Here is a 142,613-nt window from a genome sequence, read left to right on the forward strand (position 1 = left end):
GAGAGTTACGTTTGACTTTGTTCATCGTGCCTGGGAAGAATTGTAGGAATGGAGGGATGTGGTCAGTCTTGTAATTCGGACAGTTTAGCTTCAAAGAGGGTTGTTGGCTACGATGACCAAGTGGATGCCGGCTCCAAGGTTCTGTGCATGGTGGGAAATGGAGAGTCATACCCAGGGGAGGGAAAAGGGGAGGCTCAGTTATCGTCATTACAGCAACAACCCAGAATACTTAGAATCCCTTCAAAGAGGCCAGTGATCACAGGCACCGGCTGGCTGAGCCCCAGTGGCCCGAGCCGCAGAACCGACCAGAAGAGTCAGGAGCGCAGGGCGAAAGTCAGGTTACCCCCGCTTGCTCACCAAGCACTTCATCCAGTTCTGCCTGGGAGGTTTTCAGGTCATATATCCATATACGGATTTTTTAAAGGCACACATGTGAGCGGAAGACAGTTCCTTCCGTCTGATTTTTAGGTTAACGCTCAGAAATCCAATTCTTAGTAAAGACAAACACAGAAATGCAGGAAGAGATGCTGAGCTGTACGTGGAGATTTTCTCCCCCCTCGTGCTGAGGAATATCATTATCTTCTGTTACAGATAAGAACTTCCATACCAAGCTGACAAATTTTAAAAAGGGTATTTTTGTGTATTTTAGAGGGCAAGAGGTATGGGTTCGGGTCAAGATGGATTTGAGCACACTGCTCTGATCCTTCCTGGCTAGTTTATTTATTTATTTATTTATTTTAAAGACTTTATTGATTTATTTGAGAGACAGAGATCACAAGCAGGCAGAGAGGCAGGCAGAGAGAGAGAGATGGGGGAGCAGGCTCCCTGCCGAGCAGAGAGCCCGATGTGGGGCTCGATCCCAGGACCCTGGGATCATGACCTGAGCCGAAGGCAGAGGCTTTCACCCACTGAGCCACCCAGGCGCCCCCTTACTGGCTAGTTTAAGCACCCAGCTCTGGTTCTTGTGAGCAATTAAGCAGCAGCAGATTTATGTTGCTGTTTACATTATTTACCAACTTTTGCCTCCATTTATGAATCTGTAAAAGGGAGAGTGAAATGATTACTCATAATCTCATAGGATCGTGTGAGGAGTAAAGGAGAGAATGGACCAAAGGTATTCAAAACAGTGCCTGGCTCATAATAGGCGCCATATGTTGGTTGTTGTTGGCATAACGTGAGTGTCTGGCTCTGGCGGCATAGATCAAACCAAGTAATTTTCAGGGAAAGTGATCAACTAAGCCGTATATATTAATCAAACTTCCAAGAAAATCCAACTGTATCATAAGTCCTATATTCTTGGCCTTAAGGACACTGACTTGAAAAAAATATGTGTTCTACACGAAGCTGAATTATTGGAACAGATGGTCATCAAATACTGGAATCCATGAAAACACAGACTCAGAAGGGCCCCGTGTCTTTCATGTTCCTCCTAATGGTTGCGTCGGACATAATTACAGTGTAATATAAAAAGAATTGCCATTGGTGCAATGTGGGTGGCTAGCTCTATGTCAGTTTAACGCATGTGTACATTGTGTAACCCACACCACAATCAGGGCACAGAGCTGCCTCTCACCACAAAGATCTCCTTCGTGTTGCCGACGTGCATAACCCCTCCCTCTACTATTGCCAACTCCCGGCAACCAGTGTTAATCACGGTTGTGAAGTGTGAAAGCTGCCCAATGCACTTTATGAATTTGATTATAATTTTTATTCCAAAGCTAGAAAAGGGGGAAAAGTGATATAAGAATTGAGGAAGAAATAAGGTTGCAATCCTAGTAAGAATGTTTAGCAAATGTGCCATATTCCGGAGGCTGTTACAGAAATCGAGAGCATTTTTCCATGCCAGCAAGAATCAATCAGAAAATATAATTGAAAATAAAACATCAAGGAAAACAGCCACCTGTATGCTATCTAAGAATTGTTCATACAATTTGTTTTAAGATTACCAAGGAAAAATATAAAATTTCACGTAAGGACACAAAAAAAGACTGGAGTAAATTGCATGACAGTCAGTGATGGCTTAATACAAAAATGATGTCAACTTATCCTCATATAATCCATAAATTTGAAGAAATTTCAATCAATATCCTTAGTTGGATGCTTCCAGGAACTCAATAAAGTTTTTCTGAAATTTTCTGAAAACAAATTTTCTGGAATTTATATGAATCCTTAATGGTCTACAATTAACTACCTCAACTTGGAAAAGAAGACTGAAGGCAGGGCCACCTGGGTGTTTCAGTCAGTTAAGCGTCTGCCTTTGGCTCGGGTCATGATCCCAGAGTCCCAGGATCTAGCCCGGCTTTGGGTTTTCCCTGCTCGTGCTCTCTCTCACTCTGTGTGCTCTCTCCCTTTCTGTCAAATGAATAAATAAAATCTTTAAAAAAAAAAAGAAGAAGAAGAAGAAGAAGACTAAAGGCAGACATGCAATATACTATAAATCCACAATAATAAAAACCATATGGTTCTGGTGTTAGAGCCAGGACCGGCTTCACAGGCCGTGTGGCCTTTGTGGTCACACAGGTCCCACACTTCAAAGGGTCCCACATTTGCTTTAAGTGTGATTTGCTGTCACCATCTTGACATTCTTAATAATTTTGAAACAAGAGGCCCTGCATTTTCATTTTGCATTAGCCCTGCCAATTATGCAGCCCGTCTTGAGCAGAACAAAAGTTGTTGAAAGCCTGGAACAGAAAAATGCAGGCTCAGAAGAATGAATTTCTGTCCAGCAAAGGACGCCATGGGTAAGGAACCCACAGATAACCGACTGAGTCTGTGTTTTGAGTCTAAGTGTTTTCAGTGACTCAGGTAGATAAGGACCCGTATTTAGACTGACAAGGAGCTCTTCTGCCTCAAGGAGCAAATCCAAAAACAAAACAAACAAAACACAAAACAACCCCCCCCCCCAAAGAGCAAATCCATCAAAAATGGGCAAAGGAGGGGCGCCTGGGTGGCTCACTGGGTTAAAGCCTCTGCCTTCAGCTCAGGTCATGATCTCAGGGTACTGGGATCGAGCCCCGCATTGGGCTCTCTGCTCAGCGGGGAGCCTGCTTCCCCCTCTCTCTCTGCCTGCCTCTCTGCCTAGTTGTGATTTCTCTCTGTCAAATAAATAATAAAAAATTTTAAAAATGGGTAAAAGATACACATGGTACTTCAGAGAAGAGGAAACGTCAATGGCTGGCTGACAATAATATCCTGAGTTCTTTGTAATTAAAGAAATGAAAGTTAGTTACGCTGAAAAAATAAATAAAATGGAAAAAAAAATGTGCAGAAGACATGAACAGACATTTCTCCAAAGAAGACATACAGATGGCCACTAGACACATGAAAAGATGCTCAACATCACTGATCATCAGGGAAATGCAAATCAAAACTACAATGAGATATCACTTCACACCTGTCAGAATGGCTAAAATCAACAACACAGGAAACAACAGGTGTTGGCAAGGCTGTGGAGAAAGGGGAACCTTCTAACACTGTTGGTGGGAATGCAAACTGGTGCAGCCACTCTGGAAAAATGTATGGAGGTTCCCACCTGGAACCTAGTTAGAAAGATAATATTGATATATTTTTAAAAAATGGATGATATACTCTTTAGTTATGGAAGCAGTTTACAAAGAAAAAAATCTGTGTATTTTTACACATATATTAGAAATGGTTAAAAAAAAAAGAAATGAAAGTTAAAACAACTGGATAGATTTCATATTTATTTTTTAAAGATTTTATTTATGTATTAGAGAGAGAAAAAGCACGCAGAAGCACAAGTGGGGATGGGGTGGAGGGGCGGGGAGCAGAGGAGAAGCAGACTCCCAGCAGAGCAGGCAGCCTTCCTTTCATGGGGCCCGATCCCAGGACCCTGAGATCATGACCTGAGCTGAAATCGACCCTTAACTGATGGGGCCACCCAAGTGCCCCTGGACAGCATTTTAACTCTTTAACTTTTTTTTTTCCCCTCCTCAATAAGCTCTACACTCAACCTGGGTCTTGAACTCACGTCCCTGAGGTCAGGAGTTGTATGCTCTGTTAACTGAGACAACTACGCTCCCCTGGAGAGCATTTCATACCCTTTCCTTGTCAAAAATGGCAAAGTTGGATCACGCCAGGAAGAACTAGGGCTGAGCATCTCTGGGGAGGGTACATCGAGGGAGTCACTCTGGAGCACAGTCTGGTGGGACTGACCAGTGTTTGTCTACTCTATGACGCCGCAGTCCCACTGACGGTCGTGTATATGGTGCGTATATCTGAGCTAAAGCCTCACGTAGGTCCGAATGGGGACACCCAGGGGGTTCCTGTGGGTTGGAGGCCATCTCTGTGTCTACCACCCAGGGAACAGCTAAGGCTATGATTCTGATGCATTATTACGGGTATTTAGAAGGTCTGAGCATAGTGACACCATCAATATAACATGAGTAACATCACAAACGTAGCTCTGAGTGACATGTGTAGAGACAGGAGATCTGAAGCACAAAATCGTTTATATAAATTATATATACACAAAACAAGAACACCTACGAATGAAAGGACAGATGTCAAACATAGGGGGTGGGGTAACGGGGAAGCGAGAGAGGAAGGGAGAGATGAAGAAAAATGAAAGGAGGGGCACCTGGGTGGCTCAGTCCGTTAAGCGTCTGCCACGTCATGATTCAAGGGTCCTGGGATCCAGTCCCACATCCGGCTCCCTGCTCAGTGGGGAGTCTGCTTCTCCCTCTCCCTCTGCCTGCCACTCCCCCTGCTTGTGTTCTCTCTCTGTCAAATAAATAAATAAAATCTTTTAAAAAATGACAGGAAGTGAATTTTTTTTTAAAAGATTTTGACAGACAGAGATCACAAGTAGGCAGAGAGGCAGGCAGAGAGAGAGGAGGAAGCAGGCTCCCTGCTGAGCAGAGGGCCTGATGCGATGCGGGGCTCGATCCCAGGACCCTGGGATCATGACCTGAGCCGAAAGCAGAGGCTTTAACCCACTGAGCCACCCAGGCGCCCCAGGAAGTGAATTATTTTAAGTGAAGGACACAAGGACACGTTGGAGCACAAACAAACAGAAAAAGAGCTTTGCGGGACCAGGGTGAAGAGCGCCATTAACCATGGAGCCTGGTGACTGCTCCGTCCTGCTCCTGAGGGAGGAAAAAAAAAAATTAACTGTCTATAATAAGGTCCCACAAAACTGGATAAAAAATTTTAAAGGCTGAGTATTTTCTCCTGGCTGTATGGGGGAGAAAGAAAAGTTCCCAGTTTTTCGCTACCTCTTCCTACTCCCTCAAAGCATGTATTATTTAAAAGCATTCAAATGCCTAATTTTTTTTTCCGGCGACAGACCATGTGGCCAACTTGAGAACATACAGCATCGCTTTCCCTCAGGGAGGGCAGGGGCCGTGGGTACAAGACATAGACTCACAGAGTGGCATCTGAATCATTTGTCTCTCTTCTTTTTCCGTCATCTCAGACCGATTGCTTTAGGAGGTGGAACTGAGTGCCTAGAAACTCATTGGAAAGTAATACAAGGGAGCTAACCTTGCCTACTTGCTTTGCTTTGAAATTCAGTGTACGACTCCGCCGGGAAGCTTGGGAGCAACGTCCTGAACGGGAACGTGGACAGGCTGGGATCTTACAGCGAGTGCCTCTCCACGCGTGCTCCGTCCGGGAGTTTCCAAGGCTACTATTGCAAGCTCCATATCCTGCAGGTGAGCGAGGCGGGGATCTGCACTCCTGCTCTCGGGGCACGGCTGAACTTGGTGATCGGGAACCCCGCACAACTCCATCGATTGCTTTTTTTAATAAAACCAAAAAACCAAAAAACCCCAAACTCTTAGGATGTTTGACAAAATGTTTAAATTGCAAATAGCTGCACTTGCATGTTCTAAGTGTTTTGGGATGTTACAGGGGGCCACTGACCACAAATGGCCTAAGCCTTCAGACATTCCCCCTGCCCCATTGTAGGGGGCAAGCCTTCTGGACAACCTTCGTGTGGAATCCAAGGTCAAGTCCCAGCCAGTGTTTCTGGCCATTAACTCCTGACTCACCATCTGATTTTGGAATACCAACAGGAGGGTGGACTTCCCATTGCTTATAGTCCCGTCCCAGAAACAGAGCTCAGAGAGAGGAATTTGGGGCTATCTTAGCCGGTGGGCTTGGATTTCAGTGAGCATCATCACTGCATCTGCCTGAGGTCACGGGGCTCATTACCGTCAAAGCACATTAGTTCTTTTACTGCTGGAAAATAAAACCAGGAACAGCACAGCCTTCTGTTCAATACAAAAATAGCCTTAATGACATCACATCACACTAACAGAAAAATAACAGGTTGGCTAGAAACCGGCATATAAAATAGCAAGAAGAAATCCAAGCTCTCTAAGATTCATGCTATAAAATGGACTTGCAATGGTTAACCATTGGAGATAGAGACATTATCACCCAGTTCCTCTTGCCCCACTGAGGGTTAGGATAATTGTTGTTTGAGGGTTTAATCCATTTGTACAAATGTTGTATCTTGTTTTTGACCGGGTAAATGGTTTTGATATCAGAGCAAAAGGTCAGGCCTGCACAATCATGTAAGTTACATGTTTAGAAATAACGTTCTGGAAATTTTTATGCTTTATCTTTTCTTTATTGGGACAGGCATTCTAATCACGGACTTGACTGATGAATAAAATCTTTACTTGAGATGTTGTGTCTTGTCACAAGGAAATCGCCACTTGGCAATTCTGTTGAAAATCAAAAGACCGTCACATCTTAGCATGACCCGTACTGTGGGGGACAGGAGAACTGGGATAGATCCCACATTGTCGCGGCTTTGATGTGAAGCTGAATGCATCTGATCTTAGGTAGATTTAACTCAAACCGCTCTGTAATGGGACAGCCATCTCCAAAGACTTCTTTCAATACCTTTCTCTCCCCTGTCCTAATCTAATTCTCAGGCAGCACACAGCGCAGCCTTAGAAATGAGGGCGCATGGATGCCGAGAACACGAAAGGAAAGAACGTTGTGGCATTGTGTTTTTCAGGACGGAGCCGAATACAGGGTAGGCGTGTGTGTCCCTGATTCTTGCGCGGAAGAGGATGTGACCGTGATGTCTCAGTTGGGTAAGTCTGGAATGTACCCAGGGAAACTACCCTCTCCTTGGAGTCAAGAAAGGTCATTCCTTCGGGAATGAACCAACCTTTCCTCCTGATAAGTCCAAGACACGGAGAGTATTTTGGGGACTTGGGAATGGAGGCGGTGGGACAGGAAGGGAGTAGGTAGGAAGGAGGAGGAAGAATAAAGAGAAGGTGAGGGCTGAGTCTCTACACAGTCGAAGTTGAAATGGAAACAATCTTCCGTCCCCCTCCGTGGCCCGGTTAGGCCTGAAGAGAGGAGGTGGGCCGCGTCCGGTTTCCGCACTGTGCGTGTGCTGGGCTGTGGCCCGTGTGGGAATCTGTCACAGATCCGGAGGGCCATTCCGAACTGGCACTGTGGGCGGCCGACGTGTTGTCCTGGATTGGTGCCAGGAGTCCCGTGTTCGGTCCTGGCTGTCCCCTCCCCGCTGCGTGATCCTGGGCAAGTCACTTTATCTCCCCGCATTTCCGTCCCCGTCCTCCGCGCGGAGAGGGGTGGGCCAGCGCGCTTCCAGCTCTCTGCGGCCTTTCAGGCTCTTCTGACCTGCGCCTCACAGAATGAACACACTCCAGTTCACACGGAAGCTGGTTTGGCTTCGTCTCTAACTCTTTCAGAATGTTCGAAGAAAGAGTTTTAAAGCCCAGAAGTTCTATTGCCAGCGTCTTTTGTATTTATTCTGGTCATCCGACTAAAAACAAGCACGACACTTTAAAAGACACTCTTTCTCGACTCACAGAACACTTCCGACACCGAATGTGTGGGCTTCCCCCTCGCATCACACAATTCTGACACTAACCACCTGAGGAGAGTGTTGACCCCACAGGTGAAGGGCTCATGCCCACAAGCCCATCCCCCACGAAAGACACTAATCCCATAGAGCGAGTACCAAGGTCACCCACGCTTCTGTCTGACGTGGCTACAAGTCAGGGGTTCCCATCGTATCTTCCTCAGCTTTGATAATTCGCTCTCATGGCTCACAGAACGCAGAGAAACACTTTGCTGTTACTGCCTTATTATGAAGGAAGAGCCAAATACAGGAGACACACATGGCAAGCTGTAGGGAAGGGACGCAGAGCTTCCCCCCGCCCCCAGGTCAGGGTGACCCTCCAGCCCAGCATCTCACTGTGTTCGCCAACCCAGAAGCTCTCAGAACCCGCGTGTGTAGGGTTTCCATGGAGGTTCCATTGTGTAGACACACAATGGATTAAGTCCCCGCCCCTTGGTGATTGCTTCGGTCTCCCATCTCTGTCGCTCCTGGAGGTGGGGGATGGGGCTGGAAGTTCCAAGCCTCTAATCACAGGATTGGTTCCTCCCTCCACCAGCCCCTTCCTCCTGGAGTCATCTTGTTAGCATCAACTCGAGTCTGGTTGAAAGGAGCCTATTATGAATGAGAGCACACCCTCCTCCTACCCCTGTCACTCAGGAAATTCCAAGGGCTCTACGAGCTCCATGCCAGGAACCTGGGCTGAAGACCAAGTATAGATTTCTTATTATATCACAATATCACACACATATTAAACATCTTCTTTTAAGTGTTGATAGTACAGTTCGTTTTCAATAACCTGACACCGTCCTCTCAATTTATGATGATCCCTACAGATTCAGGTCCAGTATCTGCCTCTCCAGGCAAATATTGTACGTGCCGTTGAAAAGAAAACTGAATGTTATGAATTAAATTTCAATTTCAGTTCTGGTTGGCGAGGCCATCCATATCCTAGCAACGAAGATAAATGGGCCGGGTTGTTACTAGATTAGCATTTCAAGTGCATAAATGGCTCGCTAAGCCGGAGTTAATGTTCATTATTATTTAAGAGATTTATCAATTAGCCTAGTTTTCCTGGCTAATGCTAAGCTGATTAGCCAGAGTTGACATTAGAATAAAGTGGAAGGTGAGATGTTATTATCAATACGAAGATATCTTGAGGATTTTCTTTGAGGACCTGGGAAGAGGAAAGGCCCTGCCTGGGGTGAGCAGAGCCGACCGAGGTGGATGTAGGAGGGGAGCTTCTGTTCCCTCAAGTTTTTGGTGGACTCGCCTGTGCAGGCCTCGCTTCCCCAGAGCAGGAGAGCGGGGAGGTCACAGGTAGGGACCGTCGCAGACAGGCGGAGAAGAAATAAGTCCAAGATTGCAAAGAGAGGGACAACGATTCTGGGCAGGGCGGAAGGCAAAACACAGGCAAAAAAACCCTTCCTTATGTGGTTGCCATAAGGATCTTATAACATTTCAGTCGCCTGACCTCACGTGAGTTCTTCAGAATGAAAGTGTGTCTCATGGGGGTGTTGGGAATGTGGACCAAAGTGAAGCCAACCTCAAAGCAGGTTAGTAAACACTTCATTCGTCGTCGTCTTCTCAAGGACCGTGGCCCAGGGGACAGTATTTCGGGTGCCCCGAGGACCCGTGGGCTAGAGGGGATTCTATATGGGAAGCAAAAGGGGGACACGTGCTTGCAAGCAGTTCTCCAGATACGTGTGAGTCACAAGGCATCATTTGTTTGGCTGTAAAAATCAAGGTTTTCTGATTTCCACATAGACACATGAAAGACCCTAAGTCATCTTAATACATTATATTTCTGGGGCGGCTGGGTGGCTTGATTGGTTAAGCCTCTGCCTTCTGCTCAAGTCATGATCCCAGGGTCCTGGGATCGAGCCCCATGCCGAGCCCTATGCTGAGCCCCGTGTCATGCTCCTTGCTCAGTGTGTTTCTCCTCTCTCTGCTCTGCCCCGCTGCTCGCTCGCTCTCTTGCTCTCCCTCTCTAAAATTAAAAAAAAACAAACAAAAAAAAACCCTTAAAAAATACATTATATTTCTATCATATCTGATTGTTCCAAAATATTGCCTTCGTGCCTCTGCTGAACCCGTTTTCTGGTTCTTGTTTCTGAGATCTCTTTGCGGTCAGTCGAGGGGGTCAAGGGGGCTGACGGTCACCTCCTGAAGCTTTAGTGCACAAGAGTCTAGATCAAATTTGGGTGTGAAGATCACGAAGGCAGTTATCGGCTCGTTCCCTGACAGCTCACGTCGCCGTGGGTCAGCCTCGCTCGCAGTGTGCTGTTTGGCTCCTGGGGACAAGAGCCACAGACAAGGGGGCCCGCCCTCCCATCTTTCCCTCTGTGGTCCCACGGCCTTACCCCTTTGTGTGTCTCTCTGTTAGCGAATTTTCCCTGTGTGAATAAAGACACAGGATTTATGGCCCACCTACATCCTAACCTAGTAGGACCTTCTCTTGAGTTGATTACCTCTGCAAAGACCCTATTTCCCATAAGGTCGCAGTCACAGCCCCGGGGAGGGCGGGGATGGTTAGGGCTTGGACCTTTTGGGGGTGGGGGAGGGAGAGACACAATGTTCAAGCTGGGCTGTGTTCAACCCAGAACACGACCTAGTGCCTGGTTCCTAGTTTGCCTAGTTATCGGACGTCCCTTAAAGGCCACAGGGAATCGGGAACACAGTGACTCACAGCCACCAACAGTGGGGCCCTGCCCTTACAATGCGCTTGAGAAACGTCAGGCAAATCTGCGTGGAGTTAGCTGGAGAGCAGTTGGGTCTGGTCACAGGGACAGCACAGAAGCTGGACAAGAAGGGACTGGGGTAAGGGTCTGTGAACGCCGAGTTAGCAAATTTTATCCAGACTCAGCTCTGAAGGGCTACGTGTTTCCATTCTTAGGGACTCGCACTCCGTCCATCTCCTGTCCTCATGGAAATTTGATGACATGTTATGGCGGCCACCGTGTCTGTTGGCAGTGAGAACCAGGCTGCCATCGATGTGTCGCCAACCAAATATGTGTCCCTGTTCCTGTGCCGTTAGGCTGACTTCATCTCGCCCGGCCTCCTGTAATCAGGGTTATGAGGCCACACAGAACAACGGAGCTAGCACCTCGAAGGGTGACCTCTCCCCCCACCCCGTCTCGCAGGGATTCTCAGGGCACTAAGTGATAAACTGGAGCTATTTTATTTTATTTGTTTTAAGACTGTATTTACTTATTTGGGAGAGAGAGAGCGTGAGCAGGGGGAGGGGCAGGGGCAGAAGCAGGCTCCCTGCTGCGCAAGGAGCCCAATGCAGGACTCGATCCCAGGACCCTGGGATCATGACCTGAGCCAAAGGCAGCCGCTTGGCCGACGGAACCAGCCAGGTCCCCCTAAAATGGAGCTATTTGAATGATGCCTCCCTGAATGGCCCACAGAAGGGCCTCAGAAGGACTCAAATGGAATCCAAATCATTTCACAGAATACCGTTTTCTGTTCTCGGGTTAATTCAGGAACGATGTCTTGAGCGCCTTTGCCTCTGGCCTCTGTGCGAAGGTCCCGTGTGGTGCCGAGGGGGGCAGAATCGGAGGCATCAGGAGTCCCTCACGTGCGGGGCCCTCCAATTTAGTGAGCAGGAAAAGTACGTGTGCCCGGAATGAGAGGGGTCAGGAAGCACCCGCTGGTGTGCACGTGGAGAGCTGGGACAGACGGCCTCAGGGGAGCTGTGGGGACCTGTGGGGTCGGAGGGGAGGGCCTTGCTGGAGGGGGTGAAAGGGGCCGCGTGGGCTTGAGCTGACCTGGGTTAGCCAAGGTGCCGCTGATGGCGCATGGCCCGATATTGGTGGGAAACCGATCATACAGAGCTCTCCTATTCCCCTGTGTAGACCTAGAGTCTGGCCGTGTAGACACTTTGCTCAGGTTGAATGTGCGCAGGCTGCCAGTTGGATTTATTTACTAGGATAGGATTTAGCACGGGGTGTCGGGGCTTCTCCTCGGAGCTGCTGGGATGGAGGACATTGAATCCGGTCTCTCCTGGGCTTGCTCCCTGGGCGTGTGCTCACGTTTGTGTGTCCAAACTTCCTTTCACACAAGGACACTGGCTGGATGGGGTACTGTGATGGCCTCGTTTTCCCTTAATTCCCTCTCTAAAGGCCCTACCTTCAAATACACTTGCACTTTGAGATCCTGGTGGTTAGGGCTGCAACATAGGAATTTGGGGGCTTGGGGGGGCACAATTCAGTCTGTAAGAGTCTCTTCTCAGAAACCCTTTGATTTTAGGAACTCCAAGGCCAAATTCTATTCGACTCGCTCTCTTCCTTTCCTGATACTTGGCCCCTGGAGTCCTGTGATTGCCCTCAGAGGGGGGTGGGCACCTTGGGAGCTGGGGGAGTGGCGTCTTCCATGCAGCCCTCGGACCTAGGCCCCTCACTTTAGGGACCACTCTTCCGGCCTCCCTCTGGCCATGTCCTCCCCGATGAGATGTCTGTGGGGTCAAGGGGACGTGACCACCTTCCCCTTCTCTTCCAGTCACACTCTGAGTATCTAGAACCCCAGAATTCCCCGCCCAGCTGGCTGCCAGGCCCCATCTAAGGGGGTCTGTGGGGGAGGGTCAGGAAGGTGGGACTTCTGCTGTCCACAATCCCACAATCGGCAGGTAAGGCACTTGGTATAGGAGCAGGGAGAAGAGAGAAGAGAAAAGTGGTGGGCCGGGGGCCGGAGGGGCCGTCTGTCAGAAGCCCCCACCATGTGCTCTTAGACCTGAGGGAGTGGAAGGGATGAGCCTGAGTGTCTGCAGGCCAAAGCTGGTGCGTGCGCGCACACACACGCACACACACATTGTGCTGGCTTCTTGGCTAGGCCTGAGCTCTCCCGCGGTCGACAAGAGCAAGCATCCAGTAGCCTGGAGTGTCTTTAGGGTCACGAGGCAGTGTTAACCCTCCGCCTTCCTTCAGAGTCTGGACACTGTTGTTAAATGCTTCAGACTTCATCCGGGGGGCAACCGCTGACCTCCGGAAGGGATTCCCCTGGGGCTACGGAGGTAAAGTCAGTTGGAACTTGCTTTAATCAGCTTTGGGGCCTGTGAGGCAGCTCCCCTAGGACTCAGATGCAGGAAGACGATCATTTGAGACCACTGGGAACCTTTTCCGGCTGCCGTTAAGCCTGTGCTTCTTGAGACAGGAGGAGTCAGACTAAGGAAAAGCTACTTTTAAAAACAATGGAAGATGAAAGGTTTCATGGGGAAGCCCAGATGGGGAAGTGGGAAGCCCACTTTGTCATTCTGTTCCTAATTCTGTTGTCTTGTACTGCTGGCTACAATCAGGGCCCTAAGTCACATTAAAAAAAAAAAAAGATTTTTATTTATTTATCTGACACAGAGAGAGAGAGAGAGAGAGAGACAGCGAGAGAGGGAACACAAGCAGGGGGAGTGGGAGAGGGAGAGGCAGGCTTCCTGCTGAGCAGGGAGCCCGACAGGGGACTCGATCCCAGGACCCTGGAATCATGACTTGAGCCAAAGGCAGACACTTAAAGACTGAGCTACCCAGTGCCCCCCTAAGTTCCATTTTTTTAAAAGAGGTTTTTAAGAGTGTAGATAAACTTTATGAAACTTTTTGACATCTTAATGTGGATTTCCCTGTGGCCTCCAATCTGTACTGTGCAGTTAAGGCGACAAAGGTAGGTTCTGGCTGCTGTGGTCCCCGCAGGGACGGAGCTGGGCTTTGCCTTGTAGGTCTGGGAGGTTGACTTTCTCAGGGCGTCCGGGCTCATCAGGCTGGAGGGCCTGGTTCACACGGACCAGAGGCTCCGTAGTGGTTCATGGATCAAACAGAAGCCACCCGATTCCTTTTAAAATTCCAGCGAGGACAGACATGGCGCTGGTCAGTATGCTTCTGTTTCAGTGAAAGGCTTATTTGGTAAATTCATATAGAACCAGGCAGTAGCCTGGGGAGGGGGGCATTGATTCAGAGTAAATGGAATTGGATCATGAGGAAAGTGCTGCTGAGTCCCCTTTGGGGACCTACTTAATGGGGCACGCTAAGCCTTGCGCAGTGCTGAGGACACGTGGACACCTCCTCCTTCCTAACTCCGCCCTTAACAGGTTATGATTAAGAGTCACAATTAGCATATATTATTAATCTTACGGTGATCTATTGGGACATTTCAGAAACCCTCTGGTCACACTCATGGGAACAATGGGTATTGGAGATAGAAGGGACATTAGAAGATGTTGTGTCCAACCCACACTTCCTCATTAGCCAGAGGAGGAAATGAGACCCAGAGAGGGGAAGTAACGTTCCCAGGGTCACACAGCAAGCAGGCTCCAACCCAAGCCTCCTGCATGCAAGTCTACGCCATGCGTTGTGGTGAACTAAGGTAGCGTGAGGGAATAAAAAGTCCACACTCTTCAGGTTCACACAGATCTGAGCGGGTCCTGTCCCTGCTCCTGGCGGCAATGATAGAGACAGCTGATGTTTACTGAGCTCTGACTGTCCCAGGCACTTGCTAAGTCCTTTATAGCCATTGCTACATTTGGTTCTCACCACAACCCTATAAAGAACTGTTAGCTCCTTTTTACTGAGGGGAAACTGAGTCACGGGGCAAGGAAGTAACTTGTCCATGGTTGTAGTATAAAGGATAGATCCAGGCCCTCAAACTGCAGAATCTGTGTTCTTAGCCGCTACGCTTAAGTGCATGAGCTTATCTGAGGAGAATTTTCCTTGTCTGTAAAACAAGGTAAATAGTAGTTCACAGTAGGTTTTTGATGAACTGAAGATAATGACCGAAACGTGTCTCATACCTAAATGGGCACTGAAGACTGTATTTTTTTGATATTCCTCATTGCCATTGCTATTTAATGAAAACATACTGAGTTCCCAACCTTTGCTGGAGTTTTGGAAGCTCCCTCGTCCTGTGGTGCTCACTGTGTGTGCCCTCATCAGTGGTACGAGCACCTGGTTTCTTTTTAGAAATGGAAACTCTCAGGTCCCACGCCTAAACTACTGCGTCAGACTGCAGGGACGGGGGCAGGGAGCCGTCCATGGAACAACCTTCCAGGTAATTTCTGGGGCATGTGTAAGTTCAGACCACGGCCCTCGTCTTACCACTAATATCCCTGCTAGCTACTGGCAGTGACCATGAGCTGTGCCCTGAGTTGGTGTTTCTGAGTTTCCATTGTAGACCGCAACTTTCCCTGGCCTGTGGGCTTCCGTCGTATTTTTTCATCTCATATCGCATTTATCTCTCTCATGGGAATCTGTTTGCCAACAGATTTGAGCTGGCAACGGCGCCTTTTACGATTGTCCTTCCCAGTGCTGTGCTGGGAAAGGATGCAGGAGTCTGGGCGGACCATGGGTTCTGGAGAGCGTGGTCCACATCGCGCTGGGCTGAGTTCCCCCTTCTGTGACTCTCAGCAGCTCCGTGCCTTATTTTCCCCATCCCTACACCCGATATATGAGAAGCCAGCTGCCCTTTTAAATGTCAAAAAGTTTTGCTTTGAAATAATAGATATGAAAACTCTTGAAAAAAATAGATGTATTGCGAAATAAAGTATTACTAATACAATCTCTTTTTTTCCCCCCTTTGTAGATATTTTAAGATACAGAAATACTTCATTTCTGGCCCCTTCTCTCTCTCTCTTTACAACAAATTCTTCCTCCTCGTCTGGTGTGGCTGTGGCTAGATGCGCTTCTGGAAAGTTCCCCTTCGACACCTTTGTCGCCGTGTGTCTGTGAGTACGGGCGTCCTAGGTACCTGGTGGGGATGTGTATGTTGGGGCTATGTTATCACCTTCCACGCTCCAATGTTGTGTCATCATTTAGTTTTCATTCCTGAGGGATGTCTGACCAGGGCTCCATGGGAGATCACCATGTACCTTTAGCAAGAAACTTCGGACATGTTCAAGAGGAAGGCTGGCCACACCCACATGTGATTGAGTCCCAGAGTCACCGAGAAATGGGTCCTGTCCCCAAATAGTCCTGTTCTTAGGGTGTGAGCTCTGAAAACTGGTTTCTTTTATCTGAGGCATGGCTTCTCCCATGAACACCCCAACAATCCTTCTAACTCTGTTTGCATCATGCATTGTCCTTGGGACAAACTAACAGAATTGCTGGCCCATGGCTGGAATGGTTGGTAAGAGGCTTTCCCGAAAACCTCACTTAAATAACCACCCCGCTGGGAGACATCCATGTCTACACCACCACCCTGTCACCCGCATCAAAGGCTACCTTTGTAAAAACCAGTGCCGGGGCGCCTGGGTGGCTCAGTGGGTTAAAGCCTCTGCCTTCGGCTCAGGTCATGATCCCAGGGTCCTGGGATCGAGCCCCGCATCGGACTCTCTGCTCAGCGGGGAGCCTGCTTCCTCCTCTCTCTCTGCCTGCCTCTCTGCCTACTTGTGATCAAATAAATAAATAAAATCTCTAAAAAAAAACCCAAAAAAACCAGTGCCCATTCGATAGATTAAATAAACTGGTTTAATGAACATTTAAAAAAATTGATAACAAGGAGTTTCCCCCAAGTTTATCTGCTATTCCTACGTTTCACTCCTGTTTCTATGCGTGTGTGTCAGTTGGGCTCTTACTGATCTCGAAACTACATAACGTAAGTGAAAATACCAACCCTTAGCCCTACCAGCTGCAAGTATCGTCCTCAGTGTTTCGGTTGCTTTTGTTTATGATTTTTTTTTACGATTATAATAAGGAATTTATGAAATCCGTTCATCTTTGACTTTATCATTTCTTTCATTTTTTATTCGAGAACGCCACCCCCACCCCTCAAAGCCGTTAGGTGTTTATCTGTATTTGGGTCGGGGCTTGAGTGGTTTGTTTTTCCCTGGGCTGTTTTCTCTCAGGTTCCCGTGGTCCTGTGTGAAGTGAGGCTTCGTCACACTTGTCTTCTCCCTGCAGGTGCGTCACCTTGCTGGGTGTCTCCTTGCCCCTGGCCGGGACCGTCTACGTGGCAGCCAGGGAGAGGGGGTCCGATGGCAGATCGTCGTCACCTGTCCCTCCGGCCACCGACGGGAGTTTGCCTCTGAGAGAGACGCAGGCGGGTGAACCAAGAAGCGGAACGGCTTGCCCGGCCCATCTCTCACTATCAGGAACCCCGAGCAGAGGAAAAAGTAGGCATTTTAAGAAACCAAGACCACTCATGAGAAGTGACTTAGATGAGTCACAGTTGGAAAGTAAAGCCTTCGGTGCTGGAATCTGGTGAATGCCCCAGGGCTTCCAAATGCCAGTGTGGAGGCTGGCTCTCTGCTCGTTACAATTCGGTCTTTGTTTGCTATCGGAGTGTTCAGGCGAGGTCGCTGAAAATGCTGCTTTCTTCCTCGGGTACAATTATCCAGTGTGTCTTCGTGCTACCCAGCGACTAGGTCAGAACGGAGCTTGGGTCGCACTGGGTAATCCTTTAGAGAACAATTCCATGATCCCAGTGTCTATTTTCACGGCCGCAGCTACGCATATGACTCACAGAACCTTCTGGCATCACTAAGGTAAAGGATACAGACCGAAGCCAGGGGAGTAAGTGCACAGATGGTTAAAGGCTGGTGGAGGGCAGCCCAGCCCGGAGCTAGATAACCTGCTTCGGGAAGGGAGCGCTGGACGGCAGTTAGCGGTTGCTCACCTCGTGTTGTGTTCCAGTGAAAACCAAGAACATTTCCTTCATTTCCACCTGCCCATGTGGCAAGGCAAAGACCACACACACACACACATGCACACACAGTCACACGCACGCACGTGCACACACGCACACACACACCCCCGTGAAACAAGAAGAGCATCCTCGTGCAGACCCCTTTAGAACACAGGGACTCGTGCCTGACAGAGCCCCTGCAGGTGCACATAATTGACCTTCCCTTCCTCCAGCTGAGGGGATAAAAAATAAGACAGCGTTTCAGCGAATGGCCCAAAAGATTAGGAGAATGTGATTGAGTAGCTTTGGGGAGTCCATTCACTATGGAGGGTGCAGTGATGATTTTATCCAATCCTGTTTGGATCTTCAGGCAAAACCAAAAGCAAATGTAACCCCAGTGCAGATACCCAACACCAGGAAAGCAACACAGAGCATGTTTGTGTCCGAACGCTCGCCCTCCTTCCTGAGTCAGAAGGTGCCCGCTGGCCTGGTGGTCCCAGCGCACCCGGCGTGCTCGTTGAGGGAAGCATTCATCCTTGGGCTCCTACATGGGGTCAGTCCCTGCTGCTCTGTAATTTCTACTCTCAGGCCCTGGTTTGGCCGTTTGACCTAGTCTCTTGTTTCTATTCCCCCATATCAGATACTGGGGACAGTTATAATGGGCTCCCCCTGTTAGGGTACGGAGTCGACCACCCTTCAATGAGACAGAGAACACTCTCGATAATGCAAGTCACACAGCGAGGTTTATTTCCCGCTAGCTGGGGTCCAAGTATCTGCCCGGCGCAGCGGGTTTCACAAGGACCCCAGCTAGCTGGAAATAAACCTCGCTGTGTGACTTGCATTATCGAGAGTATTCTCTGCCTCATTGAGGGGTGGTCGACTCCGTACCCTAACACCCCAAATCTCAGAGCCCCTCGGTGTCTCCTCATGGGACGTGGTTCGAGAATTCGACTCCCCAGCCGCCACACAGAAGGTTCCTTGGGCGTGGCGGAAAGACCCCTGCTTAGCAATCCCAGGTCAAACCTGCCTCGGTTTTGAACTCTGCCCTTGGTCAGGTTGTTTGACCTCTAGGAAACTCAGTCTCCACATGCGTAAAATGGGGGCATACAATGGGATTTGTCAAGGGAATTAAATGAGATAATGTAAACTGTCCTCCTGATTCATTGCTCTTTTCCTCATTCTCTTCCTTTAAGCTGGAAGGGGGCAAGGAGGGGGGCAACTTTAACTGGCTGGGACCTCTCGCTAACACTGACCTTGCCGAGGCCAGCCTGGTTCCAGGCACCTGCCACATGCTTCTAGTTATCACACTGAGGGTGAGTCTACAGTCCCCCACATTCACCATCGCCTATCATCAGTTGGAAGGCCGAGCCTTGGAGCTTGGCATTTTAAGGCCAGATGGCAGGATTTTAGGCAGACACAGCTGGCATGGAGTCAGCAATCAGCCACTGAAACGTTAGGGTTTTAGCCCCAAATAGGACTCTCTGGGATCAGGATACAAAGGTTACGTTAGCTTTTTCAGCAGCTACACTCAAGTGCGGCTTCAGAAACGAGTGTGGGGGTGGGGGTCCCATGTTCTGTTGTTGTAGCAATATATCTTGTGTTTATACCGTCAGAGTCAAATGTCATATCCTGAACGGTTGGAAATGAACAGCGAGATGGAGAGAGCCCTAGGTTCAGCATCTTTTTCCCTCTCCACGTTTCCACTCACTAGCGAGTCAAATCAACATAAGACTACCGTGTCTTCTAGAAGTTTAGAGCCAAATTGGGCATTTCAGAGTCCTGGCTCTTTATCCTCCAAATAATCACGGCATTCGCTTAGAGCGGTTTCCTGTTACATGAGCCTGTCGTTTCCTACTTAGATGAGAAAAATATGAGTGCATGTTCGAGGAAGTTTCCATGAACTAAATAGCCGTGAATTTCAGCCCCTGGAAGTCAGGGCTCTTAATCTGTGGTCAGGCGCTTGTTGTGAGCTCACAGTAATAATCACTGAGAAAATCCAAAGGGGCCTCGAGGTTTTCCAAAACACCATCATACCCTGTGGTTCTCCAACCTTGGTGCGCCTCGGAAGCACCGGGAGGGCTTGTCACAGCCCAGGTTGCGGGGCCAGAAAGGTTCTGAGTCAGTAGGTCTGGGGTGGGACCTAGGACTGCGCCTTTCTAACAGGTTCCCGGGTAATGCTGAAGCTGCTGGACGGGGACGCCCCCCCCAACAATGAGAACCACTGATGCGTCATTTCAACCGATCCTGCCCAGGCCCCTTCGGCTTCTCCTTTCCATTTACAAATGCGTACAAGGGGCTCAGAGAGGCTGTCCTCCTCCCCACCGACCAGTTATTTTCAGACACTGGTATAAGCCGCTACTAGTTAAGCTTACCCGCGAGCAGAATTTATTTATTTATTTAAAGATTTCATTTATTTATTTGGCAGAGAGAGAGACCGCAAGTAGGCAGAGCAGCAGGCAGAGAGAGGGGGAAGCAGGCTCCCTGCTGAGCAGACAGCGGATGAGGGGCTCGATCCCAGGACCCCGAGATCATGACCTGAGCCAAAGGCAGAGGCTTAACCCACTGAGTCACCCAGGCATGCCCCACAAGCAGAATTTAGATGGAAATAAAATCAAATGGTAGCAAAATGTATCCAGTCCTCGCTTGCCAATGTAGACATCAGGATGGATGTTTGACAACCGTGCTCAAGCGCTCCCAGGAGCCCGGCCAAAATGCCTGCTCAGTTTAAAAGTGAGGGAAGAGGTCCCGGGAGGCAGAAGAGTGGGTGAGACTGGGTCGAGCCTGTGGCCGCCTCTCTCCACGTGGCACGTGGCTTCTCAGGAGCCGAGGGGAGCCAGGACTGGGGGCATGGGACACGGCTGACTGTGCCATGCCAAGCGCTGGTGAGTGAAAACCCCTCCTTCGGGGTGAGCTCTGTGCCTTCAGGCAGGCACACTGGAGATTGACTCCAAGGGAAAAACTCATATTTACAGCTGGAACCTCAAACAGTTGGGCAATTACATTCTCCCATCGAAGAAGCTGAGTCAGGTTTCCAGCGCCTGTCACACCAGCTCGCATCTGGAAGTCTCAGCTCTGCAGCCTTGTGCCTGCAGTGTTTACGCCACATCCGAGAGAAAGCACGAGTCTCTCCGAGTGGCTTGAGCTTTCCTTCGGAGGGTCCCGGTTCCCAGTTCCAGCTGTTTGGCGTTAATCTACGTGAGTCCAATTAAAATTTTTTAGAAATTAGAAGGAGTAAGTGAAGGGAAGGGATGAAAGTGATCGGGCTTATCGTAGTGAGCAGAGAGGCTGAGATATCACCTGTTTGTCCTTCATGGTAACCCTAAGGTTGTGGGATCTACTTTGATTCCCATTCCGTACGTGCAGAAACACAGGCGCAGAGAGGTTAACTGACTCACCAGAGGTTACAGAGCGTCTAGGAAAGCACAGGTGGGTTCAGAGCCAGGAGCATCCAACTGTAAGGCCGGGCTCCTTAGCTACTGTCCTGCCTGCCCCTCTGTTTGCACCCCTGCACTTGACAGGCAGAGGTGTTGTTTGCAAGCAGTTCGTTCTTGGGAAGACAGGAGGAATGCCACTCCGAGTGGAACGCTGGCTTTATGGAGCAGGTGGTTCCTGAATGATCTCTAAGTCCCCCCCCTTTGTAAGACAGGACAGGGGTCAGGCGCTGGCATTCCTGGGGCCTGAGCTCGGTTGGCGTAGTCTGTGCGTAGCAGGGTGAGCACCGGCCTCGGGGCAGGCATGCTGGGGCAAGTCCAGGTTTACAGACCACATCCGAAGCTGCGCAGACAGAGCAGGAAGGGACCACGGAGAACTGGGCTGAGCAGCCCGGGGTCCCAGCGAAGGCGTGTCTGTGTGACAGCCAAGATCATCGGTGTGTGTGTGTTTCGACTTGTTTGTGGGGAAGTGTGTGGACCGATCTGGCTCTCCGGGTGGACAGTGACATCTGTACTCTCGTCCAGGACTTTCAGGAGCCGTGGAGCACGCTCTGAAATGCTTCTCTTGGCAGAAGACCGTGCCGGCCATCTGGACGTTGGAGACACCAGGACGCACGTGCTCTGTGCTCAACGGCATCCGGGTTCTGAGTCTCCTCTGGATCATGTCGGGGCACACTGGTCAGATGACCGCGTGGCTGTCTTTGGGTGAGGAGAACCGACGAGCTCTCATGAGCAGTCGAGGGAGAGAGAAGCTTCCACGCGAGGGGAGCCCTTTGGGCGAGGGGCACGAGGCTGCACCTTCCCCCAGAGCAGCCTTCCGTTTTAGACACATGGCCACGATCTCCTGCAAGCGGGTGTCCCAGGCCAGTGCCCGGCTGTCGCTTGACCTCCTCCTGGGTATGAATCAGGCCCCCGAGGGACAGGAGCACGGGGATTGCGTAGTCACGGTCCAAAGAGCTGGATTCCTTCTAGTAATGATTAAGGAATCCAGAAACTGATGTTTCTTTCTCCTGGAAACATAGTCATGCGTCAATAAATATTGGGCACTGGTGTGAAATTAGTGTTTCTTGGCCTTCTGCCTGTGGCCTCCCTCCCAGTGCATGCCAGAAGGATCAGCCCTAGATAAGTGGGGCCAACACGTGGGGCAGAGTTGAGGGGAGGGGCCAGCCTGGGGTGGTTTGAAGAAGCTGCCCGGCCATCTGCACCGGCCGTGGTGGGGTGACGCTGCCGTGGCCCCCCGAGGAGCTACGGGCCCTGGGAGAGCAGGCAGCTGCTCAAAGCCTTGGTTACCGTTCCATGGTGGACAATTTGAGGTGCCTAATTCTTAATCCAAGACACCTTCTCCTCTCAAGCTGTGGGGCTGCGTGAAATCCTCTTGAGGCTAAGAAAGTTGAAGGCATTCTTCTTGCTTGTTCTGAAAACACGGATCCCGTGACTTTCTTCTGCGAAACAAAAAGACACTGTTTTCGTGTTTGTTGCAGATAACGTGCTCGAGTGGAGAAACAGAGTGCTTAAAAACCCCCTGTACCTTTATTCTCGGAGCGGCCCCTTCTACCTGGGGGTCGACACATTCTTCCTGGTCAGGTAACGGGGTGTTTTCTCCGCTGTTGTATGCATGTGGCTGTTCGGGGATGTGTGCACGGGTGTGATGCCCTCATCGCTTTAGTGAGAAAAACGGAATGCCTCACATTTATTTCACTCCTGGCCTCGCTTCGGCCGGGCTGTACACAGCACTGTTGTCCTTAGCTCCCCTCTTTTGTCGACTCGGTGTGTAAAATGAGTTGGGATGGCTGTCTGCAAAGTTTTCAAAGATTTTATTAATGTAGTCGAGAGAGAGAATGGGAGCTAGAGAGTGAGAAAGAGCCGGGGGGGGGGAGGGGCAGAGGGAGAAGCAGACCCCCCACTGAGCAGGGAGCCCGATGAGGGACTGTGCTGGGACCCTGGGATCACGACCTGAGCCAAAGGCAGACACTTAGCCAACTGAGCCACCCAGGTGTCCCTCTAAATTTTTTTTTTTTTTAAATGAAAGGAGATTTTACCTGAATCAAAATAGTTTATTTCAGAGGTTCTCAAATTCTGGTCCATGGACGGATGCAAATCCATGATGAACTTGGCGGTTCTCACTAGAGTGAAACGTGAACAAATCTGAAAACGGTGTGACATTTCCTAACGCTTTCTTTATCTAACCAGACGACTGAGAGTCCCGTTGTCTTGATCGTGTGATGAATGTCAGGCACTGTGTTAAGTGCTACAGCTTCACCTCACTTAATCCTAACGACGCCCCCAGAACAGGGGACCACAAAGTCCCCATTTTTCATTTTTTGCTGTTGCTCAGGTGAAATCCACATTAACATGAAATCGAGCCCCTCGAGTGGACCATTCAGCGGCACTTAGTACATTTCCAGGAAGGGGCCACCACGGCTTCTAACTGGTTCCGAAACACGTTCAGCAACCCCACTGGAGCCCTCATACCCACGGAGCAGTTCTTCCCCACTCCTCCCGCCCCCAAGTCCTGGAAATCTACTCTCTGAATCTGCGGATTTACCTCTTCTGGTTATTTTGCCTAAATGGGCCTCACAGCTTCTGGCCTTTGGGTGCCCATTTCTTTTAGTTAGTGTGGTGTTTCTGAGGCTCGTGCCCGTTGCGGCAGAACAACTTCATTCCTCTTTATGGCTGAGGACTATTCCGTTGTATGGATAGAGGACAGAATCTCTACTTTATTTATTTATTTTTAAAAGATTTTATTTCTTTATTTGACAGAAATCACAAGTAGGCAGAGAGGCAGGCAGAGAGAGAGGGGGAAGCAGGCTCCCCGCTGAGCAGACAGCCCGATGCGGGGCTCGATCCCAGAACCCTGGGATCTGACCCCGGCTTGCAGGGCCTCCTTCTAGGCCCTGAGGCTACAACCATGGATAAAACCATCGAGGACTTCTTGTGGTCCCATGAGTGCGTGTGTGCGCGTCCGGCCATAAGCAAACAAAGAAATAATTTTTTAAAATGTGGTCATAGCAAATACCGGGAAAGAATACAACAGTGGCTCGTGCGAATGCGTGGTTTGGAGTCATCAGAGAAGGCTTGTCTTTTGAGGGGCTGTTGGATCTGAGCGGCAAGAAGGAGCCAGCCGTGGGGAAATCCAGGACGGGAAAGCTTCAGGCAAAGGGAGCCGCTAGTGCAGACAAGCTAAGGAGGGAGAGGGAGAGAGAGAGGGAAGGGGAGAGAGACAAAGAGAGAGCATGTGTTCAAATACTGCTTTGCCCACCTTGCCCTGCTGGTCCCCCTGGTTTAAAATGGACCCACCAGCGCGCTTAACTTCCTTTTTCCTGGTTTATTTTTTTCTCTTTATCTCACATACTTAGAGATGCCATTTATTTATTATTTCTGTATTTATTGTCTGTGTCATTTATTGTCTCCATGGGAATATAAGGCAGGACTTTCTTCAACTTTGGGTCCTGCTGTCACTGACCTAAGGCAGGTGCTAAGGATATAGTATTGCTCAATAATGATTTCTTTCTTTCTCTTCCTTTCTCTCTCTCTCTCTCTTTCTTTTTTCCTTTCTTCCTTTTTTGGAAATGGTTTCTTAATTGTTTTAGCTCAAGCCTCTGGTGTGATCATTTCTTGGGGGAATGCAGAGAAAGTAGGGAACAGAATGAGCTGAGACCTGGCCACCAGGGCGAGGAGGTGGCCAGGGTGACCACTGAGTGGCCCAGACAGGCAAAGATCAGAGGCCACCATCTGCAGGGCTAGGGGAACCATCAGGCACCAGACTTTCCAGGAGGGCACAGCTGGGTCTAACCAGGCAGGCAAAGCCCGACTACGGGAGACCTGGGCCGGCCCCTTGGGGGTGGGGAGGTCGGCCCAAGGGACAGCATTCGAAGTCCAGAACTCTGTCCCTGGCAAGAGGACTAGTAAGAACAAGGCAAAAAAGAAAGAAAGAAAGAAAGAAAAAGACACCGAACGCTGGATGAGGCTGATTGGCAGAGCTCCAAACCATGGGAGGGAAGCTGGCAAGGACGGATCAGGACGGCTGGAACCCGAGCCAGATCTCAAGCTGGAGGGCTGCCACCGGGAGGGAAGAATGAAGGCCTGAAAAGCCACTGGTCATGCCTGGACTATCGGTGCGAATCTCTGAGACAACAGAGACGCCATTGGGTCAGCCCTGAGATACCCACAGCACAGGCCAAGGCTATGAAATTTCAGATGTCGAAGAAAACGATGCAGGGGCGCCCCTTTATTGTAAGGACTGCATATCCGACCCCCGGCTTGGTCCGGGGAGTGCTGGGCCTCTGCTCAGTGGTTCTGAGCTGTACTAGTCTCATTTGGAAGGTTGTTACAAAAGCAGATTCCCGGACCCATCCCAGGCCCACTGAATCACACTGCCCAGGCTGGAAGGAATCCCTTGGGGTGCTGCTGCCCCCTGCCTGAGTCCAAGAACCCCAGCGTGAGCCCTGGCCGGAGGAGCTGAGGACGGTGGGTGCAAGCGGGCAGCCCCTGACTCAGCCCAGGAGACGACGACATCCGTCTCTTCTCTTTATCCCTCCTTGCTTCTGTTTCTCATTGCCTGTCTTGGGAATGGTTTCCTTCCCCTCCTGTATTCATTCTCTTTACTCTAGAAAGGGCACATTGGGATGCCAGAGTGGCTCGGTTGGAAGAGCAGTCAGCTCTAGATCTCGGGGGTCGTGGGTTCGAGCCCCACATGAGGGGTAGAGAGGACTTAAATAAATAAACTTAAAAAAAAAAAAGAAAGGAAGGAAGAAAAAAAGAAAATGTACAAATTCCCTTAAATATAATTTTCATTTGGACAATGGGACTATTACTAAGTGATTCCTAGTATTGCCCATGCTAAGAGCCTACAAGTCTTTTATTCCATACACAGTGAACCCAGGGAGTCGGAACCAATGTCATGCCCATTTTTACAGCTGGGAAAGTTGATGTGCAGAGATGGAATAACTTGTTCCAGTCCCCTCCGGCTAGGAAAGTTAGAATTAGAACTGAAACATGTTGGTTTCGGGCCAAAGTGCGGCTTACCCACCATGTGCTCCAGAACCTCTGCGCGTCTCTGCCACAGGACTGTCTTCTTCCCCGCTGGGGTCAGGTCTCTGGGTCTTCCCAGCATCCCGTAGAGACGTCTCCCGCTCACAGCCCGTTTTCCCTGCCAGCCTTTCTCTTTGGCCCCCGGAAGAAGGGAACGGCAGGATGGTGCTTGCCCGCACACAGAGATAGACCCTGATTCATTCTTTCCTGAAATGGAGAGGAGGCCGGAATTGGAATCGGCCGTCCCACTTCCACAACTCAGCGCTCCTTTCCACATGTCTCTATCAATTGTGTTCCTATTCCAGTGACTCGGACTTGCTGCGTTTCAAAGCAAAGTCATGCTGGCAGAGAACAAAGACGTTCTCTAACCCTCCCTGAGCCCTTCTAACACACACACAGCCCTCTTTTGCAATCGAAAATGCATTTGTTCCTTAGGGAGACACCCACAAGGATCATTGGCATCCATGTCAAAAGGTCAGGAAACTCCCTCCCAAACTTGCTTATCGTCGAGTTAGAGCTCAGAGATGTAGCCTGTTTCTTTAGCTGAGCGTTCTGGGTAACAAATCTGGCATCGGGATGTGTTGGTGGAGAATCTTGGGCAACCCCCTGAGTCTTCGAGCTTCAGTTTCCCTATTAGGAAAGCCGGGATGGTAATATCTTCTCTTTTGACCAATCACTCGCTCCATAAACACTTATGGCAAAGGACTCTGGTCTTGCTCTTGAAGCCAAAACAACACCGTTAGCAAAAGTACTTTGAAAACAACGTGGCTTTGGATGCTATCATTTCTAAAGGCTAATGTCATAGCTCGTAGAGCTGTTCAAATACCTCTGGCTCTCTTCCCGCCAGGCCCTTGGTCTGCTTCCTGGCCACTGGCAGGTAGGTCTGCCTGTGAAGGGCACCTAGCGTTGCCAGTAGGCTAAGAACTTTAAACAGGTCCCTTCTGGGCTCGAGCATTTAACTGCTGGTTTGAAGCCCTCCAGCACGCTTTGTTCTCTGCCGTGGTCCCTGGTGACCTTTCAGAGAGTGGCTGCAACCTCAGCCTGGGTCTCCTGGTGGGGAAGATGCTGAGCTCAAGGCGATGCCCATGGCATGAGCAGGGAAAAGAACTATTATTGTTTTAGTGATGGAGATAATCCTGTCCCTACAGCATCTCTTCTTGGACCCCGATACAGACAACCAAGTTCATCATCAGATGAACTGTATCACTGGTAAGCAATTCCCGTGACTAGTCTTCTCTCTCTCGCAGTGGCTGGTTAAGTGTGAGGTCGTTTTTAAAGCTACGTGAGAATTCAGACAAAGGAACGACCCTCAGCCTCGTACTCAGATTCGTCCTCAGCCGCCTTTTAAGGTAGGTCTCTTTGGCTCATCCCTTAATGCATTATTGCTGCCTAATCATTCATTACTTTTGAGTCTTCAGCCCTCTTTTGAAATGATTTTCAAAGAAAAATAAACAGAGAGAAATGGTTTTCTTCATAAAGTTGATTTTTGCTGGCTTAATGGCCGTTGGCAGTGGGAGATACCAATTGTCGTGGCGTTCGTCCAAATAGAAACTGAGCTATATTAAACCAGCGAAAACAACCTTATTCTTCAGCTCATGGGCATCAGATTTCAATAAACGTACGGTCGGCTTTCCCTGGAATGTGTACCCAACGGGAGCACGTGTGTGGCTCTTATAAACTGGTAGGAATTGGCTGCCGTGACTCAGAGTACTAAGGGTAATGATAAAAATAAAATAAGATCCAACAAGATGGGCCGGTGATGCTTGCGATGATGGTGCTTCTGCTCATGGGGAGGCAGGGAGGCTGTGGTCCTCTTTACGAGTGTGTGGATGGTTGGGGCAGGAGGGGACATGGTATTGGGACGGAGTATGGAATCTGTGGGACAGGAGACAGGCTGTGATGCAATGAGACACACCCTGCAGTGGGGAGAAGAGGAAACTTCCACTCACGTCGCCCAACCCTCCTTTTGTACCTTCTCTAAATCATGGTTTGTTGCTGGCTGGGCTGGAGCTGCTCTCTTTGCTTAGGGTCCCCTCGTTACACTTCATTGTTGTGGAGCAGGCAGGAGGGTCTTGAAACAGTCTTCTGGGCTAGGAAAAATGAAGTGGGGGAGATCTGCCTGGAGTGGGTCCACCTGGGCTTGCGTTCTGGCTCAAGCCTCTGCCAGCTGTGTGACCTCGAGACGTTGTCTCAACCTTTCTGTGCTTGAGTTTTCTCATCTCAAGAAGGGGAAGCACAGTGATAGTCACTGTACTCTTGTGCAGATGAAAAGAGAGGATGGGTGCTAAGAACCTAGAAACGCATGTGACGCCTAGTCAGCCTTCCGTAAGTACAAGCTGCCATTATTCCTGTTGTTGCTTCTTATCCCTTGTAAACTTTCCAGTAAATCGGTTAAGAATGAGTTTGAGCCAGGGAATAGACCTCTCTTGATTTCTTTTCACCGTGACCTTTGTCGTTTCTTCCAAACACTATTAAATCTAGCTCTGTCCGCCATGCTGGACAGATTGCTTATTCTTTCAATATCTTCTGGGTACGTGGCATCAGCTTTGGCCTGTTCTCTCCTGTGGTCTTCTGTAGCAGGACTGGCATTCAGACCAGGGTTTCTTAGTGAGAGATGCTGATGGGTTGTTAGGGGGTGGGTTCTGGGATCCAGTGGCATGGTGGATTCTGCCTGGGAAACCTGCTTCAGAAGAAAAGTCCTAGAGCTGGGGATTGAGGAGTGGGACGTGTTTTAGCAGGCAGATAAAGCAGTAGTGGGGGCAGGAAGAGTCTGCGTGTGTGGGAGTGGGTGGGTGGGTGGGTGTGGGTGTGAGGTCTTCTGGGGCAAGATGGCGGTGAGGATCCCATATAATGATCATTACAATATCTGGTCAGAATAGCAGATCTGGACTGGTGATGGGCATTGGGAATGGAGAGAGGGCAAAATCAAGGACACCCAAATCTTCAGCCTGAACGACATGGCAGGATGGTGGGGATGTTCTTGAGATAGGGAGCTCTGGGAAAGTGGCACATCGGAGCCAGGAGGAGAGAGTTCAAAGTGGGACAAAACTTTGTTGAAAAATCAGAGAAAGCATCACCAATGGAGTTTGAACTCACTCTCTAAGGTAAACCCAGAGAGAAAGCAGCCACGTCCCTAGACACTTTTCTCATTCTTGTGGGCAAAACCCACTGTTATTACACAATTATGATTGATTGCTTGCCTGCTTGGTGCCAAGAGCACTGGAAGTAAGATCATTTGTTCACTCACTCTTTCTGTCTTTGTTGAGGGCCCCCTGCGTGCCAGGCACTGTTGTAAGCTCTGGGGACTCCGTACTCCGTAGCCAGGCAGGTGTCTTCTGGCCTGGGGGTTATGTTCTAGTGAACAGAGATAGGCGATCAACAAATAAATATGTAACATTGAGTTGCAACATGCAAATACATGTCTAAGGGGTCAGGATGATAAGTGTCAGAAAGTGCTAACTGGGAGGCAGAGGCCTGATGCGGTCTTCCTCTGGAAGGGGAGTCAGGGGAGATGGCATTTGTCAAAGGAAGTAAAAGAAGTTTCTAAGCAGAGAGCATGCTGTGAGGGAGGAAGGGCCCATGTGGGGAGTGGGTGCAGAGAAGGGAACACTGTTGGTGTGTTTGGAAAACCACAGAGAACCCGCAGGAGTGGAGGGAGCCGTCGATTTGGAGAACAGAAGGGAGTGGGTTCAGGGAGATGGGGCGGGAGCTCCATGGCTTGGGCTTCCAGGAGCCTTTAGCTGTCTATCCGGAGAGAAGAAGCCTCCGGAGGGAAGTGGTATGGTCAGATTTAACCTGTCCAAGAATCACTCTGAGAACTGACAGTAAGAGGACAGGGCAGGCGCTGGGAGACAGCTGGCAGCTACCCCGTCTTTAAGAAAATGCAAAAACCCAGCTTCCCAGGGTCAGTCAGAACAAAGACTACATAATAGGAAACAAGGAGAGTAGAAGTTCCAAACCCTTAAAACTGTGTGATGATTCCAACCAGGAGCCACATTTTAAAAATCAGGGGGTTTTATAGATATATGTAAAAAAAAAAATTACTGATAAAAATATCTAAGTGTAACAGAAGGTTATACGCTGAAAGTAGGGGAACCCATCCCAGCCTCACTCCCCGCAGGACACCTTTGTTAAGAGTTTCTTGTGAATTCTTGCAAGTACTTTCCATGTATTTATAGGCATTGGGTGTTTTTTTTTTCCTCATGAGTAGGATTATATTATATGCTGCGCTATTTTGCACGTAGCTCTTTCGCGCTTAATGATTAATGTTGACATGTCATGTCTCTCTGCGTGAAAGGACCTTACCTCACTGACTTCAAACATTGCCTGGACGGTGATGTGTTCGTGGAGTATCAGGAGTTTAACCTGTCCCCATTAATGGGCATGGTGGTCATTCTAAGTTTTTGCTATCTTAGACGATCGTTCAATGTCTATATATTTTTGTGCACTCTTGTGAACATGTTTGTGGGTAAATTCCTACCAGGAGAATTGGTAGTTTGGTGCATCTAACATTTTGATGGACGTTTTCCAATTTACCTTCCCACCTCCCCACGTATGAGAATGCCTGCTTCTCACATCTCTCACAACAGCCAAAGTTGTACTTTTTAATTTTCGAAAACCTTGACTTTAAATCTTCCAGAACCTTGGACAGAAAGGGAGAGCACTTACATTTATCTGATGCTTTCAGTGTTTCCCACTGTTTTCTTACCGATCTCATTTGAGTCTCCAAAAATCTCAGGAGGCAGGAATCATGATCCCCCTTGGAATAAGGAATTATCATTCCCCCTCTTCCATAGAAGAGGGAAGAGAGAAGTTCTATGATGATCTCAGTGTGAAAATTTCGATAAAACTGGAACACCCATTTCTGTAGTTTTGCTCTTCAAAGTGAGACCCACCCCCATAGCCACGCTGGGGGGGGGCGGCAGTGTCTGGACCTTGCTCCCTCCCAAGGGCATCTGACCTGAACTCTGGTTCTGAGGGGAGCAGGGGGATTGACTTACTCTCCCCAGGGAGGTGACAGATGGTGGGAAGGGGGGCTTGGGAGGCTGTGGGAGCAGCTGCAGGGCAGCCTGGTCAGATGGCTGATGTGACAAGGCCTGGGCCCGGGGAAGGCTCCGTGGCTGTTGTCTGAGCTGATCTGGGAGACACGTCTTGGCACCGCCCGCGGTCCTTTCTGACTGACTGTGATCTGCAATTCCCGCCTGCTCCCTGCATGCCCACAGCCCTCAGCCTACCAGACACATGCCAGGAAGGACGCTATCATCGTGGGGAGGACAGGAGGCCAACAGGTCTGGGGCCCGGTGCCGACCAGAGGCTGGGTGCTGCCCACCCCCCAGCAGCCCTGCCCTTCCATCTGTCACAGCCCACCCCGGGCCCTGGCGCCCCCACGGAGATGTTCAGAGATGCGGTTGGGCCACGTGCCCTGCTCTCAATATGTTCTTTTAAAAGACGGCTGGAGTCATAGCTCACCCAGAATATACGCCAGGATCGTGTCCCTCTCCCAGCTACAACCTCACCTCTAAACTCAAGGCCAGGGAGGGAGGTCCGACAGGTAACCACCAGACAGGTAGCCCACAGACGTGTGGGTGATTAAATGTACACACTGGCTTTGAAAGAGGGAGTCAGGGCGCCTGAGTGGCTCAGTGGGTTAAGTGTCTGCCTTCAGTTCAGGTCATGGTCCCAGGGTCCTGGGATCAAGCCCTGCATCGGGCTCCCTGCTAGGTAGGAAGCCTGCTTCCCCCTCTCCCACTCCCCGGGCTTGTATTCCTACTCTCACTGTCTCTCTCTCTGTTAAATAAATAAATGAATAAAAAAAATCTTAAAAAAAAAAAAAAGAATTAAGTAAACTTAAAAAAATTGTAGCCAAAGAAGAAAGGATGTAAATTAGCTAATTTTTTAGACTGATTACCTATTGAAATGATATTCTGAACACACTGGGCTCTCTAATGTATAGTATTAAAATTCACTGTAGCTCTTTCTTTCCTTCCTTCTTAAAAGATTTGATTTATTTATTTGACAAAGAGAGAGAGCACCAGCAGAGGGAGCAGAGGCAGAGGGAGAAGCAGGCTCCCTGCTGAGCAGAACCGCGGGATCCTGACCTGAGCAGCAGGAAAGCAGTCGCTCAACTGACTGAGTCTCCCAGGTGCCCGTGGTAGCTGTTTCTTTTGACTGACAAATGTGGCTTCTAGAACGCAAACACTAGTGGTAGATGTGGCTCGAATTCTGTTTCCAGAGGACACCTGTGCCTTTTTCCCCATCATCTTTGTGCCTGCTTCCAGTCCTGCTTGGGAGGAGCTAGGGTAGGAAGGAAGGGAGGGAGAAATAACCCTAGGAAAGGAGGAAGGAAAAGAAGGAGGGAGGAAAGTTCCCGTCCTCCAAGGGGGCGGCGGGGGGTGGGGGGTAGAACAGGAACGGGTGTCTGATCTCAGCACTCCCCGAGGCTGGACCACCTTGGACAAGTCGCCCACATCTCAGAGCTGTAATTTCCCCGTCAATAAAATAGAGCTGGTGTTTCCCCAAAGGAGAGTTCTGAGGTTTGGAAGTGTCTGAGAAGCTCCTAACGCAGTGGCCAGCACGCACCTCTTGCTCCATGACTAATGGTATTTTGCGTCCACAACATGGGAACCGGCTCACGGTGGGCGCTCACGATTTTTCACCCAGGAATGTCGGAGTGTTTGAGGTGTGGCCGGGGAGCTGGTCACTCACCCAGACAACCCGCTTTGGAGCGTCTCTCTGGGCCACCCAGGGGACCGCATGGAACCACTGCAGAGTCACATTCTCTCCCCCTGCCCCAACCCCTGCCAGGTTGCAGCCTCTTCACCTGTACTCGGTGTGCTTGCTGGTTGGCTTGTTCTCCCTTGTTCCTTGGGGACCCGTCTGGGACCTGCCGAAGTTCCACCTGGATAACTGCCGGCAGGCGTGGTGGGCGAATGTGCTGTTGCTCAACGATTTCCTGGCGGTCCCAAATGCGGTGAGTCAACAGGCAGTGGGGCATGAGCAAACCCCGGGTCTCACTTCATGTTCTGGCATATTCTCTGGAGTAACAGTGAGGCCCTAGGAAGGTGGGCTGCGGGCAGGGAGGCTAGCCCCTAAGGATGGGTGAGCGTTAGCACACCAGTCCTGGCAGGGGGAGCTGCTGGGAGCAGCAGAGGGAGGAGGGAGCAAGGGAGTGGGCATCGCCCACCAGCCATCTGGGTGCGTGTCTCGGATGCAGCCAGCCTTGCCCTCTCAGGGTTCCTGTTCCAGCCCATGTCACCCCCGTAGAGAAAGGGCGGTTTCTTCACCTCCCCACAGACAGCCTGTGACTGGGATGGAACGTTGCACTGCCTCTCGGCCATCATGAGTTCTTTTCCACTGCAAGCCGGACCTGACGGTCACAGCATCTGTATGTATGGCTGGGTTTCCTCAAAGCTCTCATAGCCTCGTAATGACCTTGGAGTAAACGAAAGTGAAATCGCTGTAAGGACATCTTGTCGCTGATATTTGCACAGGATATGGACAGCCTTGGAAGCAATGCTGGAAAGAGAATGGCCAGCACATGGCAACTCACCGCACAGGACTGCTTACCAGCTAGACGGCTGCCTTCCACCAGCCAGCGCCAGCGGCTCGGACGGGGCATTCATGGCAGCCTAACTGCCTTCAGCCTAACTGCCAAGGCCCGAGGAGGACAGGCGGGGCTGTTGGCCCCATGCAGACGGGCTTGGGCCCTATATGGGCATCGGGGGCAAGGACACGAGCCAGCCTCCTTTTGAGACAAAGCCCACCTTAGGTCCTTGGAAGCACAAGTGTGAGAGCTGGGCAGCCTCGGGTCCTCGAAGGTTTCCCACGATGGGAAATTCTTCTTTCTTTTTCTTTTTTTAAAATATATTTATTTATTTGACAGAGAGAGGGGTCACAAGTAGGCAGAGAAGCAGGCAGAGAGAGGGGGAAAGCAGGCTCCTTGCTTGGCAGGGAGCTCGATGTGGGACTCGATCCCAGGACCCTGAGATCATGACCTGAGCCGAAGGCAGCGGCTTAACCCACTGAGCCACCCAGGGGCCCTGGGAAATTCTTTCTAACGGGGACAAGGAAAGCTGTCATTTCCCCTGGATAAGTCTGGTGTCCCTTGGACTGTGGGGAGTTGGAGGGAACAAGGAGAAGCCCTTTCTCTCTGAAGCCCAGGCAGTTCCTTGCATTGAAGGAGAAATGCAGGTGACCGGCTCACTTCGCACACACATGGGCAGCCCGTGCCACCATGCCGCTTCGGCTGGACGATCGCCTGCCAGTCATTCGTGGGAGCTCTGGGGCTTCCCCCAAAAGCTGGTCAGGGGCCAGGCCTCCATTCTAAGTGAACACACTCCGCCCCCCGAGGTGGGGAGGGCCGGCCAGGCAGGGAAGAGAGCACAAGGCGGGATGTCAGGGTGTTCCTTACACTGGGTTGTGGGATGGAATTGAACTCCCACAGGGGTTCTGGGAGCTTAACTATGATTGCTTTTTTCAACAAGCGAGAACGCTTGTCTGCGTTTCCATTTCGTGAGCTGGCATCATTGTTCCCACTGCCCGGGCTTGTTACTGGATTAAACAAGATGCCGTCCTTGAAACACCTGAAACTCAGAATTCCTTTCTCTTCCCATGGAAGTTTCTGCCCCCTTCCCCCTGCCCCTGCCCCGCCCAGGGAAGTCTTTCCCCAGCTCTGGGAAGCTGAGACCCTGAGGGGTGCCTGGGGAGCAAGGGAAAGGAGTCGCTCTGCTCCTCTCGTTTCAGTGTAATGGCTGGACGTGGTACCTCGCCAACGATTTTCAGTTCCATCTCACCACACCGGCGATCGTCCTCGTCCACAGAAAGTGAGTTTCCCTGGGACAGGTGTGCCGCCCCGTGGGCCATCTCCCACGGACCGGTCAGCGAGCGCTGCCATTCTGGGCAGAGCAGCCTCCACAAGTTAGGAAATGAGCTTCTCAGAAGTGTCCGAACACCGAGTCCCCTCCCCTGTTTGCCTTGCTCCGCTCCCCCGTCCGATCTCTGTCCTGCCCGCATCCCTCGGTGCTTTCGCAGAGTTGTAATCCGTGCGTGTTGATATCCACTCTCAGCTTTTCCCACTAATGGTCTTTGTAATATTTCCACATCGGGACATGATCTGCATACTTGTCCGTTTTCAAAGTTCTGCGCCAGTTTTGTGGTTGGCCATCCAGGTTAGTTCCAGGTTGTCCTGACTCCAAATGATACCTCGACGACAGTCTTTGAACATACCGCCTTTCCCTCTTCATTTCCTTGGGGCCCTATTTCCAGGTGGAAGTACTAGGTCAAGGGGTAGGTGCTTGTTACATATTGTGTGATTCTTCTCCGGAAAGAGTGAGGTAATTTACAGGGCCCCAGGCAAGGCATCAGTGTACCTGTACCTCACTTCGGATATTTATTACCTTAATTTTTGTTAGTTCTAGAAAAGCTTAAGGTAATTCATGAGGACACTTATAGCTTGTGGATTACACATGCCATAACTTTTTATAATTATTTTTAAAGATTTTGTTTGTTTATTTGAGAAAGAGAGAGTGAGAGAGAGAGAGCACAAGCAGCAGGCCGAGGGAGAGGGAGAAGCAGGTTCCCACTGAGCAGGGAGCCCAATGTGGGGCTCGATCCCAGAACTCTGGGATCGTGTCCTGAGCCAAAGTCAGACACTTAACTGACTGAGCCCCTCAGGCACCCTTCCACGCCATATAGTTTTTTAAATTTTATTTATTTATTTTGACTGAGAGAGATCACAGGTAGGCAGAGAGGCAGGCAGAGAGAGAGGGAGAAGCAGGCTCCCTGCTGAGCAGAGAGCCTGCTGTGTCTCCTCCATGCCATATTATAAGAGATATTTCTTAAAAAAAAAAAAAAAAACATTTTCGGGGCACCTGGGTGGCTCAGTGGATTAAGCCTCTGCCTTCGGCTCAGGTCATGATCTCAGGGTCCTGGGATTGAGCCCCGCATGGGGTTCTCTGCTCAGTGGGGAGCCTGTTCTCCACTCCCTTTCTGCCTACTTATGATCTCTGTCTGTCAAATGAATAAATAAAATCTTTATTAAAAAAATACATTTTCAAGAAACATTGCAAGATAATAGGATGAAGAGGGGAAAGCCCTCACCCTTGACCCATCCCTCACTCAAGGAGAAGGGAATTCCCTGTCAATATCGTGTTTACTTTTAGGATCTTTTTTCTTTTCTTTTCTTTTTTTTTTTTTTAGGATCTTTTTTCTACACAGCTTTTTATACATGAAAGTATTCTATCTACACGTTAGTATCTTTCTTTTAGAAATTTTATGACATAACCAATTTCCTATATTATTTTACTTCCAAGTAAACATAATTTCAATGTGTGCATCACATTCCATTCCATAATTTTAATGTGTGCTTATCTTCAACTATTGTTAAATACTTGGATTATTTCTGATTTTATGCTTTTATAAGTAACAGTCCGATAGATACTTTCATGATAGTCATTTGTCTCCAACTCTGATACTTCTTTAGAATGCATATCTTTAAGGGGAATTACTGGGTCAAAGGGCATGAATGTCATCTAGGCTCTTGAAGCATAATGACAAATTGCTTTCCTTAAAGGTCTAACAATATTCAGTCCGCTGGCCATCTAATTACACTGTTGCCAATATGGAACATTAATAATAATACAAAACAAACTACAAACTTTCTTACTTTGGAATGTAAGAGAATATTCATTTTTCACATCTGACTTGCAAGCCTTCAATTACTAGGGGTTGCCCTGAGTAATTGAAGTAAGTGTTGATCAGCCCCACCTCATGCTTACCTGTTAACACTCTCTGCAGGACAGACCTTTAAATCACAGGCTGACCCAGGATGTTGCCCATTCCTGCCACATGCAAACACTCAAGCCTCCTGAGTAAGGGAAATGCGTCCTCATTTTTCAAAAAGATTTATTTATTCATTTTAGAGAGAAAGAGAGCACATCTCATTTTAATTTAATCTAAGAATGAAGCACCTTAAAGAAAAAAAAAAGGAAATCTGCTTTTTCACACATCTTAAATACACACTGCTTTCTAACTTGTTTGTTTACTAACCATTAAAAACATTAAACATTAAAAAAATGTTCCATGGCTTCCACTAAGCACAAAGGCAGTTTGCTGGGATAGTGAGTTGGAGTAAGAAGACATGGGTTCAAATCCTGACTGGTAAGTCACTAGCTAGGGGACCCAGGATACGTTGCAAGGCTCTCATCTTCCATTTTTACCTCCATAAAATGGAGACGGTTGTGCTTCAATCAGGGCTGGAGAACAAAGGAAGATCAGACACATGGGGACCAGCCCAGGGTCCGCCTGTAAGTAACATGTGACCCCATGTCACTCAGCTACCTGTTATTTGAGACGCCATGTCATCGCCATTGTCCCCAGCTGCTGTCACCAAGGGGTCCCCTCCCAGTCTCGCAGGGACTGGGGGAGGGTGGCTGGCTCTCCCCCAAACCCATTCAGGGGGGCCATCTCCCTAACCTCTGCGCCGTCCCTATTCCACAGAGGGTCCCTTATCTGGGCAATGAGTCTCCTTCCTTGGCTTCCTCTCTAAACACCCTTTCCATGTTAACAAAGGCCTTCCCAGATTGAAGGGTCCGAGTTCCTCTTGCTCAGCCTCGCCCCTTCCCACCACTTCCTGCTTCACCCCTTCCTAGTTCCGCTCCTCCGAGGTGGGTGAGGGGGTGTGCAGACAGGAGCAAACGCCCAACGCTGGGGGGGGGGGTGTCTCTCCCTGTATGATTGCTGTGGGGAGAGCCAAGAGGTCCAAGTGTCCCCCCCCCCCCGACCCAGTCTCCCCAAACAGAAGCATCTGAATCGAATGGCTTCTTTTCTCAGATGGGTGTTGAGGGGTGGGGAGTACAATTTTTGATAGCATAACAGAACTGATAAAAGCATATGCGATTGAAATAAAATCGGGCAATAAGATGGAAATGAGATCTAATAATCATATTGCTATTTATTTTGGCAATGGAGATTAAAAAAATAAGCTCTCCTACCTTTACCCCACCATGGGGTAAGGTGGGGTAAAGGGGCAAGGAAGGTGGAGAGGAGGTAACGGTGGCTTTGGGCTCCTGACCACGCTCCCCACCCCCCCGTCCCCGACCCCTTAGAAAGGGTGGGCTGATCCCCCCCCCCCAGCACTCCTGGGTCACTGATCTCTCCTGCTGCTAGGGGAGGGGCTCCCTGAGCAGGAGCTGAGACCTGCTCAGGCCCACAGGGCCTCCCCTGGTGTGCACTCTCCCTCCCACAAGGCAGTCAAACCCTGAGAGCTCCCTCAGGGGAGAGGCAGCACAGCTGGGCTGACCCATTCTCTGGCACCATCACAGACCTCGGCTCTGTGCTGGACGGTGGCTGCGTGAAGGGCTCTGGAGAACTTGCCAAGTGCCTGCAGGAAGAGGTGGGTCAGGTGTGAGGCCTCAGCCGACCCGGCAGCCCTGGCAGAGGGGGAAGGGCAAGCCTCCTCGGGCTTCCTCAGAGGTGGCCTTTGCAGCGCGAGGTGCTGGTTGCTGGTCTAGGTGTTTAGTGAGGAAAAAGCAAGAGAAATCCTGTAGGGAATCCTGGCCAGGATGCTGGGGGCCGACAGGCTTGCAAGGAGGACATTCTGCTATTCCTTCCTCCTCTTGGGCTCTGGCCCCTGACTGGACCTTTTTGAGGGACCATCCCTCTTGCTTGAAGCTCTGGGACTTTCTCAATCCCATTGTCCCAGGAGTTGTCCCCTCAGAAAGCCAGAAAATATAACCACTAACCCGAGTTGGCAGAGGGAAGCCTTTGGCACCGGACCATTTGTGCCATGGTCAAAGTCCCCGATTAGTGGCTCAGAGCTCTGGAGGACAAAGGACTAACAGGAGGTAAGGTGAGACATGGGTCACTCTCTCCCTGTCTGTTTGGGTCCCTCTGTGTTTTCGCTTGCTTGGGCTGCTGTGACAAAGTACCATGTAAGTGGCTTGAGCAACAGAAATTTATTTCCTCGTGGTTCTGGAAATCAGAAGTCAAAGATCAAGGTGTCAGCAGGGTCGGTTTCTTCTAGAGGCCTCTCCCTGTGTCTTCACATGGTCTAGAAAGGCACTGGTCAGATTGAATGAAGGCCCATCCCAATGACCTCATTTTACTGTAATTATCAATTTAAAGACCCTGCCTCCAAACAGAGCCACATTCCGAGGTGCTGGAAGTTGGCTTTTGGGGGGGACACAATCCAGCCCATAATAGTCTATGTCAGGAGGCTTTATTAGTTTTACTTATCTGGGTGGTTAGCCAGGGGAGACTCTCTGACTCCTGAGAGGGGGTGCCACAGATTGGGCTCAAGTCCCCTAGGGAGTTAAACAAATACTTCCTTGGGTGGATGTGGGTTTTTATTGGATGGCCTACTACCCACCTAAGGCAACGAAGTCTTACTACCTCCCAACTCCAGACCTACTGGGGACCTGCTTGAGTGTCCTTGTGACTTAGGACCCCCGGTTCCAATGTCAGCATCTTTCCTAGAGGCTGTTGTGGAAGGCAGATTTCAATCCCTCAGCTAGAAACCAGCCCTATCCAAGCATGTGTCCATGCAACTACATTTAGCTTCTAAATGGTGGGAGGTATAAAAGGTAGGGCTCTTTTCTTTAGAGAACACACTCATCTATAATGCCAGTAATTGAAGGAGGGCAGAGCTAGATGGTCCGGCAAAAGACATTGTAAACAGACATCATTGTTGTCATAACTCCCCAACCCATGCTCACAGCAGACATTACTAATCAATCACAGTACTACTGAGCTAACTAACACTCCTCCATTGCAAACATCAACACTAAACTAGAATTGGCACCCTGGATGAAAATCATTTGCTCCCTGTGTCACTCATGATATAGGAATGGTACCTGATCCCTTCTGCACGAGGGACCATGGCAACTTCAAGCAGTGGAATGGGCTTGTCAGAGGCATCATCCCGGCAGGGTTGTGCCTAGACAGTCTTGCCAAACCTCTGTTTGGCATTTTTTTGTACCACTGCAGATCATCTTGGACCCAGCCTTGCCTTGCCCTGAGCCTGTGTCCCTAACTCACTCCTCTTGGCCTTAAACAAGTGTAGTCCCAAAGTGTGGCTGCACTGGCTTTTGTGGGCCCACTCTTGACCCATGGGGGATAGAAGACACTAGAAAAGGCTTCTTTCTTTCATCTCCCAAGACAGTTTTCAGGTGCATTTCAGAAGGCTCCACTGCACATTCTGGAAGAATGGAGCATTAGCTACCTTGATAGCACATCCTTGTATTAGCTTTCCCTGTTTCCCTGTTTCATACCCCATCCCTCATTCCCAACCCCGTATCAACTACCAACACCCAGATACTTGTCTCAGACCGCATCTGGGAGGGAGAAGACCCCCTGGATTCCCCTCTTCTGCTATTCCCTTCCTTGTGTCCCCCTGTGCCTGACTATCATTTCTCTCCTAAATCAACCACCTCTTAGGTCCATAGAGTGCCTCGTGGGTGGCGAGGGACATTTCCAGGCATGGTCTCATGTTGAGCTGCATCATAAATTTCAGAGCGAAGATGGGGGAAATTCAAAAGGCAGCCCCAGCAGGAAGTGCCTCTGATTGCCAAGCTTTCAAATCTTTCCTAGCCACAGACTTTGCAGTGACGGAAACTGAAGGGAGCCTCTGTCCATGTCCTCTCTTTGCAGAAGTAAACATGTCCTTGTCCTCCTCGGGGCCATGCTGTTCTTGGCATCTTTCACTGCCACAGCTCTGCTCACACTGGCTTATGCCCTTCCGGTCGCAGCTCCGTCAGAAGCAAGGTAACCCCCAGTTCCCAGCCTGCTGCTCTCACGAGCCTGGCCTCGGGAGAGCCAGGACCTCCCAGGAAGGGCTGCTCAGCCTGTACCAGGCAGTCTGTGCCGCGTGCATTGGCCTGCGGGAAAACTGGGTGGGAAATGTTCAGCCTGGATGGGAAAGCTGATGGCGGTTTTTGTTTCCAAACTTCCGAACCTTTCAACCCGCGCTGGGTGGGGGCGTCCGCTCCGAAAGTACCGGAAACACACTGCTGCCCCTTGAAATGCTTCTCGGAGGAAGGGAGCGCCCCCACGTGGCCGTATTAGGTTTCTTCTTCGGTGGCGAACTTGGGCTTGGAGGTTCTTAACTATGGGCTGGAGAGACTGAAATTTAAGGAAGCTGGGGTTATCCCTCGAAAGTCACACCGCCTGTAAGCGGCATACTTACAGGTGTGAGTGGAGCCTAGGATCTTACCCACGATGCTATTTTGCCTCCCCACTGAGGAATATATAAGGATTCCTCCTTTTAACCACCCTGTGTATCAAATGAGGGAAACGTGGTCTGATTCCCCACTCATCTCTTCTCAGTGCAGCAGGCAGAGTGATACACATGGAAATCAGATCCTGTCGGTCACCTGCTCAAATTCCTCCAATGGCTGCCCAGTGCTCTCGAAGTAAAATCCCTGTCTGACCTCTGTCACTGCCCGATGTGCGGACTCTGGACCAGTCACGCTGGTCTTCCTACGTCGGCACACCCAGCCTGCTCCCTCTTCAGGCCTTTGCACTTGCGGTTCCCTCATACTAGAACGCTTTTCCTTTAGAATCCAGGTCGCGGCAGGGCTTTCCTACAGGTGTCAGTGCAAACTCATTTCTGGACGTAAAAGAGCCCTGAACCACATCTGGCACAGGCTCGTTATGTATTTGTTAGGGGAATGAATGAATGAAGACTCCCAGGTGTTTTTGGCCAGGGGGACACCATGCCCTTGCCACCATGTCATGTCTTTCGTGGGCAATGCCAGGTGACAGAGGAAGAGGCTCATTCCTGTCTAGCCCTGGGGTTCTCAATTCTGGAAGCACGCGAGACTCACCTGGGAGCTTTTAAATCCACCGATGCTTCCAGAAACCACCATCCGAGACCCCCTGAATCCCAGTCTCCAGGGATGTGGCCCAAGCAATCAAATTCTGGAAGAGCTTCCACGAAGAGGTTAACTCCTGAGAACCAGATTCTTAGAGCTATCCTGATATACCCATCTACCAGAAACAACTTCTTCTTTTTTTTTTTTAAGATTTTATTTATTTATTTGACAGACAGAGATCACAAGTAGGCAGAGAGGCAGGCAGAGAGAGGGGGGGAAGCAGGCTCCCTGCTGAGCAGAGAGCCTGATGCGGGGCTCCATCCCAGGACCCCGGGATCATGACCTGAGCTGAAGGCAGAGGCTTTAACCCACTGAGCCACCCAGGTGCCCCAACTTCTTTTTTTTTTTTTTAATTTTTTTTCTTTATTTGCCAGAAAGAGAGATCACAAGTAGACAGAGAGGCAGGCAGAGAGAGAGAGAGGGAAACAGGCTCACCGCTGAGCAGAGAGCCCGATGTGGGGCTCGATCCCAGGACCCTGAGATCATGACCTGGGCCGAAGGCAGCGGCTTAACCCACTGAGCCACCCAGGCGCCCCCCAACTTCTTTTTAGTTTTATTTTTATTATTTTTTTTAAAAATTTTATTTATTTGACAGACAGAGATCACAAGGAGGCAGAGAGGCAGGCAGAGAGAGAGGAGGAAGCAAGCTCCCCACTGAGCAGTGAGCCCAATATGGGGCTCAATCCCAGGACCCTGGGATCATGACCTGAGCCGAAGGCTGAGGCCTTAACCCACTGAGCCACCCAGGCACCCCCAGAAACAACTTCTTAAAAGGAACACGGTCGGGCGCCTGGGTGGCTCAGTGTGTTGGGGCCTCTGCCTTCGGCTCGGGTCATGATCCCAGGGTCCTGGGATCGAGCCCCGCATCGGGCTCTCTGCTCCGCAGGGAGCCTGCTTCCTCCTCTCTCTCTGCCGGCCTCACTGCCTAGTTGTGATTTCTCTCTGTCAAATAAATAAAATATTAAAAAAAAAAAAAGGAACACGGTCATCATAGTTCCTTGGGATCCGGCACCAGGAGGAGAGGGTGGGGGTTGCTGAAGGCAATTTAGAATTTTAGCAAGCCAGCTGTGATCTAAGACAAGGTTACTGTTTGTGGACCATTACTGAGGAAAGGAACAAATGTTCCCCACATTTTCCATTGGATTTGCCAGTTGCACCAGTGGACATATGAGAGATTCCTTTTTTCAGCTCCAGATCAAACAGACCCTTTTGCCTTCCATTCTTGTGTTTTTCAGTGAAAATGTGACTGTGTTATATTTCTCTGAATATTACACTAAGCCCTACTGCAGATATGGGCCATTCCTCGTGGGCCTCTTTCTGAGCATTTTCATGCACGAAAACCACCAGGCAAACATTCTTAAAACCAAGGTAAGCTTGCCCCATACCTCACTGTAAGGGCTGGGTCTTCTTGGGACTGAAGTGGCCCATTTGGCCAGGCTCATCAAAAGCCACGGCCAGGAGTCAGACTGCTCCGTACTTTATTGGGCTGTGGTATGTTAGCAATGTTTCCTGGTGCTAGAGAATAAGAGTGATCTTGTGTTTTTGCCGGAGCCTGACTCTCTACTTTCCTCACTGAGGTGGTGTTCTACCTATTGGAGGCTTGGTACAGACCCAGAGAACTCAATGATATGGGGAAACCCCACCATCGAGTTTGCACTGGCAAGGTCCTCTTCTGGAAGGGCATGGTTACATTTAATAGCACAAGCTCCTTGGTTTCTATAGACAGGATTCTTGGTCAAATTCAATGGCTCCATCTGGGCATCGGGATACAAGGTGTCTAAGGGGAATGAAGCTGTCACTTTGTCTTCCAGGTAAAATTGCTTCCCTGGCTCCTTTGTGGTTAATTGTTCTGGCTCGCCATCCAACCTCATTACTCAAGCCAGAAGCCTGTGTTCATCTTTGATGTGTCCTCCTCATTGAACCCTCCTCCCAGGCAGTCCTCCAACCAAGCCCCCGTACTGTTTCTCCTTTCCAGCTAACCTCGTTGAAGTTCTTCTCATCTCTTGCCTGGACTTCTTGTCTTGCCCATCTCAAATCCACCCTTGGGGCAATCTATTTAAAACACTACCTTGGTGTTGCCCTTGAACGGTGCAAAAAATGCCCTTGAACGGTGCAAAAGCTCTTCCTACGGCTTTTCATTGACCCACAAGACCTTGAGGGTAGATCATGTCTTACTTGCCTCTGAATCCCCAATGTCTGGTTCTGAAATCACTGAAGGCATTTAGTAAACACTTCATTAAAATAAATTAATTATTAATTAATTAGAATTAATTAATAAATCATTAAAATCACTTAATAAACAAATGAATGAAGAATAATGTGTTTTTTAGTGGATGAAGGGCCAAGAATTCCTTCGAACCATTAGGGTACAGTGATAGCCCAAAACTCCTCTGTTAAGCCCTACCTTTGTTTGCCTAGGTCTTGTGGGTACCTCACCTAGATGTTCTGGAGAAGAGGCCCTTGTCTTTGGAAAATCTTGTGTTGCTCACAGAAGGAACAGGAGATAGGGCTTCACTGGAGAGAATGGATGTAACAAGGGCTATGTGACTTTTCCTGCAGTTTGGAGTTTCCCCTGAAAATGCACAACTCTTGTAGATTACAACAGAGTGCCATTAAAGAGATGCTTCGGTGTCATCCAGGTTCCAGGGTGTCCAGGGAGCTGAGGGGAAACCCAAGATGACACAGAGCACTTGCAAACACTCCGGGCATTGAGTCCGGACCAAGGCGTATGGAGTGAGAACACAGGTCAAGCTGATCTGGAGAAACAAGGTAGAAGGGATGTGTAGACCAAGTTTACAACTCTAGAAAATAAGAACACAGAGTCCAAGCTGGAGGCAGCTGGAGCCGATATCCTGTGCTAGGAATGAGATTAGGCAGGGTGCATTACCAGTGACAGAGTGAAGGGCATCCTAGCCCAAAAGAGGGGGCTTGTGGAGAGCTCCCCGACCCTCCAGGAAACGCCTTTCCTCCCATGTAGCCAGAGCCTAGCACAGTAATCGAAGGCCAAGGAGGGGAGAGCTTCTCTTTAAAGACTAGACTGTGGACTGAGAAGATGCTACTTTGGTTCAATGGAGAGGTCAGCATAGCAACTTGGGAACTGGAACAGAGAAGCAAGTGAGATTCTTGGAAAACAGGTGTGAGTCTAAAAAGGTCAAGTGAGGTAACAGAAGACCGAAGATCTTGAACTGGGCCTGGCAATAGAATTTGACCCGTGGGGCTCTTCTCCGAGCTGCAAAGTTCTCCATTCTCCCCCTCCTGGTGCCATTTCTTGGCCCCGATGACGAGGTTGCAGCCCAGGCACAGACCGTGTGCCGGAAGCCTTGCCTTGTTGGTGGGCACAGAACCGATCCAGGAGCCTTTTTAGGTTAAGGAACAGAATGGGAGGTCAGGAGTGGGTTAGAACATTATCTTTTCTTTTTTTCCCCTCTTTCATTTCATGGTTATTTGAGATTCACAGCAAGATGCAAAAATAGTACAGAAAGTAAAAAAAAATAGTACAGAAAGTCTTGCGTACCCTTGCCCTAGGTTTTTTTCACTGGTAACAGGCAACAAGAAATGGACATTGGACACTGGACAATGCATAGGTCTTGGACCACTGGTTTTATGCTCACTCATTTGTGTGTATATAGTTTTGTGCAACTTTAGCGCATGGAGAGTTGTGTAACCACGACCACAAACAAGGTACACAACTGTGCTGTCACCACGACGATCTCCCTCGTGCTAACCCTTCATGGTCACGCGCCCCACCCTCCCCTACCCCGCGCCAACCCCAGCCCCTCAGAACCGCTAGTCCGAACCTTCTATTTTAGTCAAAGTTGAGCACTGATTGAGGTTTACAAATAGACACCTAAAGTGACACTAATGAGAGGAAAAGCTGAATTCGTGTAAGAGGAAGTAAATACGCAGTGTCCAGAACGGGCTTGACCCGCGTCTCTCCTTCCCCTGTAGGCTCAGGCCGTGCTGGGATGGATTTGCTCCCTGTCCACCCTGTTCATAGTGGTCGCTCTGGCGTACGTGGTGGATGACAGCCTGGCCACCTCTCCGCCCGCCGTTGCTCTGTACCAGGCCCTGCACCGGACCCTGTGGGCGGCGGCCGTGGGCTGGGTCATGCTGGCGTGTCAGGAAGGCTACGGAGGTATGATGCCGCTGGGGCTGTTCTTACAGGCTCACGCCGTGTCCCTTTAAAGGTGACACACGCGAAAACACGGCGTACACAGAAGGGCTTCTTTATTTGCTGGAGTGGTTGGTACGGACAATTTGTTTGTATCCTGGGAGAAATGCTTGCATATTCTGTTCTAGATTTTTACCCTGGTTTATGTACAAATGCAGGTTCCGAGAGGAAAATCTGCCGCCTTTCTCCAGATTAGAAATGTAGATTCAAGTCACCTGACATTCCCCCCCTTTCTTTTCTGCTTGGCACGAGGTAGGAACTGGATGCTTGAGTGTCAGAAAATGGCAGGAGAACACCTAGCAAGAATCATCCAGAAAAGGTTCTGGCTCCACACTGCTCAGAAGTCCTAGAGCGATGAAGGTAGAGCCAGGGGGAGCCATGACCTCTTTCCAACCTGGTGAAACACTCAGGAGGAGTTTCCAGGTGGGCCTGTGAACCCGACCCAGTTAGCCTCAGCACCAGGGTTTGGAAATCATAGTTTAAGGAGAAAAATGATCAGTTGATTCCAAGAATTGCAGATTGAGCACAGGCTTACGCCGGGCCCCACGGAGAACTTCACCCACACGATCCCGGGTGACCCTGGCCGTACTGCTGTGGGCAGAACTATCAGGAGCTGTTTCTCTGTGAGAAAGACGGCGCCTGGCGATGAAGGAACTCGTGAGGCTCACACAGCTCAGAAGTGGCTGAGCTAGAAAATGAAACCCAGACCAAGTGCAAAGCCAACGCCCAAAGCCCATGACCTTCGTTTCTGTGCAACATACCCCTCTTAGATGTTTGATTGGTAAATTTGTTTTTTAATTTGGTGAGCATATAACGATGAGGGATTTGTCCCTTAACACTTAATAGTAAAAGCTTTTCCTTATATGGAGAAATGACATTAACAAAGAAATAGGCTACAGTGTCTCTGACTGAAGTATTTGCATTTCTGGGCAGCTGTTTGAATCACATGACCACACCTAACACTGTTCCCATCCAGTGGCAATGACCCTAAGCTGTCGCCAGAGCCTCAGAACACAAGCAGTTAGTCCCTCCTGGCCCATGATAGGGGAGCAAACATCACAGCGTTCCCGTCTAACGGGAAAAGTCATGCTAAACGAAGGCTTAACCTGCTAGAGGGAGTGACTCGGGTCAAGTTAGAAGATTAATCGAATTTGCGGCATTATCCTCACGGGGGAGCTGGTAAATACTACTGGTCATTAGGCTGCGTGTGGGTGATATCTCCCTTCATCCAGGTGACAGACAAGCCCTTTGGTCATTCTTGGGCTATACTATCTTTTCAAAGTGTGTCGTCACTAGCTGATCACAACGATCTAGGTGTGACTGGCCTTCTAGCTTTGTACCTCCGACACGATTTGAAGACCTCAGGATTGGTTCGTAGGTGAAGGTAGGAGGTGCCAGGCAAGATACCATTCCAGAAAATATGTATCCACCTGGTGACCTTTAGAAAAATATGTCTATAAAGGAACATTTGAAGAAGCGTTTCGCTGAGACTCTCGGGGTGTGAGGGGATCCCGATGGCTCAAATCATCTGTCGCCATCTCAGTCAGAGCCAGTGGAGACCACAGGGTCTGGTTCCGGGCAAAGCCATGTTCTGTTGAGTTGCCAGAGTCATCTTCTGACATTCACTCCTCCGGTTAAAACCTTTCAGGGCTGCCCTCTCTCCTCCAGTGATGGTCCTCTAACTTTAGTAATATATGGACCATCTCAAAGGAATAAATAGCCTTTAAAACCCTTGTATTGGCTTAAATTAAATTTTAATTCTAATTTTACCTAAACTTGAACAAACATAAAGCTAGACACGAATTTTTATGGCTTTTTTTTTTTTTTGACAGAGATCACAAGTAGGCAGAGAGGCAGGCAGAGAGAGGAGGAAGCAGGCTCCCTGCTGAGCAGAGAGCCCGATGCGGGGCTCGATCTTAGGACCCTGGGATCATGACCTGAGCTGAAAGTAGAGACTTTAACCCAATGAGCCACCCAGGCACCCAAATTTTTATGTGTCTAGCACACAAATTTATAAAGCCAAAAGAAATTTATAAAGTAACAGTAGAGCGTGTGACTCTTGATCTTGGGGTTGTGAGTTCAAGCCCCAGGTTGGGCGTGGAGATTACTTAAAAATAAAATCTGGGGCTCCTGGGTGGCTCAGTGGGTTAAAGCCTCTGCCTTCAGCTCAGGTCATGGTCTCAGGGTCCTGGGATCGAGCCCCGCATCGGGCTCTCCGCTGGGCAGGGAGCCTGCTTCTCCCTCTCCCTCTGCCTACTTGTGATCTCTGTCTGTCAAATAAATAAATAAAATCTTTAAAAAAATCTTAAAAAAATAATAGAGTAACCATAAAACTATAAAACCAATAAAATCTGAATTAAAAGCATTAATTTAATGTGATTAATAATTGACTAGAGCTTGTGACATGAACAGGATATCTTTTGCTTTAGGAATGTAGTTTTGTGTTGGGTTTACCTGTGCTCTTTGCTGACTTAATTTTTCTACAACTATATTGTTAATTCCCCAGTAATATCTTGGTTGATCTTATCCCCTGGCATTCACCTGGGGGCAAATGAATCTGGTCCGTGAGTCCGCTTCTATTTATTCAGTCAATCTCATAAAATACTTACCAAATGCTTGACTTATGTCAAGCACTGAGATGCAGAGGCTATAAGAAACAGACAAGAAAAAAAATATCTCTCTTGTAGGAGATCACAGAGGGTAGGGGAAGTAGAGAGAACAGGAGACTCTAGTAAGCTGAATAATGGTCCCCAAGATTCGAGGTCTTATTGGGACCTTGTAGATATGGCGGCAAACATGAGATTGGAAGATGGGGTGATCATCTGGCTAATCCAGGTGGGCCTTAAATGCAGGCACATGTATCCTTAAAAGAGGAGAGCAGAGGGAGATTTGACAGACACACAGAGGAGACGGGGATATGGAAATAGAGCAGAGCGTTGAAAATGCTGATGTTGACGGGAGTGGCCACAAGGCAAGGAGAGCCAGAAGCCACGGGAAGCTGGAGGCGACAAGGAGTGGATTCTCCCCTAGAGCCTCCAGAGGGAGAGTGACCGCGTCAACACCATGATTTCAGCCAGTGATACTGGTTTTTGGCTTCTAGTCTCCAGAATGACAAGAGAATCCATTCTGGTTGCTTCAAGCCACCATGTTTTTGCGATTTGTTACGGCAGCCATCAGAAACAAATCCAGAGCTGTAGTGAGTAAATACAATTATAATTCCAGTGCAGATGTCTATAGTGATTAAGAATAAAGAAGGACTCGGAGCATGACTGGAGTCGGGGTGCATTTGCAGGCATCATGGGCAGAGGGAATGGTGGGGCGGAGGTCTCAAGAAGGGAATGAGCTCAGTGGGCAGGAGAACAGCCAGAAGGCCAGGCAGATAGCAATCAGGATCAAGGTGGGAGAGAGATAGGAATGAGGACACAGAGGAAGGGGGAAGCCAGGTCTTGCAAGGAACTTCATGGCCATAGGGGAGAATTTGGATTTTACTTTAAACGTCATGTAACATCATCTGACCTGTGATTTAAAAGATTCCTCTAGATGTTGCCTGGGGACTGTAGGGCAGCAAGGAGAGCAGAGAGACCAACAGATGTGTTAGGAAGCTACTGTAGAGGTCCATGGAGGAGGGGTCCGTGGTGGATTCGATGAGGGGGTTTGCAGAGGAGATGCGGAGAAAGGGTCCGATTGAGATAGATAGTTTCGGAGATAGAATGGCTGTGCTCTGTGGACTATGGGAGAAAGAACAGAGTCTGGGATGGCACCAAAGATTTTGTCGTGAGCAACTGAAACCACTTGATTCATGACTGAGCACTCAAGATGAGGCTTATGGAAAAGAAAGACAGAAGTTTTTCTTTTCTTTTCTTCTCTTCTCTTTTATCTTCCCTCTCCTTTCTTTCCATTTCTTTCTTTTCCTTTCATTTCCTTCTTTCTTTCTTTCTTTCCTTCTTTCTTCTTGGCTTAAGACAACAGAAATGGATTCTCTCATAGTTCTGGACACTAGAAACCCCTAATCAAGGTGTTGGCAAAGTCCTTCCAGAAGTCCTGTGGGGATCTGTTCCTTGCTCTCTCCTGATCCCTCCTTCCCCTGTGGCTGCTGGCAAGCCCCAAGTTCCTTGGCCTGTGTGTGCGTCACTCCAGTCTCTGCCTCATCTTAACATGGCTTTCACCCAGTTTCTCTCCTCTGTGTGTTTGTGTCTCCTTTTCTGTCTCTTATAAGGACACTCATTTCTGGATTAGAGGCCCACTCTAATCCAGGATAATCTCATCTTGAGTTCCTTACCTTTGTTCCATCTGCAAAGACCCTCTTTGCAAATAGAGCAAGGTTCCAGATGGACATAGCTTTGGGAGAACACTCTTCAACCCCCTTCAGAGAACAGAAGTCCTGTGCAAGAGGGATGTATCCTTGCACTTAATTTTAATTAATTTAAATTAAATAACCCAAAGTGGGTCGCGGCTGTCATGTGGGACAGCACAGTTCGGGAGTTAGAGCAGGTTTTGGAATATTTGTCCCAAAAGGGACTAGAAGCTGACCAAATGCAAGCCTGTCTATGACAGGTGACAAGTCCTGGGCCTGGCGATACCACTGCCTTGTTCCAAGCCCAGCGACTCCTGTGTTGCACCTGGAGCTAGAACCAAAGCTGGGGGAAGGACTTTGCACCTCTTTTTCACGTGCATGTTTTGTGCTCCAGGCGATTGTAAACTCTATATTAGCATTTCTCATTTTTCTCATACTCCTGCAAAGGGAAGTGCTTTTTGTTTTTTGTTTTGTTTTCGTTTGGGGCACATTCCCTTAAAAAATGAGAAGAATAGGGGTGTCTTGGTGGCTCAGAAGGTTAAGCCTCTGCCTTTGGCTCAGGTCATGATCTCAGGGTCCTGGGATCCAGCCCTGCATCCGGCTCTCTGCTCAGCGGGGAGCCTGCTTCCCCCTCTCTCTCTGCCTGCCTCTCTGCCTACTTGTGATCTCTCTCTCTCTGTCAAGTAAATAAATAAAATATTTTTTAAAAAACGAGAAGAATAAAGACTTTCTTAGAGGACATTCACACCCCTAGGAGCGGGGTCCCAAGGGAAGGGGATGGCCCTGCTGAGTGGGAGAGATGCTCCCCGGGCCCCTGAACCGCACTGCTGGATCCCTCCAGGTCCGGTGAACCGGCTGCTCTCTTGCCAGCTCTGGACTCTGCTGGCCGGCATCAGTTACGCCTGCTACTTGGTGCACCCTATCCTCATCGTGCTCTACAACGGGCTTCAGGAAACGCTGATTCACTACACCGACACCAACATGGTGAGTGAATCCTTGCTCGTGGCTCGGGGTGTGACTCTCTGGTCCCTTCTCTGCTGGAGCCCCAGAGCCACCCACTGGCTTGGGGAGAAGCATGTTCCGTTGTTGCCAGGAGCTTGATGTCCTTTGTTTTACGGGAGGGAGGGCTTCAGAAGAGTATGTTTCTTTGATTGCATTTATTCTAGTTTTAATGCTCAGGGCAGTCTATTACAGATCCATTTCGTACAGCCAGGAGTCTGGTAAGATTGTATCCCCTCTGCCCCTTTTTCTCTCCAGTTCTATCTTTTCTCTGGACACTGTTTGCTGACCTTCATCGCTGGGCTGGCCCTGACGCTGTGCATAGAGAAACCGTGTCAGGAACTGAAGCGGCACCTGCTGGGACCAACACCTGCAGGGCCATGAATGAATGTTCTGGTAAAACCGGGAAGAATGGATGGGTTTGTTCTGTCGGTGATGAGCAAAAGCAGGCGTGACCTCGTTTGTGTAACAAATGTTTGTCCTCCTGGCAAGGAGTGTGAATCTGATTTTGTGAATGTTTAAGATCTACAACTTCTCTGTGCTTAATTCATGAAAGAGTTTGAGTGTTTGCTATATAAAAGAGTTCTGTGACAGCCTATTTACTAGCATAATAATCACCCTCTAATGTACCTTTTCAGAAAAAAAAAAACAACCCTGGATTTTTGGGGTCTCATCCTCCATGTATCTTCTCTACCAATGATCACAGGAAAATAGCAAACCTCGCGAATTTAATGTCATTTGGGTTATAATGTTCCCTTTTCTTGGTAAAATCACAGCGTGTAGTTTTTTCAGGTCATAATTGCCTTTGTGTTATCATGACACCTTTGTAGACTTGTAACTTTATCCTGGAGCCTCAGGACTGTATGACCCATTGGAGTGCCCAGTCCATGAGTGCATGGTAACAGGCCTTCCAAACATCTGTTTTACAGTGCGGTCCCTGTTAGGGGTTGGATGTGTCCACTGAAAAAAATATAAAGTCTGAATCTTCTAGCATCTTAGAACGTGACCTGTTTGGGGGTTAGGGTTTTACAGAGGTGATCAAGTTAAAGGGAGTTCACGGGGGGAGGCAGCCCTAATCCGAGGTGACTAGCGTCCTAATTAAAAAGGGGAAACCTGGACATAGAGACAGATCTGCACAAACGGAAGAAGGGGTGAAAACGTACAGAAATAAGGCGGCCCCCACAAGCCGAGAAACACCAAGGATTGCCAGCAGATGCAGAAGCTACAGGAGGTAAGGAAGACCTCTCCCCGGAGCCCTCGGAGAGAGCACAGCCCTGCTGAGACCTTGAGTTAGGACCCCAGCTTTCCAGAACCGTGAGGGGTTACACATGTGTCGTGGTAAATCAGCTAGTGTGAGGTGCTTTGTTATAGTAGCTCTAGGAAAAGAACACAGTCTCTCAACAAAACTCCTAACAGAGAAGGACGAGACCCTGGTGAATGGCTTCCATCCCAACTCCTCGGTTTCTAGCAGTGAGGCCTAGAAATGGAGAGCTTTATAAGGCTAGGGTGTCCAGATTGTCAGATTTGTGTTCCTCTCCGGGTGTGTGATTTCACGCTAACTGTCCCTACTCACATAGGCTTAACGTCATGTTTAACAACCCTCTCGTTGTGTACTTAAGTATCAAAGGATTTATTAACCATCACGGGCTACAAGGAGCTAATGAGCACGGAATGCTCCCCATCTCTGTGTGCACTATTTCTCTCCAAGAGGATCTGTTAGGAGGACCCCTGGGGGTGGGGAGGGCTGCTAACCTCAAATCCTGGGCAGTAGACAGCTAACCTTGTCATTTTCTGGCTCACTCTGGGGACCCACATCTCCCAGAGGCCTGGTCTAGTCTGCTGATAGCATCTGACGCGAGCGAGGAGGCAAGCCTGGCGTGTTCAGGGTCTGTATTAGAAAGCACCAAGTTGGCTCTCTGGATAACCCCTAAAGTTCATGGAGTTCCTTGGGAGCCCCCTGGTGGCGGATTTGGCACCTGAGCCCCCTCAAACTTAGACCTCAGAGATCTTGAGGGTGGGTGGTGTTTACAGGAGGAACACTACAATCTGGACAGATCCCAGTGGGGAGTGACTCGCCTGCCAGCATTGCTGGGCAGTCAAATTGCCGAGTGCTTCTAGTTATGAGGCTAGCAACCTGGGGCCCATGGGAAAAAAAAAAAATAACCTCTCCACTATTGCAATTTCATAAAATATAAAGTAGGGACAGAGAAACCCAATTTTGTTCTAGCCTTTGTTTCGATCTGGAATTCCCTAGGAGTTTAAGATTTATAGAATGTGGGGACCTTCTTTGGATTCTGAAACAAGCTGTAAAAGAGCATATGACATTTATGAGACAGTTGGAAATTTAACACCGCCTGGATATTTGATGATATTAAGGACTTACTAATTTTTTAATGTGATAGTGGTATTGCGGTAATTTTTAAACAGTCCTTATGTTTTAGACACATACTGAAATATTTATGGGCAAAATGATAAAATCTGGTATTTGCCTCAGAATAGTATCAGAAGGAAATGAGATAGCTAAAACAAAATGGGGCATGTAGTGATCATTTTTGAAGCTGGGTGATAGATATGTGGGACCTCATTATACTTTTTTTTTCTATTTTTGTATAAAAAACTCAAGCAAATAATAATAATCAACTCACACAAATCTATAGAGACAGCAACATTAGTATAGAGTAAGCAAGCATCACCTGAGGGGGGCCTCCTCTAATTCCCCCTAAATTCTGAAATCCATGTTTCATCCCCACATACCAGCCCATGGATAAAAATAGGTCATATTGACAGTATAGTCCCCCCGGCAGATCTAAAGGAACTCCAGCCCCCCTTAAGTTCCTCCTGACTGGTCTTGGGAGAGTCCAGGAATATCTTGCTTGTCTTGTAAACACTGGACTCTAAGTCCTTTTGAAATGGTGCAGGCTCTCCTTCGAGCTGTGCCCTCCCCCACTTGCCCTCGGACTGCTGAGAGCTGTTTGGGGGTGGGGGGGCAGTGCCTCCTCCACCTGCTGTCCCCATTCCACCTCCAAAGCATGCCGCCTTCTCTGCCTTCTCTGGGCAGGAGGTGGGCCGGGCTGGTTCGGTGCTCAGGCCACTGTGTCCATTCACAGCACAAATGATCTCCACAAGCGGCACAAACAGAGAAGTCCCCTCTGCCCGCCTTGTGCCATCCGTGTCGTCGCGTTCAGGCTTTGATGCAGTGCTGCTAACGGCTCGGGGTGTTTTTATAGAAACTGCTCTTGCGGATTTTCCTGGTAATAGAGGTCGTTCTCCCTCGGATACACTATGAGTCTGTGGGCGCTGGGACGGAGGGTGATCAGAGTGGCAATTTCCTCCTCTTTACATTTCCACCCCGTTCGCCACTGGCCCTGACCGCCACGGCCGGCACGCAGCAGGTGTTCAGTACATGGCCGCTGAAATAGTGATGGAGTCAATCCCTTGCCTTTTTAAGGGAAATTCTCTTCCAGGAGGCTCCTCACAGATACAGGTGGGAACCTCTCAACCAGGTCTTCGATATGTTCGGTTTTCTAAGAACCTTTCCCCCAATGGCCCAACCAGACCCACAGTTCCGAGGTGCCAAAGTACTTAAGAGGGTGAGAAGCCTTTACTATAATAGTCCATAGACCCCGACTGGAACGAAAACAATGCTGTGCTCACACACACTCGGTGGCAGCCATTTTTGGTGGCCCACCCACCTTCACGGCCCCTCCTCCCTTCCTAAACCACCTCTGACGTTCCAGCACTGCAGCACTGGACACAGGAGAAGGCTCATACTCAGCAAAAGCCCGTTTTGTGCCCCTTGGTGCTTCGGCCCGTGATTGGTCCAAGTGTAGTCATGTGACCCAGTTCTGACCAATGAGACCTAAGGAACCGTACGCCGGGGACTTCTGGGAAAGATCGAGATGGGAGGGGCTTGGGGGCGTGAAGGAGGAAGCTGTTCCCTTCTTCGGCCCTTCAGTGTGGGGAGGGTGTGGTGCCGCTGGGAGTTGTGGCCGCGTCCTGTGAGAAGGGAGGCGGTGAAGGGACACGCTGAGGCTGATGCACTGACTAGGGGCTGCCTGGCCCCGCTGAGGACGCAGACACTGTGCAGCCGTGCGGTGTCGGGGTCTGTGTGCTGAAGGCTCCCGAACCCAGCACGCAGGTCTCCACCGTCGAGGGAGGGGACTGGAAGTTGCTTCCTGCGGGATTCTGACTGGCCTAAGACGGAACCCCTAGACATATGGATATAAAGGCTCTCCCCCAAATGTCCTCGCCAGTGAGGCTCACAGGGGACGCGTTCAAACCATAGGCTCAAAGTAGGGTGACCACCTCGTCCCCATTTGCCTGGGATTTTGTCAGTGTTCGCACCGATCTCCCGTCCCTGCACACACCGCTCTGTCCTGGGCAAACAAGGGTGAGCGGCCCCTGAGCGCGTGTCCATCCGGTTTCTATTTTATTTGTTTTTAAGATTTTATCGATTCCAGAGAAGGAGGGGCGGAGGGAGAAGGAGAGGCAGAGAATTCCAAACAGACGCGGTCCTGAGCACAGAGCCCCAGGCCGGACGCCGTCTCAGCACCCCGAGATCATGACTTGAGCCGTGACCTGAGCCGTGGCCTGAGCCAAAGCAGGACTCGGACGCTGCACCGGCTGAGCCGCCAGGCGCCCCTCCAGCGGCTTTCTCTTCCTCACTGTTAACGGTGAGCCGAGAACCAAGGTTCCCGCAAACCTGGGAAAGGGCTTTCACACCTGGAAGACTGAATCTAAGAGGAACACGCAGAGGCAAGGAATTTGGAGGGAAAGGAAGAGGTTTCTCGGGGAAAAGCAAAGCTTCCAGAACTATTGCTGGCCTTGAGTGGAGAGCAGACTGCCTCCGGTAGGCAGGCCGAAACAAAGAAGTGATTGTTCGTTCTGTAACTCATAACCAAACATTTCCAATAACCCCCTGTTTTATTATAAGGACTTTAGGATTATTAACAGGAATGTCAGAAATCCTGTTTGGAGGAAGTTCTCATGTCTTCGGGCAGCCAGAGCTGGGAAGAACGGCCTGGGCTTCGTTTTGCTTTGGATTAAGGGACAAAGTGCTGGATATTTCAGCAGATCGTGGAGTATGGATAATAATGTTTTTATATACGTTTTTAAACATTATGTAATGGTTATGTTTTTATTACTTAAAATGTTAATCGAGGGGCGCCTGGGTGGCTCAGTGGATTAAGCCGCTGCCTTCGGCTCAGGTCATGATCTCAGGGTCCTGGGATCGAGCCCCACATCGGGATCTCTGCTCTGCAGGGAGCCTGCTTCCTCCTCTCTCTCTGTCTGCCTCTCTGCCTACTTGTGATCTCTCTCTCTGTCAAATAAATAAATGAAATCTTTAAAAAAAATGTTAATCGAATGTTTTAAATACATTGATTATGACTAGGAATGTGTTAATATACACTTTTAAGTAACTAGAGAAGTTTATGTAGTATTTCGTTTTTATTAGATGAGCTCACAAAATCATGTGTGATCCTGCACCTTTTGTCCCTATGCTTATTAGATGAATTTTTCTTTAATTTTAATTTTTTAAAAGATTTTATTTATTTGAGAAAGAGAGTGAGAGAGAATGAGTGGGGAGAGGGACAGAGGGAGAGGGAGAAACAGGCTCCCTGCTCAGCCCATTGTGGGGCTTGATCCCAGGATCCCGGATCATGACCCGAGTCAAAGGCAGACGCTTAACCAACTGAGCCACCCAAGCACTCTCTTTTTCTTTTTTTAAATTGAGGTAATAATTTATAAAAACTTATAAAATTGTACACTTTTGTGGGTTTTGACAAATGCAGTTTGTCATCACCACCATGAGCAAGGTATCCAATTCCATGACTCCTCCAGATTTCTGGGGCTCCTTTACTGTCAGCCTCTACACTTACCCCCAGCCCTTAGGAACCATCCATTTTCCATCCCTATAGCCCTGCCTTTTCCAGATGTATTTATTTTTTTAAGTATTTTTTTTAAAATATAAAATATTTCTTTTTTTTTTTTAAGATTTTATTTATTTATTTGGCAGAGAGAGATCACAAGTAAGCAGAGAGGCAGGCAGAGAGAGAGAGCAGGAAGCAGGCTCCCTGCTGAGCAGAGAGCCCGATGCGGGACTCGATCCCAGGACCTTGAGATCATGACCTGAGCGGAAGGCAGAGGCTTAACCCACTGAACCACCCAGGCGCCCAAAATATAAAATATTTCAAACATTCCAAGGAGTCTAAAGAAATGAAAGAATTGATAGCCCACATATCCATCATCCCTAATAAAAACAGGGTAACATTTTGCCATTTTTCTTTCTAATGTGTTTCTGTTTAAAGAAAAAAATAAAATAAAGAATAAAATAAACACAATGTAGACCTCCTGTATCCCATTTCCTTCCTCTCCTCTTACCCAAGTTTCATCCATGTTTTTATATTTTTATTGATAACATCCACATGTCTATAAATGTTATGTAGTATGTTGTTTTTAAGCACTGTGTGATTGGTTCCATGCTGTAACAGCCTTTCAAAATATGGTTTTCCCCATTAAACATGGTCCATATAGCTGGCAATTCGTTTCTAATGTTCATAGTGTTTTCCTGAGTGCTTGTGTGCCTTAAATATTAATCCATTAACCACTGGTAGGTAGAACTTGGTTTTTCATTTTTGCAGACGTAGTTGTAACAAACTCCTTGTGTGTGTGTCTTTGCGGAAATGTGTTAGTTTCCAGGGTATAGAGCCAGGAGAGTAATTGTAGGGTTATCAGGTGTATGTATATTCTGATAATGCTACACAGCTTTCCAAAGTGATTTTGCCAGTCTACGCCTCCACTAGTGGAAGAGCGGAGCAGACACCATTAATCAAGACCTTCCCCAACACTTGGTTCTATCAACTTGTCAATTTGCTGTTAAATCCCTGATGAGTATAAGACAGGGTCTGACTACTTCTCTTTTCTTTTCCTGTCTCCCAGTGGGGTTGAGTGTTCTCCATGTGTGTAATGGCCCTTGAACCTTCTCTTTCAGACACTACGGCCCTTGGACCTTCTGTGTCAGAGACTGCCTACCATACCCTTTGCCCGTTCTTCTATGAGTATTTTCCTTGTTATTATTGCTTCTAAGATGTCCTTTCTGTATTGTTGCCTACTTGTGTTGCAAATACTTTCTCCCTATCTGTGACAACATTGTAAGTGATAAATGCTTTACATTTTAATGTAGGCAAATTTACCACTCTTTTCCTTTTGGCTGGCGAATTTTGGGATTTTGTTTACGAAATCCATAGAAATGCTTTTAAAATATTTTCTCCATAGGGGAAAAGGCTCCAGTAAAAATTCCTGATCGAATGCTACAAGTCCTTGGATTCATTGTAAGATGGTTTCGTAAGGTTATAAACAATGTAATACATTTGTAAGGTTCAATGAAAAAAATAGTGCTCCATGGGACAGAGGGGATGATTTCATCTTTCCTGGGGAGCTTTGGCAATGTCTGCATTTTTGTTGTTCTTCAGCGGCCAGAAGCCATGGACGCCGCCGGGCAACATACTACGAGGCAGAAGCAGCTGGGTGGCTCCCTTGCTTAAGTGTTGGGTTCTTGATCTCAACTCAGGTCTCTATCTCAGCGTTGGGAGTTCGACTTCAAGCGCCATGTTCGGCTCCATGCTGGGTGTGGAGCCTACTTAAAAACAAAGCGAAACAAAGAACAAACCCCCCCCAAACCAAACATACTATAGTGTGCGGGATAGCTACACCCTCCCCCATCGAAGAATTATCTAGTAAAAGTCAATAGCAGTCCCCAGGTTGAGAAACTCTGAGTTTGGAATGATCGCTTTGATGGCTGTGTTCTCACAAGGCAGGAACAGTGAGGTACAGAGCGCCACATGGAGGGACTTGGCGTTGTGTCTGGGGCTGTCAGTACTTAGACAAGTAACCCTGGGTCATTCTGTGTTGAACTTGGCAAATACACGGCAGCCGAGTGTGGCAAGTCTACTGGTGGAAACTTGGCGGAGGCTGCCAGACAACCTCATATCTATGCTCAGATCGCAATGCGGGGCGTAGGAGGGGTCGGTGGGGCGCTGCCCAGGCTTCCTCCTCAGGGCCTTATCGCCATGCTGATGAACCCCAACACGCATTATCTGTATTATGCGCCGTTTCAAAAGGTGCACCACATTTTCTGTTCTCAACCAAATTCCGTTTATTTCGTTGTTCATTAAAAAAATCACGTTATCCATCTTGACGTGGTCAAGGTGCTTCTGCTTCTTTCTCTGTAAAATGATGGAATTTGGCAATAGGAGGGGTTCTCCAATGCTGGTCCGTTCGGGCTGCAGAATCACCTGAGGAGCTTTTAACAAACACAGGTCCCCAGGATAAAGGCCGGGGGATTTGCAGGTGGCGTGGGACTCAGCCATCTAAACTCTTCTCAAAAATTCCACAAAACAAACTGAGGGTTGCTGGGGGGAGGGGGGTGGGGAGAGGGTGGTTGGGTTATGGACATGGGGGAGGGTATGTGCTATGGTGAGTTCTGTGAAGTGTGTAAACCTGGTGATTCACAGACCTGTACCTCTGGGGCTAAAAATACATTATACGTTTATAAAAAAAATTTAAAAATTAAAAAAAAAATTCCTAAAGGATTCTAGTAAGTAGCCAACCATGTTTTTGAACCACCAGACCCAGGTCCACTGAATGATAGGACTTGATATCGATATCACAGAGTCTGAATTAATGACACTCACATGCAAACAGCAACTTCTCCAAGACACGCACAATCATTTGGGGGCACTGGCTCCTGAGGCAGCCTCCATTCATGCGCCCATTCCTTTAGGAATTACATGTTCAACGAATGCTTACTTGCTCCTGTCACTGCCAGGCACGCTGCTACGCACTGGGAATACAATATGGACAAAAACAGAGGCAATTTCCGCTCCCTTTGATCCTTCAGTGTCCCAGGTAAGGGTAATAAGAAGAAGCAACGTCACAAATACCTCATTACAACTGAGGTGAGAACCACGAGAACCTGACTCTGACTGGGAGCCTCAGAAGGAATTTCTGAGAAACTAGCCTTAAGCTGAGATTTGAAAGACAATGGCTGTATTTATCGAGGACTATTCCATGGCACATACTGTTCTAGGCTTAGTAGAAACCAAGGCATTTAATCCTAACACAGCACCCTGAGGGAAGTTCTGTTCTCATCCTCACTTACACACACAAAAAATGAGGCACAGGGTAAGTCATTTGCCCAAGGCCACGGCCAGGTGGGGATGCCAAGATATAAACCTGAACAGTGTGAGTCCAGAGCCCACACTCTTAGGTACCATGTTCTGGGGCTTTCAGGATGAGGAGGGCTAACCAGGCAGGGCCTTTAAGAAAAATTCCTTCCAGAAGTTTGACTGTGAGGGGAGGAGAGAGCCAATGGGGAGCTGGAGTGTCATGGGAGTTGTGAGGATAGAAAGACAGCACGTTTGCACTCCTTGCGGATTCTGAGAGGACCTTCTCCTCGACACTTGAAGGAAAATGAGGACCAAGAAGTTTAAGGAAGAGTCTCACACCCAGACCTGGCAAATCGGGGCTCCTTCTCTGCAGCCTCACTTGGTCTCCCTACCTCTCTGCAGAAGGCCCCTTAGCTCCCCCGGGTTCTGCAAACATGCTCAGGAGCTTCACAGAGACCACTGAGACCCTTCCAGAAGCTGGCAGCCTTCTGCATCCATGCAGGGAATGGGATGGACCTGCGTAGTGAGCGCAGGTAATTCTTCCAGCATCAAATGAAGCTCGTGGCCTCACAAATCCTTCTGAAGCATGGAGACGCCCCTTCTTCTTCTTCTTCTTCTTTTTAAAAAGATTTTATTTATTTATTTGACAGAGAGAGATCATAAATAGGCAGAGAGGCAGGCAGAGAGCAAGAGGGAGAAGCAGGCTCCCAGCTGAGCAGAGAGCCCCATGTGGGGCTCGATCGCAGGACCCCGAGATCATGACCCGAGCTGAAGGCAGAGGCTTAACCCACTGAGCCACCCAGGAGCCCCGGAGATGCCCCTTCTTGGGAAATGTCTTAATTTACAGAGAGGGACCTGAGACAAATGTGCTTCAAGCCTGTCACGTGTCTTCATCTTCTATCCTTCAGTGCCTTCTCTTGGGAATGTTGGAGAAATAGATCAGCCACTCATTACATTCAAAACATCCCAAATATTGTGCTCCGTCGTAGGCCTCATGTCTGGAGGCTTGGTTGGTGAAGTAACTAGCCCAGGTCCCGAGATCTGATTTGGAGCTGCTGCTTGCTACAAGGCAAGGAAGCGGGTGTAGTGATCGCCCTGACGAGGACAACGAGACTGAGCGTATCTGGGTCTAAGCAAGTACCAGCGGCGTTTCACCGGGGAGCAGCGGGAAAGGAGGTGACAGAGGGGCCGGATGGGAATGGCGGCAGCCGCCTCTGCCTGCGAGGCTGCGGGGAAGCCACGCAACTGCCGGACACTAGAGAGAACACGAGGGCGCTCTCTCCGCTCTGGAAATGGGTTCGCTGCAGAGAGCTGCTCCTCCCCTAGACTGTGCCCTCCCAGCTGGGAGTCCGGGAGTCGCGTCCTCTCAGCCTCCTTCGGGCGAGGAGGGGCTGCTGAGCCGTGGTCTCCCGCCTTCTGGTGTCCAGCTGCCGGCCTTCTGCCTCAGCATGGTAGTTTCTGGGATGACAAACGGGATGCTCTTAGGGCACAACCCACTCTGCTCTTGGATGTGACTGTTTCTCAGGGGAACCCGAGGCTGCACAAACCTGGCATATGGCGTCCTGCGGCTGGAGGCTCCACACCTTGCAGGAGGAGAGTAAGGGGTCAGACACCTCCACCCATGGTGTCTGCCACCTGAGCAACTGCAGGACCAGAAGCTCGAGCTTGCCTTGCTGGCCCCTCTTCCTCTGGCCCCACAGTGCCCCCTCATCCACAAGGCCATCGACCAGGAGGCATGCTGGCTGCCTGGGGAGAGTCTGGCTGACATCCGCGGAGGCGCCATCTTGCTCACCTGACGACGAAGAGCTTCCTATGCGGTGCCGCTCTGTGCGGACAGTCACATGGGACACAATTACTGTCACACTTGGGACTCATTCTGCGAGGATCTTATGTACAACTCTCTCCCAGGAGTTGTCAACTGTTCCCCTGGCCTCGCTCCTTCTAGCCGGGCAGCCAGATGTTCAGCTGCTGCGCAGGAATTAGTGAAGAGCCGGGCCTCTGACCCTATCTCCTTTCAGGAACCCAAAGCTCTGCTCGTTGCAAAGACTCCTCTGTCCTATAGGGCTACTCCGTCTTCTGTCTTGTTGGAGACTGTTGTGTGGAAACTTCTGAAAACGAGACTCAACTTCTTCTCAGTCAGCTGATGTATGATGGCGAGGTTAAGGCACACGGCTACCGACGTCTCAGGGCCAGGTAGTCTGTCTTCGACAGGTGCAGCAGCAAGTTAGGAGCTCTTTCGCAAGAGAAGACTATTAATAGCCAGAGAGAGCTTGGCTTTGAATCCTGACCTCTGGGGCTTATTAGGGCTTGTCACGAGCTCCACAGGGCATCTTGGGCTGTTCCAGGGGCTCGGAATACCAGCAGATCACTTGGGTCCCAGGGGCCAAGTGGCAAGCTAGATCCCTGGGGGACCCTCTCTTGCTCCGAACTTCCAGGAACAGCTCTCAAAGGCACACCTCAGAACCACGAGAGCTGCTTCCTCTTCTGTGACCAGAAAGTCGCCTGTCAGCATGGGTACTCAGCTTTGCAGCTGCTAACCCCCAAGCCACGCTTCTGCTGCCATGTTTTGGAAGCCAGTAGAGCTAGGAACTGGCCGTGATCAGGAAGCCAACACAGTCAGAAACAGCCATGACCAGAAAGCTTCCCAAGAGAACCGGACGTGTCCAAGAGGTTTTCCAGAAGATACTACAGAAGCAGCAGAGGTTTCGTGTTTACCTCACTTCTGCCTTCCAGATCTCACCCAAAATACCTGTTTGACAGAATCTAAGTTATAGTCACTACCTGTGTTAACATACTAGGGCTGCTGTAACAAAACACCAAAGCCTGTGGGGCTTAAACAACAGACATTTATTTTTTATTTACTGATTTTCTTCAATCGAGGGATAACTGACCTATAGTAATGTATCAGTTTCAGGTGCACCATATAGAGATTTGACGTCTGTATAGATTGTGAAATGATCACCACAAGAAGTCTAGTTAACAACCATCTCCTCACATAGCTACATTTTTTTCTTTGCGGTGAGAAATTTTTTAAAAAAGATAGATTTATTTATTAATTTATCCCTTTACGTGTGAGGTGAGGGGTAGAGACTCTCGAGCACACCCCGCTGACATCGAGACAGCGTGATGCAGGGCTCTGTCTCACAACCCTGAGGTCATGACCTGAGCCTACCAAGAGTCAGACACTTAACCAACTGCGCCACCCAGGCGCCTCTCTCGTGGTGAGAACTTTTTAAAGGTCTCTTCAATTTAGCAATTCTCAAATATTCAATCCAGTAACGGACGTTTCTTTCCTCCCAGTTCTGGAAGCTGGAAATTCAAGATGGAAGGGTGGCCAGACTGGTTTCTCCTGAGGCCTCCCCCTCAGCTGCGGCTTGTGGGTGGCCATCTTGCCAGGCTCTCACCTGGCCTCTGCGTGCACACCTCTGGCCTCTCTCCCTTTTCTTTTTTAAAAGATTTTATTTATTTATTTGACAGATAGAGATCACAAGTAGGGAGAGAGGCAGGCAGGCAGAGAGAGAGAGAGGAGGAGGAAGTAGGCTCCCTGCCAAGCAGAGAGCTCGATGCGGGGCTTGATCCCAGGACCCCGGGATCATGACCTGAGCGACAGGCAGAGGCTTTAACCCACTGAGCCACCCAGGTGCTCCCTCTCTCCCTTTTCTTGTAAGGACACGAATTCTGTTGGATGAGGGCCTCGCGCTGATGCCCCCATGCAACCTTAATTACATCTTTAAAGCCCTGTCTGTGAATGCAGTCCCACGAGGGGGTTAGGGCTTCAACCTGTGAATTCTTGGGAACGTAATTCAGCCCCTCCAAGGACGCTAGCTGCAAATGAAGCAAAGGAAGGTAACGTTTGGCTTTCTAGACGCCACAGAACAATTGCTGGAGATGGAGAGGGATCATTCCGGCCAGTCCCCTGCCTCTCACCCACAGCTGCTGGGAGGAGTCGCCGGTCAGGGGCCTCCAGCCGGTGAGCCTGGAGCCCCGCCTGGGTCACAGTGCATCAGCATCCCACCTGGAGCACCCTCCAGGCGCACCCCAGCTTTCTCCGGGCTCCGCACAGATGTGAGGTAAAGCAGCCTCATTTTTCCTGGGCTCAGGGAATGTTCAGTTGGGACCCAAGAACATTGGGACCCAAGAACATCCTTTCGGCTAGCAGTGTTGAACCTAACCTCCTCCACCACCCTTTGGAAGTAGGTAAGTGGACTGGGAACCACGCTAACCCTCTCCTCACGTTTCCTGTCATGCGCTGGGGCTTCGGGTGCACCTGCAGGAATCCACGGTCCCTTCAACTTCTCGTCTCTTTGAAGTAGACACTATTCCTAGCCCTGCTTTTGGTCTCAGGAGCCCTCTCCACCTTCAAAATTACTTGGGGCCCCACAGAGCCTTTGTTTATTGTGTGGGTTCTAGCCGTTAATAGTCACTGTTAGAAACTAAATGGAAATTAAAATGGAAGAAAATTTTAAACACTTCTTTACTCACGTATTCAAACATAACGTATTACATACCGGCACAACGTATTTTTATGGAGAATATCTTTAATTTCAAAACCAAAAGTAAGAGTAAGAGGAATGTCATTGTGTTTCAGTTTTGAAATCTCTTTAATGTCCAGCTTAATACATCTGTTTCTTTTCTATCTGCTAGTACTTTCCGTCTGCTGCAAGGTGGTACATCGTGGAGATTCTGGAATTCTCCAGTGTTTACTCACGAGGGACTGAGAGAGTAAAAAAAAGAAATAGTGTCTTGCTATTAAAAAATAGTTTCGACATTGTGGGTCCCCTGGAAGGCTCTCAGGGTCTCAGGGTGTTGTGGGGGGGGGGAGGTGGAACCCAAATTATACTGTGAGAATTACTGCTCGAAGTCAGCATGTAAATGAATGCCTGGTGTGTAGCCTGCCTAAAAGAGGAGCTCCATGGTGAAGCCCGACCCCAACAGCTTCCGAGCAGGAATTGCTCATTTACAACAATGAAGAACGTGGTAAGATACCCACCCAAGGTTTAGAGGAGTGTGAAAAGAAGTAGAGAAAAGGAGAGACAAGACAAGTGGAGTACCCTTGGGTGAGAATCAGAAATAAAAACGGCACTTTCCTACATAATATTGGAAATCTCTAAAAGAGGACAGCACAGAACCGAGCCAGAATGACAGCATCTGGAGCTCTCGGCTAGAGAATGCTCGAAGGAAGGCAGGCAAAGGGGAGGCAAAGTGTATCAGCTGGGCATCTGAGATGAGTGAAGAGAAGAGGTTTGTCTTCCATTTTTTTAAAAACGATTTTTATTTATTTATTTGACAGAGATCACAATAGGCAGAGAGGCAGGCAGAGGGGAAGCAGGCTCCCTGCTGAGCAGAGAGCCCCATGCGGGGCTCGATCCCAGGGCCCCGAGACCATGACCTGAGCCGAAGGCAGAGGCTCAACCCACTGAGCCACCCAGGCGCCCTCCATTTTGTTTTAAGTAGTTTCAGAATTCAGAACTGGAAGGGACTGTAGTGGTTCTCTCTTCCATGAAGGCATCTTACAGCCCGAAGCTGAAGCTCAGAGAGGTTGTTACCCCTCCGGGTTCACACACCTGTTGGTCCCAAAAGCTGTTCTTCCTGCTCGGCCGTATGAGCAGGACAGAAGAGCAAAATAAACCCCTCTGGCTCTCTCCCTCTCTTTCCTTACGTGTGCCCATACGCAGACAACATACACATGTTCATGGGTTTTGGTTTTTTTTTTTTTTCCCCATTACTTTCCAGATTTCCTATTAACGAAGTCTAGGGAAATCAGGATGGCCTGCCTCGGTTTCTCTTGGCTCCTTTGTGAGCATAACATGATGCAGTGACAGCCATAGCAACAGCCTCAGGCCTGTGGAAGCATCTGTGTTGTAGCCAACTTCCAACCACCCTTCGCCCTTTGGTGAGAAAGTGAGTTCTGGTCTCTGCTCCCTTTCAGTAGAAGGAAGAGATGGGCAGATGTAAAAGTTTTCATTTGCTATGCGTTCAGGCGGCCACAAGAGGGCAGCACCTGAAAGGGCAGTGCAGGGTCCTTTGGAAACTCGCCAGAAACTTTCTAGGAAAACTGTAGCCTTGCTCAACCGCCGATTAGAAGAATCTGAGTATTCATGGTTTCCTCTTAAATGGCTTCCTACTAGGAAAATTAGACCATTATCCTGAGGACCGGAATAAGGTTGCCACCGAATCCTTTTGGAAATGTATCTGTTATTTCTAATCTAATCTACTTGTAATTTTCAACTGAAAATAACTTATAATCTTAGCGATTTCCATTGCCTTGTTTCTGAGGAAGTTGAAATGAACCTAACATTTCATTTATTTTTCCAATTGTTAAGACGAGGACTGTCTGACCTCAGAGTTCTGGATCTTTAACACCCAGTGCTTCAGAAAAATGCCCAAATGTGCCCTCTCCACCTCCCCCCACCCAAGCTGAGGGATGGTGCTGGCTCCTTGGGGACAGAACTCCTTGGCAAGCACAGGCATTCCTGGATCAGAGGCCAGCTGGGCCGACTGCTCAGCCCCAGTCCGGTGTGGGGGTTTCAGGACCTGTGATCTGATGTGACTGTGGGGCGGGCCCAGAGATATCACGAACCTGAAGACAGACCTGGAACCCGATCCCCTTGGGAGTGAGGGAAGGTCTGAGTGCAGAGTGACTTGGTGGCCCTGGCTGAGGCAGAGCCCAGGGAAGTTTCTGTAAGTCTTTATCTCCAGCGTCAGCCCACAGACCCGCAGCACCTGGGAGCTTGTTAGAAACGCGCAGGCTCTGTTTCCACCCCAGACCAGCAGTGTTGGAGCCTTGGCGGCTCGGGCCCGGCAGTCAGTGCTGCAGCGGGGCCTCCAGATAATTCTGATAAACGCGCAAGCTTGAGAAGCAGCAAAACAGCATTTCAGTGGCAATGTTCCTGGTTGCCAAGCCAGGGGAAGCTTGAAGTAAATTCTAGAGGAAACATGGGAGAGAATATAGGAAAAAGAATAAAAACAGGAGAGAGACATTCTCAAGCAGGCGTAGAATGGAAGGGCTTCTCCTGCCCCGCCGGGGTGTGTGAGAGACACACCTGCTCCGTGGTATGGTCAGCAACTTCTTACCTGTCTAGAGCTTTCCACTCTCCTATGTCAGATTTATTTGGCTAAAAACAACTTTTGTGGCGGTGACCTTTTATTCAGCTAATATCACTCCCCTCACTGCCTCCAAAGCACACAGAGAAATTGGACGGCTGATGAAAATCTTTCAAGTCCACTAAATACTAAAGCCTTCCCAAACACTGTGTACTTTTCAGAGAGAGTTTCTTTTTATTGGGATTTCGGATTATTGAAAGGTTATCTGTGTCCTGTTCCTAGAGGCATCAGAATAAAACAAAAGAGAGAGGAACATATCGTGATGTGCGTTGTATGCTGTCCTCCCTCAGCTAGCTGCGCACGTCCGACCACCGTGTGGGCCGGAAGAATCTGAAGTCATTCCAGAAAGTACCACCATGAGCCCGGGAGCCTGAAGCTGATGCGGTGGGTTGCTCAGCAGCTCTCCTCAGAATGAGAAAGTTCTCCCGTGTGAAGCGATTCCTTCCAGATTTCTGAAGCCCCAGCTGTGGGAGGTGCATGTGATGGCCTCGTGCCTCAGTTTCCCTTTCCGGACAATGAGAACTTCAGGGCCTCAGGACCTCTGACAGCCATATGGCCCTTCTGCCCAACTCTTCATTCTCTCTTCTCCTGTTGCCCGCCTTGCTCTATTCTGTGTCACGGCTATCTCCGCTCCTTGAAATTTCTGCTCTAATCCACATATTTTGTGCTGTTCCACAATGTTAAATTAATATTCATTCAATCCAGCAAGCTGCTTGCCTGTCTTTTTTGAGCCTCATGAAATCTTTGCCTTGAGGTATATAGAGTTAGAAGTCCTGGTTTTCAATCTCTAAGCAAGCCTTAGTTTCCTCATCTGTAAGGTGCTTACCACATGCCAGACAGGAATGTCTCCTTAATCCTCATAACAACCCTTTGAACTAGGTAGTAAACAGGCCCTCGAAGTAGACACTATCAATATCCTTGTTTTGTAGTTGAGGGAAATGAGGTTCAGAGAAGTTGAGTGAGTTCCCCAAGATCACACAGCTCTGAAATTGACAGAGGCAGTGTTCCAGTCAGGCAACTGACCCCATAGGCAGTGCCCTCAGGGAGTCTCATTATTAACACTGGCTCTTCCTGCCTTGCAATTTTGTTATAAGAAGGAAATGAGGGATGCCTGGGTGCCTCAGTTAGTCAAGCGGTTGCCTTCGGCTCAGGTCATGATCTCAGGGTCCTGGGATTGAGTCCCTCATCCGGTTCCCTGCTTGTGGGGAATCTGCTTCTCCCTCTGCCTGCCATTCCCCCTGCTTGTGCTCTCTCTCTCTGACAAATAAATAAAATCTAAAAAAAGAAAAAGAAAGGAAATGAGACAGCATGTGTAAGAAAATTTGAAAAAGTAAAACCCCATAAAAAGGGCGGGAAGTGTGTTCTATTTTTTTCAAGCTGGTGGGAGACACCGCAACCAACCTCCCTGTCCAGTTTCTGTTCCGGTTCAAGTTGTCTCATCGTACAACTTCACCAAAGTGGTCAAATAAGAGGGAACGAGAAGAAAATGATTTTAGAAGTCTGAAGCTCCAGGTCACAGACAGCAGTCGCAGGATGAATGGAACTGCAGGCTGGTGAGGCGCGGAACAATAAGACAGACGTCCCACCCCCACTGAGCCACGGACCCCACCCACAGAGGAAAAACCAGAGCCTGTGATGCTGCAGGGACGCAGCAGAATCTGTCTCCATGGCTTTCCCTCAGCCAATGGGGCTGCTTCTCCCACTTAGCAGTCTTTCTTCTCCATTCCCATCTCTCCCACTGTGATTCCCTCTAGCTTCATGCTTTCGTCCCCTCGTTGTGAGAGAGACTGCTGTTTGTGCACCCACATCCACTCTCTCCTTTGTCCCTAACAGCGGACACTTAATAGCCAGGCATGTGTCTGCCCATGGGGATGCCATTTCCCAGCCTCCCTTGCAGGTGGGTCTGGATGTGTTGCTGTGGGTTGATCAACTAACCAATGTCCTGCTGTGGTGGGGGACGTTCATAAGGGGGGGGGGGTATACACGTGTAGGGAAGGGGGTGTATGAGCAGTCTCTGTCTCTTCACTCAGCGTTGCTGGGCATCTGGAACTGTTCTCATGAAGTCCTTTAAAAGAAGGAACATACATTCTCAATTCAGAAAACTCAGACTAACGACGGGAAAGGAAAAGAAACAAAACAAAGAAGGAAAATCACTCGCAATTCTACTCTCCCAAGCCGGGGAAAGATGACTCTTAACATTTTGGAGTATAAACCTCCAGGATTTTTTTTTTTTTTTCCTAAAAAAAAAAAAAAAAAAAAGTGTTCACTTTTCCCTCTGCACAAATTTAAATGTTTAAACTGGCTTCCAGAATAACTTCATCACTTTGTGTCTTAATATATCTGCGTTGTCATTGTTGATTTTTACATTACAAATGATAACTCTGAAAGCCCGTGATAAGAAAAGTTTTTCCTTTGGTATTTAAAACAAACAAACAAAAAAAGTGGGTTCACATAAAAAAGAAAAAAAAAATCCCTCAGTAATGGCATGCATATAAGAAAAGGTTGCTATCTAAAAAAAGCCTTTTAATATAGTTTACTGGAAATTCACATCTATTTATGTGCCAATGCACATATTACTTTAAAAAAAAGACTTTATTTATTTATTTGAGAGAGAGAGAAAGAGACTGAGAGAATGAGTTCAGGGAGAGAAAGAGAAGCAGACCCCCTGCAGAACAGGGAGCCCAACTTGGACTTGAACCCAGGACCCTGGGATCATGACCTGAGTTGAAGGCAGGTGCTTAACCCAGGTGCCTCCATATACGTGTTTTTGTATTCCTGACTCAACAATTGGAGACAGACATATTGTTTGCCTTATAAAATCCAGGCAGAGGCTGCCTGATGGCTGGCCCTGTGGGCAGAGATGAGCTAGGTGCTTATGAAGGCAGCAACACTGACCTCATCTCTTCTGTTACTGGACTCCTCCCAAGTTCAGACACAAACCAGCTCTGAAAGAATGCAGTTTCCCAGCGTTTCCCTGGCTGTCGAGCTTACATTACTTCTATGCCATGTCCTCTTAAAACGTACGTATGCTCTATGCATCACAGAAGGACAAGACACCTAACTCTTTAACGTGTAGACCAGCAGGGACCTGTGCCTGGACCTCAGATGTGGGCAGAAGGAAACAATTTCTTTCTATCCCCCTCCTTGAGTGTGATCAGTAGCTAATGATCAATTTCCGATGTGGCCTGTTCTGGTTCGCCGCTACAGAAAGAGAACTTTAACTTGCTACTGTGAACAGGGAGAGTGGGTTTAGTTAAGCTGACTGGGGGATGCTTTCCAGAGGGGCGGGGGGAAGGTGGCAATTTAATCAGGTGCAGAAGTGAGCCTGTTTAAGGAGTTGACATGGACTGAGGACATACTGTACACCTGAAGATGTGTTAATCCCTTTAGATGGATTTTTAAAAATATTTATTTATTTGAGAGAGAGAGAGAGAGAGCGTGTGCGCACAGGGGGAGGGTTACATGGAGAGGGAGACAAGCAGACTCCCTGCTGAATAAGGCTTGATTCCAGGACCCTGTGATCATGACTTGAGCTGAAATCGAGAGCCAGATGCTTAACTGACTGAGCCTCCCAGGTGCCCCTAGATGGATTATTTTACTTGACTGAACCTAAAGGCACTACTATTAATTCCATAATGTAGTTGAGCAAAGTGATACTCAGGTTAAGTGACTTGCCCAAGGCCATACAGCTGGTAACTGACAGGTAAGTGGTTGAACCAAGGTCAGCTGATTCCTGGGCCTTTGCCCCTAATCAGCACTCGAAGAACAGAATGCAGTTGTTGGGCAGGGACTCCAGGTCCTGACAAAGGAGATGCAATGACGGAACAGAGGCTGCAGCCCTTTGAGTAACCCCGGTCCACCTGATACTTGCCCCTTGGCTAGAGGGATATCGCCCTCCCTGACCCCCTCCAGCAGCAAGCTCACAGGGCTCTCTCAACCCTTCCATGGCCTAATGCGCTCCTTGGTGTTCCAAAGAGAGGGCTCAGTGCCAGTGACCAGTGGGGGACCGGGCCCCTGGGGCATGTCCGGCCAATGAACAAGATAAATCCATTTGAACTCTCCCTTCCCTGCAAATGTCTCCAAGGAGAGTGGGAGAGAGGGGAGCCTTCCACACAGGCCCGGGGACTCTTTGTGACCTCAGAAGGCTGCTGCTGGGACACCTGACCATTGGTTTTTGGGCCAGGGGACTTAATCCGCATGGGGGGAAAGAACTAGGAACCAAAACTTGAGACTTGACATCATGATGTTAATTTTTTTTTTTTTTTAAAGGACATGAACGCTGAAATCTGAGGTCCGAGTCCCAAGCCTTGACTCCTGGACGCATGTCTTACTCCTCCAGTGACAGAATACACTCCTAGAAGGTGAACTATCTCTTCTCCTTCAGTTATATACTCTTACCCCATCTCAACACCCAGAATCTCTCCAGTTCATTAAATGGCACTGGGCAGCTCCTTTCAAGTTGGTCTTTATCTTTTATACGCGCGTCAGTGGCTTCCGTATGAGCTTCATAGGGCTGCTGTAACAAATGCCACACCCGGGGGACTTCAGCACTGGAAGTTATTGTCTCAGTCCTGGAGGCCAGAAGTCCAAGATCAAGGTGTCCACAAGTCCTGAGGGTCATGAGGGAGGATCAGTTCCGTGCCAATCTCCTTGCTCCTGGAAGTGCACTGGCTGTCTTTGGGGCTCTTTGTCTTCTGCTGGATCACCCCAATTTCTGCCTTCATCTTCACAAGGCATTCTTCCTGCGTGCATGTCTGTGTCAAATTTCCCCAAATGTATAAGGACACCAGTCCTATTGGATTAGGGACCCATCCAACTCCAGTGTGATATCCTCTCCTCGTGATCCCATTTCCAAATAAGGCTGCATGCCGAGGTCCCCAGGGGGTCAGGACTTCAACATATGAATTCTAGGGGAGCAAGAGGATACCTTTCTTTCTTTTTTTAAAGATTTTTTAAAAAGATTTATTTATTTAATTTTAAAGTTTTTTAAATATTTTATTTATTTATTTGACAGAGAGAGAGGTCACAAGTAGGCAGAGAGGCAGGCAGAGAGAGAGGGAGAAACAGGCTCCCCACTGAGGAGAGAGCCTGATGTGGGGCTCGATCCCAGGACCCTGAGATCATGACCTGAGCCAAAGGCAGAGGCTTAAACCACTGAGCCACCCAGGCGCCCTTAAAGTTTTTTTAAAGGAAGGGATTCTTCTTTTTCCCTTTTTAAAGATTTTATTTATTATTTGTTTGACAGAGCACACAAGCAGAGGGAGGAGCAGAAGAGGGAGAAGCAGACTCCCTGCTGAGCAAGGATCCGGATGTGGGGTTCAATCCCAGGACCCTAAGATCATGACCTGAGCCAAAGGCAGAGGCTTCACCGACCGAGCCACCCAGGTGCCCCAAGATTTTATTTATATATCTATTCATTTGAGAGAGGGAGAGTACAAGCAGGGCAGGCAGAAGCAGAGAGAGAGGGAGAAGCAGGCTCCCCACAGAGCAGGACCCTGCGATCATGACCTGAGCCAAAGGCAGACGTTTAACCGACTGAGCCACCCAGGTGCCCCCAAAAGGCACCTCCAGAGGATTTCTGGGAGAGGATTATCCACTGTGGAAGAGGATGTCATAAAAGCTATCTTTAACAAAAATGAAGGGACTGCTATCCAAAAGACAGTTGCCATTCAAGACAGTGACATGTAAAATTATCCCCCAAGCACACCATTCTCCTCACATCGAGAGACGCCACAGCCAGCCCCGGCAGGGACCCGAGTGTGCGTTCATCCTCCAAGCCCACCATTAGTTCAGTACCTTTTGATAAGGTGGGAGAAACCGCTGCTGTGGTGAGAATTTGCTTCCCCCTTCACTCCGGCTCCGTTGTCTCCAAGCCAGCAGCAGGAAGGTCCTTTTCTCCTCTCCCTGCTGGTAAGGGCCGGGTCTCAGCATCTCCACCACGGACCTACTCAGGTGTGCAGCAAGGCACAGCAGAGCCCTGCAGAGGGGAGCACAGCTTCTCTGGTATGTCTCACATGGGATTTCTAACCCGCCCTGTCGTTTGGATGTCCTCTGAAATGCAGTGCGCCTTCAGCAGAACAGGTCCATGGGATGGAACATCGCTGATGTCTCCTGGAAATGCCCCTTTCTCAAAATCCAATCAGTGGAGCTGTTGGGGCCCAATGAGAGATGATTTGAAAGTGGCTGGGACCCTGCGGGTGACCGGGAGGCTTATGCACACGAGTCTGCTTCCAATTCCGCCCATATGGGCTGGCTGAGTGCTGGGGGTGGAGTGGACCACGGAGAAGGCTGTGTCCATCGCCTCCCAGCATCGCTACCTGTGCCCTCCCTGCCAGGCAGGTGCACTTACCCACCTCCCATCTCCATCATCTTGACCATTCCCCAAGAAAGAGCTCTAGAAAAGTTCCTCTGAGGGGCTTGATGTCTGCCTTAGGGTCAAGGCTTTCTGGTTTTTGACTTCCAAGGGTCATTTGTCTTCGACAACAATGCATGCAATATTGCAATATTGCATTCAGGCTATGGCCAGACTTCTCCTCGATTCCTGACCTGCTTTTCCTGAACCTCTGGGAAGTCCAGCTGGCCTCCTTATCTAGGATTCCTATTGTTTCTCAATCCCTGATGGCCCTGCCTTCCTCCCCAGTGTCCATGTTCTTCTCTAGGTTCTGTCTCAGCTTTCTGTCTGGTTTGCCTCAAACCCCCTCAGTTCCCATGGAGCCCTCGTTGCTAATCTGATTTTAATCATCTCATTGCTCAGGAAAGAATCTTTCTAGAATCCATATACTGACCAGAAATATTGAAGCTAGGGGCACCTGGGTGGCTCAGTGGGTTAAGTCTCTGCCTTTGGCTCAGACTTCATGATCTCAGGATCCTGGGGTCAAGCCCCGCATCAGGATCTCTGCTCAGCAGGGAGTCTGCTCCCCGCCCCCACCCCCCACCTGCCTCTCTGCCTCCTTGTGATCTCTCTCTCTGTGTCAAATAAATAAAATCTAAAAAAAAAAAAAGAAAGAAATATTGAAGCTAGGGAGAGATACCAGTGCCGATTCAGACATGAGAAGACAGATTGAAGAGTCAAGCATGGGTTGAGGGAAGGACGTTGGTCAGGAAGGAAACATCAACAATCAGTGATGAAATCTGAGCCAAAGAAATGGGAAAATCCCTAGTCTCGGAAAAACCCAAGATAAGAGACAACTGGGGCTGGTGTGGGTGTAGGCAAGAAACCACACGTGCTGAATCAGGATTAACTAGGTAGAGAGACGTCTGCTGAAGCAGAGTGATTTCTGCCGGCTTCCGGTGGTGTGTGAAGCCTGGCTTCTGATCTGCATGTGTCCCTATTCCAAGACCATTCAGCGGACGCCCGAAGACTGGAGCTGCCTTGGCTCCCTCTTCCCAAGGCTCTTATGGATCCCAGCCCACCTAGGTCATGGTTGAAAAAGGCATCTGATTTGCCGGCTGGTTTGGCCTTCTCCATGAAACATTTTAGTTGAGTTGTGTCAGAACTGGGTTTCTTTTCCTTGGAGTGTCTTTGTCAGGGGTTACAAGGAGGCTCTGGGCAGGAAAAACTTTGAACCACTGGGGGGTTACGAATCCCATAGTCCCCCAAGCTCCGGAACCCGGTTCTGAGGAACGGAATCCCAGAGCCTTGTGTTGACTTCTCTTGACATCGTTCCCTGTCTTCTGCTCAGCCTCTGTTCTCACTTCTGATGCAACAGGACTGAATGGCGGGCTCCAGAACGTGGCTTACTTTATGGACGTGGGGCAGAGTCTGAAGGCTTGATTTTTCCTAAAACATTTATTTAGTTATCTATATAAATTTATGTATTTATTTTAAAGAGAAAGAGAGGGTAAGGGAGGGAGAGAGAGAATCTCCAGCAGGCTCCCTGCTAAAGCACAGAGCCTGATGCGGGGCTCCATCTCACGACCCTGAGATCATATCCTGAGCCGAAATCAAGAGCCAGCTCCTGAGCCGAGTGGACCACCTAGGTGCCCCTCCGGAATTGTTTAGTTTGGAGAGAATAAATGTCTGTTGTTTAAGCCCAACAAATACATCTGCCATGGGCCGGAGCCAGGCAGCAAATCCAGGCAGTGCGCCAGTGTCCCTGCTTCAGACCGTGAGGACGAGCCGTGCCATCAGCCTGCTGGGAAGACCGAGTCCAAAAGAACACATTAAAAAATATACTTCTGAGTATATTAGAAGAACCCCTAGGGATGAGGAGAGGCAGTGCTGGGCGAATTGACCTACAAGGCTTTGTTTTCCACGTCCTCTGTGTGCCCGGCACAGGCGGTGAGAAGATGAACAGCCACTGCCAAGGTTGGGGATGGACGCCAAGAAGGGCAGCAGGTACGCGGGGAGGGCCCTCTCCGCCAAGCTCTCCCCAGACACCCACACGATTTCTGGCCAAACAGGTAATTACAAAACACGCTTTCTTCCCTGCTTTTCACCAGCTGGACTCTGCTTGCTGTTCGCAAACGTGGGTCCCTGTTAACCTCCACGCTTCAAGTCAGGAGAACACTTCTGCTAACAACACTCCTGTGGGCTTCAGGGAGATGAACAGTCCTCGGCTACAGGATCTGCTTTACCTACCAGAGAAGTCGCTGGAAGGCCACACCAGCGCAGAGACCTGTACGCAGCGGAAGTGATGGGAAATACGCTATTTTGCGAGTTAAAGTGAAGTTCAGCTGATGAAAGGCGCTGGGGAATCCACCACTGGGGGCGTGTGTGGACCTGTTCCTCGTCCCAGTGCAGATTATCTGTTGTCATTCGGAGGAAGACGCCCAACACCGGCAAAGCTGCAGGGAAGGGTCTAAAAGCAACATAACTATGATAGTATTTTCTCGTGACTTCTACCCCATTCCTTGTCAATGGTGGGACGCCCAATTTAAGTTATGCCAGGTTATTTTTCTACACAGCTCACTTGGTAAGAACTGAAACAAACCCAAACCAGAATAATCACAACATTCTCCCAAATCATTCTTGAATGGAGGAGAACATTTTTTTTGTTTTGCTGGGTGGGGTGGGTGGATGGCGAATGAGCAGGTGTTCCTGTCTGTGTTCGGGCATGTTCGAGGCCAGGCCCGGCAGAGCTCTTCCTGGGGTGGCAGGACTTGCACGGAGGAGAAGGGCCAGGCTCTCTGCTGCTGCTGGAGCTGGGAACAAGGCTCAAGAGCTCTCAGCAGATAATCTGTGGCATGTGGAGGAAGCTGGTCTGCACCAAGAAGGGAGACATGAAACTCCTCCTGAGAGAGGCACGGACCCAAGAGACAGAAGGAGAGAGAGTGCTGGCCCTATCACTCCCATCAGCGAAGCTCTGAGAGAAACTCTTTTTTATTTCTGGGTGTCATCTCTGCAGCCCGCTGAGAAAGCTCCCCGTTTCTCATATGCGCTGGAGTTCCATCTTCTGTCATTTCCAGCCAAACACTGTGGAGAGACGAAGATGGCGACGACCCCTCGAAGTCAGCCTGAAGCACCAAGTGGAATGGAAGGAAGAGAGTGGGAGAGGGAATGCTCCAGAAAGGACAGTCTGCTGCCTAGAGAGAAACCTCCCCAGGCCTCTACCGTGTTCCAGGGAAAGGGGCAGCCAATTCGTCCAACGGGGAGTCTGGAAACTCTGCCGACTGGCCTTGCTCCCCAGAAATCCCCCCCTGACCTCTTCGAGGTAACTTATAAAAGCTATGGGTCACTCTGTGCCATTTGTTGGGTCAAAGTACCCTAGAACTTGATCTTCTAGGCCAAAGGACAAATGTGGGCAGATCACCATTGAGCTCTGCTGGGCCAGTCCCTGTCTCTGCATCCAAACCCCGTGTGGCTTAAACAATCCATGAGGAAGGCGATTAAAAAAGTAATCTCACAGATCAGGGTAAGTGCAGAGATAAGGCACACTCTGGGGTTCCAGGGTGCGACTCAGTGATGTCACTACGCACCCAGGTTCTCAGGTTCTTTCCATCCAACCTAGATTGTATTTCGGTTCCCCTGTAGTTACTGCTCCCTTGCGTGAAGCCTGCCATCCCGGGTATATCGTCTTCCTTCTCAGGGTGGTCTTAGATCGCTACAGCCCTGCCGGGCCTCACCTCCTAGCATGACAACATCCAGAGCTAGCAGAGACCCTCTGGTCCAGGGGTTTCCTCTAAGAACGAGGGACTTTTCAAGGAGGCCTCAGGAGACTTCCCCTCGTGTCTTATTTGCTGCGTGGGGAAGATGAATACTTTTAAAAAAAATCTAGTTTCTGTTAGAAAGGAAAAGCAGTGAGGGAGTGCTCCCAGTGGTGGTGGTGGGAGCTCATCCCAGGCAGAGTGGGAAGTGAGGCCCATGGCCATGGCCTGCCCAGGGCTGCCCAGGTGCCACACTCCCCCAGCAGGACTCCCGTGAGTGGCCTGAAGGTTCTCCCTGTTCAGTAGATGGGTCAGCTGTGGAATACCTATTAGTATTAATAACACTGATTAAAAATAATCCATAATCCCCCAAACCCCACTAATCCACAAAACTCCATGCCTGAACCCCCTTGTTCCCAAATCACATTCCTGTCTAGATTCAGGGGGAAACACTTGTAAAGTCGTCCCCGAATTATATATTTATACAGGCATTCTAGTCACTGAAGAAATGTAAGACATAGACCCAACCCTCGGAAGTCTAGTTAGGCAGAGAAAAGAATCACAGTGGAAATATTCAAAGAACAGAGCAAGTCCAGGTGGCAAAAGTCTCCGGCCTGAGTTTCAAGGACAGCAGGAGCAGGGAGGGGTTTGGGACCTGAGTGGATTTTCTCCCATCCGCTAGAGGGTGCTGGGAGTGGCTGGGGCGGGGGTAGTGAGGGGAGTTGGGTGGGGAGAGCGGGAAGTCTGCTCTGAGCCTTCATCCCCAGCATGTGGCAGGTGTTCAGTGTTTCCCCAGATTATTTAAAGGGCATCTGGAAAGTTCTGTTACCTCACTCTGCCTCCTTGGCTTATTTTCATGCTCATTTTTGACCTTAAAATGTATATGTGTATGAAATACATTGTGTCCTCAAAAGTGTGTATAATGTACCTTTTTAAAAACTTTTATTCTTTAAGTAGGCGCCACACGCAGTATGGAATCCAGCTAGGGGCTTGAACTCACAACCTGAGATGGAGATTGAGCTGAGATCAAGAATTGGACATGTAACTGACTGTGTCACCCAGGCACCCCTATCAAGTACCTTTAAAGTTAAAAAAAAAATACCCATGTGGCCACCCACCATTTTAAGAAAAAAAAAAACCTTGCCCCAGCCCTTGGATCTCCCAGGGACCCCACACTTTGCTCAGAGGTAAACATGGGTCTCAATGTCCCCCACTTGTTTCACTTTCGAATTTTAAACTGCAAATGCATGCCTCCCTACACAGTACACTTAAGCATAATTCACTATTTGTTTATATTTAATATTTCACTATTCACATACAATGTAATTTATTTGTCTGTTTTCCTGTGGACGGACATTTTGGCTGCTTGAATTCTTGTTATTCTGAATAATGCAACAATGAACTTGCATGTGTATGCACATCCCAGACACACCTGAGACATTCCCTAGGACTGAAGCCGGCTGGCATTGCTGCTCACAAAGTGTGCACAGCAGTTGGGCTAGCCCACGCTGCTTTCTTTCAAAAGAACCGCACCAAGGTTCCCTATGCCCCACAGCCCTTGAGGGTTTGTTTCTGTTACTCTACCTCTTCATCCCTCCTCGTCCGGCAAGACTTTTAAATCTGTATCCATCTCTGCCGCAGGGAATCCCATTACCAGTTTTGGCTGTATTTCCTCCCTGGTTACTGATGAGGTTAGGAAATGTTTCCTATGTTAGCTATCTGTGATCCTTCTGAGAGCACCACTGTAAAAAAATAAAAATTCTTGGGGTGCCTGGGTGGCTCAGTGGGTTAAAGCCTCTGCCTTCGGCTCAGGTCATGATGCCAGGGTCCTGGGATTGAGCCCTGCATCTGGGCTCTCTGCTCAGCAGGGAGCCTGCTTCCCCTCTCTCTCTGCCTGCCTCTCTTCCTACTTGTGATCTGTCTGTCAAATGAATAAATAAAATCTTTAAAAATAAATAAATAAAAATTCTTTCAGTCAACTGTTTTACTTTTATGGAGTCTTCTCACATTTTGCAGCCATGGAGTGATCTACACAGGTTGGACTAAAGTAGGTCCTCCGTTTTTTAAATTTTTAAACCGGGCTATGACTGGACACGCCACGCAAACTCGGTCAAGCCCGGAGCGTTCTACCTGAAAATCCACGTCTCTGCATCTAGTATGACGAGCCCACCAGGGGACGTGCCTCACGTCACTGTCATTTTAGGGCATTGTCTGACGAGTTTCATCATGTCATCTGACTCTCTGGATAGGAGAATGCGACTTTGTTCCTTTTACTATTTTCTGTTGATTAGAAACCCGAAAGCTTACAACTCTGTCAAGGTAGATGTTCATAAAAATACTTGCTGGTGAGATGCAGAAGATTTTGATCTGGTAAAGGAGATAATACTAAAGTTATGACTTGGGGTGCCTGGGTGGTGCAGTTGGTTAAGCGTCTCTTGGTTTTAGCTCAGGGTCCTGGGATCCAACTTGTCGGAGCTCTGCGCTCAGCAGGGAGTCTGCCCGGGACTCTCTCTCCCTCTGTCCCTCCTCCTCTATGCCCCCCGCCTGCAATCTCTCTCAAATAAATAAGTCTTTTTAATAAATAAATAGATGAAAGTTGCAACCTTTTTCGTCCTGTAGGATATTAAGCCATTTAAAAGTACAATTTAGAAATTGCAACCGGATCTTTTATCTACATATCCTTACCTATCACTTATCTATCCACACACACATGAATTTCTTCTATCTTCCCTTGAACTGCCTTTGCCATTCTGCTGGTTCTCTCATTAACCAGTAAAATGAAACGTTGACATGTGCTCATTATGTATTTGAATGTGTGTTTTTAAAAAAGATTTTGGAAAAGCATATTTGGATATTCCTGTCCCCTGTGTATGTACCCGTTAAGATCCAAGCTCCAGGCCACCAGGGGTCCAAAAATATCAGCCATTGTATTGCTTGCCCTCTGAGTTCAAGCTTTATTGTCATTTCTGCTCTCTGAGGAATTTCTTTGCTTTCCTGACAGTTCAACTGTGCATTAAATTAAAAACCAAATTCAGCGTGCTATATTGCAAGGGTAATCTCTGAATATATAGTCTGCCATATCCATCAAAATGCAAGTGCTTCTAGCTGATTTTTTTAGCATTTTGATGTTCATTATATTTTCCTAACCAAAACCTTCCTGGACCAGGAAAATGTCTTTCTGCTCTCTGGGTTTTCCATCATCTGTTCTTCGGGGTGATCTCGGGATCCTGAGGGATGGGAGGAAGGCCAGGGCTGGAAAGGGCAGGGTGTGTTCCTTCTGAGCCTGGGCTGGGTAGAAAGGGAAGGTCTGGGTAGCCAGAGGGCAGCATGGAGGCTGTGGGTGCCCAGGGCACAGGCATGGAGAAGAGATGAAGGGGAAGGAGGGCACCCCTGTAGGAGGGTAAGGTCAGACCCACGCCAGGGGCTTCCCTGTTGTGAAACTTGGGCTGGAGCTACCCGAGTCTGAAATGGAGGCTCTGCACCCTACAACCGCGAACAGAACTGGCCCCTACTGAGCCGTGCGAGGTGGAGACCGCTGCCGCCCCCTGGCTGGAGGCACCGTCCCTGGGTGTTTAACCTGCAAAGTGGGGTTTGCGTTACATTCTGCTCACTCCTGTCTCAGAGTCCCGCTTGCCCGGCAGACTGAGAGCCCGCAGGAGTTGTAGGATTGGGCTTGCTGTCCTGATTGCCCTCCCGGGAAGCTCTGAGGCTTAGTCGAGCCCCATGCATGGCACTGCAAACTGTAGCAAGGAGACAAAGAGAGGCTGAGAAGAAAGAGAAAATAACACGCTGCCAGGTTGTGCAATTCAATGCTTTTGAGCATCTCCTATAGGAAAGGGGCTGTTTCACGAGTAATGGGTTCTTAAGGAAAAATTCCAGATCTCCAAGGTAATCCTGCTTTCAAATATTCTGCCCTAAAGTCAAATTAGTTGTCACAACTGTATCTCCATGCCTGGACTAGAAACTGTAATGTATCCAGACCATGTCGGTTCTTTTTAATCTGGAATCTGCTCTTTCCTCGTTAAATAAGGGCTGACAAGCCATCCACTCGCTCAGCCTCTGCCTCCTCTTTTGCAAAATGCAGGGACTCCTACAGAGTAAATGTCTGTCCTCTGGTTCTGCCTGGAACCTCTTCTGTCTATTGGAGACACTATACCTCTTTGGAGAACAGCCCCTCTCCCGCTGCAGCCTCCCAATCACGGGGCTCTACAGGGGGCTACAGTGATAGTTTCCATTAGTCCTGGCCTCAGGGGCTGGCATTGCTCTCAAACCGGTTAGAATCCTCCATAATCCCTCCCCCTCCCAAGAATGAAGTGAGTCCTTTCCTTTCTATCCGTGAAGCTGGGCAGGTAATGCCTCCCCTCTTCCCGCAGCTGCTGGCTGCTAGATAGGGACCCCGCTGAGCCTTACCGAGACTGCTGGGCTCTCAACCAGCTGTGAAAAGCCATCACCGTGGCAGACCCAGCTCAGTGCGGGACAGCAGGCTCCGGGGAAACCCCAGGCTTGTGGGGCCCGCTGTGTTCCCTCCCTGCTGTGGGGAGTTGGGGGACAGTCTGCGCAGCGGCCGGTGACCCTCTCCAGGGCTCCCTGGGATCGCGTTCAATTTTAACAAATGCACAGCTGCGATGTGCTGGCACTTCTGGCAAAAACATATTTTGGCAAATGCAAGATTGCTAATGAAATTAAGCAGCGCTCCACCCAGCATCTGTTCTGCGACCAGTTCTCCAGCTCTGAGTGAGTTGGCTCTTGAGCGCAGGACGCTTCTTGCTTTCGGCTGCAGAGAGCCTCTGTGGGGAGAAAGAGTCCGGGAGGAAGGCTGACAGCCTACCATGTCCTTCGGGCCCGGAAGCCAGCAGCTTCTTCCCATTCTCCCCATTTCCACCTGAGTCTACCTATACAATCATAAGAATGTTCTGTATTGGGTAAGACTTTATTGGTAACCGGTGACAGAAACCTAGTTTTACCCAGGTTAAACCACCAGGGGATTTTATGATTAAAAAAAATACCCAAGGTATCATGGAGCCCAGGACAGGAATGAGGGGACGTCTGGAACATGGAACTCAAACGTGGTCGGGGCTCTCTATCTCTCAGCTCTGTTCTGCCCTGTACAACCCACTGGGTCCTCCTCTCCTTTCTGTTGTCTCTTCTTGTGTGATTCCCGAGGAAACATGACTGCCTGTAGACCCAGACAAGAGGGAAAGACTTTCTGTGCAAACTGCATCTGGTGCCCACACCTGGATGGGACCGCAAATGCCGCAACGGGATGGGCACTGAGGCCAGCCCACGGTGGCTGGGAATCTGCCAGGACCTGTGGCCAGGATCGGGATCCTGTTGGAACACAGGGGTTGCTCCTGGCCCTCTGCCTGTCTCCATACCCTGTTCTTGCTTGGACATGGGTCTGTACCTGTATTGCCCTGAGCTGTCTCCCAGGAGTGGCCATGCCCCCAAGGTGTCCGGCCCCAGAGGGTAGACATAAAAACAGATTCTAAATCTTCCTGAGATTTAGATGGCAGGGCTGGCTCCTCATCATTCATAACATTATACCTGTCTAAAATTATCCCAATTATTTATATTTACTTATTTATTCTCTCTCGCTCGTTCTCTCTCTCTCTCTCCTACCATGAAATGCCATGCAAGCTAGCACTCTGTCATGTTTCCCTTCAAATCTGTATTTTTGTATCCTTGGATAAATACGTAGTAGGGCAATAAGATAGTTCTGATAGGATAGTTCTATTTTTAAATTTTTGAGAAACCTCCACACTGTTTTCCAGAGTGGCTGCACCAGCTTGCATTCCTCCCAACAGTGCATGAGGGTTCCCCTTTCTCTGCATCCTCGCCAACACCTGTTGTTTCTTGAGTTGCTCACTTTTGCCATTCTGTCCATGTCCTGCTTCTTAGTCTCTTCTTTTGTATCCCAAGATCTGTCTTTGCCCCAGCATATCATATATAGCTAAAGATGAATTACCCACTTTGGGAAATAAGGGGTCACTTCAGAATCTGAGACTAAGGTGGTGAATTCTTGCCTTCTGAGGTCAAAGGTACCATCCAGATGTAAGAACAAAAAGAATGGGGATGCTTTCTATTTTTTCTTTGGAATCCCTTCGAAGACTCTAAGCCCGGGCATGGAGAGGAAAGTTAGAGCAGATCTGGTATAGATTCCAAGAGCTGACTCTGCTTTCCCCCTTCCAGCAGGGTCCTGAAGGTGGAGTGAGGTATAAAAGATACACTCTGGTTTCTAAGACTGGTAATTCCAGAGTGGAAGTGCATCAGCGGGACCTCTGAGCACCTTGCTAGGGTCCCCTGGGCCACAATGATGGAAGATAACAGAAGAGAAGAGGATGGAAGGTTTCAAGGTCAAATGATGCTGAGTGATACTAAAACTCACTTGGGAGTCAGAAAGACTCAGGAAGCAAGCCAAGAAAGGACCCATAGAGCAGAACTAGTAGACCCCCAAAGCCTGGGGTTTGAGGTGATGCGTGTGTATAGGAAGACCGAGGCCATGATAGGACTTAAGGCACTTCAATGAAGGGGCGGCGAGGACAGAAGCCAGTGACTCGGCAGTGGAAGTGTTCACATCCAAGGACCGGATCCGACAAACTACATTGTCAAGGATGCTAGAATAGGAGGGAGACAGATCAAGAGGGAGAAGCAGAGGCAAACAACAGCCCCTGAAAGTCAGGATTTGTCTCCCTTAACTCCGTTGCCATTGGGGTGGAAAGGGAAGGGGAGGGAAGAATATTTAAATACTGTCAAAATGACCCAGTTTTAAAACTGAAAGTAACTATATTAAGTTGCTGCAAACCAGACAGAAGGGGGTTTAATATAACTTTCTTTTTTTTTCTTTTAGATTTATTTACTTATTTATTTGAGAGAGAGAGAGAGAGAGAGAGAGAGAAGAAGGGGGAGGGGCAGAGGGAGAGAATCTTCAAGCAGTGAGTTCAGAGCCCGATGCCGGACTCAGTCCCATGACCCATGAGTTCACAGCCTGAGCTGAAACCAAGAGCCAGACGTTCTTTTCATATAACTTTTTAAGCTATAGGCAAAGATAGTTACATTTTGCTCCCTGGGGGCCATGACTGTGAATTTATACCTGCCCCAGAACATGAGAGGCCACGCTTTTGTTTCTACAGATGAGGAAACTGAGGGCTGAGGAGGAAGCTGGGAGGTTCGAGGTCATACTGCCAAGCCTGGGCACAGCAAGGAGGACAGCACAGATCTCCCAAATCTTGTTCCGGGGTGCCCAGCAACAGGGAATTATCTTTCAGTGTCTATCAAACTCTTGCAGAAAATACTGAGCCTCACAGATGGAGCAAGTGTAAGAAAATATCTCCCTAACTTCTTCTTCTTCTTCTTCTTTTTTTAATAGTGTTAAACTGAGAAGCCAAGTGTTAAACGCTCTCAACTCTCACATGACAGCCAAGTAGCATGGGACATAGACTGAGATGAGCATCTTCGGTTATTGAATGTCATCTTCCTTCCCCTCTTCCTGTTACTTTTCCTGACACTTTGTATAAAATCCCTCCTGGGTGGTTGTAACAACTCTAAGGCATAGGGAAGTAATGAGAAGGGCTGGGTGGGATAGAAGAGGCGGCAGCTGGAGAAACGGCTTATTTTGACAAGAGCTCTTGGGCAGCAGGTGGGAGATAGATGGAGGAGGACGGAGAGGCAGGCAGATTTCCACGCTCTGGTGGCGATGTCCCTGAGGAACAGGCAGCTCTTCTGAGGCGTATCCTTCCACAGCTGCAGTCCATGGCAAAGGCACGGAGCTGCTCAGAATGTTGGTGTCTGGACACCATTAAGCAGGTGTTTCTGATTCAGAGCTGACATGAAATGACTCATCCGTGCCCAGCCAGACGAGCTCCAGTGTTCCTGCTGGAACTGACCAAATTCCAAGTCATCCATCCGATGTCTTCCTGTTTGAGCTCCATTTAAGAATGAGTCCTACCTCTCTCCATCCCCCTCAAGTAGACCAGGATCCCAAGATTCTGCCGTGTTCATGATGGTTTCTAATCCCATCATTCTGCAGGCAGTGGCTTGAACTTAGAAACTGAAAGTCGAAATTCCCACCTGGAACTGTGTCTGCTCAGTCCCAGGGGCAGTCCCTGTGCAGTCCCAGGGGCTTCGAAGGGCAGAAAAGAACAGAGGAGAGATGGTGTGGTGTTGGGAATGAGACCATAAGTTTGGATTGGGCAGATCCAGATTCGAGTTCTGGCTCTGTCTTTTCTTAGCTCTGTGACGTTGGGCAAGCTGCTTATCAGCTCTGAGGCTTATTTTCCATTTTCTGTAAAATACAGTTTTTGTAATTGATAGTAAGTGTAAAGAAGCATTTATCTGATGCAAAGTAAATATGGGGAAAATGTAACAATTCCTCACCCCACTCACAAGGGCTACCCAGATGTGCTAAGAGGGTCCTAAATCAGAATGCGTACTTTTTATTATGCCCCACCCCCATTCACCTGTTACCCCTTGTGATAATCCTGTCCTGCACATTAACAGCTTCAAATGGACTTAAGAACTGTGTCTTATTCACTCTGGATTCCTAGTGCTCAGTGGAGCAGACAAACCAATAATTAAGAGAGTGGACCAGTTGTGATATATGAGATTTCTTAAAGTTTTATTTCTGACTATGACACTTGTGAGAAGGGAGGGTGTATGGCATCAGCCTGTGTTTGGGGGATTTCATCAGAAAATTAGTATGCTTATTTCTCCATGGAAAAAGGGTAAATAAAGCGATGCTCTGTTTGGTTTAAGATATGCAGTAAATCAAAGACAGCTCCAGAATCAACACCCAGGCAGAGGACTGGTTGATTTCCGGCACTCGGCTAGATCTCCCCAGGTACCGGCAGAAGAGTCTACAGTAATTCAACTCTACTCCTTTTCCTCGGTCTTTGGAAGAAACAAGCCCCCTGGAGCTAAGATTCTGTATTTGATATCACAGCTCTGCTGGAGAGGGTGAGAAAGGAGCTGAGAACAGACAAAGAGACAAAGCTGAGCCCCAGTCGGGAGGTAGGGCTGGAGACTTTGGGTTGCTTGGTGGTACTTTGAGACCTCACTTGACTTTAATGACTTCCTTTGTAAGAACAAGACAAGTAGACAAGACTGGGGGCCAGGTAGCCTCAAGAGTTGATTCCCGAGGGATGTCCGAGATCACACCTGTCACAACCTCATACGTGGAGGGCCCATGTGGATGTTGAGTTTGGACCCTGCCCTTGGCCAGGGGTAGGCTGGAAGGATGGCTGGTCGGGTATCACACCTTCTGCTTTGTCTCCTTCTTCAAAGGGCCTCTTCCCCTGTTTTTAAGAGCCTGGTGTTAAGACCATTCCTACAACAGGATGACAGGGAATGACCATGAACCACATAAATATATCTACTAAACCCAAACTAAATGTGTCTTTAACTCGACTTCTCCTCAGGTGGATCTTGAGAATACTCCTTGTCCCTCCAACAGGAAGTATAATGAAGGGGAGGTTAGAATGCAAAGAAAAAGATCCAACCAGTGGCAATTCAAATATCTAGCTTTTGAAAATTTTACAAGACTATATGGCCAATTTTCTTCTCCAGGCCCGTGGAAGGAGCCTTGCAGGTAAAGGGTCCCAAAGTTTACCTTTCGTTAGCTTTATAGTGAGTTAGTTTCTAGGATATTTTACTTATTGTCACTTATTGTTTTTTAATAAAAGATTTTTTTAAGGGGCATCGAGGTGGGTCAGTAGGTTAAATATCTGCCTTCAGTTCAGGTCATGATCCCAGGTCCTGGCATCAAGCCCTGCATCAAGCCCCACATAAAGCCCTACATCAGGCTCCCTGCTCAGCGAGGGAGCCTGCTTTTCCTCTCCCTCTGCCTGCCACTCCCCATGCTTGAGTGCACTCTCTGTCGAACAAATAAATAAAATCTTGTTTTTTAAGATTTAAAGAAAAAGACTTTATTTATTTATTTGTTTATTTATTTATTGAGTGTGAGCAGCGGGGAGGGCAGAGGGAGAGGAAGAATGAGAATCGCAAGCAATCTCTGCACTGACTGAGCGCAAAGCCCAACTCTGGGCTGCATCTCAAGACCTGAGATCATTACCAAAGCCAAAAATCAAGATTCTGATGCTTAACGGACTGAGCCACCCTGAGGCCTCTGGGATATTTTAAATTGCAATCTGCCCCTTACCCCCAGAGCACCTCATTCCTCTTATTTGCTTTTCTTATTTTCAAAGCACCACTGCCCTCAAGGTACTGTATAATCTACTCATTTATTATATTTACTTCTGTTAGAACGTACAGAATGTAAGTTTAATGTGGACAGGGATCTTTTCTTATTTTGTTCATTGATGTTTAAGTGCCTAGAAAAAGGCCAGGCGCATAGTAGATGCTTCTGAAAGATTTGTGAATAAATGAATGAAATAAATAATGCACAAGTGAGTGAATGAATGGTCTAGCTAATCTACAGTTGTAAATTGTAAAATCTGAGTTCTATTTCAGACCCTGACACTTAACTTTGGCCAAGTCCTTTGGACTTTCTGTGCCTGTTTCCTCATGTATAAAATTTCATGGCTATTTATTCATTCAATTAACATTTATGGCAACACAACTATGGCCAAGAGGATACAAGGATGCTTCCTTGCATTCAAATCCTACTACTTCTTGGGGCGCCTGGGTGGCTCAGTCGTTAAAAATCTGCTTTAGGCTCAGGTCATCATCCCAGGGTCCTGGGATGGAGCCCCGCATGGGCTCCCTCCGCGAGAAACCTATTCTCCCTCTCCCAGTTCCCCTGGTTGTGTTCCCTCTCTTGCTGTGTCTCCATCAAAAAAATAAATAATCCTGAAAAAAAGAAATCCTACTACTTCTTGCAGAGCGTATAACTCGGAGACTTCAAAATTCCCGCCTCTTCTAAGCTCCGCCCTCTAGGCCCCGTTCTTCTTTAGGCTCCTCCCAGATTCAGCCCCGCCGGCTGCCAGAGTAGAGGCCCCGCCTCCTCTCGGCGCAGTCATCCAATGGCTAAGATACACGGATAGGTGAAAGCGGCGGAGCTTTAGGTGTCCTCTTGGCGCCTGACCAGAGTCTTGAGGAATTCAGTTCCTCTCGAATAGTCACTTCCCCGAGTTGTCCCTGCGATGTGCAAGATCACCCTCTCTCCCAAGTTCGCTGGGAAGGGTCGGACAAGGCTCCTCAGTCCCGTCGCTGCCCTCCCTAGAAGCCCTGGGGCTTCACTGGACGAGTCTCTCGCCCCGCGGCACTCTGGGAGTGGTAGTTTTCTTCCCAGTTCCCTCCTAATAGACTAGTACCTGAGACTCGCAGAGGACTACCATTCCCAGACGCCCGAGCGAGTTGCCGGTCACGTGACCCTCACGGACGCGAGGCCGGTAGGCAGGGGCCGGGTCTGGCCGGGGCTCCGCAGCTGACTGTGACACCCGGAGCGGCGGGCCGTCTCGGCCCTTGGAAAGCCCGCCATGGTGCGCGCGGGCGCCGTGGGGACGCATCTCCCGGCGTCCGGCTGGGACATCTTCGGGGACCTGAGGAAGATGAACAAGCGCCAGGTAAGGGAGGCCCGCGGGGTGGGCGCGCCCGGAGCGAGAGCGGGCTGTGACGGCGGGGAGTCGGGGCTTTCTGGGAAGGGCTCCGGCAAGGACAGCGACTGGGGCTGACGGCGCCCCCAGACTCCTCCACGGCTCTCAGAGGCCCTGGGTTCAAATCTGCGCAAACCCACGTGTGGGCACGGGTGTGCGCTGTCTTGCATTTAACAAGAGCGCAGTGAGGGGAGGGTGGTCAGGAAGGAGAAGAGGATAGGAATCTAGTCCTACGGATGTCAGATGTGGTTGCGAAAGCCGGGAGAGGGGACTCGGTCGTGAGTGACAGCTGTCTGCACGTGTTCGAAGGGCCAGCTTCTGGAAGAGGGGATAGATTTCTCTGTGAGGCTCTGGAGGCCTGACACCCCGAGGAAGGCTGCCCGCGGATGGACGCGGCGGGAACGCAGGCGAAAGGAAGGCACTTTCTGACAGTGGACACTGTCCAGTAATGCCTCTCAAAGTAATTTCTTCCCATTCTGGGAAGTGTTCTCCCCACCATGCGTCGGGACTAAATAAAGCTCCTTGTGCCTGGCGATCTCACTGGGGGTGCTCAGTCGTTTGCTGATTCAGTGTTCTACAGGGAACCCCAGAAGGCATCCCTTAGATTCTGTCATCTGGCTGCATCTTGAATATAGAAAGCAGTTAGCATGGGGTCTCTGGGCAACTGGGGTTGATTTCTCACTCTTCTGTGACCTCAGAGGGAAACTTCCTTCTTGCTCTCTCCTTGGTCAGCTCCTTGGCCAGCTCCTTGGCCAGGATCGCTGTCTTTGAGTCTTCAATATAAGGCAAGAGTGAGTAGGGGCTGGAAAGGAAGCCTGCTCAGCCAGGAAAAATGTGATGGCTTAAGCTTCTAGATAGAGAATTTAGGGGACCTGAAGGGCATGATAGATCCTAATGGATCCTAATATTTCTATTGATTTAAACAATAAATTATGCTAAGAAAAATGGAACCATCCTATTGGTAAGTTTGATTGTCTTTGAAAATGGTATCGGGCGTCCTGGATGGCCCAGTGGGTTAAGTGTTCAACTCTTGATTTAGGCTCAGGTCCGAGTCCCCAGATGGAGCCCCGCATGGGACTCCCCGTTGGGTGTGAAGCCTGCTTAAGATTCTTTCTCTTCCTCTTCTTTGCTTCTCCCCTTCTCTTCATCCCCTAGTGCTCTCTCCCTCTTTCTAAAACAAACAAAAACACTTAAAAAGAAAATGGTGCAAATTCTTATGATTTTGACACATCCTGTCATTTTTGCCACTATACTGTGGAGTGGGACGATGCCTATGGCAGAGCACAACTTATGCCTGTGGACATATGGGTTTTGTTTCGTTTTGTTTTCCAAATAGAATTTCATACTAGCGCAGCAGTGTGGGAGAGTTTGGTGACTCAAGTCACCAAGTCTAAACTTATTTAGAGTCTGGTTGTTTCTAGGTGTGCGTAGCTGATGCGCTGTTAGGAGTTTCTGTGACTAAGATGAATCGTGGCAGTGATTATCACCAGCTTGAAAAACCAGCAGCAAATTCCCTGAGCACTGATGCTGTTCCCAAGAAAATCCTTCAGAAAACAGAGCTTTATTGTTATTTATTTAACAGACTTAATTGGCTAGGTTTTTAAAATGTCTCCAAAACTGATACTAATTACTGGTGGTTATAATTGCAGACTATCAAAGAAGACCTTCTGATGAATGTCTCAATTCCCAAACTAGTTTTCCTTTTGAAAGATCTGTTATCTTCCCACTCTTGGTGATAAGGCCTGTCAGAAGCTATTGCATTGTCTATGTTTTGCTGGTTTTCTGATTAAAATGTAGACGCTCAAATCTGCTTCCTCCTGGTACTTTTTTTTTTCTTTTCTTTTAAGCTTTGTCCTTTTGTTTCTTTTTCTTTTTCCTTCCAAAATAGCCTCCTCTGACACCTTGTCAGGCATGCATGCTCTGCCAGTTGGAAGTAGGATCTCCTTTCTCTGCTGCCCCAGCTTGCTGTAAAGTAAGGCAAGAGCCACATGCAAAAACAGGGACTCTTTGTTTCTGCAGCGAGGAAGAGAGGAAGGAAGAAAGACAGCTACTGGCATTTCTGCTGCTTTGTCGGCCAGAATATCGGGTCTGAACTGTTTGTTTGAAATTCTCAGACATTGGCTGTTTTCATCTTTGGTTGACAAAGACTGAGTGTGGGCCTGCTTCTGAACTTTTGCTTTGGCTATGAATCGACAAGCTTAGAAAGTTGGTAGGTGATGATGGACAAACAAAAGGCACCAGTGAAACGTGGTGGTGTATTTCTTACATCGCGGTCAGTTTGTCAGTAGTTCAACCAAAATTATGTTTCTGGATCCCAGAATTTTATTTTATTTTATTTTAAAAATATGTTATTTATTTATTTGACAGAGGGATAGAGAGCACAAGTAGGCAGAGCGGGAGGCAAAGGGAGAGGGAGAAGCAGGCTCCCCCCTGAGCAGGGAGCCGGATGCGGGGCTCGATCCCAGGACCCAGGGATCATGACCTGAGCCAAAGGCAGCCGCTTAACTGACTGAGCCACCCAGGTGTCCTTGGATTCCAGAATTTTAATCCTAGACTCGGATTAGTAGGTTCTTTAAAGATAGGGTGTTGAAACAGGACCTGTGGTTTTGCAGTTAGCTTGATTGTTAGGTTTTTGTATAATCATTTATTATTTATTTAGCCAATAGATGTCCTGCTCAAAGGACTTTTTTTCGAGGAATTGATTTTACTTCCCCTCAATGAATTTCCCAAGTATAGAAAATCATACTGGAAAAAATATTGTTAGTACAGTAAAGTTAGTAAAGTTAGGCCTTTATTACATGAATGGCAAAGTTTTATACTTTGCTTTTATCAGGGTGAGGCCCAGTGGTTTGAAAACCTGTCTAAAAATGATAATTTCTGTTTAAAACTGTGGCTTGGGGGGCGCCTGTGAGTTAAACCACTCCCTGTGGCTCAGTGAGTTAAAACCTCTGCCTTCTGCTTAGGTCATGATCCGGGGGTCCTGGGATCGAGCCCAGCATCGGTCTCTCTGCTCAGCGGGGAGCCTGCTTCCTCCTTTCTCTCTGCCTGCCTCTCTGCCTACTTGTAATCTCTGTCAAATAAATAAATAAATTCTTTATAAAATAAAATAAAACTGTGGCTTGAGGCTTTCCCAGTCAGATCTGTAATTCATAATGAAACAACATTTATTTATCAAGTCCTTCAAATCAGGCAGAGCAGGTGGAGAAGTTTTCGAATGTGAGCTACTTTAGACTGATGTGCCTTGCAAGGCAAATTTTACTTCGGGAGCAACAACGTAATGTATTATAGCCCAGTGCTTTAACCGTCTCCACTTGGCACTCCAGTTTCCTTGTCTTCTGGGTATTTAGTGATAGTTTCATAATTTGCTATTGACACAATAGCCAAAAAGGTTTTTTTTTTTAGTGGTGTGTAACTTTAATTTTGAATTAAATTTACCGGGGCGCCTGGGTGGCTCAGCGGATTAAAGCCTCTGCCTTTGGCTCAGGTCATGATCCCAGGGTCCTGGGATCGAGCCCCGCATCGGGCTCTCTGCTTGGCTGGGAGCCTGCTTCCTCCTCTCTCTCTCTCTGCCTGCCTCTCTGCCTACTTGTAATCTCTATCTGTCAAAAAAAATAAATCTTTAAAAAAAAAAAAAAGAAATGAATTAAATTTACCTTCTTTTCAATTATTACATCAGAATATCTTCACGGTTTTTTAAAAATTTTATTTATTTATTTGAGAGGCAGAGAAAGCCAGAGAGAGAGAGAGTGAGCATGAGCAGGGGTGAGGGACAGAGGGAGCAGCAGGCTCCCAGCTGAGCAGGGAGCCCAAGGCAGGACTCGATCCCAGGACCCTGAGATCATGACCTGACCCGAAGGCAGATGCTTAACCGACTGAGCCACCCAGGCGTACCTCTTCATGGTTATTTTAATTCATTTTTATGTCCCTGCTTGCAGTTGTTTCCTCCATAAACCTGGACTGACATAATTTCACAGACATGTAGCAGGAGCAATACGAGCTCTGCTTTTCCTACCTCCCTGCCGCGTCAGACTGTGTGTTTCTGTTCTGTCACATTCTTCAAAGTAATTATTTTAACCGCCATCTAATATTCTGTCAGATTCCTTTAAACATTTATTTTCCCCAGACTTTGAAATTAATCCATGCCCATCACAGAAATTTTAAAGAATAGAGAATAGTTTAAAGAAAATTCAATCACGCGTAATTCCGCCGTGCTGAGACGGCCTCTGTTAACCTTGAGGGCAACTCCTTGTGTCTGTTTTACAAACTGTTTTGCAGTTTGTGGAGCTTCTACTGTAGCCTACACTTTTGTTTTTTTTTTTTTATTTATTTATTTTTAAAGATTTTATTTATTTATTTGACAGAGAGAGATCACAAGTAGGCAGAGAGGCAGGCAGAGAGAGAGAGAGGGAAGCAGGCTCCCTGCTGAGCAGAGAGCCCAATGCGGGACTCGATCCCAGGACCCTGAGATCATGACCTGAGCCGAAGGCAGTGGTTTAACCCACTGAGCCACCCAGGCGTCCCTACACTTTTGTTTTAAATAGTGCCGTAACCTGCCATTATTTTACTCCATCATTTCTCTGTTGTTGCTCACTTATTTCCTTTTCTCTGTTACTAGAAATAGGACCATAACGCATATTGTTGGGCCGTAATTCCCTGCCTGCGTTTCTTGTAGACTGAATTCCTAAAGCAGGACTACTGGACTGAAAGTCACCTCATGTTACAAGTGCCCAATTGCTCTCAGAATGACTGTCCGCTTGCCTTCTCACTGCAGTGCACCCTGGGCCAGCACCAAGTATTAGCATTAAAAAAACAAACAGAAATACCCCCAAACTTGAAATTTGCTAGGCATAAAAAAGAAGAGAGGGTGGAGGCAGAATTGGGTTTGAGCACTCTAAGTGTTTATTCACCACTTGTATTCTTCGGAAAATTAATAGTTTTAAGCTTTTGCTTCTTTTGTTGTTGTTTTGGGGATTTTAGTGTATTTCTTACTAATTGTTTGTGCCCACCATATATTACAAAATGTTTGCTTTCTCACTATTTATTCAACAAATTGAGTACTTGCTTTTTGCCAGACCTGTACTGAACATTGGAGGTACACCTGTGAACGAGGCCAAAATGATCTTTGCCTTTGTGGAACATACAGTCTAATGTAAAAGACACATTAGAAATGATATGTGTAATTATGATAGTTATTATACAGATGGTATAAAGAAGTACAGAATGCAGTGAGAATATATAACAGGAGGACCCAGGCTGGTCTATAGCAGAGAGTAGCAAATTCCAGCCCACTGTCTATGTTTGTTTAGAGACTGGTGGGGGGGATTGGGGGAGGAACAGAGGGGAGAGAGAGAGTCTCACCCAGGCTCCATGCCCAGCATGGAGGCCCGTGTAGGGCTCAATCTCACGTTCCTGAGGTGATAATCTCACATTCCTGAGCCAAAATCAAGAGTCAGACACTTAACCAACTGAGCCATCCAGGGAGCACCCCCACCATCTGTTTTTATAAATAAAGTTTTATTGGAACACTGACCTACTAATTCTTTTACATGTTGTCTTTAGTTGATTTTTACTACAATGGAAGGGTTGAGTGATTTCAACAGAGACTGTGTGGCTTGTAAAATACTTATTATGTGGTCCTTTATAGACAGTTGCTGACTTCTAGTTTAGTGGGTCAGGGAGGGCTTCCCTGGGGAACTGGCGCCGAAAGTAGGATTTAAGATGAGTGAGCGTTAGGTATGCTGAGGAGTCGAGAGAGAGAACCTCTGGGCGAATAGCCAGGTGTAGATCCCGAGCGGATAGGAGCACGTGCTCTCTGAAGCACTGACAGATGCCCCTGTCGTCCCTGGTGAAGCTCGCGGCTGACGCTAGGGAGGAGGGGGATGTACCAGACAGGGCCGTAGAGACCATATTCGTCCTCAAAGCAGCGGGCTGCAGTTGGAGGGATGCGATCGAGGGGCAGTTGAAGCAGGGCACAGAGATGATCAGATGGCCAGAGGCACATTTGCGAGTGCGTGGAGAGCGTAGTGCGGAGAGAGCCTCCGAACAGGTGTGTGTGGCCGTCGGGAGACTGGTCCCCATGGGCTCTGCTGGTGGCTTGGATGCGAGTGGAACCAGTGGGAGAGAGAACGGAACAGACTCCAGAAATGTTTAGAAGGTAGAATGTGTAGAGCGAATGGGGGGGGGGGGGGGTTGTGACAAGAGTCCTGCCATGTAGGTGAGCACATACGGCAGCAGAACAGGTGTGTGCGGGCGGGTAGAGGGCATCACTGAGTTAGAGACTCGGGGACTGAGCACTTTCAGTTCCAGGTATGTTGTTGCGAGTGGTGGGGGGAAAAGGACTTCAGAGATGAGGATGTCTAAGAACTGAGACACCAGACTGCTGGGTAGGCCATCTGCATGGCTCTTCGGATCACCCAGGACAAGGGTGAGAAGATTGAGGCAAGTACTAGAGTAAGGAGCCATCCTGGAGGGCGCTAAGGGCAGATGCCCTGAGGGACTTACATTCCAAGTAGTAGAGGCACAGTGACTTTTGTCCCTAAAGCCCCTTGGAAGACCGGAGACATCTGGCCCAACAATTCAGCTACAGTCCGATACAGGGCGTTGTGCTGTGGGCACGTGTTGCTTCCCCCCCTATAGTCACTGGGGGTTGGGTGTGGCTGGCCGCTGTCAGCAAGGAAGAGCCTTGAACTTTAGCGGGACAAGCCCCGTGTCTGTGGTCTAAGGAGGAGCAAGGCCAGTGTGGAACTCGGTACCATCTTGTGTGGCTTTCTGCCTGTGTTCTTAACCACATAGTGTTTGCTTTTTACTTTCTAAAACATTTATGGAAAATTTAAATATCCAGGTGTTTAAAGTTTTTGTTCACTTTGAAATGTAATCTCAGATGCAGAACAGCTCATTGCTAAGCACTATAGGACAGTGAAGCCTCCTTTGAGGGCCCTTTGGCCAGGGGGCTAAGGAGTGGCTCTAGGTAAACCACGCTGCGCGCATCAGGCTCTCAGGTCTGATGGGCGCACTCTAGAGCAGGAGGCCCTCGGGGTAGAACTTGAATAATGGGACTCTTCAGGGTTGAAGGCTCTGGGAAATCCCAGTCAGGTGAGTAGAATCTTGTCGAGGCTTTAACAGAGTAGGTTCCATGGATTGCTCTGGGTTTTTTCTCTCATTGCTCATTGAAAGGGAGACAGTATACGGACAGCTTATGCCATGGACAGAAGTTGAAACACTACTTGAGGTTTGTGTGAAGTAGTTTAATATCCTAAAATCACAGCTTAGCCTCTTGTTTTGTTTTGTTTTGTTTGTAAACTGGCTCATCGCCAGCTTCGGGTTCGTGCCTGTTCTTTTCACTAGTTTTCACTTTGGGTTTGGCCTTTCTTGTTCCAGCTCTATTACCAGGTTTTAAACTTTGCCATGATCGTGTCTTCTGCGCTCATGATCTGGAAAGGCTTGATCGTCCTCACCGGCAGCGAGAGCCCAATCGTGGTGGTGCTGAGGTAGGTTCCGCACACGGTGGCGCTGCTGTCGCGCTCTGCCCCATGACAGAGGAGCAGTGTTGCCTGAGCGAAAGCCCGCGTGACAGCCAACACTCCGTGTTTTCACTGGGTGGAGTGTTAGAATGTTCTTCGTTGATGCTGTGTTCATTGCCTTCTGCGCTTTGTTGAAACACCTCCTCTTTCTCAGCCCACTTCGGAGCTCTTTTCGCGCGCATGCTAACGCCCCGGTGCGGTGTATTTGCTCTGGTATTTTAATGCTCTCACGCACCTGAAATAACAATCCTACGCGATTATGTGTGTGCAAATTGACTTTGAACATCAGTAGTTTGAAACTGTGATTTAAAACTGTGATTTGGTTTTCTTTGTCCCCGACAGCCAGCGAGGTGGCCCTCCGCAGTGCCCCGCAGAGTGTGCCCGGCAGTTTTAAGCTCCCGCAGCGCTCTTGTAGGTGGCTGCTCCGTTCCGGAGACCACTGCCCTTCTAGAGCGCACGGTGTGCATTTTAAACTTTTTTTTTTTTTTTTTTAATATTTTTTATTTATTTGACAGAGAGAAACCACAAGTAGGCAGAGGCAGGCAGAGAGAGAGGAGGAAGCAGGCTCCCTGTGGAGCAGAGAGCCCGATGTGGGGCTCGATCCCAGAACCCTGAGATCATGACCTGAGCAGAAGGCAGAGGCTTTAACCCACTGAGCCACCCAGGCGCCCCACGGTGTGCATTTTAGAAAAGCTAATACTTCAGTAAACTTCATATAGCTGTACAGTCCTGCAAGGGGAAAGGGTAATCCATTTGAAATTTTAAAAACCACGTTTGGGAGCCCTTAGGTGCTTCAAGAGGCTACCTGTCCAGTGCGTCCCAGACCATCGCGCCTTGCTGTGGGTGGGAATGGAGCCCGTGTGTTTTACAGGTAGCAGTGACCAGGTCAGGGTCACCGCTGGTCTGTGCGGGAGCCAAGGCCAGCACTTTGGGTTTGTGGCTCCCCAACCAGTTCCTTTCCCTCTACGGGCCTCTGCTGCCGTGTCGTGGGGCTTCAGCCAGGACGCTGGCTCCACCTGGTTGCCCTCGTGTGACTGGCCAAGGGGCCTATTCTAGAGACGCACTGAGGAGCCTCAGGAGAGCCTACGGTTTCTAATTTGCTGGTGCTCACACTGCTCTAGGAGTGCCCTGGGGTCCAGGGGTTAGGTTAGGAGGGAGACAGGGATCAAGTGCGTGGGTTCTAGAAACCTCAGGCTTGTTTCGGTTATGGCGATCCATTTTTATGTATTGTATATGCGGGTGCGTCCTGGTGAGACCTTATTTGAAGGAAGGATTTTAAGGCTTCTTCTTTTTTTTTTCTTTTCTTTTTTTTTTTTTTTTAAAGAAATTAAACACCTTTGGGGCGCCTGGGTGGCTCAGTCAGTTAAGCCGTCTTCCTTCGGCTCAGGTCATGAACTCAGGGTTCTGGGATGGAGTCCTGCATTGGGCTCCCTGCTCAGCGGGGAGTCTGCTTCTCCCTCTGCCCCTAACCCCATTCATGTTCTCTCTCTCTCAAATAAAGAAATAAAATCTTAAAGAAAAAAAAGAAATTAAAAATCTCTGATTGAGATGGGCCATCTCACTTAACACATAAAGAGCCTGAGGCCCATGAAGGCGGGGCCACTCGCCTCTTGGAGTACTTTCCACAGAGCCAAAACCAGATCCCAGGTGTTCTGGTTTTCTTTAAGTCACAGAGACGCACTTGTACACAGAGACTGTTCTAACATTGCTGTCTGTAGGGACCTTTTTTTTTTTTTTTAAAGCATCCATTGTAGTTCTAAAGCACTTTGGATTGTCAGCATAAACTGTTGACATCATGAGAGATGTGTGACCTTGGGGAACACTGACCTTTGGGAAATCCCTGGCCCGTGAGGAAAGCAAGCATAAGTTGATATTAGTGAAAAATTTCAAAGCAGTACTTTTCTCATGGGACACAATAATGACTTTTGACGACCCACTCTACCCTTCTGTTTCTGAGACTTATCCAGAAGATTTGTATTCTAGCTGTGGTTCTTAATTGTTTGCTCTTTCTTTCCCTCATAGTCATTTATATTTCTAGCTCATGTTTTTTACTCAGATTTCCTATTTTTGAATGCTAGATCTATTATGATACTTAGTGTCACTGGTTTTAGTTAAAAATAAACACACCAGCAAGTACTTAGTGACAGGCCAGTCTCCCCTGTGTTCCTCTTTGCTGATCCGTGTGTGCTGACAAGTTTATGGTGGCCCGGACTTCTCGAGCTGCTCCCGTTATGAGCTCCCATTTCCTTTAAAGCACTCACTAGTCTGATTCTTCCTCCCTGAATCTTGCCCTGAACAAACTTCTCACTGGTTTTTGATCACACAGCCCCTATACTGCAACATTTTGGGTCTTATTTATTTTCTCATGCTTTAAGGCAAAGCATGAGCATATGGAAAACGAATTCTGTTTTAATAATTTCAGCTTCTCCTAGATTATAGTTCACTTTGAATCCATTGAAGATTTTTAGCATGGGTTTAAACTAGTACCGTGATTGAGATGGGCCATCCAAAGCAGTCAACATTTGTTAAAATTCGGCTTTCTGTAGAATATGGTCTGAAGGATGAGGTGGCTGGAGTCCCAGAGTTGGGTTTGAATTTTATCCCAACCCTCAGCTTGGTGTGCATATAGATCACTCTCCCAAGGCGTTCATTTGTTTCCTTCTCTTCCTTGAATGGGATTGCCCACGTCCTAGGTGCTGAGGATGAACCATGAAACGCAAGAATTGCCCTAGAGTATCAACCAGCTTTCTGAGTCTGCGCTTTGGAATGAAAATACTAATGTATTTATAGATGTAAGACCTTTTTTTTTTTTGAGGCTAAAAATTGGCAGCTTTCACCTCAAAGAGTTCACATTATACTTGGTTCTTTGTCTACATAATGCAAAGTATAAGAGGGGCTTGCTGCTATCCTTTTCATAGTTGATCTAAGGAGAAACCATTTCCTTTCTCGCTTGATGTCATCATGATGCGCAGTCAGAAGGGAACCACTGTGGCTTGCTTGATAGCTCCCAGACCTGCCCGATGAGTCATGGAGGTTGAGACTCTTTCACTAATACGTTTATTTTTGTATTCTTCATGAATTGAAAGTTCCCCTGTGAATCCAGACTAATTGGATGTGATTTTGCATTTCTTCCCAGTGGCAGTATGGAGCCGGCCTTTCATAGGGGCGACCTTCTGTTCCTGACAAACTTCCGGGAAGACCCTATTAGAGCTGGTGAAATCGTGGTTTTTAAAGTCGAAGGACGAGACATTCCAATAGTTCACAGAGTGATCAAAGTTCATGAAAAGTAAGGTGGCTTGACTTCTTTTTGGTGATGTTTTGTAAATTTTGGTAGCCAGATTTATTTATTCATTCATTCATTCATTCACTCATTCATTCCATTAGTACTGACCTAACTTTTTTTTCCCCATTTTTTCTTCCTCAAGTTTTTACTTAAATTCCAGTTTTCCAGTTAGTCAACATACAGTGTGTCATTAGTTTCAGGTGTGGAATTTAGTGACTCAATTTCGGAAGCCAATTTTCATGGTTGATTGGAAAGTAGCAGGCGCTCTGGGTTACGCTCCCAGTCCTGCCGTTTACTAATTGGGTGACTTTGGACCCGCTACTTTACCCAGTCTGCCAGGGCACGATAACATTATCATTTCCCACCGGGACTCACAGGGCGATTATGAGAACTGAACCGACAGGTGTTTCTGGAAGGCCCCGGTACCTTGAGTTGCTGCACCGTGGGAGGTGGAGTGTACGAGAGCATAACAGCTATTTGAAGGAGTCTGAGAAAATCCACTCCCGCCACAGCTGAGGATTATGATGATGTGAGGACTCTTTTCTGAAATGCAGAAAGCTGCCTGTTTCTCTGTGTCACTTCGGACAAGGTGGCATTTGCAGCGGTAGCCTTAGCCCTGGACAGCGGCACGTCCCTTTCCCTGACCTGGCCCAGGGTTCAGTCATTGCGTGTCCTCTGCACTCCCCTGCCCCCCGACAAATGCTCTTTCTTTCTGTTAAATGCCAGTGGTGGCTTCCGAAGACACTTTTTGGGAACTGGAAGCGATGACTTCTACCTCAAATGTGTTAAGCTCCCAGGAGAGGGTACAGTCACGTGATGACGTGTTACAGGCTACGGACTGGGTTACTCATTTACCTCACGCAGCCGGATGCAGCATTTTTACCTGCCCGAGTTATGGAGTTAAACTGAGATGTGTGTATTTGTGTTTTCTAAATAACAGAGTGTTTCTCATCGTGTGTGTGTGTGTGTGTGTGTGTGTACACATGTGCATACCTTCACTATTTGTACATTTCCAGTATTAGGTTCCCATCCCATTCACTGCTTGCAGGGCTTCCCCAAAGAAGCTGATAGTTAAAATCGTCCCTTTGTTCTGCTGTCGACATCAGAACGGGCCTGTTCCGTTTGCGTTGTGCTCTTAGTACTGCACGGTGGGACTTGACGTCCACGTGTTAACTGACTGATAAATACGCCCGTAACATGTCCCATAACGTGACAGCTGACTTAAAAATGATTTCTACAGATGAGAAATCATTCAGAGTTGAGGAAATAATGGCGATTTTCTGTAATTTGCGGGAGAGACTGCTTGGGGTTTTATTTTCTTGATTTCCTTTCTAACCGCAGCTGCAAATCAGCTTGTTCCTTTTGGCATGGTTTCAAGTCTTTGTGGGCTTTTAATATTTTATCTAATTATACTAGTGCCTTTTTTCATTTGTTTTATTGAAAGAAGACCCCCTTTATAGCTCTGTAATGCTGTAATGTTGTGTTTCTGGTGTCAAGGCTATGTAAGCACCGGTTTAGAATGTTTGAAATTAATCCCATGGGTCTCTTTACCACACTGATTTTATGCCATTTGTGAATCCTGTTTCTTTGCAAACTGGATTTTATACCACTTTGCTCAGTGCTGAAGGAAGTAATGCATTACCATTCTACATTTGGCAAGGAGAAGTAAGTTTGAGGAGGGGTAAGGGCACGCCCGCATTTGAATTAGCCTTGTGCTCAAATCGTGCTTTTTGGTTATCAGGATAACAGGAGCATTTTGGAATTTGAGTCTGCAAAATTGCCAGTAGACCCGTGTGTTAGTTGGATAGTTAGCTGTAAGCAATCACCTTAGACCAGGAAAGATCCAGTCATCGTCTAAACGCCTGTGTCTGACTGTGACATGCCAAGTAGACTGATTGTTTTCTGGTGATGCCGTGCTGAAAATCATTTGTGAAAGGACATTATTTTGCTTTCTAGAGATAATGGAGACATCAAATTTCTGACTAAAGGAGACAATAATGAAGTGGACGACAGAGGCTTGTACAAAGAGGGCCAGAACTGGCTTGAGAAGAAGGATGTGGTGGGAAGGGCCAGAGGGTGAGCATTAACTTATATAAAAGTTATATAAAAGATTCAGAAACCAGGGGTGCCTGGGTGGCTCAGTGGGTTAAAGCCTCTGCCTTCGGCTCAGGTCATGATCCCAGGGTCCTGGGATCGCGCCCCACATCGGGCTCTCTGCTCAGCAGGGAATCTGCTTCCCTTCCTCTCTCTCTGCCTGCCTCTGCCTACTTGTGATCTCTCTCTCTGTCAAATAAATAAATAAAATCTTAAAAAAAAAAGATTCAAAAACCAGAAAGATAGTAACAGAGAAACTAGGGGGCGCCCAGGTGGTTCAGTTGGTTAAGCATCCGACTCTTGGTTTCGGTTCAGGTCATGGACTCAGGGTTGTGACACTGAGCCCTGAACTGGGATTCTCAGTGTGGAGCCTGCATGGGATTCTCTGCCCCTTTCTCTCCCTTTCTCTCTTTCAGTCTCCCTCTCTCTTTCCCTCCCTCCGTCAAAAAAAGAAAGAAACTAAGTGTATAGGATAGTAGAATCGCTCGTTACAAATATTATATGTCAGGAGAGTTGTAAGTAGCCCAGTTTGTACTGCGTGCTGCATTTGCTGTGGAAATACTGCTCAGAACTAAGGACCTAAAATCTAAAACTAGATACAGGTGTGTTGTCTGTATCATTGGTTTAACTCGATTTTTGAAAGAAATCTTCATCTAGAGATTAGTTATTTGTGGTTTCAAATAGCAATTACAAGAAATCCTCCCAGAGATAACCACTGTTTAACACTCAAGGGAATATTCTAGACATTCCCTGTACCTATAGAGATGTGTGCATATATCGTATGTAATTTTACATAGTAGAATTTTATTTTATTTTTTCACCCAACAAGAAGTTGGAAATAGATTTCTGTGTCAAATCCACATCCGGGTGTTTTTAGGTGGCTACCTACTGTTGTTCCACTGAGAATCATAAAATCATAACTGAACCAGTTTTCTTTTGGTGGACGGTTAGACTATTTCCTGTTTTTCTCTACCAGAAACAGTTATGCGATAAAACTTTTAATATTCATCTTTGCATAATTGTTCCAATGATTAGTTCTACCTCTGATGCAGAGGAGCCTGTATCCTCTTATTAAAAAAACAAAAAAGACAATTCTTCCCCTCTCCTGGTGACCCCTTCTTATGCTTAACCCTTGTTAGAAGTGCCTTTTTTTTTTTTAATCTTCATTAAATCCCACAAGCTGTTTGAGACTGGAGAACCCAGTTACCATTTTGTAAGATTCAGCTTTATCAACCAGACTGTGGTTTGAGGCCTCTTCCTGCCCCGTCTCTCCCTATGCTCACCTTCTAACTCCTTCCCCCCGTTGCGATGCTGGCATATCTCGGGGGAGAAGAGAGAGACTTCCTGCTGCTCAGTCCTCTATTGCGGACATCTGGAGGACAAGCTTTGTATAAAGGAGAAGTTGGGGCTGCTGATTTACATAGGACTGGTGGGTACAGGATGCCTTACCTGGGTTCCCCTGAGTCAGGTGAGGCTTGGGTCCTCTGATTGCATCTTTTTTTTTTTTTTTTAGATGTTATTTATTTGTTTATTTAACAGAGAGAGAGAGAGAGCGCACAAGCACGGGGCGGGGCAGGCAGAGGGAGAAGCAGACTCCCTGCTGAGCATGGAGCCCAGTTTGGGACTCCATCCCAGGACCCCGAGCTCATGACCTGAGCTGAAGGCAGACGCTTAACCCACTGAGCCACCCAGGTGCCCCCCACTGATTGCGTCTTGACATGAATTTTGTCAGCAGACTCATTGGCTAGCTTATGCCCCAGACCTTCTGTGTCTGCAGTCATCATCATGTGTGGGTATAAATTATGGGACTCACATCTGTGTTCACAGCCCAATAAGCCTGTTTGTTACATCTGAAAAGCCCCGTGAAATATCAGTGATGATGGTTCTTCCAGTTACAAACTAATTCTCCGTGTATTTTGAAAGCTTTCCCCAACAGCCGTCTTTATATAGGCTGTCTGGATATGACTTCTCCACTAAAAAAATTAAAAACTAGCTTGATGGCCATCGTCGGTTCCATGTGCACAAGTGGCTCAACTAATTATTTTATTTCTGCTATGGTGAACGCAGCAGGCGAAGACAAGCAGCATCTCGGGTTGAAATCGTGTGCCTGCTTAAAAAATCGTCCCGCTGTTAGTGGTGTTGCTTTTGATAAAGAGAGCCTTTTGAGGCAGGAGTGAATGTTAGTCTTATAGCCCCGATCAGGGCTATTCCCGAGGAAGATTTGTGCCTTAAGGCTGATTTAGGGTATTTTTAGATGCTGCCGTCATCATATTACAAGCAATTTTCATATTTCTGGCTTTTCGTCCTACAATTTAGGTTTTTACCGTATGTTGGTATGGTCACCATAATAATGAATGACTACCCAAAATTCAAGGTAGGAATGTGTTTGTGTGTCTGCATTGATAACGTATATATATTGGAGCTTTTGCACGTGCCACTGTAAAGATGCAGTCTGTTTAAAGAATTTTGCTGGTGTGGATTTTTTGTTTTTGTTTTTGTTTTTTGCAGAATGTATTTAACTAAAATTAACATTACCATTTAAATTATCAACACTTAAATCAGGTATTTAAAATAGCTACTTTCATCTTTTGTGTTCATAGTGTGTTCTAAAATGGCACCTATTTGTTGCTTTTTATCACGCAAATCTTTAAACATACAAAAAAAAGTAGTACAATAAACCCAGTAATGATGTTCTCTCAAGCTCAGTAAAAATGGTATCTATATTTTTTAAAAACCACTTGAAACACAATAGGGAACGTACACAGGAACGAGCGATGAATTGGCCGGGTTTGTTGGGTGCTTGATCCTTAGTCCGTCAGTATATGTGGGGATTTTAAAGCATAACATGGCATTGAGCAGCTAGTTTGGAGAACCACGCATGGGGGAGAGAGGTCATCTTTGGATTCTGTCCTCAGTCTAGCACTGAGCAGACTTCATCTGAATACGTTTATAGACCAGACTAATTTGTGGAGCTCAGAGTAATTTCCCACTGTTTTCTTTACAGTATGCTCTTTTGGCTGTAATGGGTGCTTATGTGTTACTGAAACGTGAATCCTAAAATGAGAAGAAGTTCCTGCAACCAGATTGAAAAGATTTCTGCTGAAAAAGAGAAAACCTAATATATTTGAAATGTTCCACTTTCTGTATAAAAGGAAACAATGTGGAGACATTTTTGTCTTGTCCAAATAAAAGATTCATCTGTGAAGATTGTTTTCTTTTGTGGGCTCTGATTTGAACCTCTTCCATCTCTGTGCCTCTCCTGGTCATCATTCCAAGCCAAGCACGGGGGGCACTTCCGGACCTGCACGGTCCCCACGATGTAGCCCTAATGTCTGAGTTTCAAAACTAAAACTCTTTGCATAGCATAATTTCTGGGGGACATGAACAGGCCCCTAAAAAGAAATGGTGTCTTAGTTATTAAAGTACAACCTCATCAGTAAATAAAGCCTACACCTTTTTTAAAAGGAAAGCTATAATCTGCTTTGTGTTTGTTGCTGCTTGGATCTTGAGAGGGTTAAATTTTTTGAAAAGTGCTTCATACTTCGTACATTAGAATAAGAGTGGATTCTCCTCTGAAAACTTACAAAAAGTACAGAAGGGTGAGAGGGGCACGTCCCTGTCTGTAGTTTCCCAGGGACCTGCGCTGTGGGCGTCACACCTGCACAACATACAGTCCTGCCTAGAAGGCAGTCCTTCGCGAGACTGTCAGGTGCTGTCCCCGCTGCCAGGTGCTGGGCTACGAAGTCCTAGCCTGGATGGGGTTTGCAGCATGTGGGAGGAACACACAGCAGGGACAGTTGCCCTGAAGTAGAATTAAACAGGGTCCGTTGAGAGAGAGCCTAAGAGAACCCTTGCTTTTCATGAGGCCAGGGAGGACCTCTGAGGAGGGGACCTGGAGCTGAGTTCAGAAATCAGGCAGGTAGATCCTGGGGAAGAGCATTCCAGTCCACAGAAGGGGCAGGGGCGGGGGTGTGGGGGGGGGAATGCTCTCAAGCCTTAGTGACCGAGCGGAGCCCCTGACTGCCCTTAAAGGCAGGTTCTGACTCAGGAGGCCCGGGATGGGGTCAGAGATTCTGAATTCCTAACTCCCTCCCGGGAATGGCGATGCCGCTGGGGCCTGCACCTCAGTCCGTGTAGCGGTGTTAGAGGGGTTAGAGGAGGCCAATGATGTTTTCAAACGCACTGTTCGGTTGGAACAGAAAGGTTCTCTTTCATGGAACAGTGTGATGTTGACATTCTTTGGGTGAGAACTTGCCAGTCTCCGTCATTCTTTGAAGTCTGTCCAAATCTGGTGGAAGGGCTTAGAATCCCTAAAAGCCACTTACCCGGCTCTCGGCCTCGAGCAAGCTCAGTTCTCTCTGCAGCAAATGGAGGATAGGACCTGCTCTCAGCCCCAGGAGCAGGGGGCTAACTCACTGAATGCTCTTAGCACGGGCGCCTGGCGTGTGTGCAGGACACGCCCATCACCCTTGCCCGTGTCAGGTGCTTTCCCTTTCAGGGGGAGCCTATGCCTCGTCACCCCCCTGCACAGCTCGTCTGATGGGAGCCCCAATCCAATCCGGGGAAGAGCAGCAGGAGTGATCTGCGGGGGTGGGGGGGACAGCTTGCCCCTAAGCCTTTCTCTCTGCCAAAGTAGGTTGTGGCCATAACAATAGCCCTCATCCTGTCGAAATCAGCAAAGTGAAAGCAAAAGAATTTACAGGACGCTTTCTAACAACATGATTCTCTTGTGCCCTTTAACAAACTCCTTTCTTAAGAAAAAGATTTTTATTCCTTTAACGAAAAACAGAATATCAACATGTTGGGCCAAAGCTTTATTATTTTATCATCTTTCTGGGGTCTGCCGTTGGTTAATGGAAACTCGAAAGACGCTTCACCATGGCTGAGCCTATCGTTAATTCCTTCTGCAAGCTTGACATCCCGGCGTGAACCCTCTGTGCCTGGGCCAGCGCCGTCTGATCATGGCTAGTTAGCAGCAGCTCCTTGGGCCTCTTAGATGCTGTCGGTGCTCACACGGTAGAGGTGGTGGGAATTGATGCAGGATCGAAGGTCATTTTCTGGGGGTCTCCGCTGCAGACCCACCATGGAGAGCACATCCACACCGGGCCAGCGTCCAAGCAGACGCGTGGGCACTGTGACACCCGAACAATCATCAGGAAGAACCTCTTGCTGGGAGCCTTCGGGTGCCCCTGGGACACGCATTTCTTATGAGCTGGACAACTGTTTTCCCACCTCCCAACGGCCTCCAAGTCTCAAAATGGAAGGTGGCTGGTGGACGCTGGCCGCACGAGAAATCCCCACTGAGAAGGGAGGAGACCGGTAGTGACGGGAGCAAGGATGCCAGGACGTGCTCTGGGGTCGGGGCAGACAGCCTCCGGCTCAGCTCACCGAGACCTCCTGGTGTTCTAAGAGGACTTAGGAAGTTAAACGATGTTTGCTCTGCTGTGTTGAAATCAACACAGGTTTCCATCGGACACTGGGAAGTTGCCATTATGGCAGTAAGCTTCAGTTTTTTTAACAAGGTAGTAGTAGAACCTCTGGTTTCCCAGCCCTCGAGCCTTAGTCGGGCTCTTTCTCCTTCGACAGTGAATGTGTCAGTCTTCTCAAACGCCGTGCACATGCACACACACACACACGCACACGTGCACCATGGCAACCGGCCTGTGGGCTTTAAGCCGGTTGTGGGCCTGCCACTGTCCCCAGCAAGGCTGAGCAAACGACGCATTGCTGTCAAGTGGAGGAATCTGAGCGTTTTAAGTGAGCGGGATACGAGAATCGTCACATGAGGGGCAGCCCGCCTGGCATCTGTGCTTAAAAGCTCCCTATGCGACACGTCCCCGCCATCGGGAGAACCTCCGAGAAACATCTACGCGGGTTTGTGGGGAGTAAATGCGGTTGGGATGCTCGATCGGTCACATCTCCCCTTGTGGTCATTTCCAGATGGCAGGATAGGAAAAGCCCGGAAGCACAGCATAGCCACGTGCCACCTTCCTGTCACCATTTTCCAGAATGATGCTAACACCCACAACCCAGGGTGCTCTGGCTGCTGCTTGAGCACCTCTTACAGGCAGCCTCTGGCCGGGGCAGCGGACAGTCAGACGAGCCGCATCCAGAAAGTTTGGGCGGAGACCCAGCCACCACACTCTCTGGGTTCAGCAGGTTCCCTCCGTTTCCAGTAAGAGGCCAGGGTTGGGGTGAGACGGGGTACAGGGAGAGGAGAGATTTGCGATCACACCGAGGTTTAAGCCCTGCCTCCACTTACGAGATCCGTAGTCTGTAACTGACTCAGACTCAGTTTCCTTGTTTCCAGAATTAATGTCATGGTGGGACGAGACTTTATTTGATGCTCCTTTTGACCAAATAGAACTTTACCCTTTCTTCCTCAGGATCCCTGGAGTTTATGGGCCCTGGCTCGGTTAGTTAAACATCTACCTTCCACTTGGGTCATGATCCCGGAGTCCGGAGATCCAGCCCCACGTCAGGCTCCCTGCTCAGCGGGGACTCTGCTTCTCCCTCTACCCCTGCCCCTGCTCCATTTCTTTCTCTCTCTCTCTCAAATATATACAGAATAAAACAAACTCCAGTGAGTTTAAATACTGAGGATTGATTGCCTCCCAATCATCTTGAACATTCTTTCCTATCATCTTTGGCTGTGAGCTCTCTATTTTCTCTGAATTTTGCATTTGCATCCCTACAGTGTTGGAAACATATCCTCTGAGAGCAGAATTGTGCCTTGGAGCCTCAGCTTTTAGCCACAGGAAGCTTTAGGATGGGATGAGGAGAGCAGAAATCCCTCATACACTTGATCTCTCCCGTGTGCCTGCTCTGTGCCGTTCTGCAGCCGTGTGTGGGCGTGGGACACTCCCTCCCAGGCTCTCCGTGGCACAGTTTCTGTTGGGTTTCCTCTGGGCTTCCCTCCGTCATCACCCGGTGCCATCCACCACAACCCTCTCATCAGGTTTCATGCTTTCCCCAAAGTGCTTAGCTTTCACCATTCAGCAAGAATTTCTTTGGATGGACTCCATTTTTTTAGCGCAGTTTTGGGTTATGGCAAAATGCAACGGAACGTGCCGAGAGTTCCCCTATATTCCCTGTTTGCCCAGACATGGTACCTCCCCGCCACGGATGTCTGCCGCACAGTTAACAGTGTATCTGTTACGACGGATGAACCGTTAGCACGTCATTACCACCTGATGTCCACAGTTCACGTCAGGGTTCGCTCTTGGTGTCGTACATCCCATGAACTTCGACAAATGTATGATAACACACACCCATCATTATAGTATCATACAGCATAGTTTCACTGACGAGAACCCCCTGTGCTCTGTCTCTTCATCCTTCCTTCCCCCAACTCCTGGCAACCACTGATACTTTTTTATTGCTTCCATAATTTTGCCTTTTCCAGAATGTCCTGTGGTTGGGCTTACATGGTATGTATAGCCTTTTTGGGTTGCTTTCTTTCACTTAATTATTTGCGTTGAAGTTTCTTCCATATCTTTTTATGTCTCGACGGCCCATCTATTTTTATCACAGAATAATATTATTTCATTGTATGGATGTACGACGATATATTTATCCCTTCACCTACCAAAGACTATCTCGGTTGCCTCCAGGTTTGGCAATAAGTAAAGTTGTTATAAACATCCCTACACAGTTTTGGTGTGAAAATAAGTTTCCAGGTCTGGGTAAATACCGAGGAGCATGACTACAGGATCTTACAGTAAGAGTATGTTTAGTTTTGTAAGAAACTACCGAACAGTTTTTCCAAGTAGCTGTACCGTTTCGCATTCTCACCGGTAACGTCTGAAAGTTCCTGTTGTTCCACATCCTCACCAGGATTTTGTGTTTCAGTTTCCAGACTTCGGCCTTTCTCAGGGCCGTGTAGTCAGTATTTCTTGCAGCTTTACTTTGCATTTCCCCAAGGACCTACGGCCTGGAACACCTTTCATATGCTTATGTCCCATCTGGGTATCTTCTATGGTGAGGAATCTGTTAAGGCCTTTGGTCCATTTTAAAATCAGGTTATTTGGGGCGCCTGGGTGGCTCAGTGGGTTAAAGCCTCTGCCTTCAGCTCAGGTCGTGATCTCAGGGTCCTGGGATTGGGCTCTCTGCTCAGCAGGGGGCCTGCTTCCTCCTCTCTCTCTGCCTGCCTCTCTGCCTCCTTGTGATCTCTCTCTCTCTGTCAAATAAATAAATAAAATCTTTAAAAAAAATAAAAATAAATAAAATCAGGTTGTTTGTTTCTTCATTGTTGAATCTCAAGAGCTCTTTGTATCTTTCAGGTAACAGTCCTTTGTCACATGTCTTTGCAAATATTTTCTCCCACAGACCGGGACATTTCACTTTTGTCTTTTGCCGAGCAGAAGTGTCTATTTTAATGAGGTCCCACTTGTCAAATATGTGTCATGGATGATGGCTTTGGTGTTGTATCTAAGACATTGTCATACCCCAATCAGCTAGATATTTCTTCTGTTCTCCTCCAGGTATCTGACAGTTTTGTGTTTTACATTTAGGTCTATGGCCCATTTTGAGTTGATTTTCATAGAGGGTGTGAGGTCTGTGTCTAGATTCATGGTTTTGGCTGTGGATGTGCAGGTATCCCAGCATTTGTTTTAACAAGACTGTCTTTGCTCCATTGTATTGCGTTTGCTCATTTGTCATAGATCGGTTGGCTATATTTATGTGGGTCTCTTTCTGGGCTCATGGAACTCTGTTCCATGTTCCATGGATCCATGGATCCATGTGCCCTTCCTTTCCCTGAGACCACACTAATTACTCTAGCTTTATCGTAAGTCTTGAAGGCAGACAGTGTCAGCCCTCCAACTTTGTTCTCCTTCAACACTGAGTGGCTCTTGTGGGTCTTTTTTCCCTCTCCATGATAAAGCTTAGAATCAGTTTGTCGATGTCCACACGCAGGATTTTGACTAGGTATTTGTATTTGGAAGAAACACCCAGTCTCCCACTGCTGAATTCCTTTGTAAGTTTCATTCCTCAGACCCAGCTTTTTTTTTTTTTTTACCTTTTTCATTTTATTTATTTTTTCAGTGTAACAGTATTCATTCTTTTTGCACAACACCCAGTGCTCCATGCAAAACGTGCCCTCCCCATTACCCACCACCTGTTCCCCCAACCTCCCACCCCTGACCCTTCAAAACCCTCAGGTTGCCCGAACCTCCCACCCCTGACCCTTCAAAACCCTCAGGTTGTTTTTCAGAGTACATAGTCTCTTATGGTTCGCCTCCCCTCCCCAATGTCCATAGCCCGCTCCCCCTCTCCCAATCCCACCTCCCCCCAGCAACCCCCAGTTTGTTTTGTGAGATTAAGAGTCATTTATGGTTTGTCTCCCTCCCAATCCCATCTTGTTTCATTTACTCTTCTCCTATCCCCCTACCCCCCCATGTTGCTTCTCCATGTCCTCATATCAGGGAGATCATATGATAGTTGTCTTTCTCCGATTGACTTATTTCACTAAGCATGATACGCTCTAGTTCCATCCACGTCGTCGCAAATGGCATGATTTCATTTCTTTTGATGGCTGCATAGTATTCCATTGTGTATATATACCACATCTTCTTTATCCATTCATCTGTTGATGGACATCTAGGTTCTTTCCATAGTCTGGCTATTGTAGACATTGCTGCTATAAACATTCGGGTACACGTGCCCCTTTGGATCACTATGTTTGTATCTTTAGGGTAAATACCCAGTAGTGCAATTGCTGGGTCATAGGGTAGTTCTATTTTCAACATTTTGAGGAACCTCCATGCTGTTTTCCAGAGTGGTTGCACCAGCTTGCATTCCCACCAACAGTGGAGGAGGGTTCCCCTTTCTCCACATCCTCGCCAGCATCTGTCATTTCCTGACTTGTTAATTTTAGCCATTTTGACTGGTGTGAGGTGATATCTCATTGTGGTTTTGATTTGTATTTCCCTGATGCCGAGTGACGTGGAGCACTTTTTCATGTGTCTGTTGGCCATCTCAGACCCAGCTTTGAAGAAGAATTCCTGCCTTCTTTAAAATCGCAAGTTGATTTTTATCTACCTTCCCTCGTTTGTGAATCGTATAGAAATGTCTGAGCCTCTTCTTCCCTCGAGATTCACTGGGAGCCTCCTTGGTTATTTTTCTGTTTTCTGTTTTGCTGGTTTTTGGTTTTCTGTTTTTCTGTTTTGTTTTGCTGTGACGCGTCTTATACCCTCCACGGCATCTGTTTATCTGCTGTGGCTACCAACATGTTCCCCCTCCCTCATGGTTATCAATGTCAAGAGCTCTTGATTAGATCAGTGGATTTAAAGGCAGATAGATTGACTCTGGCTTCTCACTAAGGAGAAAACGCGTCTTAACAGAATCAGGCTGCCATTTAGAGCTCCTACCTCGTAGCTCTGGGAACATTGGACTGGAGCACGGTAGTGGATGAGAGACCCAAACAGGAGCCTGGTGAGTCACTCTCATAACAAATCATCCTTAAGATGGGATAATTTAATCCCTGTGAGTGCAAAGCTAGGCTTCATGGTCCCACTTCATGCATTGTACATAGGCCAGATGCCTTTCCAAGTTAACATGGGAACCAAAAATGGAAAATAGCAGTAAAAGATCATTTTTCACATTTTTATGCTTACGATGTTACATTTGCTGCTTTGCGAATTTTTTTTTTTTTTTTTGAGAGAGAGAGAGGAGGGGGAAGGGCAGGGGAGAGGGGGAAGGAGAATCTTAAGTGGGTTCCATGCTTGGCGCGGAGCCTGATGCAGGGCTTGATCTCACCACCCTGAGATCATGACCTGAACTGAAACCGAGAGTCGGACACTCAACTGACTGAGCACCCCAGGCGCCCTTCTACTTTCCAATTTTTAATAGAAAGTGAATGAACCACTGTGAAACATTTTAAAGTGGAGCAAAGACCCATAAAAGCACTTCCTTGCATGTGTGTAGAATGTTGGTGTTTTCCAAGCACTTGCTTGTCACTTGCCCTGTGGCCCGTTGGGGAGTGAGGTCGGCTGCCACCTTAAAGGTCATCATGAGCAGTCTTGGCTGCTCAGAAACTAAGTGGAATAAGTATTCTCACGACAATATGCTCCTCTGCGGTTTTGAATTTTATTTTCAAAGAATCTCTTGAACCGATGGCTTCATAGATGACCAATCTGACCATATTCTTCCCACGAGGAGGGTGTCTCTTAGACGTTTCTAGACTTTCTCCCAGACTGAGATCCTGGAGGTGGAAAATTTGGACAAGAGGGCCTTCTGTATCCAGAGAGTCAATACAAGTGGGGTCATTGCAGATGCCATGGTAGGTGAGAGAGAAACATTGGGGGTGTGATTCCCCAGGCCTATGGAATCACACTTGCTTTGCTTGAACAACAGGGAGTGTTATGAGGTACCTGCACCAAGCTCCTGCCCACAGCTTCTCCTTCGAGAAGGGGCTTCCAGTAGGTCCACCCCCTCCACATACAGCCCACCTGTGCTTGCAGTGGTTTTTGATGGATCGGCCAGTTTAAAGTTGCAGTCCAAATTGGTAAAAATAAATAAATAAATAAAAACAAATTTGTATCATTCTAGCAACTGATAGGAACTTGCAAACTGAGAATCCCAGTGGGGACTCTGACAGGTAAGATGTAAAACGGACATTAAGGGATTTGAGAGGAAATTTGAAAAACAAACAGTCTCAGATAAAAACGTAAGTACAAAACTGGGCAGGAGTCGAGCTCCAGACAGCCCCTGTAATTCTTCCCATCTCCAGACTGGGCCTCGCCCCGACATGGCAAGGAGGGACAGGGACGTGCTGTTCCCAGCGCTCCCCCCGCTCCCGCTCCGGCCTCCAGGGATCTGATGGCTTTTCCCATCAGAAATGCTCTCACTTGCATCTTGCAGCCAGGGCTCGTGCTGCCCGGACCTGAGTCTTGGAGCCCCCCTTGCACTGTGGAGCCCCCTCCTCTCTCTCCCCATCTTGCCATATCCAGCTTTTGCCAAGTGGGGAGGAAGTTAGGGAGAGAGGGAGGGAAGAGCCCAGTGGTGGGAAGGGAGCTGCTGGGGTAGGCCTAGGGCTATTCTAACTTAAGTTTTTATATTTCGTATTCGAAGTTTCTCATCCTCAGTGGTTTCCAGGCCTGGCCACCCATGAGACTCTCCTGGGCACTTTGCACAAACTGAGTGTCTGAGCCTCTGCTTCACACTTGCCCACACACTTGAAAGAGGCTCTTTGCAGGGGGGAGCGGATGTTGCATCCAGGGGACTGTCACGGACGGCCGGGGCTGCTGCTCATGGACTTGAGAGTGGCTTTCTCACGTCTGTGTGGGACAAGGATGGCCCTTAAGCAGGTCAGGAATTCCTCTTCAGAGGATATTGCCAGGGCAAGAGAGCCCTGCATCCCCAACCCTCGCAATTCGCCAGAATTTTTGGAACCTGACCTACCCCTCTGGCCTTTACTTTGGGGCAAATAGCTTCCCCGGAGAGTGCTTCTTCACTCACCTTCTCCTAGGCACTAACACCAAGTCCCTCTCTTCCCATAGCATGGTATTCCCAAGTCAGGGCTTTCAAACCTTGACTGTGGCGGGGGTGGGGGTCTTGCCAGAACGCGGATTCGGACTCCCGGAGGCCAGGGCTGGGGCCTGAGATTCCGCATTCCTAACACAGTTCCAGGTGCTGCTGGTGGTGCCCCGCAGGGGCTCACTTGGGAGAGCGAGGCCAGAGGATGCTATTTCCCTCCACCCCTTCCTTGGAAATTGTTATTTGGACCAACTGTATATTATGTGGCTTCACAGGTGAGTGTAGCAGGATGGAGGGGGACCTGGGATCCTTGCCTGGTAGAGCAGGACGTGACTATATCAGTTTGGCTCAGACAAGGTCACAGTCTCAGTTTGGCTCAGACAAGGTCACAGTCTGGATGCTGCACTGAGAAGAAAGCGCTGGTGAGAAGGGGTCTCTTCTCCTAGCCAGGTAGCTGAGCTATGAGGCTTATGCATGACCATGACCTCCAGGCAATAAGGATCGTCCCTCTCCCCTCTGTGCCCTCTGTGACTGCCCGTGTGGGGCTCCCATCTGTGCTTACGCTGGCCTGCTTGTGCTGCGATCACCTGCTTTCACCTGTCCTTCCCCCAAGGGCCTGTTCCTGTCCTGCTTCCTTAGTGCTCCAGGAGAGATCGTAAGAAGCGACGCACGTAGAGGTCTTGAGCTGAGAGTGGGTGTTCAATAAACACATTTGCTGAGTGAATGCGAATAAAATAATGTGCTTGACTATCCCAGTCCACATCTCCGCAGCATCGCCATCAGGACACAGAGGCGCCATTGAACGGGAAATATTAAGTGGGGCCCCCTGTTGCACACTTCTCCGCAAGAGCTACCACTGGGGGGGAGGGGTTGGTTTCTTTGATGTCATTCCTTCCCCAAACCCTGGCCTTCTTAACTGTGAGCTCTCAGTCTCTAAGCTAAGCCTGTCCCCAGCAGAGGAGCAAGGCGGGACCTTGGCCACCCCCTGAGGAAGGCTGAGCCTATTTGCATTTCTAATCACAAGGAAATAACTACTGACAGCCCCAACTAAAGCAGAAATATTAAGAACGACACTGAAATTCCCGTACTGGGGGTGGGGGGGGCGGGGGAGAAATGGAACGTTAATAAAAAGTATTAGAGTCCAGAGCATAGCAGTACATCGCAGATTATGAAATTGTATTTGATGGCTGCTTGAAACTCAGTTAGCTTTGTCCCTTGGAATTTGCACAAGTGGGTTAGGCTTCAGCTGGCTGTTTCAGAATTCTTTTGTTATGATAGGTCAACATATTCTATATGCAGCAGGGAAGCTTGCAGTGTGGTCAAATGTGCTGTAAAATGTTAGTTTTCTCTGGTCTCCACTCAAAGCTGGCAGCCTAACTGGAGACACCGTGGGTCGGTCAAAGCACTGCATTCACACGCGGTGGATGTTGCTTCTGAAACCCGTAAAGGCCAATCAAACATTGCGCCTCCTTTTTCCTAGCGGATGGTGCAAGGTCAGGGATGTATCTTTCACCTCAGGAACCCCCAGAGTCACCAATTCAGTGGTGGACGCCTAAATTATGTGAGATTTATTCCCAGCCCGATGTGCATGTACCTTTCGTAAGGGCATCTGGAGGAACTTCCTACTTCTCACTCATCGGATTCAGTCAGCGCGTCCCTGTGGTGCACAGTGTGACCCTGTGTGGACTGCCAAGCTCCGTCTGGACCATGTGATGGCAGAGGGCAGGAGAACTGACAGAGGCCGGAGGTGAGGACGTCAGAGTGTACAGTTGACTCTGCCAGGTAGAAGCAAGTTGGGTTGGATGGTTGGTCCTTGCACCATGGGATGGAGAAAAGGCTTTATCTAGGTCGACAGATGTGTACCAAGTGCCAGGGTCTCTGTTGATTTGTTCAAGTAAAGATACTACATCTGGGATAAGGGCTATAATTGGAATCACCACCTGCGTAAACTTACAAGAATCTGTAGACAGTCTCCAAGATCTACCCAACTTCTGCACAGGCCAAACAAGTGAGTTAAATGGTGATGAATATCGCCACCCCTATATCTTTTAGTCTTTTGATCATGGCCTCGATCTCTACACTTCCCCTATCTTGGGAGGGAGGGGACATTTTACAGGCTTCCGTTTAGCCCTTCCTACCCTAGTGATCCTTACTCTACCATACAGAGAGAATTTGGAGATTTTGAAGGGGCCAACTACAGTCCCATTTAGGTCCCTAGAAATTAAAGTCAATTCAGAGCCAGTGTCTAGTAAGTCCCCAAAGGTCAGGATATTTCCATTTCCCCAGTGGACCGTTCTCTCTAGTAAATGGGTTCAAGTCCTTTTGGAGAAAACTTTGAGGGAGATTTAAAACATGTACATCCGTTCTTTGTATGTTTATAACATGTAATTTTACTTACATTTTACATATGTGCTTCCTCAAGAAGATCCAGGTTCCCTGCAATTAAGGACCCTGGGTCTGGAGGTTGACTAATATCTGGAGATTCAGTGAGTGGTCATGATGGGGAGCACTCAAGTCAGGTCAGGGGCTCATAGACCTAGAGTTTTCCTTGTCACATAAACCAGCAAGACTCTGGTAAGTTGTCTCTCTGTTGTCTCCCTCGGGATACCAAGATCCATTCACCACCACTAAAGACCTCTGAAGCTCCAGGCATTTGATTACTGGGACGTCCGTGCTGCCTGTTACAGAAGGGGTGCTCACCTTGACTTTGGTAGTTGAATGCCACCGCTTGTTTGCTGCTCCTCTAGGGTTCCTGTACCCGCCGCCCTTGAAATCGCAGAGCCTGTCTCAGTGGTGTTTTCCGGGACTGTCACACCTGCTCTACAAGAAGAGCAACCACACGCTTTTCACAGGTTCAGGGCCGCCTCCCCCACTTAACGCATTTCTTGGTGCCTCAGTGGAGAGGGGCTTCTGGCCCTTCTTGTGGAAAGTTGTTGGGGTGACGCAGATTTCACATGACAAATCCAGTCCCACATTCCTATCTAACCACATTGCAACAGAACTAATCCCACCGAAAGCTGGGGTCTGTGTCCTCTCCTAAATCTGGGTGGGGACACGGAGCTACCCCAGCCAATGGAGTATAATGGAAGTAAGTTATGAGACTTTAAGCCTCAGTCAAAAGGAGTATGATCTCTCCCCCACCTCCTTCTCTCTCTCATCACTTGCTCTGGGGAAGCCAGTTCCTGTGTTATAGGATACTCAGTTAGCCCAGGGAAGAGGTCCTATAAGGAGGAATTGAAGCTTTCTGCCAATGCGAACAGCGTTCTAATTCCGGGAGACAGCCACCTGGAAAGTGGGTCCTCTAACCTCATTCAAACCTTCAAATGATCACCGCCCCAGCTGACATCGGATTACAACCTTAAGAGAGCCCAAGTCAAGCTACTCTTGAATTCCCAACCCATGGAATTTATTTTGAGAAAATAAATGATTATCGTCATTTTAAGCCACCCTGTTTTAGGGCGCTTTCTTACACAGAAATGGGTAACTGATACATATGCATTGCTAATAGACACATCCATATGTAATAAAAACAGAGAACAACGCGCATGGCTGAGCGTGCTATTTCAGGAGAGCTGCTACTTCTGGGGATAGAAAAAGGAGATGGGACTGGAAAGGAGTCCAAAGTAAGCTTCAGAGGTATCGGTGATATTTTAGTTTAAAAAAAAAAAAAAAGATCTAAAGCAAATATGGCACACATTAAAATACGTGAAATCTGCCTGCTATATACCTGAAGTATATTTTATATTATTCTGTACTTTTCTATACGCTTTAAAAAAGTAAATTAAAATACTGAGGGCAAGGGGATAAAATATACTTTTGCCTAGATCATGATTTGCCAAGCTTGATCATACTCCAAATTCTCAGGGGCAGAGTCTGGTTTTGGCCAGTGGTTCCTTACTTGACCTGTCCGCTCTTTAGATTCTCACCAGAGACATCAAGATTGCTATGCTTGCCACAGAGAATGTGGCAGAAGACTGTCCCCAAATTACTCTGGCAATCATCCTCTCAGTAGAGCCGAGGGAGTTTATTTTCTAAAGCTACACGTACAGGGAAGTAGCTGTTTGTAACGATCGCTGTTACAGGTTTTATCTCTGTGAGTGAGAACATAGATGAGGGAATTAAAGGCGTTATGGATCATAGAGTTCTAAGGTGGGAAGGGAACTGGCGTTCACCCTGTCTCCCGTGTCCCTTACAGTGTCCCTGACAGCTCGTGATTCAAGCCCTGCTTCTGTACCTAATGGTGATGGAGACTCAGTCCTTCCCGGAGCAGCGTGTTCTGTGGAACGGCATGGAAAGTGCCCAATTCCTATTGAACAGAAGCCCTGTGACTCTCACCCACGGCCTTCAGCTTCTAGAGCAACTCGTAGAAAGTTTACTCCCTTCCACATGACAACCCCCTCGAGTGTTTGAAAACAACAATCTGTCCCTCTTCGGACTTCCCTCCTCCCGGTAATGCATCCTCAAATCCTTCAGAAAGCAAGGATTCTAGCAATTCTTGAATACCTGTTTCTATGCCAAGTGGTTTATCTCCGGGGTTTTATATCATCTTCAAACTCCTGGTGATTATCCACATCACCGATAGGGAAACTGAGGCTCGGAGAATTGAAGTGACTTAGCCTAGGATCACAAGGCTCGTAACGCTGCACTCATCAGTCTGACTGAGCACGTGGTGCGTGAAACATGGGGTCCTCAAGGACACAGCAGTCCTCCCTGCTTCTCCTGTTTGAACGCGCAGCTCCTGAGATGAATGGGATGCTGAGAACTGGACACGACGTAATGAACCCATAGCCCCTTTGTAATATTTTAGCTTCTTCGATCCTCTCTCCAACACTCTGAATGTGCGAGAAAGACGTCAGAACTCCAGGGCCACAGATCAGGAAACGGGCTCAGCAAATTGGGTGGGGCAAAGAAATCAACCAGCCCTTGAGGAGGAGAACTGAGGTGCAAACCCAGACATCACGTTCAGTTCAGTCCTTTCCACTGTGCCGAGATGCCCCTCCAGGATCCACAATCCCATCAACATCAGGAACAGGTCCCACCCCAGTCAATCTGGATCAGTGTCGTAATTGTTAATACATGGCCCCAAATGGCCTTACCTTCTTTAGCAGCCGCATGACACTATCCTGTGGGGGTCTGAGCTGGTCCTGTCATGGCCCCCCAAACCTCTGTCTGTTTTACAGATACATCCGTGACGTCATAGTCTCCCTGCACAACGGAGTTTACACTGCTCCTTGTAAACTTCCCGCTTCCCTCCATCCCACCGAACCCCGTCCCAAGCTCTAGCCTGGGGGTGTTTTGAACTCCCGCGCGTCGTCCCATATAGTAATGACTTCTGTTAGCGCCAGGTGACAAGCACCTTGACAACACCTGTTGGCTCTCATCATGGAGTCCTCGATGCCACTGGGGAGGACACAAGGCTGAGCATGGAGCCCAAGGAAAGGTGATAGCAGGGGAGGAAGTCCGTGTGTGTCCAGATGTCTCGGCGGCACCACGACTGGGACAGCATGAGCCCCAGCCCCCTGGGGACAGAGCCCCTCTGTACAGTGGGGGAGGGGCAGAAATTGCTGGGTTTGGGAGGAATGAGACACACAAGGAGACCCTCCTGACACCCTCCTAACAGGAAGCCGTTCTCCTAATTGATGACGGACCTGCTCGTCACCGCATGAAGGTCACTCCGTGCCATTGCTTTCCCCCACCTTTGCCTCATTGGTGGGATTCCAGTTTGGAAAAACCCCTTGGCAGCTGCCTGTCTCTGGAACGTCCCCTCAACTGGGGAAGGCCCCCTCGCACCCACGGCTTGCCTCTCCCTAACCGCTTAGCACCCTCTCCTTCTCTGGTACCGTTTCTCCCGAACAGATGGTGTTTATCGTCAGGAAAGACATGGAAGTTACAGAGCCACAAGGTGGGTGATCAGTACCCCGAAACCCGCCCTCTGAAGACGCCCGTCAGAAGAGGGGTTCTCACAGATGCCGCCACTGAAGGAGCTCAGAGCAGGCCACCCCCGCACCGCCCCCCCCACCCCCGGCCAGGGCTGTGTCAGGGGACAGGCGGACGATTGATGGTGCGTCCCTGACTTGGGGGCATAAGAAGGTGCATTTCCCGTGGGTTTTTCTCCTTCAGACTCCAGGGCTGTGCGTGTGCAGGTCTTCTAGTCATGCACAGAGCCCTGCTTTTCCCCGAGCTGTGCTCCGTCCCGCTGCTAGGGGCTATTTATTGAGCTCCTGCTTGATTCCCGAACACTCGGCTTGTTGTGGGGACCCCAGAGAAATGCCAGAGTTCTTGGGCTGACGAGCAGGCTGGGCGGCCAGGGCGGCCTGCCCTTTGAGAAACGTCCTGGGAGAAGGTGGAAATAAGATAGGAGGCAGAGAGGGAGTGGGGTGGGCAGTGAGTTTGTGTGTGTCCCGGGAACTGCAGGAAAGATCCAGAAACGTGGAATCACACGCCCATGCACAGACAAGTGTACATTCGGCGGTGGGGAATCTGGGGGTGCAAGGGAGGGAGGTTTGGGTTGAAGATGAGGGAAGAGCCTGATTTCTGAACCAGCTGGGGATGGGAGCCGGGAGGGAGGGGTGTGGCCATGAGTAGGGAGTGTGGGGGGGAGGGGCGCCCCCTGGCTGCTGACAGTGATCATGGAAAAGGCCACAGCCTCCTCCATATCCCAGGACAAGGGGTTTCTAGTCACAGGCAGGCTTCCTAGTAGGCCAGGGGCCTCTCTGTGGCCTGGCCAGGCACAGGACTTAGGGGCAGCCTCCAAAGCTCAGCCAATAGCAGTTTCAGAAACAAACCTCTCTCTACATCCCCCTTTTCTTCCCCATGGAAAGGTAATGTCTCTTTCAGTCAATGCCTAAAATGTCTGTAGCAAAGATAACTACTTTTAATATGATAATTTGGGGGTAAGGCCTAAAATGCAGCAGGTGCTCCTGACAGGGACAACCCCACGCGGCGTCTAGAAGGACAGGCCGTGGGTTTCACGGAGGCCTGGGATCCCTCCCAGCTCTGCTGTTTGCTTCTTAGGTGATTTCTGTCATTCTCTGGACCTCCTCTTCTTCGTCTGCAAACTGGGGACTACAGTTGACACTTTCCTTACAGGATTCTTGCAGGGATTAAAGGAGCCAGTGCACTTTTTGAGCAGTCGGATTTGTCAACCACCAACAAAGGGCCACTGTCGAGGCCACGCACGCAATTGAGTGGATATTGATGAACAGGTAAGCGACAGGGTCTCTATTTATATAAAGGGACAAGCAAAGAGAACTCAGAGGGCACCGAGGGACTTAAAGAGGAAGAAGGGGAAATTAGCAAAGACCACCAAGGCGGGCCGCTGAAGGCAGAGGCATGCACGGGTCCCCCATCCTACCCAGAGGCACTCGGGGTTCCCTCGAGCACACTCAGAGAGGGATATGAACCTGTTGTCAGTTCCCGAAGCAGGTGGCCGGGCTTCCGATCATTTCTGTGGATATTTCACTGGGGTAAGGAAAACTCATTCCCAGGGCAACTGCTGATTAAATATGTTCCAGGTTGAGACTTGGTCTCTGCCCTCAAGCCATATAGAGTCTGAGTATGGAGGGCAATCACCAGTGCAGCCAGGAGAAGCCTGGCGGGTGGAAATGGGGAGGGGCTGGGCACTCGCTGTGCTTTGAAAGCAATGGCCCCAGGGCTGGGACACCCAGGGACCACCAGGAGGAGAGGCATTTCCTGTTGAGCCTTAAAGAGTGGGGTCAGTATAAACAGAACAAATGGAAAGGGCATCCCTGCGGGGCAGGACAGCAAAACTAAGGGGGGCCTGGGTAGCAGTGCAGAGACTTGCTTCCCTGGACAAAGGGCATGTGTGCCGCCCCCAAGGGGGTGCTAGGGACGTGTAGGTCCCAGGTGACAGACAGAGATCACAAGTAGGCAGAGAGGCAGGCAGAGAGGGGGAAACAGGCTCCCCGCTGAGCAGAGAGCCCCATGCGGGGCTCCATCCCAGGATGCTGGGATCGTGACCTGAGCCAAAGGCAGAGGTTTTAACCCGCTGAGCCACCCAGGCGCCCCTGGGGAAGGTTCTGATGACGTGCAGCTCAAACAGAGTCAGGCTCTGGGGTGGGGAGAGACACACCGATTTCCTGAGAGGTGAGGAAAGGAATGGAGAGGACAGAAGGGCGGGAAGATCCAAGCCCAGTCGCCCGCCCCCCGGGGCTGAGATCCTGCCTCAAGGACCAGCAGGACGTGCTTGGGGAACAGGCAGGCTGTGGCAGGGGTCCTGCCCGGTGAAAACTGGCGCTTGAGCTGGGGAAGGCGACACTGAGGAAGGGCCAATTGGGGTGGGAGGGTTCCTGATGGCTCTTTAAAGTAATAACAAATCCTACTGCTAGTAAAAAATATAATTGAATCGACTCTCCGTAAAGGGTACAAACTTCCAGGAAATCAGAGAGTAAGTCTACACGTGGAAAAAAACAAAACAAGGCTGGGAGCTGGCGTGTTGTCTGACTCTGTTTTCTAGCCGTCTTCCTCCCTTGCATCGAGCACGTGTGGACAACTGCATCGTTAGCGTGTGTTCAGTGTGCACGGGCCCTGGCCTTTGGAAGTCACTGTAGCCACCGCCGTTGTTAAGCAGAATCATGATAGATAAGTGGCAGTTTTTAATTTTGGTGTTTGTCATTTCCACATGGAACTATTTGAATGACAGAGCAATGAAATTGCCAGCATGAAACCCGTTAATGTCTTCCTGTACCCAAGCTCATTCCTCCGGGTCACTTTGCCCGAGGCTGGAAACAACAGTAAAGCATCTTCCTTCTAACTCAAGGGGCACAGGCCCTGGTATTCATAGTTTTAAGTCAATTAAAATCGGTTTATCTGGCTTCTTTAGACTATAGGAAAGTTAAAAAGGTCATGATTTATCTTGGCTCCAATTAAAGAATTTCCCCATGACCGACTCTACTGTTAATTCAACCTGTTCCTTTAGGAAATTAAAGCCTCCAATGAAAAATAAAAAGTCAACCCCAAGGAGACTTAGAGTCTGAGCTGTGATTCAATTTACGCCTCGATTCAAAAATTATAGAAGGTAACTCGGAGCCCCTCCAGCGAAGCTGCAGCCGGGTTTATACCCCCCCCAACTCCACTCATCAGGATTAACAGTGAATTTTAATTCAAACTCAGTGCAAGTGGGACCCTCCAGAGGGCCTCTCCCCGCCTTATTTCCCCGACAGTCAGCAGCCAGCTGTTTTACCCGAGAAGTTCCCAGATGGTGATGGGCCACATAGTTCCGGCAGAAGTGACAGAAGCGAAGGTCCCAGGGACACAGCCCTATTTACAGATGTCCTCTGGGAATTTGGAAGTGACCAGAAAATTCTAGATGTGCGCATATTCAGAGGCCTGTTCCATTCTTAGGACTCGGCCGCTGGGAAATACTCATACAGGCGTTTGAAGATTGTGTTGGGGGGTGTGTTTGTCACAACATTGTTCCCAACAGCAGGAAGTGGCCAGTAACGTAACTGACGGCCAACGGGAACAGGTTAAATATAGGGTAATTTCTTCACACGCAGGGCGAGCCGTCTGGCCAAAGAAGACGGTAGATTGATGTGTGGTGACAGGAAAATATCCTCGGCCAACCTTCCGGGGAATCAAAGCCAGCTTCAGGATGGAACGTGATCTCAGCCCGAAGAATAATAACATCGACGTACGCCACGCGGGTGGGAACGTGCCGTCTGCAGTCCGAGTGGCCTCGGTTCGATTCTAGCTCTGCCGTGAACCAGCCAGCTGCCACGCCACGAGAAGGGGGCCTGGTTTTTCTTGTCGGCAAAAATGGGGATTTTTTTTTTTTTAAGATTTTATTTATTTACTTGACAGAGAAAATAGAGCACAAGTAGGCAGAACAGCAGGCAGAGGGAGTGGGAGAAGCAGGCTCCCTGCTGAGCTGAGAGCCCAATGCGGGGCTCGATCCCAGGATCCTGGGATCATGACCTGAGCTGAAGGCAGAGGCTTAACCCACTGAGCCACCCAGATGCCCCCAAAATGGGGATCTTAACAGTGCCTGCTTCGTGGACACACAAAAGTCTTTCGGACATATTATCAAGCTCTTAGTAAGGAGCAACTCTGGGGGACTAGACTCGGAGAGAAGCGGGATTTGAATTTTTACTATATGAACTTCTAAACCATTTTATATCTTTTGGAAGAACGTTGAAACAGACCTGTAAGGAAAATGTTCTCTCTGAACTAGAGGCCGTCTGTCTGTTGACAGATGACAGCTCCTGCCATGCCCTCTATAGACTGAGGATTAATGCGGGGTGGAGGTACTTACAGACGACCTCCAGATGCTCTGAGATGCTCCACGTAGGGGACAGAGGCCTTGGTCCACAAGAAAGCCAGGCCCATAGAGAAGCACAAAATTCTCAGCACAAATGACTCTGTCCAGGCCCCCACACTATGAGGCTTGACCAAACTCTATCATGGTTTCTATCAGCCCAAAACTGAGTCCTTAGGATGACCCTAGCCTTTTTTTTTTTTAATTTTTTTAAAGGTTATTTATTTATTTATTTGACAGAGAGAGAGAGATCACAAGTAGACAGAGAGGCAGGCAGAGAGAGAGGGAGAAGCAGGCTCCCCGCTGAGTGGAGAACCTGATGTGGGGCTCGATCCCAGGACCCTGAGATCATGACCTGAGCCGAAGGCAGTGGCTTAACCCACTGAGCCACCCAGGCGCCCCATGACCCTACCTTCTTAAAATGCCTAAGAAACCTCAACACTGTCAAGAGAATTAATTTACCGTTTGTTCCATCTAAAACCCCGACTACAGGTCCCAGGCGTCTTTTTTCTTAGAGCAGTTACTTTAGAAAAATTGCAATTATAAATCTTTTCTTGGCCCCTTTAAAACGCACATCTTCTGCCACCCAGAAATGCTTCCTCGAGGATCTGGGAGCCACCTCGATGGAACACGGACGCCGAGGGTGATGGCTCCCTTGACTCCCAGTCTGGTGGGTGCCGTGTTCCAGTTTGCAGACTGTCTCCTGTCCTCACGATAGGAGAAGCCAGTCTCTCCTCTGGCTAAGAACTGAGTAGCAAACACAGGTGGCCTGATCACCCTGACCCACACCGTCCCCCCACCCCCGGCGTGTCTTGCAGTAATTTTCCTTCAGCACAAGCCAGTGGAGCAGAGCTCGGTTCTGCGCCAAAGGCTCTCCCCCACCGCCGTCCCTTTCACAGCTGCCTGCCTCTGTTTCTCTTTGACATCACTGGTGAGGGGGGAGCTTGGTCCAATGGACAGCCCTGACCTTGGAGGAGAGAGGCTTTGGGATTTACCCTAATAGAATTTGCTAAATCTCTAGCTCCCAGTAAACACGGGAGGAAGAAGGAGGTAGCGATGGTTCGCTACGCAAAAGCCAACTGAACTGTGCAAAAGGTTGCTTTCCCCACGTGAGCATCGGAATAGCTCCTTTCCTGAGTACTCTGTGTAGTCCTGAGAAATGGGCTAAGTTCTCCACATACAGCCTTTCATAAATCCTTAGAGCACCTCTCTGAGGTAGGTGCCATTATTTTCTTGGAATCGAACCCTCAGGAAGATTCTGGAATATGCTCAAGGCCATAGAGCTCATCGGTTGCAAACCCAGGGGCCAAACTCAGTTGTCCCTGTCTCCATAGGCGTGTGCAGGGCTCAGACAAAAAGTGTGGTACCATCCCGTGAAGTACAGCTGAAACTCACTCTTCATTCTGGAAAGTGTCCTCTCCGTGGGGAGTAGCTCTGTCTTCCTATATGCAATCCCAAAATGGCCTTACTAAAATGATAGGCCCCCGCACACATCTCTGTGGTCAATGTTCAGCCTTATTCCCTCAAAACTGGGTTGCAGTTTTGAAATGAGGGGTCGTCAAACAGAGCGTAGAACCCTGCCTTCCTTTCCTCATAGAACCTGCTCATCTCCGAAGTGTCCTCTCTTGAGTCTCACTCCCCAGCTAGGACATCAGCAACCTGCGGGGAGGGGTTTTGTCTCTTCGATTAACTTATCTACCGACAGTGTCTATGAATGTGCTTGGCCTGTAGTTGGCACCCAGTATAAATATATGTCCAAAAAAGGGAAAAAGGAAGGAGAGGGGGAGGGAGAAGGGAGGGAGAAATAATGGAAGGGAACCGAAATGGGATTTAGAAATAGGCTATCTCAAATTTAATCCCCACCCCCACCTAAACTTAATGATGAGGGGCCGTGGTCCAGACAGGTAAGGGACTGGCCACAATGAGGAGCGGGTCTCTACTCCTCAGCCAGATCGGTGGTGGTGATGGCGGAAGACAGGACCAGCTTTAAGAATAGCCTAGGGATGCCTGGGTGGCTCAGTGGATTAAGGCCTCTGCCTTCAGCTCGGGTCATGATCCCGGGGTCCTGGGATAGAGCCCTGAGTCGGGCTCTCTGCTCAGTGGGGGGCCTGCTCACTCCTCTTTCTGCCTGCTTCTCTGCCTACTTGTGATCTCTGTCTGTCAAATAAATAAATAAAATCTTAAAAAAAAAAAATAATAGCCTAGATGTTCAAGTTTCTCACCCTCAGCACTGTTGACATTTTGGGCCAGAAACGTCTTTGTTGGCGACTGTCCTGTGCAATGAAGATGATTAGCCACACCCATGGCCCCCTACCCACTTGATGGGGTAACACTGCCCCCCATTCCCCACTTCTGAGTTGGGACAGCCACAAAAGTGGCTAGGCTTTGCTAGATATCCTGGGGGCAGGGACGAGGGAAGGCAGGGATGGCTGTGGGGTGGGGGAAACTGGCCCGGGTCGGGAACCACTGCATTAGAAGGTAATGGAATGACTGGCTACTTAACTAGGTAAGAAGGCGTAATTAAACCTAGTGCTTCCGTTTAGGAAGTGGGGGACACTTCAGGCTTTTCAGGGGACTCAAAGCCATTGCAGACTCACTGTGAAGAGAAGAGAAACCTTAGGGGCTGGTCTGGTTCCAAACTCCAGCAGCAGACGAATATTCGTCAACATGATGACTCAGGAGATGGGTGCCTGCCATTCCAGGTAAGAATGAAAAAATTTAATAAGAAAATTGATCTGTCCAGTGAAAGAGAAGCTAATGAGCAACAAGCCAGGCAGATTCAAAAGCCTCAAATTCTTCTCCCTAATACCGGCACAGCCATTTCTGAACAAAATTATGGACTTGAAATCCCACAGGGGAATTCAGTGGAAATCATTTAAATATTTATCTGATGTGGAACCTCTGACCCAGGCAATTCAGAGCAATTAAAGAAGGAGGGCCTGGAAGATCTGATGGAACGCAGTTTGGAGTTTTGCTGAGAAACAGTCAGTACAAATAATAATGAGTGACATCTTAAATTAGATCTAAGCGTGAGCAAGAATCAAGGATCCCATAGGCCTTGGTACAGGAAACTGTATTATCCAATATACAACGCTCATTGACAGCCCAGAGGAGAAAGCAAATCTGACTTTAGATTTAGATTAAATTTGCGGATAATACAGAATGCGTGACCAATGGCAAATGCCGCAGATAAATTAGAGTCAAAATTACCAAAGGAACTAGCCATTTGAGAACCCTAGTCAGAGCTAAATAAGATGGCATTGCATGAGAAAAGGGAAAAGCATTTGACGGTTGGGTTTGATTACCTTTGACGGTCTGAGTAGTCAGCAAGCACCGGGGAGAGGTAGGAGGCTGCTGAAGAAGCAGAAAGAAACTTGGCCTTCCTCCAACATACCTTGGAAGGTTGGCTTAATAACTTAGCATATTGTGTTTTAAGGAGATTGATTTTGCTGCAGGGGAAGTGGGAAGTGGCAGATATAGACCCGCTGTCCCTGTGATCCTAAGTCAGGTGTACAGAGTTTTGCTAAAGACAAACGGAACTCTGGTGGGGTCTGGACCCTCATCTGGTTAGACGGTGATTCAGTGCTTTGAAGCCATCATCCTGTCTCCAACATCATCTCCATCATCGTCACCATCATCGTCAGCCCCAGCACCAATAACAATACCTACTGAGATCCTACAGATAGCCCAGACTGTTAGAAGAAATTTATTTAGCTTAAAAAAAAAACTATGACAAAGGCTGGTGAACACCTATGGTTACTAGAAAACATGTTTTCACATGCTTATACTGCAGAAAAAAGCAACAGAATATAGAAGAGGAAGCTAAAGATTTCTCTTTTCCCAATAACATAAAATGATATAAAAAGCTTATACAGGACACTTATCATGATGAACACTGAAAAATGTCTAGAATTGTTGACTCATTACACTGTTCACTTATAGTGCTGTATGTTAGTTCCACTTCAGTAAAGAATGTAAAATGCTTAAGTCATTTTTATAGGTTTTTGTTTTTTAATCCTCACAGCAATCCTTCTGAATGAGGAAACCAAGATACAGAGAGTTTAAGTGTTTTGGCCAAGGTCACAGAGTGAATGGTGGGGAAGGGATTAGCAACCCATATTCCTTGTGGAACAAACTGCAGCAAGAAGAAATCAGGGAGAAAACCTAGAACATTCCCAGCAAATCTGAGAAAAGAATTCAAATCTGAATGTAGGCAAATTCTATTTGTTGGCACTAGTCAAAGAAACATGACATTTGCCTCTAGTACGCTCCTACCTCTTTTTTCCAAATCTACCTGTATTGCTGACAGATTTATTGGTCTGTAAGAAAAAAACTTATTCACAGTAGCTTAGACAAATAGGGGTTTATTTGTCACATGTAACAAGAAGACAGAGGTGGACAGATGCTAGCAATGATCTCCCATTTTGGCAACGTCAGGGCTGTTGTGTCTGTATTTCTGGGCCTTTCTGTCATGGCTGCAAGACGGCTGCCAGAGCTAGGTGGAATGTCTGTGTTCAAGGGAGAAAGAAGGTGGAAGGTCGGTGCCATCTGTTATCAGTTCCTTTATCAGGAGGGCAAAAGCTTTCCCATGGCCACAGGCTGACTTCCGCTTAGGTTCCATTGGCCAAAATAGATCCCGTGCCCGCTCCTGCCCCAGAGGAGACTGGGGAAGTGGGAAAGAACTGTTAGGATTGAGCTAAAGCTGCCATGCTCCACTAGGGGAGGCTGGGCCCTGGGAGTAGCAAGAAAGAAAGAAGTGGCCACTGGGAAGTGACTTGATGTATCTACAACAGGCTCCTTCTCTCCTTCTCTCTTCCCTTCAGCCAAACAACTGGGTTCCCACAGGGCCTTGATCTGAGTAGCTGACATGCTCTAGCTAAAGTGTGAGTCACTAGGGAGCTGAGATGGGCCTGTTCACAACAGTTCACAGTAGTTCATTTTCAGTGGGGTGTCTTCAAAGGAACTTAAATCATAAATCTGTAGAAATGGATTCTGGGAAGCCATCCCTTTGCGGGGCAAACATCGATGGAGGAGTTTAAATGTTCACTGGGGTGAAGCTCTGGTAAGCATTTATTTCTGGGCAGTAAATAGAATCAGGGGCATTCCAAACATGGAGTTAGGACTTGATCGATCACTCAAACAGGGAGGATTGGCTTTTGAATCAGGAGAAGATGCTGGACAGCTTTTTAGAGCGTTAAATTCATAGTTACCTTATGATCAAGCAATTCCACTCCCAGGTGCTTACCCCAGAGAAATGAAGACAAATGTTACACAAAGATATAAACGTTCATGGCGGCTTCATTTATTATAGCCAAAAGCAAAGCACAAAGCAAAACAAAACAACTCCCTCACCCAGCAATTAGAAACAGACCAAATATCTGTCAACTGGTGGACAAGGAAACAAATTGAAACACAGTCACAAGATAGAAGATGATTTATCAGAAGGAGCAAACATCTGATACATGCACCAGCATGTTTGACTCTCCAAAGCATTACTGTAAATGATAGACACCTGTCACAAAAGACTACAAACTGTGGAATGCCATTTATATGAAATTCTAGAAAAGACAAACTGATCTGTAGTAATAGAAAGCATATCAGTGATTTATCGAAGCTGGGGGTACGTTCGTGGGGGATGGGAAAGTTATTGATTGAAGTGGTTGTGCACATTTGTCAAAATTCAACCAAGTGTATCCTTTTTTTTTTTTTTAACAAAGTGTATCCTTAAAACAGGTGTCCTGTATGTCACTAGGTCAATGATATGTCAATAAAGTTGGTTTGTGTTTTGAAAAATCCTATCCATGTCTCCATCTTCATGTTTTCTTTTTCTTTTTGTTTCCTTTGTTTCTAGCCAAGTTACTTTGGAAATTTCCAACTTTTTTTTTTTTTTAAAGATTTTATTTATTTACTTGACAGAGAGAGATCACAAGTAGGCAGAGAGGCAGGCAGAGAGAGTGAGAGGGAAGCAGGCTCCCTGCCGAGCAGAGAGCCCCATGTGGGACTCGATCCCAGGACCCTGAGATCATGACCTGAGCCGAAGGCAGCGGCTTAAACCACTGAGCCACCCAGGCGCCCCTGGAAATTTCCAACTTTGATGGAACTCCAGGAAAAGCGGTATTTGCCCAATGCCTACGGGAGATGGGGAGAGTGCCTTCAAGATTGCTGTGGCATTCAGGGTAGTTGCCCAAATTTGACAACAGAAAGAGACAGTGTGATAGTTAATTTTATGTGTGAACCTGGCTGGGCCTCAATACTTAGATATTTGGTAAAATGTTCTACTAGATGTTTCTGTGAATGTACTTTTAAGATAAGATTAACATTTAAATCAGTAGCCTTGGGGGAAAACAGATTGCCCTCCATAATATGGATGGGTCTTACCCAACCTGTTGAAGGCCTTATAGAAAAAGATTGATCTCCCCCAAGCAAGTAGGAATTCTGCCTACAGTCTACATTTGGATTCTGCAACTTGGTCCTGTCTCCAGCCTGCTGGCCTAGCCCATCAGATTTTAGACTTGGAAGTCTCCACTATTGTTTGAGTTCATTCTTTAAAACCTTTCAATAGATAGATGGATAGATAAGTGGGTCAATCTGTATGTATTCATACATACACACTTTGTGTTGGTTTGTCTCCAGGGAGAACCATGACTAATGGAGACAGGTAAAAATTAGATGGGAATTATGTAAAGCTCTAGGCCCTTAGTATACAGGTTGGTGCACCAGGGTCAGCCAATGAAAAGTTGTGATTGCCCCGTACTGCCAGGGTTCCGATGCCAGCTGCTTGACCATGGGCACATGTCTACGTTTTCTGAGATACTCCCTCCCTGAGAAAGGGAAAAATAAAATCATGTACTTGTTAGTAAGGGTGAAATGAGATATCAATACAAAGCAATTCTCGGGGCACCTGGGTGGCTCAGTGGGTTAAGCCTCTGCCTTCAGCTCAGGTCATGATCTCAGGGTCCTGGGATCGAGTCCCACATCGGGCTCTCTGCTCGGCAGGGAGCCTGCTTCCTCCTCTCTCTCTCTCTGCTTGCCTCTCTGCCTACTTGTGATCTCTGTCTGTCAAATAAATAAATAAAATCTTAAAAAAAAAAAAAACAAAGCAATTCTCACTTTGTCATAAATACTATGACTACGAGAGGGTCACATAGAATTAAGCCTCCTGACTTCTGGGGCACTACTCTTTTCACTGCCTCTGGAAACCTATGGAAGTGTCCCCTCCTTTGTCTTAGATGACAGCCAAACTGACCCCACGTTGAACCTTAAGACGATGAACACTTGTTTCTGAACTTGAATTAGAGTTCCGATTCTGGCGGAAAGAATTGCCACATTATTGTATTAGGTGCTACGATCGATCATTTTTAAGCAGCTTCCACCTAATTCATTGAGCTTATTCTCCTCATCCCTGTGGTCAGCAGGCTTCAAGAAATGCCATGCATGCCGCAGGACACTACTCTTCTGCGGGACCCACACCTTCTCCTGCATTCCCAGGAGGCCGTGCTGGGAGGCTCCATGTGTGCACTTGACCCAGCAGGCACCCTTGTTCCTGTCATAATGTGATATATTGGTCTGACTACCTGGGTGTTCCCATGATAGGCGCCATCCAGAAGGAGCATAAGAGAGATGAATCGATGTACCTTGATTTGATAAGCCAAATCAGATTAAACTAATAGCATTTCAGAGACCGTCCTGAATAATATTTTCCTTAGGAACGCACTACCAAACTCAGTTGCAACTTTGCCTGGCCAGAGTTGAGAGGCCATGGCCCAGAGAAGAGGGGGGTGACGATTTAGAGATAACCGTGCTTCACGTTGGTGCAATCAGCTTCTCCCAGAGTCTAGAAAGTTCTTTCACATTCGTGGTCTCTTTTTATTGTTGTCCTTACAAATATCCCAGGAGAGAGGCAGGATGAGGAGCCCAGCCTCTGTGGATAGGTCCTTAGGAGAAAGAGCCAGAGTTGCTCAGAAGTAGAACTTCCCACACTCTGCGCCATCATCGACTCTGCTCTGGCCTCCCTACAGCTCAAGGCTCACCTCTCTGCAGTCCGAGGGGTGGGGGCAACGCCCGAAGGCTCCTAGCCTTCCCGCCAGGGTTGGCCCAAAACTGCCAGGTGCTCATACAGTGGCTTTCATTCCCTAGGAGGCCAAGTGAGACAAGCATCTCTATCTGTGGAAGGTTCTAGAAAATACTGTCTCTTGCCCACCACATCCCTTGACCCATGCTTAGCTCCCTCTGGGGAGGATCCAAGCAAGGGATTCCTCTGCAGTGCGGAGGGTGTGGTGCTGTCTCTCAGTTTCTTAAGCTTAAAGGGGACGTGGTCACGCTGGAGGCTGTCTGGACAGGATCGGGAGAAGAGAAGCAACCATTACATTTGAGGAAGTGTTGACGGCACAGGGTAACTCTAATGTAGAGAAGAATTAGGGTAGGCACGATGTAGGGTTTGTAAGCACTTGAGAGACTGGGCAGGGCAGAATGGGACCACGTGGTGGGAGACGCTAGAAACGCACACGATAAGGAAGCGTTTTCCAATGCCGGCCTTCTCTAAAGAGGAGAACGACTGAGTTCCCCAGCACTGGGGTGTTCAAGTGGGAGCACAAGGAGAACCAGGTGAGGAAGATGAGTGGTTAGGATGGACCAGAGGTTCTCAGCTGGGGGTGATTATCCCCTACCCTACCAGCTGGGGGATGTCTGCACTGTCTGCAGACATTTCGTTTGTCACACTGAGGGGTGCTACTAACATCTAACAGGAAAGGCCAGAGGTTCCGCTAGATATCTTACAGTGACTCAACAAAGAGTAACTCAAGCACGAGCAGTGCCAAGGTTAAGCCCTGAAGTAAATAAACTGTAAGTCTGCAATCCAGGGTAATGCCCAATGTGTCCAGTCGCTCAGAAGACCATGGAAGTAATCAGGGAAATGCCAGGAATATTCGGATTTCAAGGAGGACCCCGTGGTAGGACGTTCAAATAGGCAGATCTCAGAAATATCTTTTCAGTTTCAGACATTGTGGGCTATATTTTGGGACTCTGGCCCTCCCTGCTATAGCCAAGAATATGAGCCCCTCCAGAAAGCAAACTGATATGTTCTCACCACTTCTGCCCACTTCCATGAACACGTAGGAAGGCGATGTGCAAAAACTTAGAGGCAGGGTGGGATGGGGAGCGGGCAACAGCTGAGAGCAGAGAGGTCCGTGGTGAGATTTTGCCCAAAGGCCCCTAAAAGTTACCCTTCTACCCCAATACCCTTCTAAAATTATTCTTAGTATACTTTTTACAACTTCGGGGAGACGAAATTTATCAAACCCCATGGAAGTTCTGGAACTACAAAAAAAGTCTGGTTTTATAAGACTTACCACACCTTGAGCTTGGGAATCGGATGGATCTGCCAATTACCATCTGGGCATCAGACAAGTCATTTAATTCTTCCGGGCCTCGGTGTTCACATTTATAAAATGGGATATCCTTGGACATCTGGAAGGTCACAGGAGCGAAGGTACAGACTACCAGGCACAATGCCCAGAACATAAGAGCTGCTCACCAAAAGTTAGCAGTTCGGTGCATGATTATCTCCTCAGGGGGGCTAAATAGCCTGGGGCATTGGGTTAGGCACTGAACAGGGAAATTATGCTATCTTGAAGCTCACAATGTAAGATAAAAATTAGCTTGCCCTGGGGGTGCCTGGGTGGCTCTGTCAGTTGGGCGTCTGCTTTCGGCTCAGGTCCTGATCATGGAGTCCTGGGATCCAGTCCCACCCTGGGCTCCCTGATCAGTGGGGAGTCTGCTTCTTAGTCCCTCCCTCACCGCAGCCCATGTGCATACACTCTCCCGCTCTCAAATAAATAAAAAGACTCTTTAAAAAAATTAGCTTGCCCTAATTATATTTCTCCATCATTAATTAAAATAAATAAGCTGCTGCCAGTCGATAAACACAACATGACCTCATTCAATCCAACTCAATTTATAGACGAAGAGATAAGGATGTGGCTGGCCTGAGGTCACGTAGTTGCTCCTGCATGGCTGAGGCCCGATTAGAACCCACGCACATGCGGCGCACAAGTGCCCTGTTCCCGGCCTTTTCCCTTCCAGGCCTTCTTCTTTTGCTCTGTCCCATGCCTGGAAATCTCGGTGCATCTCATTGTGGCAGGACCTGCCCTCCAGTCCTTCACAGACACCAACTTGTAAATGACCCGTCACAGCCAACAGAGCCCCTCAGCCTTAAGCAGGGACTCCCAACCTGGGCAATGATGGGCCATGATAGAGATGGGCCCTGTTTCCATATTTCAAGAAGTTGTCTTAAAAATATACATTTACACTTGAAGAAGCTGAGAAGATTAACAAGAAGTCAATGTTCCACTGATTTAAGCTGGAATTACATTGATTCTCTGTGCTAATACTACTTACTTCAACATGATTGGAAATTTCTGATGAACAGTTCCTTAGGTCTTTGATGAGCAAAATGGGAAACCTAAGCAATGTGGTGTTTTGCAATAAAAAGCCCATCAAAGCCTGAGTCCCATGGGAGAAATTAATTTTAAAATTGCCCGTAGCAATGAAATGTCTGGGAGTCACGGATCTAAAAGGAAAAGCACAGATCATGGAATAGCAGGCACAAGACAGTGTATACCTGAGCATCTGGGGAGAAGGGTCGTGGTGTAGGGGACACTGGGTGCCCATCTGCTCATGCCTTCTTTTCAAGGAACACTGCCCTGCCCCGAGCCCCATGGAGCAGACACTGCCACATACGTCCCCTGTGTTCCTAACCCCCGATGAGGGTTGATAGCACATTCTGGACTCATTCTTCTACGAGCTGTGCGGCTGAGTAAACATAATGAGCTGAGTGGATCATGTCTCTCCCTTGGAAATCAGCAATTAGGAAACTGAGAGATGGAGGCAGTTTCTAGCAGAGGTAGGACACAGGAGGCCACATGAAAAGTAGTCTCCTAGAGCAGGTGCTGGGGAGACAACGCTCGGGTAGCAGGTGGATGTTGCGTGGGAATGGAAACCTATGAGTGGGCAGGGAAGCCAGTCCAGAGTGTGGAGAATGGAGCAGGTGTGGAGAGGAGGAAATGGTTCATGGGCAGTGACTCTAGGGGAGACCGAGGCCAATCCTAGCTCCTATAAGACTCGGATGTATACTTCATCCCCTGTGGAGTAGAGAGCCTGGGGGGGAAACAGCCATGGAGTGTCCTGGAAAATGCCACGTGGGAAGAGAGAAGAAGGGCACACAGGAGTGTGGTCCTGGAAGTCTCCCATGGGAATGCCAAGTTAAAGATGAACGAACACCATTCTGTTGGCCAGATTATTTTGCTGGATATCACTGTTTGTCTCTCTTTTCCCTCTATTCTCCGTACTGTGATAAACTGTGGAGGACTGGTCTCATTACTGCTTCCTGCCTCCACCCTCCCATCACTGTCCTCTGGGACAGGGCTCCCATGCCCTAGACTTTGGGCATGGCCATGTGACTTGCTTTGGCCAATGGCGTAAGAGGTAGACAACAAGGTGTAAGTTCTAAGTCTAGGCGTTAAGAGAGCTCGCGTGTTGTGTCTCTGCCATCATCAGGAGAAGAGAGAGCTCTGGCCAGCAGGGGGAGAGAAACCTAGAGCAGACTTAAACCCACCCTAGGTCAGGAGTCAAGACCAGCAGAGCTGACATGAGAGCCGCAGGGCCACCCTAGCCCACCCTCACACACATGAAGAATTAATGTCACTGAAATGTTGTGCCCGTCTGTCACATAAAACTTTCGTGAACGTAGCAAAACAATAAGATCCATTTAGAAAGATTAGATTAAGCGTTCCTAATTTCCCACAGTGATAATAGAGTCTAGCACCCCGTGGACCCTAAAGAGTTCTGGCTACAGGAGACAGCAAGAGGCTCTTTAGGGATATAGATCTTTGGGACAGAGGGACCTGGGCTACAGGTCCGGTCTTTCCTGTCCATGAAGACATTCCCCTCTGCGCCAGCCTTGTAGAATTTCATCTTACTTTATTAAATACAATTGGTAAGACTCTCCTTGTGCCTGAGGTACACTAGGCTGGTTTTGGTAGCTGTCCACAGAGAGACAATCCAAGCCAGGCACCTGACTATCAAGGCCACAACTCCCAGTCTCTCTGAAGCTTACCCGTGGCCTGGTGGCTGCCTTGTTTACCAACGAAATATGAGAGGAAGAGGTACGTGCTACATTTGCCCGTGTATTAAGAGAGGGGACGTGCCTCCTTACTTTCTCCTTCCTGCCAGCCGCAGTCAGGGACTAGAACCGTCCTAATGAAGTGTGGTCCCCCATCAGCTGCTCGTTCTTGAACCATTTGTTGCTCTTCTACACCGTGCGAAAGAACTTGAGCCAAAATGCAACACAGCTCGCTCCACGGACACTTTCTTTTTCCTGTAGTAAGATGTGCTCCATGAAGGAAGCAGGGCACTGATTTCCATTTTGGTACATGCCTCTTGTGTCCTCATAGAAGAGCCCTTTGAGGACACGAGGGGTTGGTGGAGGCACAGGTTGGAATGAACCAGGTTCTGGAATATCCATGTGGCTGGAACAGCTACTTTCTGACTGAGAACATCTGTCTTGGACACTAACGAGAAAGAAACACAGACGGTCTTTTGAGCATGGCATCGCATCATGAGACTTCTTTCTCAGAGGAGTTTAGCTTTCCCCTAAGTCAGTGGAGTTACTCATCTCTACCTGGCAGGGCTGTGTGAAGATTTTAAAAGGTATAGACGAGGGGCGCTTGGGTGACTCAGACCATGAAGGGTCTGCCTCTGGCTCAGGTCATGATCCCAGGGTGCTGGGATCAAGTCCATGCTTGGGCTCCATGCTCGGCGGGGAGCCTGCTTCTCCCTCTGCCTGCTGTTCCTTCTCCTCCTCTCTCTCTCTCTCTGTCTGACAAATAAAATTTAAAAATCTTTAAAAATAAATAAAAATAAAAGGCACAGAAGAGTTTATACGGGTACAGTCTGTTTGGGCTCATTCAATACTGGTTGAGTCAAACATGCTATGGTTTCTTTCTCTCGCTGGTAATCCTCCGTTGACCTTTCTGGTGAGGGGATTGGACTCAGGTTCCCGTATACGCAAGTCAACGCATCCATTCCCGTCTATGGACTCTCTTCTTTGGGCTGAGGACAGGGCCAGGCACTGTGGACGCAGTCCGGAGCAAGACTGACACAGTCACTGCCCTTATGGGGTGCCAAAGCAAGTCACAGGTCCAACCCCAAGACCGGGTGCAGACAACCGGTGTGCTGGGATGCTTCCAGGAAGACCAGGAGTCGATGCAGGGACCCAGGTATTTCTCAGCTTCTAAGAGACCCAAGCAACAGCGGTTTGCCTGAATTAGCAGAAGGAATGCCCTTGTGGTACAATTGTTCCTACACTTTAAAGTACTTACAGTGGTTTTTACACAGTCTCGTAGGGGCAAAGCATCCTTTAAAGATCCTAAAATAATCTTGATTAAACAAAGGGAAGGAACATTTTCAACAACTTAATCTGTAAAGATGAAGGTTGAATGCTCCTCCAAAGACCCAAGGTCCTAGAAAGCATTGACCTGACCCTTTCTCAGGTCCGTTGTTCAGGTATCAGATACATATTAAACATGACTGTGATCCAGGTTCTCTGAAGGAACACAGCGGGACAAGACCAATAGAAGTTCATGGCCAGGGGCGCCTGGGTGGCTCAGTGGGTTAAGCCTCTGCCTTCAGCTCAGGGCATGATCTCAGGGTCCTGGGATCAAGCCCCGCATCGGGCTCTCTGCTCAGCGGGGAGCCTGCTTCCCCCCGCCCCCGCCTGCTGCTCTCCCTACTTGTGATCTCTGTCTGTCAAATAAATAAATAAAATCTTAAAAAAAAAAAAAAAAGGAAGAAGAAGAAGTTCATGGCCAAGTGGGACGCAGTAAATCTATGGACAATCACCCGACAGTGGAACGTCTGCTTGCTGATGGGATGGATGCAGAAGCTGGAATCCCAGGCCACATGGAGTCAAGGCCAAATGTGGACTTTTCTTCCTGATGGTCCTTTGGGTGATTCCCTCAGGAGATCAGTACTGCATTTCTGTGGCTAATAACGTGATCTTGAATTAGCATTTTTTGGTACCTTAGAGCCAGACACATGCATGGGAATACTCTTCCAAGCCCAAGGACAGTCACTCATGCAATGTGCCCATGGAACCATCTCGGAATGGCACAAATACAGTGAATCACCAGCTATGCGGAGAAAAATGTAGGATTTCGGCTTCTACAGTATCAACACCTTAGCTGACAAGGAACACCAGGGACCCACCAGCGAGACAGGTCGCCAGCCCTGTAAGAGCAGACAAACGCCCCCAGAGCTGACTAAACGTGAGCGACAGCACCCTCCAGCTTGTTTATTGTTGTATTGTTATAATGCTCATCCCCTTCATGTCCACAGCATTGGGAACCTCGGGAGTTGGGCCCTTGACCATTCTTCACACCTGATAACAGAAGGAGCAGAGGGAAGCTGAGCGGCTCTAGAGAGGCGTGTGAGTAGCAGTTTAGGGACCGCGTGAGCTTTCTGGTAGACACCGCCTAGGGAAATCTGCACAAAAGCAGCTTCTTCATGGAAGCAATATGCTTAGGAAAGGGGCCAGGTGTATAATAAAATTCTTGTTAGTTCTGTTCACACAACATATCCTCCCCCTTGCTACCTGCATCTCATCAGACAAGTGGCCAAGGGCATCTCCAAACTGCCTTTTCAGGGGTGGGGGGGGGGGGTCTGTCTGTAAGAGGGACGCGGGGGTCTGGAGGTCTGTAGGCTGGGACCTTGAGGAGGGAGGTGGTCCACCGAGGGGGAAAGGTGTGAGAATGCAAAGTCCCTTGCTATCTTGGTTCCAACCGCCTCCAGCAAAGCCCAGCCTGAGGGCGTCCTTCCTCTGGGCTCCTTCCCCTGCCCCACCCCGGGATCCGGCCGGCCGCGGGGTCTCCACTGCCCCTCACAGGATCCGAAGGCGGCTCACCCGGCAGAACCCCGGGGTGCGATCGTGTTGGAGCGGAGGCGTCGAGGACGGGCAGAATTCATCCAGCGGGGCCGGGACGGACAGATTACGAGGGCAGGTCGAGAGGGGCCGTGGGCGCAGCCTTTCCCCTCCCTCGGCCGGAAGATGGATGATTTCGGGGACTGCTGTCCCAGCGCCGCAGGGAGACGTCAGAGCGCTCCGGGGCGGCGGGAGAAGAGCCCCCCGGCCCGTCCTCCGCTCCACCCCCCACACCCCCGCCCGGGCTGCCTTATAAAGTGCGGGCCTCGTGGAGGCGGCGGCGGCAGCGGCGCGGGCGCGGCGGCGACGCTCTCCGAGTCCGGGTCCTCGAGCCACTGCTCCGCGGGGAGAGCGCGCTCCGCCGGCCTCACCGCGCGCTCCAAGGGCTTCCCGCCGGGACCATGCGCGGCCGCGAGCTCCCTCTGGTCCTGCTGGCGCTGGTCCTCTGCCAGGCGCCCCGGGGGCCGGCCGCCCCGGTGCCGGCGGGCGCGGGGACCGTGCTGGACAAGATGTACCCGCGTGGCAACCACTGGGCGGTGGGTGAGTGTCCCGCGCGCTCCAGTCCTCGGCGGGACCCCAGCCCTGGGCCGCCACCCCTGCACTCGGCTCTCCCCAAGCTCTACGCCGACCCCCGCGCCCCCACCCCCTTGCGGGTCCCGGGAGGTCGTCGGTCCCCGAGCAGCCTCAGCCTGCGTCGTGGTCCCTTCCCTCTCGCCTCCCTCTTCCCGCGGGCGCCCGGGCCGGCCCTTCCAACAGGCCGACCTGCCCTCTCGCCTACCCCACACCTCCTTTTATCCTGAGGGTCGCCTTGTCTCGCACGGTTCTGCCCTTGAACGACGTAGGGAGCCAGGTCCCCGAGCGCGTCCCCGAGCCCCGGGATTCCGACCTCCAGGAGCCGGACGCGGGCTGCGCCCCGGGCGCCGCGCAAAGCCACAGGTGTGGGAGCCCGTCCTGGGGTCCCGGGTTTCTCGGCGAGCGCGCCCGGGATGCCACCCCTTGTCGGCGGCTCTCCTGACTTCCCTCAGTCCTTCCGCCGCGGCGGCGATTTCCTCTCCCCTGCCCGTGGCCCAGCGCTCCCTCCTTCCCTCTCGCAGGCTCCGGGAGGGGCTCCCCACGCCGACCCCGGCCTCTCCGTCCCCGAGACCCCGCAGTCCTCCGTCTCTCTAGATCTGCGACTTCCCTCTGCCCACACGTCCCGGCCTCCAGGTCGGGCCCCGGAACCCCAGCGGCGGTGGGGCGGCCGGCGGGGCGCGACCCCACAGCTTTCCCGCACCTGGCGGGAGGGTAGCGCCCACCCATCGTCACCCCGGGGCTCTCCCCCGCGCCCAGCACAGCCTCGGTCTGGCGGATGCCAAGCTCCCAGCTCCCTCCGAAGCCTCCCCAGGTAGCCAGCTACCGCGGCCCCGACACATCCCAGAAGCTGGTCAACCCCAAAGAGATTTAAGGGGTAGTGGTGCTGGTGCGGGTGGTGTTCCTTTCACTGTTCCTTAGCCATCTACTCAGAGTGGGGGAGGGTGTGTTGGAAAGATCCTTGCTAATCCGAATACCAGCCGAGTCCAGATGGTGTGAGGACCGGGACGCATTCATGGGAAGAGGGGAGGCTGAACAGTCACGGCCTCAGCTCCTCTGTGTTGCGTATCCTCTGGCAGAGAAATCCAGAACTGGGGGCTGCCAACAGGATAGTCTCCACTGCCCCTGGAGGAATCCTTTGCCGAGTCCTGGCAGCCCCAGGGATGAAGGTATTTGTGATCTGTGAGGGGACACTGGGAACACGGAGAGGAGAGGCTCGGTGGGGTGAAGAGGAAAAACCCTGCCCTCAAAGGGAGAAGGATATTTACAAGGCATTCCAAAGCCCAACCTGAAATTCATGCTTTAAAAGGACTTCTGGGAATTTAGACCAAGTGGCCATTGTCCAGTCCGGCCACCAGCCAGTGGGCTGGAAAGGTGGAATGAAAGTCCCAGATTTCCAACCTCTTTTCTCTCATCTGTATTTTTGGATTAAAAAGGCTTATTCGTAGGCAACCCTTAGAGGCCAAAAGCAGGACCCCTAGAATCTGGGCCCCTAGAATCATGTTTCTGAGGCAGCCCCACCCTGATTGCTCGAGTTTCCCAGTGCCCCTGTCCCCGGGTGTTCAGGGGGTCTGGCATTGAACCACCCTGCGTGGTGATGCTTGGGCATTCCTCATCCAAGAGCACACCAACCAGTGGCAACCGCCAATTTTCTTTCCCTATGTGTTCTCGAATACACTCTTTTCCCTTTTTCTCTCTTGGCCGGCTGTGCGGAGTTGATGGAGAACAAGAGACGGAGGGAGGTGAAGTAGAAAATCACAGTTGGGTCTAAAATAACATGTGATTGAGAAAAAGTTTGCTTTGGAGAGACGTGCTCTGTAGGCATCGGAGCGCTCATAAGCAGGAACGATGTTGTTAGATTTTAAATTTAGCCTTCCACTCTCCTAAGTAAATGCCTGTCCTCCTCAATCACTGAAGACATGCAGTTTAGTTTTAATTATATCAAACCAAAGCTACATATTGCTGTCCATGAGGAAGCTGTCAGCACAAATTTGCAGGTTTGTTAAGGGAATTGCTTCTTGCAGCTGAGAGAAGCATGGCGTGGCAATGGAAAGCAAGTCAACAGATGGAAAACTTAAATTCTTGTCTGGCATGATGTTTCTGGAAATGTTTTGTTTGTGCAAAATATAGGTATGAAAATACAGGTCAGTGCTGCTACTGTTAACCGTCGCCTCTGCTCCCATGAAATGCTCCTGGTCATGGCTCTAACATTGATGTCACGAATGTTCTGGAAGGTTGAATTCTGGAACACTGATGTTCAGCTGTAGAA

General features: G+C 48.7%; 3 protein-coding genes across 5 annotated transcripts in view; all 3 read left to right on the forward strand.

The window, feature by feature from the left end:
- Positions 1 to 5,528: 5,528 nt before the first annotated feature.
- On the forward strand, positions 5,529 to 56,359 carry LOC123953923 (O-acyltransferase like protein-like; the record flags this gene model as incomplete). The annotated part of the gene is made up of 14 exons (XM_046024365.1): positions 5,529 to 5,675; positions 6,995 to 7,073; positions 15,410 to 15,551; positions 16,726 to 16,937; positions 21,406 to 21,585; positions 22,362 to 22,464; positions 27,159 to 27,260; positions 32,716 to 32,881; positions 34,654 to 34,733; positions 40,558 to 40,671; positions 43,016 to 43,148; positions 45,729 to 45,915; positions 51,087 to 51,229; positions 51,503 to 56,359. Coding segments are annotated over 14 exons (1,914 nt in total), but the record flags the coding sequence as incomplete, so codon positions are not given.
- A 32,569-nt stretch (positions 56,360 to 88,928) lies between these two features.
- SEC11C (SEC11 homolog C, signal peptidase complex subunit) lies at positions 88,929 to 105,257 on the forward strand. Its single transcript, XM_046024034.1, has 6 exons — positions 88,929 to 89,120; positions 96,528 to 96,637; positions 99,807 to 99,956; positions 101,910 to 102,029; positions 104,364 to 104,421; positions 105,052 to 105,257. Exons 1-6 carry the CDS (start codon positions 89,034 to 89,036, stop codon positions 105,103 to 105,105), a joined length of 579 nt encoding a protein of 192 aa, XP_045879990.1. The 5' UTR covers positions 88,929 to 89,033; the 3' UTR covers positions 105,106 to 105,257.
- Positions 105,258 to 140,059: 34,802 nt separating this feature from the next.
- LOC123954435 (gastrin releasing peptide) overlaps positions 140,060 to 142,613 on the forward strand; it is a 12,711-nt gene continuing 10,157 nt past the window's right edge. For all 3 annotated transcript variants that reach the window (XM_046025587.1, XM_046025589.1, XM_046025590.1), the window contains exon 1: positions 140,060 to 140,314. In XM_046025587.1, the coding sequence (XP_045881543.1) occupies positions 140,176 to 140,314 (139 nt within the window). In that variant the 5' untranslated portion in view covers positions 140,060 to 140,175. The remainder of the gene's footprint in view (positions 140,315 to 142,613) is intronic.

This window comes from Meles meles, chromosome 12, assembly GCF_922984935.1.
Source record: "Meles meles chromosome 12, mMelMel3.1 paternal haplotype, whole genome shotgun sequence".
NCBI classification, from domain to species: domain Eukaryota; kingdom Metazoa; phylum Chordata; class Mammalia; order Carnivora; family Mustelidae; genus Meles; species Meles meles.

Excerpts from the sequence above, each read along its gene's own strand:
- SEC11C (XM_046024034.1), top strand. The coding sequence starts at position 89,034 with ATGGTGCGCGCGGGCGCCGTGGGGACGCATCTCCCGGCGTCCGGCTGG. Across the intron at positions 89,121-96,527 it reads GGAAGATGAACAAGCGCCAG|CTCTATTACCAGGTTTTAAA; the intron begins GTAAGGGAGGCC and ends TTCTTGTTCCAG. Across the intron at positions 96,638-99,806 it reads CCAATCGTGGTGGTGCTGAG|TGGCAGTATGGAGCCGGCCT; the intron begins GTAGGTTCCGCA and ends ATTTCTTCCCAG.